Here is a 112,566-nt window from a genome sequence, read left to right as displayed (position 1 = left end):
AGGGAAAGGGAAAGGGAAAGGGAAAGGGAAAGGGAAAGGGAAAGGAAAGGGAAAGGAAAGGGAAAGGAAAGGGAAAGGAAAGGGAAAGGAAAGGAAAGGAAAGGAAAGGAAAGGAAAGGGAAAGGAAAGGGAAAGGAAAGGAAAGGGAAAGGAAAGGGAAAGGAAAGGGAAAGGAAAGGAAAGGGAAAGGAAAGGAAAGGGAAAGGAAAGGGAAAGGAAAGGGAAAGGAAAGGAAAGGAAAGGAAAGGAAAGGAAAGGAAAGAAAAGAAAAGAAAAGGAAAAGAAAAGAAAAGAAAAGAAAAGAAAAGAAAAGAAAAGAAAAGAAAAGAAAAGAAAGAAAAGAAAAGAAAAGAAAAGAAAAGAAAAGAAAAGAAAAGAAAAGAAAAGAAAAGAAAAGAAAAGAAAAGAAAAGGAAAAAACGGAAAAAAGGAAAGGAAAAAGGAAGGGAAGGGAAGGGAAGGGAAGGGAAGGGAAGGGAAGGGAAGGGAAGGGAAGGGGAGGGAGGGGAGGGGAGGGAGGGGAGGGGAGGGAGGGGAAGGGGAAGGGAAGGGAGGGGAAGGGGAAGGGGAAGGGGAGGGGAGGGGAAGGGGAAGGGGAAGGGAAGGGGAAGGGGAAGGGGAAGGGGAAGGGGAAGGGGAAGGGGAAGGGAAGGGGAAGGGAAGGGAAGGGAAGGGAAGGGAAGAAAAAGGAAAAGGAAAAAAGTAAAAGAAAAAAAAGGAAAAGAAAGAAAAAACCCCAAACATTATTTCTGCTGCCTCACTACTTTCTGGACTAGGAAACACCTACATGTCGCCTGAGGTCGGTACTCGCTGCTGTGGTGAGAGACAGCCTGTTGTTCTGCTTGTCCTGCTCCGAGCACAGCAGCACTTTGCCCCATAATTAGGATGCCTAAATGAAGAACAGAGCAGGTTTAATTAGAGGATGGTTTTTGCTGTGTGAGGAACGGTGCTCACACACTAGCGGCTCGGGTGGAGAGGGAAAGCTTGGAGAAGCCAAGGAATACTTTGACTGTGGTGTTATTTAGGTTGTGGGTTTTTTTTTTTTTTATTTTTTTTCTGAAGGAGTGGGTTTGGAGCATGGAGAACATCAACTTTAAACCAGCCTGACACTACTTGACAACTTCTAGTCATTGTCTGTACAATCTATGAAAATCAGAGGGAAAAATGCAAACATTGATAAAACAAACAGCCATTATTTCTGTAGGACAGGAGCTTGATCCTGGGAATATGGCTTGGGAAGCTGCAAGTTTAGGAAACACAGCAGGGAGTAACCCTGCCAGACTGATTTTCCTCTTCACCCAGCTACCATTTAGTGCTGCAGGGTCATGCCTGAAGAGCAGCACACCATTGCCTTCTTGCATTGCCTTCTTGCCTTCTTGCCCTTGTGTTCCCCTTTGTGCCCAGGACTGCTGCTGTGCAGCACTCGCACAGGCTGCGGGGGCATCTCACACTGTCTCTGCTCACTGCTGGCTGGGAAGTGGAGCAAGCACCACTGGCAGGTGCCTCTGCTCCTCCCCAGCACACCCATGTTTCCTTCCATGGTGCAATTTGCATGTCTAGGACATGCAGTCCTGGCCATGGAAGTCTGGCCAGCTTCTTCCTTCTGCCAGCCCCACCAACGCCTGACCACCATCCCGAGTGCACCAGCAACACTGGACTGCAGCTTAAAAGTACAGGACCATTACTTAAAAACATTTTGGTCCCACGCTTCGGCTACAAACAGCTCTACATTCCTACAAGGCACAGCTCCAGAACCGGACAGCATTTCTTGTGCTGTGCTATGGGTATTTTTTTTCTGCCTTTATACTCACGCTTTTAATTTTAAGAACATCAATTTTTTGAGAGCGTGCATTCCTTATTACTGACATCTGATGAGTTTGACTAATAGCTGATGAGACAGAAAACTAATATTCAAACGTTCATGTTGCTAATGGGGAATAAAAATACAATAACTCTGATGGTTTCACTCTTGGGACCGTCTTGTCCCCATGCAAAAAGACTCGCTAGCTTTCAAGGAAAAATATTACACTACCCTGGATCCTTGTAGGAAACTACAAGGATCCAGGGTAGTGTAATATTTTTCCTTGCTTGTTCAAAACAGGTTTTTGGCATATGTGAGGAATTTCTTTTGTCTCAAGAAATCTCTACTTGCTGTATCGTATAACGTTAATATGAATTGCTGCATATTTATTTCATACCATACAAGATATTTTTATCATATAGATCTCTGGTATAAACCTACTTAGGGATTAAAATCTTTTACTAGGTGGCTGATTGCTCAGTAGTCTTACCCTTAAAGAATAAATATTAAATACTTGAAAATAATATTATTTTTCCTTCTCTGCTAGTCTGATTTAGTTAATATTGACCAATGCATAAAATACAGACAAAGGCACTGCCTTGGGGTTTGGAAATACCAAACCACAAATTGCTGGAGAGCAGTCAGGACAAAAATCATTTCAAGTTTACCCTGTTCTCACACTCTTCTCTTCCGACCTTGTATTGATCATTGCTAAAGACAGATTGCTGGCCTGGATGGATCTCTGATTTGTCCTGAAATGGCCCTTCTAAAATTCATCATCGCGTCTTGGCAAAGGGGAAGACTTACCCTTGATAAAAGCAGGCTTCGTGTAAACGAGCTGGCAGTGTGAGCCAAAAAGCGCCGTAACATCAGTGCAGGCATAAGTCTTGCCACCTTTCCTGCAAGTGAAGGGAGCTGCGTGTGCCGTTGAAGTCCTGCTGAGGAAATCAGCGCAACCGCTCAAGGAAGGAATTTCTATTATTAAGAATGCCCCTGGATGACTTTGTTCATTAATTTCACACATTAAAAAAGTAATTAGCGGAATCATTTAAAAAACAACTTCATCCAGTCCCCTTTTGGGAAATCTCTACAGAAGACTGAATTTCCAGGTAGGTTGTTATCAGGGCAAGCATCTCAACAGAGCCAGTGCAAAGGCATTTCTGCCTTGTCCCTTGTCTGCAACGAACACCTTCTGTAGACAGACGAAGACTCTTGCTCTTAATTACTCGCCCACTAATAACCTTGAAGTTTGTTCTAGTAAGAAAGCGTTTTGGAAGTGGCAATTAATGAACTGCGTTTTGACGACTTCTGAAATGCCATGAACCTTTCTTTCCCCTGTTTTTCTTCCCATGCAACCAAGGCTTGTACTTCAATACTTCTTGTGCTTTCTGCTCCCCTCTTTTCAGATAAGTGCAACTGGAAAGACACGTAGACAGCTTGGTACTATCAAGCTTATGAAAAAAAATCTATTCATTGGGCATTGTGTGCATAAAAGACCTTGTTTCTCAATACCATGAATACCTTTAAATGAAGGCCCTTAAATCACCCATTAGTTTGTCAAGAGACTGACAGCTAACCAAGGCTAAGGGAGACATTAAAAGTTACCAGAGATAGAAACAATCATGTTGCTTTATTTTCAATTTGATTCAGAATATTACATCAGAAAAAAAAAAAAAAAGAAAAACAAAAAGGAAGAAAAAAACAGGTACCAGACACAAAGGCCGGGACGCACACTGTCTATTGCTTCCCACAACATTTGAGAAAACTCTGGGGTCTTCCCACAGCTGCCAGTCAGGTTCCTGGCTGAGTCTGATGTCTAAGAGGGACTTTTGGAAGATCTGATTGCAGTAGCACAATGACTACATGTGCTGCGCCCTGTCCAACCTCATAAAAGTCTGCTGTCTGAGAGGCCTCCGAATCTGAGCTGACTCAGCCCTGACCTCGCTCAAACGGCCGGCCAAAGAGCTTGAGCTGGCTGCACCCAGCCGTGTGGATAGCCTCCAGTGGGTGATACTGCAAATGCACAGAAAGCAACTAAAAAAAGCAGGAGATGAGTTAGCGCCAGACAGCAGGTTATTCAAGGCGACACAGTTCCTACTGCTGAGAGAGACCCAGGGGCTTTTCCTGACTTTGTCTGTGTCCTGTTTGGTGGCTGAGAGGGCAAAGATTTCTTTATCTCAATACTGCTCTTGTCTTTTCTGCAAAGCATTTTGAGATTTACTGGTGAGAGGTAATACCTTACAGAAGCACAATACAGAAAAGCACCAATGCAATTATGACATTATTCTTATTAAAGCAATCTCAGGCACTGTGGCATAGCATTTTGTCCAGATATACTGCTGAATAGGACTGGACTGTTCTCTACTTGGGGAAAATAAAGCAGCAAATCAAATGGCCAGTGTAATGAAAGAAGACAGAATAAATCATAATAAAGGTCCACTCTGTCTTTATCATCTATGAAAAAAGCTTTGAATTTTAAATAGTCTTCCTATGAGGTTGCTTAATGTTTGCCAGGACGTAGCAAGCACACAACAGCTGTGCTCACGGCCTTGACTCAATAATGGGAAGAAAAAAACCTTTATTGCTTACCTGAAAAATATTTATTTTTCAATTCTCTTCCCCTCCAGGAGATGCAGGCTAAAAACAACACACATCAAAACAGATAGGAAAACAAGCAAACAAAACCAACAGCTTATTCTCTTTTGTCCCCAAAACTCTCCCCTCTGGAATCTTGCTATTTTCAGAGGGTCAGCTTCATCAAGAAACCTGTAATGTCATTGGGAACTGAGGTAGTTTGTTTTTTTCTTAAATAAATGCACCAAGCATTCCAAAGTCCTTCCAAAGGACTTTCCAAAAACCTCCTGCCCACTTTGGCAGTTCCAGATAAAATAGTCTGCCTTCTCTGTATCAGTCTGGCAGTATACATTATCATCAGCCTTCTGGCAATTAAAAAATGGAGAGCTTTTAACAATACGGCCCCTGTGTTACAACCCTCACCAGCTAATTTTACACCACTTCTCTGTGATACATACTTTCTTCTCGTTTGCTAGCTTTGCATGTGGAAGAATACATTGGCTGATATACAGGTGCTGTTCCTCAGCAGAAGGAGTCTACAATCTGCCCTAGGTCTACAAATAACAAAACTTAATTAGAAATACAACTTTATCTTTAAATCCAATCATAATCTTAAATCTAATCATAATTCAACTGCCAGGCTTTGACTGGAGAAGCTGCAATAGGTGCCCAGGAGAGCAAATGTCACTTTGTTCCCAAAGCAACTTGTGAATCAAAAATTTCCAAAACCCCAAAGTTTCCTTAAATGCATTACCTTATTTAGCTGAAACTGCAGAGTTGTGGTTTTCCGACTTTTTGATTTGCAAATGCCTAAGGCGGGCCCCTTTATAAGTTCAGGTCTTCTTTTTTTCCTTTTGCTTACCATTTTATGGAGCACTAAAATTCATTCATGAATCATGAGGGTTTTGCAGACCAGTTTGAAAACTGCTGTTGATGGGGGAGCAGCTTGCCCACACTATGTGAGTCACCTTAACCCTGAACTATCATCATTTTAAAAAATGCAGGGATGATAAACAGACTGAAGCAACGGTTTCCTCGCCTAGTTAGCATAGGCCCACAGCAAGGAAAGCTGAAGAACCCCTGCAGCAGACTGTCGTGCCGTAAGACCAATTCTGAACATGGCTGTAGACCTGGAAGCTGAGGATTTTAGTCCCCATGAACAGGCTAGTCAACCAAGTTGCATGCTGCTTCTTGACATAACCATTTTCTTTAAAAAATTCTCCACGACAAAGCCATTTCCACTCCCTCCCTGAAAGACCAGAAGGTTTTCTGAATGGTCCTTTAGCAAAGCTGTAGTGACTCTTACTGGAGATGCACATCTACCTGATACATCAACTTCTCCTTTACCTTGCCTCTGGCTACAGATCCAGCACCTGTCTGCCAGTGGGATTTTAGGGATTTGGACATAAAACCTGCAACTGCATTGCAACTGAAAGAAACTGCTAAACCAGAGATAACTTGAAGAAAACTTCCAGATTTTAAAAAGTAGCAATTACTTTTCCTTTAGAAAAAGATCTGATTATTTCTATCTGGCATAGCCATTTCCTGCATCATCCCCATCCTTGCCACCTCCCAACTTTTCAAGGGTACACATGTGAAATGGCTGAAAGCTCTGTAGCTTTGGCAGTCCCCTATGCAAGCGCTGGACAAGCCCCAAAAGGCAGATACAGATCAGACTGGGGAGCTAAAAATGACCCGGTGAGGCACAGAGAAGAAATAAAGGTTCCAAACCAAAACACAAAATCCTTTACTGTGTTCTTAATCCATCAGAAAGGGTTACAGATCACAAACTAAAATCCCGGAGAGACAAGATTATATCCAGGAGTCTGTTAGAAGTTGTTTTTCTCTAGCTTAAAATTCACCTGTAATTGTAGTTCTGTGACTTGGATGGCCTAATACAAACTTAATATTTTGTAAGTATTAAAGTGAGAATGGTAGGTCTTCCTGGGACACCAGTAAATTAAATTTTCATCATAAAGGTCAACTTGTTTACATTAACTGCATATAACTTTGGAGACTTGTTTAACAAAATGATTTGCCAAGTAGATTTCTCAGTCCCATGCCCTATTACTGTGACTCTTTGTAGCATACAATAGCTAGGATTTAGATCAATGCCAAATTCTCATTGCTGTCTCTCAAAGGGCCCCCGACTGCAAAGCTTTGCACTTGTTCACTGTGCCAACTAGTCCCAGCTTTCATTTGGAAAATACATGTAATGCACAAGCCAAACTGTTACAAAGATTTCACAGAAGATTTGAAGAACTATTCGTCCCGATTGTTTATATCCCATAAAATTAGAATTAAAAGGGATTTGGAATTTAAAACAGGTGTTGAATAATTAGATTTAGATATTATTAGAGATTATCTGAAGAAAATCTCTCTGGAACATAATAAAAAATATTCATTCAGTAAAAATAAGTCTCTGTGAAAAAATGCCACTGAACAAATCTCATCTTTCAAATCTCATCGCATCTCATACTTTGCTATTTCAGACATAAAGAACTTAACAGAAGAGTGTCAACAGTTACTGTGGGAAACCACAGAAATACTACACACAAAACAAGTGAATAGGTACCAACAGTTCTGCTTGTCACTCTCCTAATCTTACAAACCAGCCTACCCCCGAGCACCAGCAGCTGCAATCAGTGTGAAGCAGCGTACATGGAAGGCAAGCTGAAGCATCACTGGCAGAAGGCACAGCCAAACTCTCCCTCCACACTCAAAAAACCCTGCAGAAAAATCACCATCAGTATACAACCTGAAGACAAGATCATTGGGGCAAATGAAATCATTGCAGTGACTGGAAAACTTCTCCCTCCTCTTACTATTTCTATTACTTTTTAGTAACAAGCTCAAAGAAAATGAGTAGGCACTGCCAGGAAGCAAGCTTTTGCTTAAACCAAAAATACTACAGAAAAACACCGAGCAAAGAGAGGATTAACGAATACCATGCAAAGTAGTAACGAATTAAGAGCAACTGAAATATTTAATTTTTATGCCCTCTTGCTATAGCCAGTATAAATTGTCATATTAACCCAAGTAACGTGCACTGAATTTCCTGCTGCAAATGCTCAGGGTTGACTCACTTTTAATGTGGAAAAAAGGAAGGTCATCTGAGTGATAAGCAGGGGTGTAGGAATTAACATTAAGGTCCGAGTTTTGCTCGCCCAGACCGCCTGATGCATATGTTGTGTTCCATGACGTACGATACAAATGTTAATCATGTTTAATAAGCTTTTCCTGAGATGTCCCGGGAAACGAGGTAGAAAAATTAAAACAGATGTATGCTGAAAAGCAAATATATTTATTATGCACTTTCATATACACAGGGATTTTCGCTTAATATAATACAAGGAATAAAATAAAAATTTTACAATGTGAAATTCATTCAATGTACATTAAAGGCTATTTACAACCCACTCCAGGAAAAAAACAGTCTATCTGCAAACGAAGTTAACTGAGAAGTTCAGATGGGGAATATTAAGCAATACAGATGTTTGCATAGCAGAGTAACCAAGGAGGGAAAAATACCTTTTTATTTTTAAATAAATGGTAATGTTTTCAATACTGATCACAGAGAGGACAAAAATGCATCATTGTGCCTCTACATCTCTTAATGCATTGCTCTTTTGAAGAGTTTTTCCACATGCATACAGTATTGATGCCAGTGTCCACAAAACAGTCTTTTCCCTAGCTTTCCCGTTAGGAGATTTAAGTGTCTTGTGGAGGCGACCTTGGGAGGACCAGTGAAATGTGATGAAAAGAAAGAGGATTCGTGTTTTATTCAGGCTTTTTGGGTCGGGAGAACCGGTACATTGCCAGAAGCAGCCGTGCTGAGTCACAGCTACGCAACTCCATTCGCCTCCACTTGATCGTGCGGATGTGATGGAGCAGAGCAGGACAGAGAGAACAACGGGGGAACAGCGACTTGCCTTTGCACGCAGAAACCTCACAAATGATGAGACTAAAAATCACACACGACAGCAATGTGGAATTACACAGACCTTCTGAGAAAGTAGATGCTTTAAAGCGATTCGTGCTCTGTTCCTAAGTGATGTTCAAAATCCGTAAGCATTGTTATTTTCCTTCTGAAAACATTTTCAGCAGGTCTACTTTCTGCTGATTTGGATATAGGGTTTCCCCACCAGCTGTTTCAAATGTAAATACTATTCACACAAAAACCATCAGGCTATCTATAAATGGTGGCCCCTTGTGAAACTGGCCATATTTTTACGTCCTCTGTCCACAAGGTGCAATTAATAACACAATAAAATTAAATAAATATAATCCCAATGACAGTCAAGGTCAGTAGAAAAATGTCAGCATTCAGGGATCCCTTTCTAGAGAACAAAACATACACCTAACAACTAAGAAAAGTTTTATTCTTGCACAGCATTGCAAATGGACTGTACTTGAGGTTTGGAACAAGATTGCTGAGAACATTTTGGTACTATTTCTTTACCGAGCCACTCTTAAGGCCGTTTTGCAAGACTTCTGTCACGTCTATTTTATAATTGTCCCACAGGGACAAGAATTCAATACATGAAACATTCAGAATAATCAATATTGCTGTGTGTCAACTTTTAACATTTAATCTTACTATGCACTGAATGCCTGACTATAAAAGATTCTTTTTACATTTAGTAACAAGTGAATAAGAATGGAGGTGCAAGATATAAAAAAAACAACAACAACAAAAACCCAACACTTCAAAAGATATTCTGATGACAAGAAAATGTTATGATAATAAGACACTGAGCCCTTTAGTGCCTTAGAATATGCACTACATATAGATCCAGGGGCCATTTATCAAAGTTTACGGATAGCCACACATCTAATTAATCCTCTATGAAAAATATCCTTAGCTTTCTATCTTCTTATTTGTGGAATGATCAGAATTAGAGTATGAAAAAGACGAATCTCAAGCCTTTAGAAGAAATACTCACGTATAAAAATAGGCTTATTTTCTAAAGAGCAAGGCTGTGTAATGGTGAATAGTAGAATATAGCTTGCGTTTTTAGGAGAAAATAATCACTTGTTTTATTCTATCACTCAGAGCTGTGCAAATAAGATATGCACATTCAAAGGAAAAATTCATACTGTTCACTTGCACAACAACGGGCTTGATTTTGCTCTCATTTATATAAGTAATCTTTTTCTGCTGTAAGAGTGGGAAATCATTTTTCTGTTACCTACAGATGGACTATCTAGGTTGCTGACCAACCACACTCCAGGTACAGATACACACACAGGCACTACCTAATCCACCAGAAGCAGCAACCACATTCATACAAGTTTGTGCTTTAAAGAGTTATTGTCTCAGGACAGGGCTAACTCAGTAATCCTTGTTCTCCACAGACAATGGTATTATTAACCTTTTCTTTCTCTATTATACTCTCACTGCATATTCTCTCAGCTTAACAAAGCTTCTGTATTTTCCATGGTTGGTTTAACCGACACATTCTCAATACAGTCCTCTACCTTGGAAAAATAAAGAGCTGTTTCTAATGTATAAAGATGTACATGAAAGCAGGATCAGACTTTTAACATTAGCACCTAAGAAATACCCATATTCAGTTACCTCATTACCATAACAATAACTGAGGCTATTCAAGATCAGGTGTCCAAGACCAAATTTACCCATCGCTTCCAGTGGTCACAGGCTGCCGTCCAGATTTGGTGCTGTGGTACCAGACACTGAATTTTGTTTCTTAAAAATCCCAAAGATACTGCAGATGGCTGCAGTCTGACCCCTTTGCTACCACAGAACAGCTATTACATAGACAGAACACACAAGTACAGTATTTATAAAATACTGCTAGAAGATTTGCATTTCTCAAGAGGACTTCTTGAAGTACACAGGAAACACTGACCATACGTTACACCAATGCAAATGTGACACACTGTCTGCTTTTTTTTTTTTTTCTTTAGCCACAGGAAAATAAATACAAAAAGCACTGCCTTTTCATACAAAGTTCACTGTGGCACATGCACTTCTGCCAAGCGTTCTGGAAATCAGAAATTCCTCAATCTTACAATTTTCAGCTGTTGTCAGGGAAATACCGTGTGTATCTTTCTGCAATTAAAAAAAAAAAAGTGCTCATTCTGTGTATTAAATACAAAGTACATAAAATAAATTTTTGAAGCACAGAGGGTAATACGGAGAAGGCAGCCTGAAAATGTAGGCACGTTACAGTAATTAAGGTAACTGTACTGTGGTATAATCACATTCTTGAATTTCCAGGCGGACTAAACAAGCATTCATCGGTGTTTTCATCAATGCTTTCATCCCAGCCAGCTGATAAATCACTCGGAGCAGAAGCACTTCTGTTCATGGCATCATGGAACTAACCTAAAAGCACAAAACAAAACCGTGAAGTTTTGAAATATTCCACCATAGATGCAGCGCTGTCAGCAAGACAGCTATGTAATTTCTAATTCAAGTTAAAAGCACACAACAACATACCAACGACAAAAAGCATTTCCTGTCTAACTCAAATCACGTGATGGATTTCCTGTGCTTGCTACTGTCCAAAACAGCTACAAGGTTCCTGCAGCAAGAAAGCCTTCTGATTATAGCTTAGAAGACGCAGCCGGGGAAGGAAAGCTGGTCCTCAGGTGCTCTGGCAGAGTATTTCTGGTGTGATTCTGCACGTGTGACTAATGCACTCACTGGTCAGGGAAATTACTGCTTTTGTGCTCAAGACTTGGCAAAAGAGGAGGTAAATTACAGTCTGCACTTGTGTGCAGTTAATAATGCACACAAGTTGTTTTAAACTTCTGTATTTAAAGTTAAGCTACGTGAAAGCATTAGAGAAAAGGAAAGGAAAAAATTTAGTTATCCATCACCTCATATGCTTAATACATAAAATAAGTACTTCAAAGCGGAAAACCCCTGACTTTTGAAAAAAGCGCTATATGTTCCTGATAAAGCAAAGCTCAAGATGAGTTTTAAAATTATACGTGAAGCGTTATTTTTTTTTCCATGCTTTCTACATGTTTTAAAATCTACACAGATGAAAAATTCATCAAAACTTGTCAGCTTCAAGGACACAGGTCAAGTTGAAACAATACATTTTAGGTCAGAATTATATACAAAATGTAACATGAAAGCTAGCACTAAACATCAGGCACCCATATGGAGGTAGGAAAAAAATACAAATATATTTAAACCCTGTTTTGGACAGGATGTAGAGCCGTAGGAATCTATAACCATTTTGACTTTTACTAAGATTTAGAGTCCATTTCCCTTCTTACACCTGCTTACCCCTCTCTCTGCTCCTGTAGTTCTACCCCTTCACTTTTGTCTGCTTCACAACTCATCTGACCCTTTGATAAATAATACTAATATTTGCACGTTACAAATGTGCAGGCTCTATTATGTAGCTTTGTGAAACACTGTATTGTTTCAAATATTTTGGTTTCACCAAAATAGGAATCCCACAGAAACATCTTAAGAGTCCAGCACAATATCCTAACACTCCGCAGTTCACAAGAGACCCCAGGTACACCTGGAGAGATGCATTCTATTAACATGAACTCTATTTCCCAGACATTTCAGAGAAAAAAGAAAATGTCAACATGCTTTTGGCAGCTCAAAATCTCCCATTTGTGGATTCTGTACCAACTGCAATTGCCCTAGAAACCTGCAGTCTTTGGTGGCCTTCAAGAGAACTGAGTCAGCTACCAAGAACATTCTGGTTCTAAGGAGCAGCAGTCTGGTCTGTAAAAATGCAGTGTTTACACAAACAAAACGTATGTTTTCAGAAAAATACAAATAAGCAGTGAGAGCTGCATACATTTCATGTATGAAGATGCTGCTTCTTTGAAATTCAAATGGAAAATACTAATTATGAATACATTCCAAATACCCTAAAAAGAAAAATTCCCCAGGATGAAGCAGAGAAATAGTTCTGTTTTAGCTGATTTTCTTACTGACAATTCATACTTTAAAAAGCTACATAATATTTATTTTGCAGCATAAAATTTAGTATGGGAGAGAAAGTGAGAAATCAAAGTGAACTCCACTGATTTTCAGCTCATACTTAAGAATTGCAGAATGGTGAGGAAATTGATAACAGATTTGTATCTTGCTATGAGGAATGTTCTCTCTTTGTAGAATATTATTTCACAATAACAGAAATATAAAATTAAAGCTTTAGGGTAGCTTCTAAACTTTCACATTTGTAGAAAAACTCGAGTTTTCACATTCAGAATCTAAATTCATAGAAGTAAATTTGTTGCCTGTAACTTGCAAGAATCTTCACAAGCTTCCTAAAAAGCATCTTTGTAAATACGATTAATTACTCAATATAGAGGGAACTGCATGAAATAATGAGTGTATCTGAAAATACCACATAATAAAATTCCCAGCTATTCTTATACTGGTGAAGAAAATTCCAGATCAAAGCTACATGAAACTTAGCATTTAATTCAGTAACGTACTAAAGACAGAGGAGCAAGATTTGAGCACTTCAAATTCAACAGAAAATATGTTGATGAACCAATTCTTCCAAGGCTGATGCTTTTAAATTGCAACCAATCAAATACTTGTCATGGTTTTCATTAAGACAATTACAATGGTAAACTACAACGAAATGTATTTTTAGCTTACTTAAAACACACATGATGAAATGCGTGCATTTTGCTCCTTTGTGACTGGATAGATTACCTTTTATAACGGTGTTTCTTTCTTGTAGTTGAAGCTTGGGTCACTACCTTCAATCTGGAGTTTTAAGGCTTGCTTAAGGCTGAGTTCTGTCTCTGCGGGAGGGTAGCCTTCCAGTACCTCCTGGTGCCCTCTATCCTGCAGTGTTCGTGGGACAGAAACCCTACCAAGAAAAACCTGATTGCTTTGAAGATGATAATTGGGATTTGTCATAATTCCGTTTCTCTTCTTCTGCTCCCCACTCTGTTGGTGAATTAGGAACTGCTGCTGAGATCGACCAATTTCTTGCTGAGCTGGTGGGACCAAAATTTTGCACTGTGACTCTGTCGGCATTGACTTGAGCGGCACACTCGTCCCAGATTTGGCAATAGGTACTCGTTTATCAAACTGAGTCATTTCATACTCTAACACTTTTGGTTGGGAGGAACCACTTTGTTTTATTTTTTTTCCAGCTGACCCAGACTTGCTGGAATTGTCCGTTCTCCCCCCTTTGTTAGCTTTAGTTGATTTCAAACTAGGTTTCACTTGGCTCCATTCAAATTCACTACTTGGTGAATTGTGATTTTGATTTAGGGAATGAGTTGTGGAAGAAGGAGAAACAATAGACTGCCTACTTCTGCTGCGTGGCAGGGAATGCTGCTGGATTTGTTCGGTAAAGGAGAGGCTGTGGAAACTATCGATGGGCACAGTCTGAGCAGTTGCAGTCGATGATGTGGTACGGAGAGAAGAATTTTTGGAACTTTTCAGGGAATTATTTGACAAAGACGACTTCTGACGGTCAACTGTAGAATCAGGTGACTCTGAAGGAGAGCTGAATGCATGAGCAGGCCCATTAGATAAGCCACGCATACTAGGTTGCATATCTCCACCGGTACTCCCTGAACTATTTGACTTCATTGTTAATGACTGCATTTTAGAAGAGACAGACTGTAAGGGTTTTTGCTCCATTGTGTGGACTGGAGACGGAGTACAGCCATTCAGAGTAGATGCACCATATTTTTCCAGTAATTTAATAATCTGAGAATGTCCATTTTTAGCTGCGACACGCATAGCAGTGCGGCCAAACTGGTCGGCATGATTTGGATCAGCACCATGCTCAAGTAATATTTGGACAACATCAATGTGCCCTTCTTGGGCTGCAATGCAGAGTCCAGTAGCACCTTGGTTACACGTATGATCGACCAGAGCTCCATGCTCAATTAGAAGCTGCACTACCTTCACATGACCTTGCCATGCAGCAGACTGCAAAGCAGACCTCTTCTCGTTATCTGCAGCATTCACATCGGCATGGTATGTTATCAGCACCTGTACCATCTCCAAATGGCCCTGCCAGCAGGAAACATGGAGTGCTGTTCTTCCTTCAGCATCACTCGCCTCTACGTTTGCACCATTTTCTAAAAAATACTCAGCCATCGTGAGTTGGTTTTCTAATGCTAAAATATAAAGTGTTGGCCGGCCATCAGCATCTTTGTAGTTTACATCTGCTCCGTGGCTGAGCAGTAGTTCAACTATATCTCTGTGACCTTCTAAAGCAGCAACCCGGAGCGCATTTCTCCCATCATAGCCTCTCTGATCAATGTTGGATTTGTTTTCTAGTAATATCTGCACACAATCATAGTGACCTTCTTGTGCAGCTAATATGAAAGGTATACGTCCATCATTATCAATTTCGTTTGTTCTAGCACCTTGTTCTATAAGAGCTTCACATATCAACCTGTGACCTTCAAAAGCTGCCATATGCAAAGGTGTCCAGCCTGCATCATCTCTATGATTTTCATCTAGCCCCCTGTCCAGCAGAGTCCGTACTACTTCAACATTGCCTTGTGCAGAGGCTATGCTCAGAACTGTTCTCCCTTCACTATCTATGCTATCAACAGCCGCACCCCAAAATAAAAGAGTATTTACAACTGAAGCGTGGCCCATGGAGGCTGCTGCCAGAAGCGGCGTACGACCATTGTTATCCGTGTGATCAACATCTGCTCCTCCTTCCAGAAGTAGATCAACAACGTCTACGTGTCCTTCATAAGCAGCTACCAGCAGCGGAGTCATGCCGTCTTTATCGCAGTGGTCGACTTCAGCACCCCGGTCAATCAGAAGACTAACCACCGAAGCATGCCCCTTGCTAGCCGGTACACAAAGCGCAGCGACCGACAGCGCAGTTCTTCCATCCACATCCTCGTGGTTCACCTCTGCACCATGGTCCAGCAGGTGCTCCACAATCTCTTTATGCCCCATGTACGCAGCCGCAATCAAAGCTGTTCTGCCCTCGTTATCGGCTTTATTAACTTCAGCACCATGTTGGAGCAGGTTCAGCACGATATCTTCGTGCCCTCCCCAGGCTGCTGCTCTCAGCGCTGTTCGGCTATCGGCATCCGCACAGTCCACTTTGACTCCAGCATAAAGGAGCGCAGAAACCACCTCGGTGTGCCCACCCCACGCCGCAGACCGCAGTGCTGTCCAGCCGTCGTGATCAGTGTGATTAACGTTAGCCCCGCATCCGATCAAGCAATTCACCACCTTGGTATGCCCCTGCCGCGCAGCGAGGGTAAGTGCTGTTTGCCCGTGAGTGTCTTCTATCTCTAAATCCGCTCCCCTCGAAACCAGCAAGTTAACGACATCGAGGTTGCCGCTGTACGCCGCGTTGGCTAGGAGCGTCCTCCCGTTCGAGTCGCACTGGTTGACCGATGCCCCATTGTCTAACAAGGTGCGAATGGAATCTTCTCTTTCCAGAGCCTGCCGCACGATGCAAGACGTGCGGTCGTCTTCGCTGTTGACGTGAGCACCAGCTTTCACCAGGAGCTGTAACACTTCTTGTTCTTTCGGAATGAGGGTCGACAGGGAGTCTTTGACAGGCGTGCCATTCCATATCATCCACAAAGCCAGCTCTGAAGTCTCTAACTGTAAATTTGAGTTAATTAGATGCAAGGCAAATTCTTGAGCTTCTAAGGGCGTTAAATCCTTTGCCCGGCAGGTGTAACTCATCGCCAGCATTCTGTGTCCTTCTGCTGCATTGCACAAGTATTTCTGTGTACAGTGCTTTACATCCAGCAACCATTCCGCAAAGCTGTAATGAAACAAGATTTTTGTATTTCCAAGTCCATCAATGAGGACTTTTGACAGGACATCCAATTTGCGCTGAAAATCTTCCATAGTCAACGTCATATTTTTGGTCCACACTGCATGATACAATTCTGTTGTGGTTAACGGCCTGCAGGCTGCAAGAATCACATTAAGAATAGGCTGGACTTTTGCAAACTGTTTTCTCACAAAAAGTCTCTGACAGAGCCAAAGGTATAGGCCATTTAACGTTCCCGGAATATCACGGATCTCTCGTAACATAATAAAATTCTCCACAACTCCATCTAGGACACGTTCCAGATACAAAAAGCAACCACTGCTTTTGATGTGGAGCTGATTCAGCATTTCTGCAGTTTCTTTTGTGAGATGTTGTCTCAGTGCTTCTTCCTGATCTAAACGATGTAAAATATACTGTTGCACATCTTTCACAATGTACGCCTTTCGTAGATCATCCAGACTTATTTTTCTAAAACCTATTGAAAGAGAAGAAAGTTATTATTTATTTTTGATCTAGTTTCACTTAAGTCTTTTTTAAAAAAAGCAAAAAGACATTTTGGGGTAGGGCACACCCACCACAATATGTTTTGTATGCAAACATACTGAATATAAATCATTATTAATAGCAGAAAACACTTATTTTTAATCATGATCTACTATAAGCAGAAATACGTGTTACTAAAGAGGAACATTTTAAAAGTGACTTTGAATCAGACATTGTGTGTCTGCCTTGGACAATACTAAACACCTAAGCAAAAAGAAAAATAAATGAAAAACAGAACTGCAACTGAAGTGAGATTATTAAGTATTATTATTTTATTAAAGGGATAATACTTTCTCCAATGTGGTTAACAGTGGAATTCCAAATAATTTTCAGCTATTTAGATTAAGACAACCATTATATTAATATAATTACATAAGATATTATTTACACCTGGTGCATATTCTTGAAATGAACATAAATCACTTTAACATGATCACCTTAGTTTCTTTTAAAAGCCTTTATGATGTAAAAGAGAGAGATATTCAAGAACAGCTTAAACACCTTTACATTTCTGTGCACTGATTACTGTGTATTTTTTCAAATAAGGACTGAGTTTTAGATAAACACCCCAGTTCTTTGGTAGCTGAATCACTGCATAAGGAAACAGGCTTTCTGATAGTCATAGGATCCCATTGTTTTTCCAAACTATTTACTCTTGAGAGGAAAAAGGGAAATTTCATATGTGCATAGTGTGTACATCTCCTCCCTACATGCATACACGTACAACCCCACACCCTCTGACAAAGTAAAGAACCCTGCTCATACAAACAGGTGACGAACAGTCTCCAGGGCAATTCCAGTAGCCGAAAGCCCTAAAGAACAAGGCGGAATGGAATATGTGAATGGCATTTTAGTTCCATGGAATACACGGCTATCTTGTTTAAAACACTGGTTTTAATAGCACCAAACAGTGTGTTTGACGAATACCTACCTTCTTTGTTTAACAAAACATTATGTTGTCTGAATGCTACTTTTCTGAAAGCTACAGGAAAACTGCAGAAGACACAGACACAGTGCCTTGAACTACCGAGGTTAAAATTGTATTTTAGGCCGAAATTATTCCTCACTTCTCCAGGGACAGGCTTTAATCTCATCCTCCTATGTAGCAGCTTGCACACATTTCCTTTACAGTCAGCTCATCTCGTCAAAAAAAGCTTTGCTTTGCAAACCAAAGCAGTTACTAACCCCCAAATTATATTGAAGGAAAAGCAGCCATCGAGCAACCCATCCAATGCAATCTCGGTCCTAACTCCACAGAACAAGTAATTGGAAGTGACACTCTGAAGAAGGTCATTTTCAACTCTATGTTTTTATTGGATTAAAATATTCTGTGGATCAAATTGCTCACTCTGTGAACTTGTTCCAATAATTGAGCTTTGTTTCTTGTCCCTGAATGTCTTCAGCAGAGGTTCTGAACATTATGTCGAGCTCCTTCTGTTAACTATTTAAGAGTTAAGTCTTCCCAAGCACTGTACAAACACAACAGCCTAGAACCAAGATGCCAATTACAGTGATGTTACTAAAATAGTAAAAGAAGCAAAAATATATTAATTATGGTAGCATGACAAATCTAAGAGGGCTAAATCGATAGAATACAAAAGTATGCTTCTTCTCAAAATAAAACCATTGGACAGGATAATTTTGCACATGCTAAGACCACACCAATGACATTATAGACTTGCAGATTTTTGAATGCAAAGGCAAGGAGGCAGAAAATAAGATCTGGGAGGATCTCTCTCTATTCTAGAGACATTTTTTAATGTCTCTCCAAAAAAAAAAAAAAGAACCATCTTTACCCATCACAATTTGTTACCTCAACTTCAAGTAATGTCCTAACTTGACCTGCAGAATGGCATAATTCACTGATTTACTGTTCATTTGGTTAAAATATTCTGTATGTATCTTTGTAAAGCCCATAATTCATGCACAGAAGCCAAGTAAGAAACATTGCTGAGTAAGGACAGCTGGTGCCCTCCCATTCTGCCGATTCCAAGCTTTCCTTTCAAGGAAAGGCTGCTTCTGCGAGCTTTCAGAAGACAGAAAAGCAAAAACAGTGGAGTTAAAAATGAAGGATTGCTTGGTGCATGCATTCACAGTCATATGTGCACAGAGCTGTCATCACACAAGTGTTGCTTTGGTTGTCTCGTCTCATGTGTGCAGGCAGCAGCTCTATTTTGCTCAGTTCAGTGCAAAAAGCAACCACCACAATTACCTTGTAGTTCTTTAAACTCCTCTGTTAAGAGTGAAGTAAACCCTTCTGCGAGTCAGATCTGTATCTGTCACTTGGCTGAATGAAAATAGGAACAAAGCTCTGCAAACTCCTTCTCAGTGTGTCTAGTAATAGGTGACTCTCGTCACGACACCCCCAGCTCTCACATCAATTCCATGCCCGCATCTTTCCTTCTCACCTACATCTCCATATCTAAGTTACTTTTATTTATAAATAACTCCAGTGCTTCTTCAAGTTTTACGGTGGTTGATTTCACCTCACCCCAGCAACAAAACCCGTGACAGACCCAAACAACAGCAATCTTCAACAGCAAGAACAACAGCAAGACTTCAGCTAATGCTCTGTGTTGACTTATGACCGCTCTTCACCTCCCTTGACTCTCAGCCTTCGCATGAAAAGTTGCAGAGTGGTAACTGCTCAAGCATCTCAGACCCCATACGTGTGCTTCAAAAGCACAAAACTATTCCTTACCTTGAAACGTCTTGGAATACCGATTTCCATTTTGCTACTCGAAAGGGGTAGGGAAGTCAACAAAACCATTTTGGACATGATCCAAAAAATAAACACACCCCAAAACCTCAATCCCACATATGCTCCAAGTTTTTCAAATGTTCTTTCTTAAGGAAATCTTATATATCGTATCTGAAGACAAGATACAACGAGCACACTACAGCCATACGTGTCTTCACACGTCCTAGGGACAAAACATTCTTTAAGGGCTGGGATTAATAAACTTCCATTGTAACAGACTTTTGAACAGAAATAGGCTCTTATATTTAACCATTGCACCATGCCATGCTACAATAAATACTCCAAGGAAAGTTTTACAGATAGAAAATATTAAAAATCAACAACAACAACAAAAAACGAAATTCTTGTTGTTAGCTTGAAGGAGTAAAACAAAGCCGTGTTTTTTTTGCCTAAGCATCTATCTAAATGAGCTCATTTTACATTTCCAAACAAAGATCCTGCAAACTTGCTTTTCCACCCTACCAGACACAATAAGTCACTTTCACGGACAAGAAGCATCAAAACACTAGGAGAAAGTTCATTTTGTTTCAGATGCATTCCCATGAACTACTTAAGTTCAGCAAAACAGGAGCGCAGCAGACAGAACTTGCAGTCCCACGACCCTGCTTTTTGCATTGCTAACATTTTTCTTACAACACATCACTTTCAACCCAATGGGAGCTCCAATATGGATTTTCCTGATTTATTAAATTCCTGGCAGTTCTGTAAACAAATCAGTTCCAAATGTATTTCTTGGCAAGGCCTGGGGTCATTCAAAGAAAAAAAAAAGTATCTTGGCTATATAAATACTTTTACAGTATATCAACATTTTCAAATTTAATAATAAAAATAAGCTATTAACTAGCAGGTTCCACTAAATACTTAAAAATAACCTTCAATTTTCATATCTTTAACAAAATATATTTTATTGCTTTAAAGTTTTAAATACACTCTAATATATTTCATTTAATTAAACTGTTAGCTTTGAAATAATCTAAATGATTAAAACCATGGCAACACTTAGGCATTAATAATTTACACTGCTGATCTAAGCATATATTAAGTTTGGTATTTCTCTGGCTATTTATGTACATCTGCTCTAAAAGAACAACGTATCCAGCAGAGAAAATGCACCTGAAAACTGCAGCAGCATACTTAGTACACTGCAAATGCATTAAAAACTATGTGTTATGAATTGCATCGCATCCACCACAGGTGCTAAGGGATATTGGAAGAGTCTTGAGGCTGAATTCTGCTGCTGTCACTGGTCCATGTCAATGCACAGAATTTTATTTTGTTAGATTTACAGGTCTTCCTAAAGATGTAATTTAGTCTTCCTTCTTTAATTACAAGGCTAAAAAGCTGAAAATGCACATACAACTTTTTATTAAGAAAGAAGAAATTCCCTAGCATCCAATTTTGAAGTGGTGATCAGAAGAGTGAGAAAAGAGGAAACAGCAAATAATAAAGTCATGTCTACCTCCTAATGGAAAAGAAAACCACCCTTATTTCCAAGTCTCCTGAATGATTTTTTTCAAAACAAAACTGCAAATAACTTTTTCACAGCTGTAGTAATAATATAGGAGTAAATTTTACAACTACATAAACATTTAAAAATCTATATAAATTATCTTTTATTGTCAAAATCCATCTCCTATAAAGACTTTAATGTAACACAAAACTGCCTAAATAAATTCTAGCCTGTAATGAAAAATTAAGGGACAATGTAGGTTTTCTCTATTTTTTTTTTTTTTAAAGCAATCTCTCCTGAAGTGGTCTCATGCCATTTATACTCTCGGCAGCTGAGAAGCAAAGGTTTGGTTCCAAACCAGGCAAGTGATTTGATTTGGGGATTCAGCACTACAGCTACCCAAGCGGCTTCAATAACCAAACAGTATGAATCTTCTGGGTGCAGAAAAGCTGGTTTGTGATTTTTATTACATTTTCCTTTAGTTTTCACATTTTTGCTCAGTTTTTAATCTTAGGAAATGCTACAAGAACAACCCTCCACATCTATCCAGACCAGAACTAGCAAATTGCAAAAATACCAAAGACCTGTGCTCCCAAGATTTCCAATCCAGAGCAAGTCTGGATAAATATCAGCTCTTAATATTTGTATGTCTGAAGCTGCATGATAGACAAATACAAGAGTGAGAAAAGCCAAAAGGTCCACTTTTGCCTATAGATAAGTTGAGAGTAAGCTGCCTCCGATGCTGGAGTGAACCCTTTCATGTCCATTTTTCAGCCTTTTTATTGCAGTTTCCAGTATGTAACGTTATCTTCATGGTAAATATGACTCTGTGAGATGTGCCATCTGCATGGGTTGTACCAGGCTGGTGCCTCGTGCACGAGGAATTCGTTTGATCAAGAATGTCAGTGTTTAATTGAAGGGTACAATCAAGCCGGATGCCACAGATAATATCTTCTTTAAAGATAAAACAAAGAAGTACATGCCCGTTAAAAAGCCTCTTTAGACCAATGAATAGAGCATTTGTACATATGCAGTTCTGCCTGTTTACCTTTATGCTGTTAAATGAGGAAATATCCGCTTTTTACTCAAACTTCTCTAAATAAAATTGTTGGAATTTAAAATGCCTAAATTCTTTTAAAAAGGAAATCAGTTTTGCAAGAATAGCTGCTTTACTTTTGATATTTATCCTCTTTTTAGGGGAAACGGTTTAATTATCTAGTTAGCTGAAACATATAAAAACACATTGTATGCTCTGTGCCGCTTTCAGGGCAGACGTTTTTTGAGTTATTTAGAAAATAAAGGAAAGAAATCAGGGAAGAAAAGGAAATAAAGTTTTCTAAAAAACTGTAATAAAAAGATTGAAAAGTCTGTGTTTACTGCAGCTGCTTGACAGTCCACACTTGTTGCCAAATGATAGCAAATGACTACGTGGGAGATTATGTGGATAACTATGGACACTAGAAGGAAAATAGCTAAATTTGGGGCAGAAGTCTGGCAGGCATGATGTGGCAGTTGGTGACAGCGTACATAGAAGAGAAGGCAGGATGACACGTGTTATCTGTTCCCCTTCTTTTTTACTCAGTTGGCTGGCTTTTGCTCACTGTGGAGGGTGACCGCAGACTCATGCAGGCATCAATTTACATTTGGTTCATATTTTTGAGGTTGTCTTTGCAGCCACAAGAGGCAAAAACTATTTTCTTTTTGTTTTAATTAATGAAAGCTGAGAATCTGGAGTAAGGGGAAAAATCTGTAGCACACTGTGCTACTACAGAAACTCCGAACACACAGGGGCCACGAACACGGGGCTGCAGCAGAGGCAGGCACAGCTATTCAACCTGCATAAATAAGTTACCAGCAAAAGGGAAGGAATGAGGACTAGAATAAACTCCCCTCCTTTGTAGCAGTGGCAAGATGACAGTGGATGAGGAAAGGCTGGACTCTTTCTTCCATGTCATGACTATTTTTGGCAGGAGAGATGCTTGCAGAGCTCTCGCCTGTGTTCAACACCCAAAAAAGAACATCGTCGGGACCAAGCAACTGCAGCAGCCCTGCTCCCAGTCATTTATACCACATGCTGACATACAGCCTTAGCTCTCATTTCAGCACTTTTGTGGAGGAAGATTTCACACTTCAAAATTATAACTGAAACCTGATACAAACTGACTTATCAAATTAATACTAGCTAGTATATATTCCATACCTTACTATAACATTTTTTAGCAGAAAAACCAACAGATGGGACTCGTTTTCCTAAAATAATGCTAAAAGGATTCCAATCTATCTTACTAAGTTAGAGCGAAACTGATTTTTTGTGCCAAATGGAAGAAACATCTGAAAAAAATGACCAGTGACTACATTATCGTTATACTTGCAACCATTTACTGAGAAACTGGAAGCACAAGAAATTCAGTGTAATGGTGTCCCAGAGTACAGTGCACATTACTGTGCACACCCTTTCTTCTGTCACAAGTACAAAAAATGCTCACTGTAAATCTTAAATTCTGCCTGCCTGTCAATTAACTAACTTTAAAAAAAAAGAAAGCTCAGCTAAAAGTAAACATTCAAATACCACAAAAGAAGAGAAGAGTTTGCCCCAGAAGAAGTGTTAACAACAACCTATCCTTTGCAGGCTAAAACCAGAAAATCAACATTATCTCAAATTTTGCAACACAAAGTTGCAATATATACGTGTATATATATGAAATTAACAGAAGCTTTAAGTATGCTCCTCATGTCCTTGCTACATCTTTCACAAACTTGAGTATTGGCTGTAAACAAGAAAATCACCCAGAAGTGTACTGCTAGATGTGATGTCACAGTTTGCTCTCATTTTGGAAAAAAAACCACCACCATTTCTTACAAATGGACCCTAAAATTTAATCTCAATTTGTGTCCAATTACTTTGGGATTCATTCTTTCTTTTCTGCACCTTTTTGCACAGTGAAGATAACATTATAATACCAAGAGCCAACTCCCTTTACACTATTCATCAAATCATTCGCTGTGGAAATGAGAAATTAACTCATTCAAGTTAAATTTATTTTAAAGGCATACCCATTAGTTCTGCTGATTTTTTCTGTCAAGAATTCCATCTGGAAACATACTTAGAAGACAACAGCAATTTTTTAGGACCAGCCTGAAACATTATATGATTCAATGGAAAGGAAATAAAGCTGCTCTGAAGAAAGTTTTGTCTGTTTTTTGGCAGTGACAACGTATCTAATCAGCCAAGCTCTGACGAAACTATTCCCATATGAACTTCCAAAGGAGCCCTATGAAGCTACCCCAAAATTTCCCTTAGTTCTCACATACTCCCAAATACCAGTGTTCGTGTCTGCTGCTGATTAATACAGGACTCCATTCCAGAATGCAATTATCACATTGACCTTTTGCCACGGTAGAAAGGAGCAAGCCTATGGGTCTGTGTTCTATAATCACATTTTTGTCCTAATTGTTGCCTTAACACACACAGGCTTTATACATAGGCCTGGAATCCAGTCTAGATATTGCCCTTTATTGAATTTCAGAGAACATCCAGTAACAATGTCATTATAGTGAAGAAATGTTTTCATGACACAGTAAAGCCTGGATGAAGAAGTTGTAAAGAATTCTTTACCACGCAGTCTTTGCCAAAAGTATACTCTAAGAATCCACATCGACAGCGTTACCCTCTCAAGTTCCACCTTCAAAGGTTATTCACTGCTTTCTGAAAATAAGGGGAAAGTTTTTAATGGGAGATGAAAAAATCTTTTGAGGTTGTGAGGAATGGGCGTATACAGCCGAAATACTTATGTACTTACACATCACCTACACTGTTTCAAAGCTTTTTAGAACTAGCAAAGCAAGAAGAAAACTCAAAGCCACCAACAGTTGTATTGTGGACATAATTTACCTCTGAACTACTCTGATGATTTAAGCTTTCTGTAGGTCTCAGTAAACTGGAATGTGAGGTTTTTAGGATTACCATTTTTGCCACTGCTGCTTTTTAGAATTAAGCACGCATTAGTGTTTTCAACCGACACCAAGGGTCTTGAGGATACTAGATCCTTGTTCCAGTGCTTGCTGGGGTCTGCACTCACCTGTAAACATTTTTGTAACAGCTTTGCTCTGCTTGCGGGCAGAACATAGAAGGAGCAACCAAGGAGGGAAGAACTCAAAGTGGCCAGCCAACAGCTCCGCTATCGTCCCAGATAAGCTTGTAGAAGTCTGTTCACCCTCGGAAACGTTGCAGCCCTCGTCAACTGAGTCTACAAGCAGGAAGAGGCTCTGCTGAGGGGGCTTCATTCCCAAAAGAGGAAGCAGAATGCACCTGGAAGGAACGTGAAACAAAAACAGTCTTAGATTTAATAATGTATTTATTAACTGTCACATAATCATTAAATTAAAGCTATGATCAACCTAAAAGGCAAAGCTATTTTTAAATAATCTAGGCAATTTTCTACATGGTTACCACAGAAAATATTGAGTTAGACTGAAGTAACTAAAGATAGCTTGAATAGTCTGTGATGTAATTCTTGCTTAGGCAATATTACATTTTAATTAACTTACATTTTATAACAATACTTTAAACAATGTAATATGGTTCAGAGCCCATTAGAATACTTCGAAAAATTTTGTTTTAGTAAGACAGAAACTACTTGGCCTAAAATTTAAGAAGTTCATTACTGTTGTCTGTGTCAAACCTGCTATTATTGCTTATCGGAAGCTAACAGTGAATGATAGCTGGCCATGAAATAAAACCCTAAATAAAAGACATCTGAAACATCAAAACTCAGAGTCCATGTCTGAATGAACAAGTTTTACAAAGAACAGAATTTCTGCACTTGTAGTACCATAACTTAACAAACGAAATGTAAATTAATTTAGTACCAAACTGAGGCTGGTGAGGTATTACTTTTTATTTCTATTGAAATTGCCATGTTTCCATTACCAAAAAAGGATTATCTGCATTCTCAGGACACCAGCATTTGTACTAATGCATCTCCACAGCTAATAACCAGAGTTCTGGTCTCATATTTACATGTATTGTTGCAATCTTTAATGGTACTCCTTAAAATATATATAACTGCACTTACACGTAACTGTCACGTGCCTATCTAGTATTTCCATGCTGCACTACTATTCTGGGGGATGCTCCATTTAGGCTCTTAATTCCCACTGACTAAATTATCTTTAAATACATTTAACAAATAAAGTTTGATTTGACAGTAAAAAGACTCAAAAATGAAATGAGGAATGAAAAAAAAAAATATATGTGACTGTTTCCACTCTTTTGCAGACTTATTATCTGCATGTGTCCAGATGGCATCCACATCGTAAGTACTTTTTGTTTTACTCAAGGCCATAATAATCTTCTTTCATTTGTTTTACTGAACACATTTATCTTCAGAATACTTTGGCCAACACATTAATTATTACCTACCAAGCATGCAAATTAGAACACAGGCAAATCTTGCCTGTTAATGGAAAAACACATCCAGAATCAGAAATGATTTGTAAGCACTGCTAATAGAATATTATTTTCTGGTTTTCTGACCGAGAAAAAGACAAAAGGCAAACACAGTGATGCATCCCCGATAGTAACAGCGGGATCGAGCAGAGCCAGCTATGTGGTTGATTCCAGCTGGATGAAATGTTCCCAAAGGTATAAAAAGGAAGTAAAAATACTGAAAGCATTCTGAAAGTTTTCAGCATTGAATGGATTTAAATCCCTAACATTGGCCTCCCATTTTTCCAGATTCACAAACCTACTTCAGGTTCTTTGGTACTTCAGGTACTTCAGGTTCTCTGGTACCCCCAAAGCCAGCCACTATCCAGAAGATGCCTGCAGTACAACTAAAATCACTGCTCACCAAGACGGGAACTTAAGCAGCTACCAACTTACAGGGCAGGAATTAAAGTAGCCGTAAGGTTAAAATTGCTTTCTAAAGCGACGCCAACCCCACAATGAAAGGAGGTAGTTGAAATGACCACATTTTCCAGCACTTCCCCCAGCAGAATGCCGCCTTGCCCCCTCAGCTATTAACGTCAAGGCATTTTCTCTGCTACGTTTCTCTTTCTATCAAAACCAATATTCCTCTCACATTGGTCTCTGCATGAAATTAGTTTTCAAGAACAAATGTTACTTTGAGATGTGATAAAATGGTAATGGTATCTTGAAATAAAATCTCACCTAAAATTTGAGTGACCCTCCCCAAATGCCTACAAAATACCTTGGGAGCATCTGATGATGTTCTTGTGTTAGTACTTACCTGGTGGGAATACCAAGAAAAACTAATTTATTCTGCTGGATTCCTACAGTATGCTGCAGTTGGCTGCAGCAGGTCAAATCAAAAAGTTCATCCTGCCTCCAAATAAGAGCAAATGTCTAAGGAGTAATGTAATAAAAATAGTGCAAGCACTACACCACATCCTCTCAGATCTCTCCCAGACTGCAGCAAACAGTGGCTGCAGGTTCTGAAACTTCACTTCCACTAGGAAAAATGTATGTATATATGCATACATAAAATGAGGCATGATGCCTTCAACTGGCTTACAGCTATTTTCGAAGTTTAAGAAGCTATTTATTAGAAGCATGGCATTGACAAGACGTTGATAAGGCGTTCTGTGAAAGTGCCCTTAGGAGCCATTTGATAAACTTCTGTTCTGTCTAGACTTCTTGTATCTCTGGGTTCAGGGTAGATGCCAAATAACATAACAGGGAAATTCTTCAGAGATGGTAAGTCTCTGAAGCCAGAAGTCCTGTCATGTTTACCATAATGTGACTTAGTAATCCCCTCTTCCCTGCAGTATCTTGCTTGCATATGAAAATTACATCAATCAACACAGAATTAATTAAAGGACTTCCGTGAATGGTGATTCATCTACAGATTGCTTGATTTGCACAGTGCCACTCAAAAGATGAGAAGCTGATTTCCTTTACCTTCTGAAAGGATAACAACAGCCTTATCTTTAGAACTTTTACATCCAACACAGGTATTAAAATGGTTCTCATTACATGGCAACTCCTTGCTACAGAGTATTTCTGAAATAAAAATCTGGATTTAAAACACTAAAATGCATCACTCTGTAAAAATACAAAAGTTTTAGAGAAAACAGCATAATTAGGTATCTTAAATGACGGGATTCATCTTAATGGCAACGTAAGATAATGACCTATTTATGCAGAGCTGAGACATTTTCTGTGCTCTCGAGCAAACCAAGTTCTCAGAACAATGAGCCGTCCCACAGAATTCTTCAGGACTGCTACCGAATTGACCGAACCCACGCAAATTTGATTTTCCACATATGGAAGGAATATATAACAGCAAGGCTGAAGTGCTGCATATGATTATCCTACAGATTTTTAGCCTGGATCCACAAAAATGCTGAGCCACAGCAGAACAAAGTAGCAGGATAGCGGCGGTGTCCACAAAGACTGAAAAGAGAGTCCCAGTGGAATGCACATACTTGTTAAAAAACAAAAAAGGAAATATGCCATGTAACAATGGCATGTTAATGTAACAATGATGAATGAGCAGTCCTAGAAGCAGAAGGAATGATAAAGCTTCATTTCTTATGAATGTGCCCTGCATCTGAATGACTCTGGTGTATCGGAAAGTCAGAGTTATCAAAGAATGTAAGTGGGGACGCATCTGTTACAGCACGAACAGAGCTTATCCCTCAAGACCCCAGAAGGGTCCCTTTTTCTCTAGCCAGCTGCCAGTATTCACTACTGGCAGACACACAGAGCAATTGTACAAAACTCATCTCCTGGGCAAACCAGAAGGAGCAAGCTAGGAAGAACAAAGATCAAGTATTTGTCTGAGTTTTTGCTACTTTTGTCTGAGTGTTTGCTACTTTTACCAAAAGACAAAATATCTCAAATTTCATAACGATACAAACGAATTTGGACATTCTGTTTAACTACTACTACTGTTCTTACATTTATTTTTCCACATCAATATGACATTTCTTTAAAAGTTGCCTTTTGAGACACTTCCTTGCCCACACTTTATAGCTGAGCACTTGTATTTTAGTTACAGCCACTGACACCATGACAAACCATCAGAGAAGTACATGTGATATACATAACGTATAATGGGTATAATATGTAACATCTACAAGCTTTTTTCTTTTTGAAGAAGGCTTTTAAAAAACAGGCAACATACTTATCTTGCACATATTCAAAGAAAAAAAAAGCTATAGTTAGGGAGCCAGCTTCATGCAGACTAATGACTGGGGATGCACATTGCCCTCTAGCAAGGTGGTTTGCACCATTTTGCACCGTGAAACTGATATTGTGTAGGCAGACCAAAACCCTAGCATCTTCACCTGTGTTACAGAGTGAAGCCTACTGCCCTCTTCCAAGCTTTGCCGTTACTTTTGTTAAGCCTGTGGTGAGCCTCTGAAGCGGTGCAAATGGCAACAGTGCAGCATGGTGCTGGCAAAAAAACAAAACAAAACAAACAAACAAAAAAATGCAGCTACAGGACACGAGCCCAAGACAAGGAAAGCAGTTCTTCCCATAGTGATATTTCCAAATGCTGCTAAACGCTCTGCAGTGATGCCTACTGATGTCTGTCTGGCAAGGCTGCTATTATATTCTCCTTCAGCAAATCTGTCTCCTCCATTCTGTTACGAGTTTTAATATTTCATTAAATTGACATTCTTCTACTTGAGAGCACCAGCACCCTTGCTGCAGAGATCTCTACATACTCTCTTCGCAAGACTGCTGGTATTTCAAAAAGGAAAGCAGCAGACATTGCCAGTGAGACAGTCTCCTTGTGGTATTTACAGTTAAGCTGATACTAATGCTACATCACTTGCATCTACTGTGAGTCACAAGAAACCATACTCCCAGTAGGTGATCCCACAGAGTACCGGGAAGTATCTGCCAACTTCAGAAAAACACTTCCTTGAGGATTGCAAATATCCACTGAAAAAAAAAAAAAGAAACACGCCATAATACATGGAAAAAATAGGTTTGGCAAAGGTGGAGCTGATTAACTGGTATCAGCAAAGTTGTACTAAATTTTGTCTGAATTTATTGTTCAGTGGGCAAAAACTTGCCAACAGAACCTCATAAAACATTCACCTCACTTGAAAGGCAGCACACAGTGCTGTCCTTGCTGTGATAAGAGTGCCTTGCAGAATTTGTTAAACCTTACTGACTTGTACGTTTGATCTAAAGAATTACCAAAGATTAAAACAATTGCAAAAGATGCCTATATATATACTGGATGGATACATTTATATAAATGTATATACATAAGAAGTTTAATAATACCCAAGTGTATAATAAAGCAGACATTTTTTCTCACTAGTCTCAATCTTTACAAAAAGCAAGTGATCTTTCTCCTTATGGGTGACTTACACCAACATGATATATCACAGCAGTTTGCTATGCAATTTTTAAGATGCTCATTTCCATTTATGTTGTATCAGAAAATAGAGGAAATGAAGTACATCATCAATGAAACTGTAAGTAAGCCAATTAAGTTTTCTTTGCAGTAATTTTTGTCAGCAACATAAGAAATTGTTTTGATAAAAATCATATGCAGCAGCCCAGCTGGAATCCCAAGCACAGTAAGCAGGAACCCGATGCTGTCTCTGCCGGCTCTGAATTAGGTGTAGCAGAAGCTCCATCTTCCCCAGGGCACACCTGAAAGGAATTACATTATACAGACACTGCAGGGGGAGCCCAAACCACCGCAAGGTACCTAAGGATATCTAAGGGCAAAAAGCTGCAGGCAATGGGGCTTTTATGAGTTCCACTGCTTATGGAATAAACATAAATGCTTTAAAATTTAAAATTCACTTTAAGAATAGAAGACATATTGCAGAATTCCAGATTTTATCATCTGTACTTACAAAATTTCCACAAGTGACTGCAACACCCCAGCTTGCTCCCAACTGTCTCACGAGCCCATTTGTATATTATAATCCAGTGGTCGGCTAGCAGACTGTAAACTGTTAAAACTGTGTCCCATGGCTGGTAATTTGCATTTAAAAGAATGAAGCCGGTGAGGATAAAGCTGTTAAACATTGTTAGAGACTTCAGCAAATGCATACATAAGCCAGGAGCTGAATTTTTCTCTCTTTTGTTTTCCAAACTGCATAGGAGGACACAGGTCACAATAAAAGAGGCAAAGGTAAATTTCACTTCTAATAAAATTGACAATTCCAGCTGCTCGGCTGATGAAATATTAACCTCTTCCTGAGACTTTCAGCAGCAGAATTCACGCAGGGGAAAAAATAGACACAAAAACCGTTATCTTCCCCAATTACTTGCAGTACTGTTTATAGATTAGTGAGCTCTACTTTGTCCTGTGACAAGGCTTTTGTGTGTTACGGACCACTGACAGCAGCAGCCCACTTACCTGGATCGTGAGGCATCCTGACAAATGATTACACCAGTTCTGAATTACAGGTTGCAGCAAAATTCTGATGGTAAAGTCCAACAGCTGCTCCCTGTCAGAGCGAAGTTACCTGCCTCGATTTTGTGTGCACACCTGCGTACATACTTACTCATTTGGTCAGATGACTGAGGTAGCTGTTCTGTCACTTTTCAGCCTGATAAAAGCATGCCTGCAAGTGATTACGACTTTCTGACTAAGTGCAATACAGGAATTATACACACTCGTGGACTACAGCGTAATCCAGATTATTGTTTTAAGTGAATTATTCATTCACAGGCTGCACAGAAAGGCAAACCAGCTCTAGCAGTTCTAACCAACTGAATGTAGTCTCACGAAAAAAGAAAAGCTTTATGAGGCAAGGAAGCAGAAAAAAGGCAGAAAGTAGAAAAGAAAAAGACACTGAGAATCGCTCATTAGGAAAGCTCCAGTGCATGCATGTAGATTTGGGGCCTGGGCTTTTCAGAGTGGAGAATTAGAAACAGCAGGCAAGGCTTGCTGTGCAATTCAGTACCTGATTCTGCAGTGTCTTCTGGTAACCTGAATTTTATCTGTAATTGTAAAGCAGATTTGTAGTCCCACAAGGAGAGCACAAAAGCTAGCTCCAGGGTATCTGGCCTGACAAAAGCAGAGTTTATCATACAACCAGCACCATCAGTCACACACAAACAGGGCGTGCTGGACCCCTATGTATTGATTAGAGACCTCCTACTGTCTCATACAAATAACATAGGTGAGTTTTTTTTTTTTTTTTCTATAAAGCACTGGCAGCCAGTGGATCTACTCGCAGATTTGCTAGATAATTCAGAAAATATAATCCATAAGAGCAAATATTTTAACTGTATTAGTTGGACTGCCTAGAACAGTTTGCACACAATTCAGATATTAAACAAGAAAGACAACTGTGGCTGAAAATCAGTCACATCTGCTACCACGAGCAGGTTGACTCTTTACATATTTTTAAACAATGTATTCGCCTCATCTGCTTACATACACAGTATGTTCTGATTACTCAGAATCTGACATACGAAAATCAGTGTCCCTACCAAAGGCATAGAGAAGGAGCGTACAGGAAACCCTGCAAAGAATTTCCTGAACACGCAGTATGGAAAAGGAATTTATTTTGTACAAACTCCCAGACCTATTTTTCAGTGATTGAGGCCACCTAGGCCACCTCCCCGCACACGGCTGGAGCAGTGACAGCCCTCGTGCCGACGTGCAGCAATCAATGCTCTGTCTCCCCTAGCAATCTGTTCTGGTGCTTCAATAGCCCTGCAGAAGAGAAGTCTTGCCCTTCCCCACTTGTCTAACCTTTAAGCTCTTGTGCTACTGCCAGTGCCCTGTGGATCCAAAAGCCTGTCGTGGCCAAAATTTGGAACATTTCCCTCCACTCAGTCAGCCAGACCACTGAGGAGCCAGCACACTGAAGAGACAGACGGATGCAGGAGAGACCTCAACGAAGCCCAGCACGATGTGCCGTGTCCGATGGAAAGTGGACTACTTACTGACAGCTGCTCCTTAGGTACTCAAATCTTCCTGCACATAGCCCAGTACAGATCTACCTGCAACACAGCCTGGTTGCACGAGCATCATAAAGATAGCAAAGCCTTTCTGAAGTTGAAATGATATTTACGGTTAGCCCTTCCCCACTAGTACTATTGTTGTCTTCTATAGGAAGAAATTAGATCAGGTTTGTCAAAAACAAACCACGTCATTCCACGTGAGCCGGTGCTTCAACTCTTATCTTCCAGCTGCTTGCAAATAGTTTGATTATTTGTTCTGGCATTTTGTAGGCAACTGACAATGCCTACACTTTCCCAATGCCTTTCTGTCCCTCTACAAAAAACGGCATCTTTTTCTTTCAAGTCCAAATTTTCCACCATCCCAAAAAAGATAACCTGTCCTTTGAAGACAACCAGTAACAACTCATAGACTGAACGGTTTGAAAACATCTCACCTACTGTCTTTTTTTGTTTGTTTTCTTCTGTCCATGCTATGCTTATCTGTAATCTTACTTCTTTGTTGCTAGTTTTAATTGTTGGCTGTCTGACTGCAAAATGACTGCTAAAAAAAGGGGTGGGAGGAGCAATATACACAACCACTGAACACTTCAGCTTTCTCTGTGCTATCACTATTTCCTCCCCTAGGAACCTTGGACCAACGCTTGGTGGATACTGTCATTTTTCAGCTAACACACGAAATCATTTCCTATCACCAAACAAAACGAACCTTCCAAGAAACATGAACAAAGCCTTGAAGTCTCAGTTTTGCCCTCATTTTCATGTTACTCTTTTACATTCATATTCAGCAGTTGATCTGCTTTCTGTAGACTTTGTTCCTGGGCTTAACACATGAATGACAAGGAGCTCAGTTTCACTGAACTGGACATTTAATGTACTGCTTTGAGACTGTGCTGTTCTTTCCAGCTAATTCCTGTCATTCTTTACACTTGTCTTCACAAGATCTTACCCACAAATTATCTGAGGCATAAGTCCACCGCTTTTAGTTTGTTCTTCCTTTTTCTCTTCTAAACATCACACATTTAAGATCATTTCATAGTCACCATCACCAAAAGCTGCCTTTCTATTTTCTCAGCTAGTTCTTTCCAATCTGCTTGGAGCATATTTTTGTCTCTCCACTAGTCTTCTCCTCTTTCACCTTAGAAATACGGTCACTAACAGATTCTTGTTTCCCAGCTGATGCTCATCTCCAATTTGTTATGGCAATTCAAATTTTTCAACTGCATCGACATTCTCATCCAAATCCTTGCTTCGGGTAATTCCATTTATTCTTTTAAAGAAGCTTTGTTTACTTGATCTTGCTGGTTTGATAGAGTAAAACATTCACATTTTAGGGAAGACATGGTTCAGAGGTGAGGGAATCTCTCCATTGCTGACAACTACTATACTTTGCCAATGCAGATAAATTTTAAGACATACAAGATGGTCTGGTATGGGAGTTTTATTTATAGTCAGTAAAAATAACTTTTTTCTACAAACCTTTAAGTAGATATCATATATGCAAAACCATCCCCAAATGTAGCATATTGCTTTATTCACAGACTTTATAGTAGCTTTAGTCTATTCTAGAACTCCAAGCAAGTGTATGATACAGAAAGTAACTCCAAAACAAGTTACATTTTTTTAACATACCAGTCACACAAGTTACCCTGAGAGATCTTTAATAGTATTTAAATCAACCTTGACTGTGTACTAAGATTTCCAGTTCTGCCTGTTTATACCCCATACCTTTTTTCCATCAGTATAAAGACACCTAAGACATTTGATTAACTGCCTCTCTCATCCTCCTCTTTGTCCGTCCCATGACCCTATATCAATACCCCTATTTCCTCTCCTCCTCCATCCCCAGTTTTTGAGCCATTATCTAAGATGCTGTTATTTATATTTACCCCTGGGATTTGTCATCCACCATGTGTTGTTTAAAAGATCTCATTTGTTAGGGTCAAAACCACTGTTTTTGCATTAAGCATCGATTACATTCTCATTGTTTCTTTCCACAACTCAATCTCTTTAAATTAATTTAAAAGAAGGACATCAAAGAAACTGCATTTTATATCAAATGTATGAGATGAAAGCATCAAATCAGACTCCCTATAATCTGTTATTAGTTGAAATGAGAGAATACCCATTCTGCACTTTATTTTTTATACCTGTAAAGTTAGGATAATGGCTTTGTAAATATTCAGAAGTCTATGACTGAAATGAAACAGGTAGGAATAGGGTACCATAATAAGAAAAACTAACACATTTATATATGCAACAGAATATATTAAAATTGCAAAGTTAGTTTTAAATCATTTATGAAATGAAAGGTGCAGCAAAGTGAAATATAGTCTTTTTAGTGTTCCTCATTAACTATTTGGTCCCTTAGTCATAAAAATTAACCTCTATTTGTTAATCAAATATAGCTTCTACTACAAGTAGTGTTATCTGAACACATTAATATACAACTGAATATAAATTCTTGTAGCTTAACAGGCATTTTAAGTTGCTGGTATTATTCTGTTTTGGAGACAGACAAAATCCATTTCTTTCTTGCATCTCAATGTATGCAGAACATAAACAACTGAAGAGACAGACCTGCTTTCCATGTACAGGACTGTATTTGTTGACATGAGAGAAACGCAAGCCACAAAATTTGAAACAAGAAATCCCAACAGATGGGACAGGTAGAAAACTGCACTGGATACGTCAAGTGTGTGGCTTTTGTCAGGCTATATCCTAGGTTACTGTCCAGCCAGTCATATTTTCTATTATTCCATGACTTTGTAACAAAAGACAACAGCATGATGCAGATGATACAAAACCAATCACAGTTATTACTCCAGTTAAGTTTGACAATCCTAGAGTTAATTAGATTTTTCCTATACATCTGATTTGAGAAGATAAGAATGCATTACTGATTGGGATGTGCAGAGAAGAGGAGCTGCAGGAGCAAGCTGTTTCTTCAGAAGAGAGGGGTCTTGAATTGCCTGCCTGCTGGAACCAGGATAAACGACAAAAAATGTTTTGAAATCTCGGTCCTTTCCTAGTCAGGTTGCTCCGGACCTGCCTTTCTGATTTCTTGCGCGGCATCGTAAAACACCCCATGCTTCAACTGCTGCACTGATCACAGGATTATACTGTCTAACCTCATTTCCAGAAAATCCTCTGCACAAATACCAGATGAAAAGCTGTAAAGATCCTACCTTACCAGCCATGCACTTAGGACAGCTTTCCTTCTATATTTGCATTACACCATGAATCTTCTTCCATCTTATTTTCTCAAGTCAAAAGGATTCTCCTAACCTTTAGATGCACTGTCTTAGTTGAAGAGGCAGCAGAGAGAGAGCAGCTTTCATGTGTCCCATTCAAAATTATTCTCCCCATATTCCCTGAAGCAGAATCCAAAGCGTATGTTCCTCTTGCATCATTCAGGTTCCATATATGAATTACCTGGTGTTTTTTTCCCCCTCTCCCAACTCCAGACTTGACTCTCTTAAACTCCCTCGACTGTAAATCTCCTATCGATCCTTTCTGTATCTTCTTTGTAATTTACTTTCAAAAACCACTGCCAGGTTAGCACCATGTGAACCTGATTCTATTATCTCGCAGCAGTGATGCATTTATCCTTGGAAGCAATTCTAGAGCTTTGTATTTAGTAAGATCTATTTTTAACCTTAACTAAAATAGACAATGTGAAATAAATTAATAAATAATAAATAAATAAATATCCTTTTTTTTTTCCCCATACCAATTTATACACCAACAAAAAAGTTCACTGTGGATAGCAACTTTATCATGAATTAAAAGAGAAAGTGGCAACTTATCCCAATAGTTTGTAACATCCTTACCTGAATTCTTTGCCTGGCTATTTAAGTTTCTATCTGGTAGAGAAGGCAGAGCTAATATTCCTTTCTTAACTTGGGGCAATTTATAATCATGTTAAGACAATTTCTCTTTCTACCTATCGGCTCTGCTTGACCTACAAATACAGCTTTTTTCCGCTGTCCTGTTGAAGTCTGCTTCATGGAAGTAGGGAGAAAGTATAGACACTAGTGATTTGTGCCACTGCAGGCGACCTAGTGCAGTTCAACCAAGATTTTTTAATTAGGTGCTATGAGACTGAGGTGATGTTGTAATCTGTTTCTCAACAGTTTTTGCTCATGAGGTTCATTCATTCCCACTTGTTACTGTCATCTCTATACTGCTCATATTTCCCTTACCTAATGAGATCTTCTGAAAAGTTTTCTGTTTCTTCCCGGACAAGTCTATGATTCTTCAAATAACCTTAAGTAACATGCTGCTGTAACACTCCCCTAACCTCTTCCATCTGCCAAGATAGCACCGACCTTTAACACAGGCTCACTTCTGTGCGAGATGGGTGCCCTTTTCTCCTCCTCTTCACATGCCCCACTATTGCCAACTACCATTAGTACATGGGAAAAGCAAAATAAAACTGAAAAGGAAAAGACATCACAATGACCCCTGGACTGAAGGTCCCTGAACTCAACATGATACAAATCATGTATGATCCTTTATTCCCACTCCTGCCCATTTAAAAACAGTATCCAAAACTGATCCAAAAAGTATCATCACCTTCTATCATGACAAAGACATTTTGGTCTTTCATATGAAGGCAGAAGCAAATACACACCATGGAGACAACTTTGATTGCAACTGATTTCCACTGTTCACTCCATCAGCTATGTAAATTTCCCTATTTTGCTTTCTTCTCTTGATCTCATTTGCAGTTCTTCTTTCATGCTATCCTACCACATTTTGATGTCATTCGAGCATATCAGGAACCCACACACCTACATTCTTTGCAACACTTCCTCTGCAACACCTTTGAAATAAGGATTGGGTTATATATATATATATATATATATAGGTGTTCGATACATATTTTTTTCTAAATCTCACTCACCCTAATTATTTTTAAGCAGTAATTCTTCAATCACTGACTGTTTCTCCATCAACTAAAACACAGCTGCTCTTAAAGCATGGGGAAGGTTTATGAGCATTCCCAGTGCATTGCACACATCATCACATGGCAGAAACTGAAACCTCTTCAATGCATGGCTTCACTAACACTTTCAGAAGGAGATACTTCAATACTATCTTTTCCCAGTATATTAGACACACTAAGTCCTTTCTACTTCACAATCCTCCAAATCCTTTTCATTTTTTTCATTAAAAAGGAAAAAAAGAAAAGAAACTTAAACCCTTGCACAAGCTATGACCATGTGCATAGAAAACAGGAGGGAAGGGAAATAATTAACAAGTGAGAATTGCTATGAAGGTCCATCTAACTAAACAGCTTATAGGAAAACCTGCAAGGTTTAAGACTGAGCCACATAGATTAAAGGCAAAATGTTAATGCCTATAGAAGTAGAAGACAAAAAGGCCTATGTGAGTTGTCATTATTAAAATGCCTTAGGGAAACTTTCTTATGGTAATTCAAACTGAAAAGGTTAAAACCTTAAGTGGTATTATGTTCAGTCTGTATGCAGAGCTTCCATACAATGAAAGAAGAACATACAACGTGCTCTTGCAGAAACGCGAACTGCTGCGATGTGACCTGCTAACTCCACAGATTTAAGGGAAAAGCCTAAAGAGAAACATGCCACGAAGTGCTTAAGCTTCAGGCAATGCTCAACTTTCTAATAGTGTACAGCGTGAGAACACAGCATTTTTTACGAAAACCTGTGTCGGTAAGAGTCTAAAGCACGTTACCCATTATGTGGACGTGCTAGGAAGTGGAAGCTCCACCAGAGTCAAGATACTCTCCAAACGCTGAGTTTCTGAAATACCAATCCACCTCCTAGAGCTTCAGTTTCACCAAGCAGGAAGTAGAAGCTGAACTGGCAGGTTCTTTTTAACACCTTCTGCACGTTCTTAGAAAAATCTCATTTCTCCCTTCACTCATGAATCACTATGATTTTCCATCAGTGTCCTGCCTCTAGTCTAATTTCTGAGTATAAAATAAATCATGTTAGTGAATAATTGAAAAGTAGGCAAACGGTCTATTTACTGGAAGTCTCTGTAATGTACATGACACAAATATGTAAATACCTATAAATTAACAGACCACACGAAAGTGAAAGTCAGCACAGAAACTGTATTCATAATTACTTGAACTGTTGCAACTAGTAAGCTACATTGAAGATGAGCAGCATTTTACCACACATTTAACATTCATCCACTGCAGTTGTTTACATCTTCAAAGCGCACCATCACACAGGAGACAATATTAAAGTTCAGCGTAATAGATTTTTTGGTACTGTTCCTTACTTCTTTCACACAAACTGTCTTGTTCACCATTTTTCTTCATTAGATCTCAAAAGACCTTTTGATCTTGCAGATATCGGCTTACATGTAGCTGCTTCCTATGAAGGACAGTAAGAGGCTTTGTGCTGTGACGGCTGTCTGCCGTTTTAATATTTTAAGTTTCTCCTAAATGATCACTAAGTTTAAGCCTCCACAGTATGAACATCAATCTACAAGGGAGCTAACGAGTAAAACCATTCAATCTTTCTGATTAAACCCATAGAAGTTGGGCTGAAAAAAAAGTTTATTAAACATTTTTTAAATAAACAGTCCCTCAGCCACTCAACGTTGAAGGTAAGAATTTTTGACACCAAGTTTCTTCACCAGAAATCAAATGTTAAGAGCAAATTATAATTGTTCCATTACAGCTGAGTACGTAGTGTCAGTGACAGAGGCACATGTTCCTTAAGTTTTGCCATGACTATGATCGACAGTCTTAAAATTTTGAAGAAGTGGAAAGACTTGAATCTTTTTATGAACCTAGCCCGTAATCACACAGAATTAAGAACCTGTCATGCCAACACTCAGCTTCGGTCCAACACCCCGCTTCAAAATAAGACTTGCACAGGCAGAAGACTACATGGGATGGACCACCAAGATTAAACCTAAAAACGAAAAAGGAGAGGGATAGGATTCAGAAGGCTACTCCAGCTATTTTCCTACATACACTCTGCAAATCAGAAATTTGTTACCTAGAACCCTTTTCTACCATTTAAGACCTAATCGCTTTAGTTTGAAGTACATGGAAGAGGAAGAGGTGGCAGCAGCAGTGATGCCTTCCAGAGAAAAACTGTAAGCAATGCTTCCACACAGCGAGAGAAGGCAACCAACTTTATTCAGAGAGAATAAATACTGCTGTGATCCATTTGTTCCCTGAACTTAAGAGAAGGATGATGAGAAAGGTATCACAAAGTACTTAAATTCTGAGGCAATATTAAGCTTTCTAAAATGCTGGAAAGGACTGCAAGGGAATACAGTACCTTCTACAAACGCTCACTGATTATCTGAAATCAGTAACAGTCAATACAATAACAACAGAAAGGTTTCAGATGTTTGGTTTTTTTTTTATACCATGTGTACAAATTTTATCATCTTGAATTGAAAAAAATCTCTATACTACTTGCAACAGCAATCAAATCTAATTCTCCTCCTAATTCCCTGAAAAGTAGAAAGAAATGGTACATTCTTCCGTCTCTTCTAGTTTAATCATACAAAATGGTACAATTTCAAAAGAAAGAATGGAAGTTTGTCCCACTCCACAACTCTTTCACTACTCCTAGAAAACAAAAATGAGATGAAGCCCTCCGTTGCTAGAGCCGTGCTTGCACTTCTCCTTTGGCAGGTTGTAGGTGCTGAGATCTTGAACAATTCATTGATGCATCAATCACAGGAAATCTACAGAAAGATACCTAACACAAAATGACTTGCCCTCTCAGCTTGCTTTGAACTGAAAATGTTTATGGCCACTGTTATAAGCAGAATTCAATCTCGTACTAGACCAAGCTACTCTGGGCTAGGATCCAACTCGCTTCACGGTTCTAGTCAAGCGTAAGTGAATGACGTCGGAACAGACAAAATTCTGGGAAAGTATGGAAGTAGAATGTTACATATTTACACATCTAAGATATTGCTAATGAAATTTCCCTCTGCATACGGAGAACTTTATTTAGCTAAGGGTTTTTTTAATATCACATTCCTAGGTGTGACCTCTGAGGAAAGACTAACAAGTTAGCATTATGTACCTTAAAGATTAGATGAAAGCAAGTAAGACCTTCACATAAGAAAAAGACTGTCTCAAAAAGAAAAGAAAGAATCTATGCTCAATGTCTTGGAGAATACCATAAGTTATAACAAACTTATAGCAATAGATTACAGCAAGAAAAACTCAGGTTAGACATACGGGAATTTTTTCTGGTAAGAGCAATGAAGCATAAAAGCAGACGAAGCAAGCATCTCTCAGACTTGGTGGCCTCTATCCGGGACAAAGAGAGGGACTTGACTTTCTGAGGTCCCCTCCAAGCCTCCGTCTCTAGGTGGAAGTCAGTTACTTGCACATTTGAACTTTACATGTGGTAAATGAATAAACACGCTGTGAAGTTTAAAACCTTTCTTCTTTAAAGGGTCTTGTAAATGATTTCATTATGTATTTAGATCTTCCTATGAAATGGGCTATAGTTAGTCCTCGGCTTTGTTTCTACCATTTATAGCTCCATGAAATTAGAGTCTGACAAGATCCGTGTGCATGCTACCTTGTAATTGTGGCAAGGCTACAGCTACCAAAATGGTACTGGCGCTGCAGAGGCAGCAGGAAGCCTGTGCAGCAGTGCCTTGCAGACAGCAGGAGGTCAGAGAAAAAGATGCAGACCACTTCCAGAGAGACTGAGACCTGGAAGAGAAAAGTCACGGCATCTCTTTTATACAAAAACATTTGTTCTGCATGATGTTAGCAATTCAGTATTAACTGGTAGAAAGTCCAGCAGCTTTCAAGTTTCCAGTAGCCTGAGATCAAATACCTCAGACTCCAATGTGCTGCCTCTCAGTTTATCTTTTATTTCAAATCCCTCTAAGTTCATGGTAGAAACAGACTTAACTAAACACATTTAAAAAAGAAAAAAGCAGCCTGAATACCACACACTACAACCTCACCACCTCCAAAGCAAAACAAATATTGCTTATTTTCACAGAAATTGCAGAAATGTGGGTGTCAATGAAACTGTCAAAAGTTACATGTCCTTTCCATGCTTCTGCCAGCTGCAAACAGCAGCACGTACTGCAGTTAATTCACTAGAAAGGACAATGCTAAGTTTGTAGGGAAGTATTGAAAACTATCCCCTCTTGCTATCATGGAGTCAGCGTACTCTAATCTCTTGCCTCAGTCGTTAAGGAGGACTTGAAACCTTCTACTAGCTAAAGATAACGTGAAAGTAAATGGTTAAAAGAAAAACGAGAGAAAGAAAAGGAAAGAAGAGGAGTTGGCCCTCGACCTTTCAGATATACTCCAAAAAATGTTTAAGCTTTTTCAATTAAGAGTAGGCTACTCCAAAACAGTGAAAAGCTGACTAATTAATTGCTCAATAAAGTCTACACGATCCATGATAATTATATTACTGGCTTCAAGGATAGTACAAGGAGTTCCAAAAAGAACAGCTTCTTCATGTTTCATCTATCACAGACAACTCATTTTCTGAATCTTCTCCTTCATCTATGCTAAATAAAAGGCAAGAAAAATGGCATTCCAGTACTGCAGATTTAAAGACCCTGGACAACTGTCACAGAACATTTGCTGAATAAACCTGTGTTTTCTATAATTTCAGAAAAACAACCTAGAACGCGAAATAAAACTTGTTTCCCCTTATCATTTAGATAAAGGTTAAAGATCTTCTGAACACCTAAATTTCGTAGCTTTCTGATCATATACCACTCTTGGGGGTAGAACAGAAGAAAAAAAATTAGTAGCATGGAAATCCAACACACATAAGGAGGCTGAAGTGGGATGGAAATTCTTGTTAGCATTGATTGACAATCTTACATCATTTTTTTCAGACCAAGTTCTGTTATAAGATTTCTATCACATTGCCAACTATAAAACACCAGAGGTTCAATCCTTCGGAGTTCTCCCACAAACTGGTCAAAGTCACTTCACATAGATAACAGCTATTGGCAGAAGATTTGTTGTACTTTAATGCTGTCCAGACCAATGACTCATGCAAGAAGGCTTTCAATTTTCATCAGTATAAACCACAGTTTCAAACTGACTGTCAGCATAAAACCTCATGTGACCTTTTACACATTTTACAATCAGGTCTGTGGATATTTGCATATGCCACAGAACTATAGAACTGCTTCATTCTGTAAATCATCCAATATTATTGGTCATATTCCACTACAGTGCAAATTTATTGTGTACTCAGACACATAGGAAGTACACCACAGGCATACACACAGGCAACAGAAACTGCAACAACCAACAGCAACTTTTTAAGTTTTGGTGTGGATGACTCTTTTCACCTATCTGTCTTAGTTAACTCTCTGGTAGTTTTCTTTTCAAATAAGTAGCACAGATCAGGAGTCAGAAGAAAATCAGTGCTTGCCTGACAAACAGGAACCATGACACTGAATTCAGCATCACCGTTCATGGAAGAAGTAAGTCTGTGGTGTCCTTTCTGCCATACTCACTTTTGGTAAAAAAGATAAAATATCAGCTTGAGAAAATTTCTATTAAGTTCTTATACAGTAACAGATGTTCAGCAGCTTTTATTTTATCCTTCTTTTCTTGGGTCCCTACAGACCTGGGACAGGTAATTGCATGGGAATGCAAACTCCGCAATGTAAATAAGCAGAAATCTGAATTCATAGCTTTGTTTTTCCACAGCATACACCTCTTAGATCAGATCATCTTACACTAAAATTATTGTATAAATATAATTTAATACTAAAGTTTAGGATTGCTGCACAATAACCTAACTGACTCAGTTAAGCACGTGAAAAACACCCATGTGCAAAACCTCACAAGATTTGAAGTTCCTTGAGATGGCACGCAGAGGAGAGCAAGTGACTTCGTCCGTGAGAGTGACAGCAAAGCATCTCCACCTGCACCAACCTGCTGGGACATGTAGCAGTTCAGTTTTTAGGGATTTATTAATATCATCTGTTCGCCCAAGGACTACAAAGAATTGAAACTTCTGCTGCACACCACAAGTGAGCTTAGTACAAGCTTGACCACGCGGCGTTATTTAACAGACAGCTGTTCTCGCTCTGAATTTCCTGAAACCAACTTGTGAGCTCTGGTCCTGGATGGCTTTCAAACTCAGAGCACTGGCTGGAAAAGAAATCACTCCGTGGTGTAAACTGGTTCAACACTTCCAGTTCGGTCCACTTTCTGGGCTGTGAATTGACCAAGCTCTGCTTTCCGCCACTAACCCTAGCTGCAGCCCCACGAGGCAGATGTGCCTTCCCCTGCTGCCTGAAACAGTTTAACGCCATTCTCTTTTTCCAAAAAATATAAACCAAGACCTTAAATGCTTTATTAAAAAAAAAAAAAAAGAAAAAAGAAAAAAAAAGACTAATTTAAATAGTTTCAGTACTAACCATGGTTTGTATCTGACTTCCTCTATTTCCTCGTGGCCCTGGATAACTGACAGCTGCCTGTATTCCTTCCAGTCGCTGGCAGTATGACCTTGTTCCAACAGAACTGAAAACAACCCCCATTCACAACCTAGTCTGGCAAAATTCAGGTTATTCTGGTTATGATTTTTCTATTTAAATGGGAAAGAATAGCCTAATAGACCTTTTTGTATTAAATGCATTCAGTTTAACACATTGTTTCATCTGCCTTTTGGAGTATGTAATATACTTGGCCATTTCCTTTATACTTTTCTGCTTAGTTTTCACCTAAAATTTGAATGTGAGGCTTCATCGCTCTCCCTTATGTTTAAGTCTGCTTTCTGCTCCAGAACTACATGGCTGGAGAAGAGAAGTGGCTCAGAAGCAGTGCCGCAACAGCACTTCTTTCTCTCAGCTGTCAGCAACCAGAAATGCTAAATACACTTGTATGTAGCACACCTTCCAGGTCTACAATTCTGTAAGATCTGACCCTGAAAGAATTTTTAGGGTAATTCAAGATTATAAATACGTGAGAAAATTTTAAGAGAAGACATTCAAACAGGAGGAGAAAAGTCTTAACTCTCTGGGTAATCACTTGCACATGTACCGCTATGACTGCAAGGGTTGCTGAAAACTTCTTTAAAATATTCTTCCCCAAAAGATTCACTCTTTTGACTAATGCATGTTATGTTATCTATAAAGTGACACTTTACAAGGCACCGGAAAGTTCTTCTTTCTCACTATTTCTAGGACAATTAGCACAAAGACCAGAATAGTGTAATCTTGTTTAGCTCTTCTAACGCCAAGACTTTCCATTTTAGGCCATGAACGTGTAGCAGGGCCTGGCGCAGCCGTGCAAAGCAGAGGAAAAAAACTGACAGTGCCTTTCAAGAAAGGTCTGTCCCATCTTCTGCTGAATAAAGAACATTAAAATAAGGTAAAAATCAATGGAGCACTGAGGTGGGGGTTTTATACTGTTTCAGGGCCTTTGCACAGTGTGAAAGGCAATCAGCTGACTTAACTCTTCCTAAGACTCATTTCCCATTGCAACAACTTAAATTTAACAGGAAGCCTATAAAACCATGCCAGGCTAGAATGCTCCCTGACAGGTCTTAGGAATCATGAAAAATACTTATTTATAGCTTTAGTAAGCATTTCTTCCCTGCTTTATATATTAACAAAAGCGCCATTAAAAAGCAATCAAGGCATTTGGGGGTGAGGGAGTGTCACCAAGTTCCCCGTGTCTGCGGACAGTGGCTGTACCATACGGGCAGCTGAACAAGCTGGCGGTGTTGCTGTCAACAGCCACCTCCTGGTCCCTTGCCACAGCGCTGAAAACTTCAATTGCCAGGAAAGCATCTCGTCCCTAACACCTCATCTCCCTTAAATCTGAAATAGGAAGATAAACACCAGCTACCACAGCTGCTTTGGAGAGCAGGGGATCAGGGCAGGTGGGCAACATAGGACTACAGGAAGGGCCATAAATAAATAAATAGAAATCCTTGATCTAAGCTGATGTACTGCATTGCAAGTACTTTTAGCCTAAACGGTAAGAGTTCACAATCACTGCTGCAAAATTTGAGAAAGGAGATAAGAGTACCAAACGTCGTCATCTCATTTCTCCAGTACAAACCCAAGAATCCCATATAAACACCTAAATACTCAAATAGCCTATCATTAAACCCTGCATTCATAAAGCAGTCATATCTAAAAAGCTAGGTCTGACTTGCAATTATCTTTTATATTTCTATATTGCATTTTTGTCTTAACATTTCTTAACTCCGTTTCTTCAGAGCAAAGCAGTCATGCTTAGAGCAGAGGCAAGATTCAGGCTCTTACACAGAATTTGCTCTAAATTAGTAAGATTTCTTTGTAATAGACTTTTAAATGTAAACAGGCTCTTATTCACCAGATTAATCCACTTCCATGATTTTAAAAGACTGCCTAAAGCTAGACAGAGAGTCTGCTATTCTGTTTATAGACACCTAATTTCACCCCATTTTTAGTCATTAGAGATTGAGAGGGCTTAACACTTCTGAAATGAGTGCCTTAATAGCTGCTAGGAGTTGCATCTTCACTTAGCAACAAACAAAAATATCCAGAAATAGTCTCACTTTGGTTTATTTGTTTTGCTTTTAAGACACTACACTGAAAACAATGTAGACCTGCATCCTGTTTATTTACCAGACAAGGATATCACAGCCACCTGAACTGGAAGGTTCTTTTCCAAACCATGACAGTATGATCAAGCGTTACAGTTCAACCTCAGTATTTGTTTACCCAGCCTTAGTGGACAGGAAAAAAATAAAAGGAGATGGGACTTCTTTTTTATACGATGAATATCATCCAGTAAACCTTAAACACCACAGAAAGTTAAGTCACTTTGCAACAGTAAAGAAGGTCAGTTTAACTAACAACCCAGGAAAGTTTCATACCACCAGCAAAATCAGTAGAAGCTCCATTGCTAGAGACAAGCCTTATCCTTTCTGAATTTTCCTTCATAGTGAGCCAAAGGAACAAGCTACTGATAAGACACGTGCTTGTGAATACCATGCTCAAGATGCTAGACTCTTTTAAGAAATCTACAGATCTATACGGTTATATACACCCTCCCTAGTACCCTTAGAGAAATCCAATTCTCAGTGACATACTGAAAAGACTGGTTTGTTAGGGAGCACTTCGTAGTAAGTATTCTCCTTCATTTTAGCTGACAAACCTTCTAAGGGGCAGGACAGACCCTCTTGATGAGTTTCTGATCCACCCAATACTTTTATTTTTGTGTAAGTAGTGATAAAGTCTTGGCAAATCCATCCACATTGTGAGAAGTAACACCAGGAGTTAATGGACATTTTCCTACCACATATTTTTAGACAAAGATAAAACTGGTGTGCTGGATCAGACCCAGAGATCCATTAGTCCAGTTTCCTCTTTGTCAGAGGACAGTATTGGAAGCTTTTCAGAGGGTCCTAAAAGGTCTGTTTCATGTCTATGAAGGACAACTGCCCTACCTTTATGGCACATGAAGGCCACTGACTTCATCCTACCTGTATCCTAGCTGTCATCCGCTCTTAAGTCAATTACTTCAAAGTCTTTCCAAAACCCCAGTTACAACTGAGGATATCATCATACAAATGTAAATAAATTCACTATTAATAGTAAATTTTGTTTAAAAAGCAAACATTTATTTATGTCAGCTATAAGGACAAACTTCATTTTTTCCACAGTGGGTGTGAAAGCTCTGAGAGTAATTCATAGAGATAACAAGCCAAGAGACAACCATGTTTTAAACCATCTATATCGTAGACTCTTTGGAAGCAAAACCTAAATAGAAAACAGTATTGCTTTTTATTTGGGTTTTACTTTGGGTAGGGTTTTCTTGTTTGTTTTTACCTTTTAAATGCTTCAGCAGGGTTCCTCTCACATTCCCCCGGTTGTAAGAGACTTTGAATGGCAGGATCTCTTAGTTTGTCCTCATATCCCTGGATCAGTCCACTGCGGCAGATTTGTGCAACTAAACCTCTAATGAACCCTCCAACACAGAGCGTGTCAGAGTCTTGGGCCCTGCAGAAATGGAAGGCTAGAGCTTGACGATGTAAGCCTCTTTGCAGGTTTGCAGGTGAGCTTGGCCACAGTAACTCAGTACAGAGGGCTGTCTTCCCGCTACCAGGCCCTCCTACCAACAATACACCCCAGGCAGCTCCTTTCCCAGAGACAACACCGGTATTATTCCCAGAATTTGCTACAAGAGATGGTTTGTTGGCAGCACTACCGCTGCAGTTAGCTTTCTCCTGGAGGCAGTGCTGAAGCTTGTGGAAAACCCACTCCCTACAGTAAAACTGCTTTCCCTGCAGCAAGCTGGTTTGAGCCATTTTATAAAGCTTCTTCTCTTGGATTTGTCATAAGCAGCAGTACACCTTCAACATCTTAGCACACGGAGAAACGCGTTCATTTTGCACAGAAAGATCTTCTGCACAGAACTTGACAGAAGTTAAGGTAATCAGTTAACCTTCCTCATGAAACTAAACAGCCTCTTCTCGGAAAGGGTGTCACTCCATTTGGGTGCTTTATTATGATTAGCATAACAATCACAGTTCAGCTGACATCATGAAGCAGTGTCTGATACCAGCGCTCAACAATACTTCTCCTATGGCTCAAAAGTCCATACAGCTCCATGACTACATCTGTAGTTTATGCAGTTGTGTATGTTCCCAGTATACAGGGGAGACAATACATCTGGAAAAACTGAGGGAAAGCCAGCTTTTCAGTATATACTAAATGCCTTTCAACTCTAGGCATTAATCTCTCTGGATGTAAATCCAGAAAAAGCTGTCCATAATAAAGCGTTCCTTCTGGGAATTTTATACAGAAAGCGATTTTTCTTCAGAGCACTATATACACATCCCAAACACGCGGATATGTACTGTTTACTGAGAAATGGTCAGTTTGGACAGAGAACTTTGCAGACAGACTTCTCACATCTGGGCAAGTGTCTGGGAAGTGCTTCGGATTATGGTTTCTTATGCGGTACAGATGACAGGAAAAGAAGAGCGTTTACAACTTCTTATTTCAGTACGTTCGTAAGCGTCTTCTTCTTCGGGAACCGGGATTCTTACTGAACCTGTTCTCAGGTATCTCAATCGCAAGATGTCAGAAGAGACAACATCTTCCCCTAGAGCCCTGAAATAAAGGAGACAGCACTTTTAACCCTACGTGCAAGTCATAATTCAGTCAATTGCAAAGCAGACAACAAAGAGTAAAGTCAATAGCTATTATTCCTTCTATTAAATTAATCCAAAAAGCTCTTTTAAAGAATACTGTTTAAAGGTACGACTAGCCACGTACAAAAACAACCTAAGAAACAATAGATATGACAGCAGCCGCCCCGATCCCAGGAGCGGGGAGCCCCGCGGTCCCTCCCGGGGTGCGCCGAGCGTACCCCTTTCTCTCGGGAAGGGTCCCCCCAGCCAGGTTTCGCCACCCAGCCCTCCCCGTGCCCAATTCTCCTCCAGCTGGCCCCGGCTCTGGCTGTGCGTGGGGGGTGTTACTTCACACGCGAGCGCTGCCCACGGCTCCTCGCACCCTTCTTTGTTCAGTGCTCGCCGGCAGCAGGACACGGGGCACACCCGGCGGCCGGGGCTCTCCCCCACCGCCACCCCGGGGCTCTGCCCGCACCCTCCGCAAAGCCCCGTCCCCCCTCGGCCAGTCCCCCCGGCCCCGGGGCACCACCCCGGGCACGCCCCAAGCCGAGCGAGCAGTCGGGAGCCCCCCGCGACCGTGCCCCGAGCCCAGCGCCCCAAAACCCCCCGAAGCCCGCACAAAGCCCCCCCCCCCGCCGCTGTCACCCCCCGCCCTACAACCGCCGGGCTGCCTGAGGGGGGCTCCCCGCCGCCTCCCGCTCACCTCCGCCGGCGCCCCCAGCGCGCCCCTCCTCTTCCTCCGGGCCGCCGGGCTCCCGCCCCCGGGCGCCGCCGTGCCAGGGCCGCGGCCAGCCCCGCTCCGCGGCCGCCTCAGCCCGCCCGTGCGCGCTCCGCGGCGCCTCCTTCACCCCCGCCGCCAGGCACCGCCCCGCGGCCCGCCCCGCGGCCCGCCCCCTGCCCGGCGGCCGGCGGAGAAGTAGTGCTGGGCGGAGGGACACGGCGGCGGGGACGCTGTACCGCCCACCCCCCCTCCGGGAGGGACGTGTCCGTCCCCCCCCGCCCCGGCGGCGAGACCCTGCCCGCGCGGCCCTGCAGGGGGCGGCAGCGCGGCTCCCGCCGCCGGGGCCTGGCGCCCTGAGGGGAGCGGCGGGGGGCGGAAAATAAATAAAGGCGATGAAACGTTTTAAGTGTAAAAACAGCGAGGTGCGAGAACAATGAGGGTCGGATCAAGCGCGGGACACTTCGCTTGGCGTCCCGTCAGCCTGGCGTGCACCGTCTCTTTGATGCAAGACCGGCTTTTCTCATTTTTTCTTAACCAAGTGTAGACCTAATAGCTTTTATTTTTATCGTTTTACTTCTGCCACTCCACTGCCTTTTCTCATTTCGCCCTGAATTGGCCCATTTCAGGCAGGGTTTCAGCACACAGCCTCCCAAAACGCCTGCAATGGCAAGCAGTTTCTTCCCTCTCACCCAAGCGAAGTCTCCCATTTTCTCCAAGCCAGGCTCGGTGTCACTCCGCACTTCAGCTTGAGGCACCAGGTTGCCAGCCCATTCCCATCTCATACACTTCAGTGTAAGAAATGCCCCCTCAGTTCACAGACCCCCGAGGCCCACATCTCCAGGGGTTTTGGCAGGGATGGAACCACCATAGAAGGTCCTTCCAGTGACCTTCTCCAGGCCCACACCCCGGCAGAAAGTTGGAGCTCCCCTCCATCTTGGCTGCCTGAGGGCGAGGGAGGAAAAGATGTTCATTAAAACATGACCTCTTGGAGCTGACTGCATTATTTATGATACGGCACTTTCCCCTTAACTTTTTGATCAAGGTCTTCGTGGTTACTGAAGAGAGCCTTCGTGTTAGCACAGCTCCGTATGGTTTCATACGCCGGGTAATTAAAGCATTGTGGGGCACGCACTGAATGTGTCCATGCGATGCCGTGCACTCACGAACTGCCCTTCAAGGAGCGTCCCGGGATTCTTTGTAGGAACAAAATGAAAAATTAAATTCATTTGGTATACTGAAGAGCTTAGAAAAACAAGTCTGCCTACTCCTGAAAACCAGTAGAACAAGTTTGAAGAACCTTTGGAAGCAGTGAATTACAAATTTGCAAAGCAATTGGGAGTGGGGGAGAAACAGAAACAGGAGCAGAAGTCAAAAAGTCTTCCCCCCCCATATATATATTTTTGTGTTTTTTTTTTTTTCTTTTTAAACAAAACTCTTTAGGAAAATAGCCTTCTCTAAGCATTTTTTTTTTTTCTAGCAGCGACTAATTTCCAGTGTGAAACAGTGTAGAGGCTAAGACTTAGAAAATTGATGCTAATACAAGTTCCAAGAGACTTTGAACTGCAGAATCCCCCCCCCCTTTGTTTTTCTTTTAACAATGAAAGAATAGCAATAGATAACATTCGAGTGATTAAATTGCAGTTCTGGTCAGCTGAGTTGGCTAGAGACAAAAGAGATTGACAGTAACAACAAAAAGTAAACAGAAAAAGTAACAACAAAAAAAGTAACAACAACAACAAAAAGCAAAACTGAAAACAAACAAAAGCAAGAAATAATTGCAGATTCAGCATCCTAAGAGCCAGATCTTAGACAACACAAATATTAGACTGCTAGGTGTTCCAGAAAAAAGAAAAAAAAAGAAAAAAAAAGAGAGAAATTGTACAATGGTGAAAACCAGGGGAAAATGGAGCTCCCACTTTTCTGACATGCAGGACACAAAGGAAGACCCAATTTACATGAAAAGTTGTCATCACATTCCACAACATCTGACATGAACATAGCACAGCAGGAAGAATAACAACATGGTTTGCTAAAATGAGATATTTAAATGTAATCAAGATTGCATTATAGATAATGACTGTAAAATACTAATCTTTCCATGGTAATGTATAAATTCTACAACTGAACAGATGACAGTAATTTGATTTTAGCATGGGACAGAACTCATAATAACTGTCCACACAAAAATAACATGTAGTGCATTTGAGCAAAACTTCCCTTCAGAATACCAATTATACAACTAGTATGAATATAAATTAGCTGCGGGAGTGGCAAAGGGAAAGAGGCAGAAAGGAGGGAATAAAAGTAGGAAAGAAATGCAGCAGGCCTAGAATGTAATTGCACCCTTATCAGTGGGAGGATTTTTAGTTTTTCTTTCAGAACAGGACAAAATATTGCAAGATACAATGATCTGCACACTTCTTTCCAAAAGGATGCATGTCTGAACTAAAGGTGAAGGTTCATTGTGGCCTTGCGTTGACCCCTGATTTACTGTTAGGAAGCAAAAGCATATAGACACTTGGGGTGATAACAAGAAAAAAGTACTAAAAAATGTTGGAAGGGTTAAAAAATGAGATTGCCGTGAAGTAAGAGGTACAGCTCCTTAGGCTGGGAGCTTTCATCTGTACACAAAAAAAGTAAGACCCTGAAGTCAACCTTCAAAAGCAAGGAAGGCATTTTGTTATCAAATCTATTTGCATAGTACCTCCTATTTATAACGTGACAGCCTACATGACATCATCCTGGTGAATTATTATAGCTAAGAGTCAGATATTACTGATACAATTGTGCAATGCTGTAGTTAATGAGACAGTCTCAGGATAAGAACCAAACCTTATTTTGTGGTTTTGTATAACTCAGCTTGACATAGATAGCAAACCAACCATGATATAATTGGGTGCAACCTTGCAGACTCCAAGACTGACAGATAAGACCTAAAACAGACATAAAGAAGATGAAACATATCAAAATTTCCCATCTGAAAAAATACTTTCTCTTCTTGTAGCTTCAGTGGTCTGAGGCTGTAATAACCTTGCTGCTTAAACTGAGCTGCATTTCAGAACCTAGTCAAAATACAACATGAGGTTTCTGTCTTGTAGTTTTAGGCGTGATTTTATACTTATCAAATACCAGTTAACACTAAGAACATGAAAAGAAACTGTTAGTAAAAAGATAAAGTTCTATCTTTATAGAGTCTATGCCAACACTGGAAGATCTCAGGGGTGGGTTAAACAAAGCTGTGACACTTTCTAAATGACTTGCAGCATCTTTCCTCAGAATGTTAGAGAAGACTGATGATGTGCTTTTCAGTTATTTTAACAGTTAACAGTACGATGCCATTTAGATATGAGAGTTTGTTTTAAGATAACATAGTCAACCCTGATAGGCAAAGGAACATGATCAGTTGTGATGACAAAGGTAGGACAAGGCTGATACTTGAAGTCATCAGAATCTGAGTAACTGTATGCACGTTAAAACTTTTGTTTTGTGCGTGGTTTGGAGCAGCACTGTTGGTTTGTCTGCTTTCTGTTTCATGAATGACTCACACCCATTACTGGTCCCGCGGTCCGGGTGCACGCACATCCCATTCAGCCTGGTGCCAGCTCTGCAGGGCTGCAAATCCTGGGGATCTTGTAAAGTCTCTGGTAAAGCTTTCAGTAGACAGCCATTCGCATCCAAAAATATTTTTTTTTTTAAATGGGTGGGCCTGAGGCACCATTGTTGGCTTAAACACGCAGCAGTCATTTAAACTACTTTTCTGACTTTAACTTACTGATTTTCATGCATAATTATGTATTAATTCAGATACTTTATTTCTCTGACAGGTAAAATTAGTGAAGTTGATGGTAAATAAAGATATTGCAGACTTAATGTAATGTGAGAAAATTAACATAAAAAACATGTTATTATTTCCCAAGCAAATAGTGGAAGGCTTATCACGTGAAATGCTTAGGCAAAGACAGCAGTGTCTAATTTCTATAATGCTGACGTTTAGGTCCCAGTTCAAAACCTACCTGGAGTGAGAGGTTCTTTCATCTTAGGCCTCACAGTATCATAAAATTCCTCCCCAAAACAGCCTGGAAGCCCTGTACGTGGGAGGCTTGTGTTCAGTCTGACACCCACTGTCATGTCTGTGGGTCCCCTTTGGCAGGGCTGCTGCTCCACTGGTGGCTTCTCAGCCTGCGGAGGTGCCTGGGGTTATTCTGTCTCTCCCACGCAGAGATCTGCATGTCTCCCTATTGAACTCTGACGTTGTTGCTGGTCTGGTTTTGAACTTCAGCAAGGTCCCTGTGGATTCTGCATCATTATCACCCAGGCTAGTGATGCATATGCTGAAAATTATCAGCTCTCAATATCAAGCTTGGAGCCCCTTGCTAGTCACTGGCTGCCAAATGGATGATGCCAGTCACCAGCCAAGTGGTATAGTCTTGTTTTCAACCCTCATAACAGCCTGTTCCTCCAGTCTATGCTTCCTCAGCTCCTTCATGAGAATGCTGCAGGGGATGTCAAAAGCCTTTGACATTGCAGTCACCATTCCCTGATCACCCACAGAGTCAGTCATATCAGTTGTGCTGGTAAAGCACAAATAGCCTACTGACTACTTGGAAATGAAGTCCAAGTCCTTCATGATGTCCCCAAACTGAGGCGAGATTGACCACATAGTTCCCTGGATCCTCCTTCTTGCCTTTTTAAAGAAGAACATAACTAGAGAAAATAGCATTATGGATAGCATTATCAGGGACTTTCCCTGATCGCTGCAGTTTCCAATAGTTAAAGGTAATAGTGTTATTTTACATAAGAATATAGCTAGGAAGTATATTAGTTCCTTTCAGATCCTTCCTCAAGCCTTCCTCATTACCAGTAATTTGAGTAGGAGTACTATCTATCCCATCTTTTGAAACAGGATCTCTGTGAACAAAGGATGCAAGAATGATTGAGCTGAAGTAAAATTAAACAAAAGATCCTGGATATGATAATGCAGAGGTTCAAACACTTGAATGGGAGAGGAAAGAGCTGTATTCTTATTCCTCCGGAAAAGGAAATCGTTCCCACTTCCAGGCTGGCAGCATTAGTTTCTAGTTTATTATGGAGCTCCAACCAACCACTATGTATTCCGGTTGCACATTGGAGGAAAAATGGCTACTGTACTTTGGAAGGCAAATTAGATTTGATGCAGACAGGTCAGGATCCATGCCCCCTTTAAAATACAGGATCTATTCTGTAGCCATCAGAAAGGAGAGAAGGAAGCTTGCGTACACGTAACCCTTACCCCTTGTGAATGTACATGCATGCACGGAACACCCCAGCGATGGTGGGGGTCACTTCATAGCTCAAGAACAGAACCAAGACAAGCTCCAACTGCTGTGCTGCCAATGCTGCCAAGACCATACAGCAAGGCACAGCAGCAGCATTGCAGATATAATTATATGGATACCTAGTACTCTGGGTATCTTTAATATCTCAGTTATAACTACGCGTGATACAATCACCCTACTAATGCAATCGCTCATCACTGCTACACTGTGGAAAAAAAAGCTCCTCCAGATGGCTGTTCACGATGGGAATCCAGTTTAAATGTTTTGAAGTGCTTCTGGAGTAGCCTTTCTCTTCCTTTCTTGACATCTTCCCAAATTAGGCATGGGGATTGCACACTAAACTTAGCTGATGTGCTGGGAGACACTTTCATGCCTCTTTGGCAAAACCCCAGCAGCTTTCTACATTGCTGCAGCATCTTTTTAATATCCTAATATGCACCTACACAGCCATAGGAAGAGATGAATCTTCTGTTTAATTATTGATATTCAACCTCTGATTGTTATTGGGCATGGGTTTGGCTGGTTGTCCAGACAATGCATTACGGTTTTTAGGCAGCTAACAAAAATACTTCAGAACTGTGACTCTGAGTCTAAGAAACGCATGTTAATGTAGTGCTTTGTGTCTGCCCTGCCTGTGCCATTCTGACCTCAAGCGTTGTGTGCACAGGGGTAGGAACATACTCCAGCTTCCTCCTACCATAGAGTAGCATGTAACCCAATATTTGTGCAATGTGAATTCTGGTATAACATTACCACCCCATTTAATAACAGTTGACAACACAAGGTCAGTCAAAATTAATAATTAAGTATAATATTCTGGAAAACAGGTGCTGCAGTAGATAACTAGTTCTGCTGGATGAAAATGCATGAGGAGCTGCAGTGAATTTAAATATCTTACATGATGGTATGAAAATGTCTATGGAACAGAAAGAAAAATCCATGAGCAGTAAGCCATAAAACTAAATCAAGAAAGTGACCTGATGTGAGTTGGACCAGAAATATATTCATCAAAAAAAATCTTAGACTGTGCATGAATAAAGATAACCAGATGTCTAAGAATAAGAAATACTTAAATGAAGAATCAGAATTATTACAGTAACAGAAGAATTTATGCTGAAGCAAGATTTTGTATGAACTTAATAAAATTTAAGTGTTTATGTGGAAAATGAGCTTTAAGCATTGGGAATTTGTCTGTAGTTTATGCTCTTACTATATGTTCCTCGTGTAATCTCACTGCTTTCATCAGTGTGTGAACGCTTGCCCTGACCCGTTCTGTGATCTTGAGCAACTCACATAACCTCATCCGCTTCTGATTCCCCGTCGGTGCAATAGGATAGTAAATCTTTCCTATCTCCCTTCTTACGCCTGCTGTGCCTGGCCAAATTGCAACCTAAAGAGAGATTTACCAAAATATTTTGTACTGCAAGGTAGCATTACTCTAACTGGCTAAGTTTGACTGATGTGACATTGAATCACCAAGAGCTATGCAGACTAAGCCATAAGCAATAAGTAACCAAAATACTTCTTGCTGTATCGGCTCTTGCAAACCTCTGCCCTAGCAGCTCCTATGCTCACTGTGTGAGAAGTCATGCTGATACACTCTATAGTCAATCTAACTCATTTCTCTCTATGTAGTTTACCCTGGTGCGAGACCATTTCTTGGTATTTGTGAATTCATGCATTTTATATGCTGTTCTGCAATCCCTGTGGAGGCAAACTGCCCGTTTGACAAAATCTCCCAGGTCACAAAGCACTTGCTGTATTAAGCCCTAAGCACTTCTGCTATTTCTCCAAATTTGTGGGTGCTCCACAGATTCTCTTTTTTTTTTTTCCTCCTGAGTTAGAAAATTGCAGGATTTTGCCTGTCCTTTTAAACTTTGCCTGAACAGGGGATCATCCAGCTCCATCTGAAGTGGGATGGGTAATTCTGCCATTCATTTCAATGGCTACAACTAGCTCTATCAAGTACAAGTTCATCTATAAGCTCAGCTTCTGGAGTTATCAGCATTTTGGAAAATATGGAATGTTAAGGAATAAAGTTGGGCATAATTGCGTAAGGCATGCACAAAAACCTTTCTTATGAGCAGACTCAAGTACCAAAGCACATATAACAGCTCAGTGCTCCCAGGATCAGGAGGGAAGGTGATAAAACACTACTGCAGCATCTTCCATAGCTGCACTAAAGTCTTTTTTGAAAAGTTATGCCCGCTGCTTGTAGAATTATGTTTATGCTTACGACATTAATACTGATTAATAATTGTAAAAATTGTATTTTTTTCATCCAGGCCACTATAACGTTATAGACACTCAGTGAATGAAGTTATTCATGACAAGTTGTAATCAACAGGGATAAAGACACGAGATTTTGGAGCTGCTTTGCTGCATCTATGAAATCACTTGATTAGTCCTTTTCTAAGAGACTTCTGAGCACAGAAAATGTATGGTAAGATGATGAATTATTAAAGCATGTTTTGGATAAGTTTGCTTAGATTAATTACAGATTTTTGGATCCAGAAGGGGAAGCTAAAATATATTCCTAGAAGTGTGCTGTTAGACTTTGAAAATAAAATGAAAAAGATAAATTAATGTTGATTGAAAGAAGCATTTACATTTAGTGTGGAAATGAATTTTAGTCTGATCATGAATCTCCTTTGATAAGCAGAATTTTATTCACTTTCCCTAAATAAGAAACTATTTTCCATCTTCCATTTTAATGTACTTTAAAAATCCCAAATAATTCATTTATAGAAGGAATAAAAAGGAAAAAATCAAATTTTCTTATGCAACCTTTCAGAACTTTATATGCATTTTGAAAGAGAAGGGTTTATGTCAAAGCAACCAACTTTTCCACTGTCTTTTTCCCCATCATGACAAAAAACAGTATTTTATGGGCTAAATTTTACCTGCCAAACACAGAAGTTGCATGCTTTACTTATAACTTTACAAAGCTGAAGGTAACTCTGGAGAAATTCATCAAGTACCTAAAGCTGAACAGAAAGTTGAAGCTAAAAATTGATTCTATGAACTATGGGTATTAAATATTTTTGCAAAAAAAATCACAAATAATTGTTCTACAAAGGAAAATGCCTGCAGACATGTAGATACTATCAGTCAAGATGCATATATAGCTACAGAAAACACTACATCATGAAGCAGAAAAGGCAGAAGCAGCGCTCAGAAGAACATTCTTCTCTGTACCTCTGAAGCGTGCAGTAAGCTACTGCAAATTCAGAGAAGCTAACAACCCCAACAGCTTCCACAAATACCCTCTTACAATAACTGGCAAAACGTTCTCCTAAATGGAGAGAGGTGGGCTTGTCCGGAGTGGTTAGAGTAGTAGTTAGGCCTGCAGTCTTTGCTTTGCCCAGCGTAGTACACTGGGAGCATGGCAAACAGACACGAACATGGCCCTGCAGTAGCTCTTTGCCAGTACTGAGTGTGAGGATACATTACTGAATATTTTACTATTCACTGTGATCTCCTGCTATTCAACACCTTACCAAATAACTGGCTTTTTCTTCATTGCATTAGCGCACCGTAGAAATGCAAACTGAAGTCAAAATCCAGGCCACATCTTCAGAGCGCAAATGGTTTGGTTCAGGTTGTTTCCATGAGTGCCTCATCTACATAAAACCCTGTTAACGCTCTTAGGGAGCAGGCAAGGAAATTGAAACCTGAGGAGAGATGAAGATCTGGTTTATGACCATGAAATACTCTGTTCAAAAAGATTTAAGGGTATTTGGATGTGGAGCAAGGCTTGTCTTTTATTTCAGGTTTCTCTCAAAAGCAGGTCTAGTCAGAAAAAGAGGCTAAAAAACAAGAATAAGTAACAGAAACAAATAGTTGAGTTTAAAAGAAAAAACGTTAATTTGAAGATGCAGTTCTGAAAAATAACACAGGCCTATGCTGAAGATGTCGTATTAAACTAAGCAGAATACCAGTCCGGCCTATTCACCTCTTGTAGCTGGGTTCCTGTGACCCCAAACCTGCAGGTAAACTGAAAAAAGGAAACAAAGCATAAAGCCTATTTTGTTATAGTTGTAAATAACAATGGGCAAAAGACAAATTGTCTTTATTCTGCAGCTCTACCGAGTCTTAGCAAGAAGAGTCCAGTACCTTTGTGCTGGTTATGACACATTAAGAGATGGCACATAGGACCTTGAAGCTGAGGATTTAACAGAAGAAAGAAATAATGGAAGGATTTAAATGGATTAAGTGTGTGATGGGACTCAGGCAGAAGGAGGTGGAGATAACTTTAGCTATCTAGTAAACGAGAAGAGGGAGAGATGATAAATGGAGTCCTGAAGCCTCCACAGATTAAATTATCTTGGTAGGAGGCAGGTGTGAATTACTGGGGAAGTGTGAGGACTAAGGGGATTTTTTTTTTTTTTTTACTTGCTGGCATAAGATAAGTTCCCATTTATGTGACATGGTCACAGTAGGGCAACTGCTTGGAGTTGTGTATACCCATACACGTGTTATCTAAAGACTGGGGAATAATTCTTAGCACAAGAAAAGGAACTTCCAGTGTCTCACTAGAGACTCAATGAAGTGAAACAGGAGAGCAGCAGGAAGATTAACTTTGACATACATAGAAAAAAGGTATTAGTCACCATGGTAAAGACAATCTTACTGTAACGGCAAGTAATGAAACTAGTCTGAAGAAAAGTATACAGCAAATAGACAATGCTGCAGTTGTTGCTAGAAATCAGTGACACGACCTATTTCTGTATTCGTAACATCAATGGTTTTGCCATCACATTGCTACAAGTCTTTCACAACTACTTTTAAATCTATTTGTATTTCTCAAGCGGTAAGAAACTGTTTGGATGTGAGCCCATTATAGTGTCTACCCTGTTTTGTTACATTTTTCAGAATATATTTTCTTCCCATTTAACCTCTAATGGAGTAATCACTATTACCCTTATAGTAACAAGTTAAAATCAGGTTTATCGGAAGTTGAGTAAGATTTTGTCAAAAAGGAAAACAAATTCAAGTCTTTCTAATTTAAAACCGCAATTTATGTCCCTCTATTGAGCCCGTAGTGTAATTGCTCTAATAGAAAACAAAATTGTTTTCCTACTTTGACAAGTGTTCCCAATTTCAGAAATTGCTGATTGAAAGTCAGTGAAATTTTAGTAAAACAGGAACTTGAAGACACTTTCTACTTTGCAACCATTTAAGAAAAGCAATCAAAGTAGCTGTTTTCTAGGAGTTTTAGTCTTATCCAGGTTCTCTTGCACTGCATTTAGAGCATTATACTCAGTGGAAGAGGATTAAATGTTTTGTTACTAATTCAGAGTCTTATTACTGGAGGTAATAGCATTCGGATGTATCAACTGCTAGACTGCACGGTTTATAATCCTATTGACATAAACCAAAGTCAGATGTGAGCAGTACACAAGAGCAGCCCTGACCATGACAGCTGTCCCAGCTTTATCACCCAGCAAAACTGTATGCTTTCATTTAGTAGAAATATTTATTTCTAATTTCATGCTTTTTTTTTTTCTTTCTAGGTTTAAGCTGTTCACCCTAGGTTATGTTCTTTAGCACTTTGACTGCATTCTTAGAGGGTTACGGCCACTAGCTCCACTACTGGCAAGCTTGATTTTCTAAACACTCCTTGAGATCCACCCACACTATGAGGAGTACAGCTCTCCAAATGAAATCAATTTATTATTGTGAAACTTAATGATGCTATGGCAATAGGTACTTTTTGAATGCCATAGATTAGATAGATTAATCAGATGCTTAGAAGGTAGGTGGTTGATACTGGAAAGGCTAAGTATGCTTGCAGCGTATGTACAGACAACTCCAAAACTGCTAGCCAAATCAAGAGGGATTTGCATTGGTACTTTTAAAGAGAAATAGATTAGTGAACAACGTGCAGTTAAAACAAAAATAAAGTTTTAAGCCAAACTGGTGAGTGCAAAATAGTGTAAGTTTTCAGTAAACACTGCATTGCCTGATGCTGAATTCTCCAATATTGATGCTTGACAGCTCCAATATTATCTCTGTAAATGTAGGATTAGTTGTGTAATTCAGCTTTGAGGAACATTATTAACTGTATTAACATTGTAATAAATTCAATATATCTGATTCCTAACTACCTTGAAGCCAATGCCTGGTTTTATACATAACATTTGGGTAGGAGACGGGATAACGGGTATGAGTGGAGTTACAATGCAAAGCAAGTATTTTAAGACTGTGGAGCCTGATTTTCCTTAACTTAGCTGAGGCCCGAGATGGAACTGTTTTTAGCTCTGGAAGAGAGCAAGACCCTGATGTAAAGGCAGCCCTTTCATGGGTTCCCCAGAGCAGGGAGCTGCAACTGGGAGAGCACAGCAGCAGCAGCCCTTGCAGGTATGGAGTCAGAGCGGTGCGTGTATATAATTATATTCATGTTCTGATTATAGAGCCAGATGACTCAAACACATGTTGCTGCTGTTCCTAAGAGCGTAGAAAATTTAGACCACACCAGTCGCCACAAAAAAGATACATGATGACTGTCATTGTACTGGTTTGTAAGCAAGGCACATTGTCACCTTTATGAAAATCTGCTTCATTAAGAACAACATCAAAGTGACATTTTCATTTCATACTAATGACTGCATAATTATTAATTAGAGTAGCTACACAAGTAAAATCCCAAGGAAGTCAGTCATTCTTCACCATTGCCAGGTAGTTTTGGATTACTTTATTCAGTGGGAAAAATAATCCACCATGATTTTGGGGAAATATTGCATGTAGAAATTTTGCTGCTGTCAGTGAATATCCTCCTATGCCAGTCTTTAAAAAAAAGAGCATTTATTAAAGTGTTGTTATCACAGGTCAGTTAATTCTAATCATACCTTGCATTATCAATGTTTTGAACATACAGAACAATCAGAAGATTGTTCGACGTTGGGCTGAATCCCACTGAGTAGTAACCATGATTCCCAGTGACAGTTGTATATTCTATTATTAATATATTCCATTACTAATAGCATCTCTACTAATTTAAATTAGCTCTCCTACTTAAGCTTTTTTGCTATTTTAGATATTTCATTTAAATTGGACAGTGAAATAAAACTAATGTTTTGTTTTCAATCAGTTTCAGATTATTTGAGCTGTGCTCATTACAATTAAAAAACCTTCTATTAGCAAGTCAAGGTAGAAAGACTGAAATTGCAAGCACAATATATTTTTTTACAGTAAATTTTTCAAAATGATAGGATACTTTGAAAGTAAGAACATCTGATGCTTTTCAAATTTGTCTGTTTACATATACTATTGCTATTTCTTTGCTCTTTTTGTAGCATTAAAAATTATATTCTTAGAGTAGAAGCTGAAGCAGAGGGGATGGTCTAATTCAATGTTTTCTTTCCATACTGAAGAGCCAAAGTAAAGGCAAAGATAAGAGTGGATGAAAAATGGATTAAGCTACACTAATTGTTTTCACTGTGGTGGTCTGAAAATAACATACCACCATAATGCCATTTTTAATGAATACTTTGGCGTTAAAATTGGCATTTTAAAACTGCTTTGTGAAGTTTTAATTTTGAAGAATGGCAGCTACAGCGCAAAGTAACCTGCTGATAACTTTCATGCTTCCTCGTATGTGTTTTAGATAAAGCATACAGACTATTAAAATATGGTTGTAATTCCCACTCACAGGTGTAATAACAAGTATCTATGAGTTCCACCTGTCCTACTGGCCTATCAGTGCTTTAAAAACTGAACATACACATAGCAGATCTGGATTTGTATCCTAAATAACAACTTGCATGTGCAGTAACATCTAGCATATGTATGCACGTTTGCACCAGAGGAAATGTGCAGACAGAAGTTTAATGCATGTTTACCCACCACACAAGAGTATTTGTCCAGCTATGAGAACCCAGGCTATTCTGTGAAGAGATACCTGTACTGAAGATACTCAGGATCACAGTTATAGACACCTATTAATTTGATCTCTAGTTGATTTTTTTCCATATTAAGTATGAGCACGTATTCATCAGTTTGTATATATTTAATATTTTCATACATAAAATTCTATGAATCTATATTGAAATTGAAAGCCCTTTAAAACTTAATTTGATATTAAATTTGTTCTGCCATGGTCTGTTGGTCAATACAAATAGGAAAACTTTATGAAGTGCTTGGTAAAGGAAGAGCATTCACCAGCAAATCTTTGCTTAAGAATGATTGCCCCTTAACACACATCAGCTTTGTAAAATTGAGAAATGTTTATGAATCAGCACTCAGAGAACATCATCACTCCCTAGATATGGTAAATAGATGCTGGTTAGCAAAATTATATCCCTGGAAAATGGTAAGGGTATGCACTCCAGTCAGGTGTCATACAGCAGTGCAGTTTCAAGAACAAGGACATCTTTAAAAAAAAAAGAAAAGGAGGTACTTAAAAGGCTGACTTAAGGAGATAAGTATGCATTTTGGTGGGCTATAGAGAAGCCAAACACAGGAAAATCTGGAAAGATGTTTTTATGATCATAAAAAGACCCGTAGGACTGCTACAGGGTGTCTGGGAAAGAGCTGTGTGTTGTTACACTGAAGGTCCTCATAATCAGAAAAATGATACAGTAGAAAAATCAGTAAGCTTTATCAGGGAAACATGAAGTCCAACTAAAGGATATGGATTTGGAAAACTTCGTTGTAAAGGTGAAAAACCATGGTTAATAGTAAGAAAAGATCTTGGAAATGGGGAATTTAATTACAAGACCAGTTATACACTCTGTAAAGAGTTCTGGGACATGAAAGACAGTATGGCGAAAAGGAGGACAGTGTAGGCTTTAATTAAACACAGAACATGGACCTGGCCCTCTAAATCAATCATTATTTCTAGGAGGCAAGGAGGAGCGCTGAGCTGTGTGAATGTGTGAACAGAATTTTGGGTAACAGCCCTGCAGACTTCTGAGGAAATACTTTGACAGATGCCGAGTGGGACTACTACTCCTTATGTTCATCCCAAAGGCAACAAAAAAATTAAAATTACTTCATGGTATCCAAGAAAAATCTAAAAAATATCTTAATGTAAGTCTTGGAGTTTATTTTTTTCCCCAGGATTGGAGTGAGGTATTGGAAAGAAAACACTAATGTTCTGGTTCAGATGGAACTCACACCCTACTTCTGGCAATTCAGGATAGCTTTCCTCTAATGCAAAAACTAATTCTCTTGCCCTTGTTACATACTTAACTGCAATTAAAGCATAGATCCAACTCTTAAAGCAGTTTAAACTTGTCTATCTCCATAAACATGAGCAGGAACATGCTTCTTTAACATCAGCTAAGAATTAACCCACCACCTACATAAGTGGTCTAAAACAGCAGTCTCCCAAAAGATTGGAAAGTATGGTTATCGTCTTTATGCAAAAATCATATCAAAATAGTTCTGAGTGATAAACCATTACTCAGTCTTTCCAGGTAAGTCAGCAAAAACTTCACATTCACACCAAGAAGGGGCTCTTGCTGATGACATTTGAGTATCTAACATCAGGTAATGGTATGACATTTGCCTGCAACTTGCTTAACTTGTGTCTGGTTGACTGCTAGGTATTGCTGATCCCAATTCCTGTTATATGCCAACTTTATCTTTTGTTATTTTTGTTTTCTTGCTGAAAAGGAGTTATTTGACTGGACATGAGCTTAGGATTAGAAGACTCCAGGTTTTACAAGAAAAAAGAAAACCAATAAAATACTTCTAGGGCATGTTAAAATCTTCCTTTAAGCATTGTCAGGTAACACTAGTTACTAGGGGAAAAGGCTTTGAATCAAACATCTGGAAGCAAATCAGTCACAACATTCCTGCAACCTTTGAAGCAAAACAGTCAGAGTAGATGGCAGAAGAGAAAAATGTAATCTCAGAAAAAGTTGCCATCTTTCAGTCATGGAAAACTTGTACATTTAACTGATATCAGCTAGGTACGTCTGCACAAACTGAGAACGAACAGCACTGAGGAATGACCCACAACTGACCACTACAGCCAGCCGTGGATATTACATCACACATCTCAGTTACGGTGATCGATCTTTCAGGTCTTTATTTCTATTAGTCTAGTGGCACAGATGCTCTTCTACCTGCTTCCACAAACATTTTCCATTCTCTCTGGAAAAAGTACTTCCTTTAAAACCTCTCTTCAACACAGGGGCCAGAGCTGAAATGTAAACCTATTGCCCCAGATCAGACCAATGACACTGGATCATGCTGACGTGGTAGAGAAGTACATGCTTTACCAAATGCAGAGATTAATACTTTAATCAAGTAGCTAACTGCAAGTATATTAAAGCAACAAAGTGATAAAATGTGGTTTACTTCAGCTTTGCTTTCTAATAAATGTAATAACCAAAGGTTTCCATATCAGCTAGATATTCGTGTTTCTCCTGTGTGAAACATCTTGGGTCCAGTTCACACTATAGTCCTTCCTTCACTCTGGACACTTTTTTAATATTCTGCCATCTATTTCCACAGAACCTTTGAGAATTTTGCATTACTAGGGCTGTTACTCTTCAATAAGATCCAATTTAAAGTGGTTAATGAATTCACAAGTACTGACTGAGCTGGGGACAGGCAAACATACATTCATGAAGAACGCCCGATTGCATGAGACATGCTTGTCTTAGGAAGACTCATTAGAAAAACTTTTAAAGAGTTTCTCTGTTCCAGTCAAGCAGTGAAGCATGCTCCCAGTTCCAAAATAAAGTATTTGAAGATAAGGCTAAAGAAATGCGTGGTTAAATATCAAGGGATCATTCAGAGATACCTAGGTCCTCAGCAGCAGATAAACATAGAAGTTTTTAAAAGAACAGCTTAAGAATGGCTAGATTTTTTTTCCATATGACAATTAAAATGTAAGATAATTCATTTGCTCCAAAACCAATTATTAATGTGACTTCCTGGCTTGTCAAGAAGTCCTAAGAAATATTCTTAGATCTTTACACTTCTGGGATTTGAAGATCATACTTCAATCTTTATATTACTTTTTCCCCTGAAGAACTGAATCCACCTGTTATTGTGCAGCATATGCATTAATCCTCTATTATAACTTAGGTTTCTAACACCATCCTTGGAAATTGCAGTTTTTTTAAAAATAGAAACCAAGCTATTTCTAACAAGCACATCACATAACAATTGTGAAAAGTAATAATGAAATGATCTTACTGGATCATTTTAAGCATTAGGTCTCATAAGTCAGGCTTTACAAGTATAGTTGTATTGAGTGGTTTTTAAGGAGCAAAGGATGGGTAAATGCTATGTTCTGCCAACAAAAAACTCTTTCCTCATAGGGAAAAGCCCTGTACAACTAAATGAGTAATAATATACGGAAATGATTATGCTTTTCTGCTCAGACCCTTTGCATAATAAGGGACAGAGTATTTCAGCCAGAGTATTTTACATCTTTTATTTTTAATTGAATCGTTTAAAAAGAAACCCTTCCTTTCCATTTGTTTTAATGTCTACAATCAACATTGCTAATTGCCTGGATTTTATGAGCTTACTTGCAGGGACAGGTGATTTAATGATATTATATTGGGTAAATACCTTTTCCAGGATGAAAAGAATCCCTGGGGAATATAGTAAAACTCCCTTCCTTCTTTCCCTTTGTTTTTTCTTGTTCCTGCAACAAGAGTTTCACTTTTCAAAAGTACATCTGAGAATACCCTCAATCACATACAGCATTAAGATTGCATGCTCATATATGCTTTAGGAATTGTGTTTCTAGTATTTTGGATCTTAGATATCTTCCTGATGCATACAGAAAAGACATGAAAAAATAATCTAGAAAAGAAAGTGTTTTGAGTATCTAGAAATACCAAGAACTGGTTGTTTTCCCTACCTACGGAAGCAACTCTAGAACATGACTAAGGCACTGAAGCTTATTTTAATAATCTTTCTGACAATGATTTATTCTATTCTACAGATGCTTCTACTGGAGTGAAGTATTATATACTCAGTCCTAAGAGGCTTTTGGGCCTTATCCCTACCTTGATTTAGAGTAACTTAAGGAGGATATTAAAATAAGTACACTTATGCAGAGAAAAGGATGAGTTGCAACAGAATGAAAGTTAATCAGTTTGGCTTTTTCACTAACGACAGAAGTTAGTATAACAGATTGTCAGATGCTGTACCCTTCTGAACAGTTTCCAACTTTAGAGATTATACTGTATGGCTCATGTAAAAGGACCAAATTAAACATCTATTACAACATTCTTCTTGTCTTTGGTGAGTCAATATGTCAAACAAAATATTGTTCAGGTTCCTAAAACTGGAATTTTTAAAAGTACTTAGATTACAAATTGGAATTTTGCCATGGGTAATAAATAAAGAGCTATTAACTGTTTCAAGCAGTATTGGAGTAATTTTGCAGGTGCACTTTGAAAGCAGTGAAGATGCTTGAATGTTTCTTTTTTAAATAACAGTAAGAAGGGATATTGCAAATTATTTCTAGAAACATCTAAATGGCTTTGCAATTCTGCATCTTATTGAGAAAGTGCATGAAAAATTGCATTCTCAATCCACTATCAAATAATCACTACAGCGGTTAACTCCTTTGCATATATCTTGTACACAATATAAAAAATGCATGTCTATTGCTGACTAATTTCAAAAGAACAATTGAGTTTTTCATGTTGTCTAAAGTTTCCTAAAAATTATGTAGAATTTAAAAGATAAAAGTGAATCCAAAGTGGGACTGATAGAATACTTTTGCCTGTTAGCTACTTGCTCTGGTGTTTCTGTGAATCTCATCAGAAACATTTGAAATTTTAGGTTCCCAAGTGCTCTTGTAGATGTGGCCTTTCATTTTCAGAAATGTCTGGCAGAAATATCAATTAGGCTGTTTTTAAGTGAACATTTTCCCTTTAACAAAATTACTGTATTCAGAAGACAGGAGGTAACCCTGGCAGTGAAATTACTACATTTTGACTCCAAACATTGCTGATGTATCTCAAAAAAAAGCATGTGGATTACTTTTTCAAGTGTCCTCTTTTACAGGTTGAATAGGCTAAATTATATATCATACATTATTGCTTCCAATTCTTTGGCTGCCTGAATCTATCCCGTGGAATAACAAGAATTACATTAATTACACCTCCAAGGACAGCAGGAGGCATGATGTGCTCCTTCTTGGACCCTGCAAGCAGGAGGCCCTTCTTGTGTGCTCTATCAGATCTCAGGAGGGATGATCCCTTGGGGATGGTGTAGCTGTGTATGCATAAAGGGGAGCCAACCCTTCCCTTGCAAACACCCGAAACATCAGGTCATCTCTTTCCTAATAGAAACGTTCTAGGCAGGGAGAGATGCCATTAGCTGAAAGGCTGGTTTGGTAGGTCCTCCAGGTTCAGATAGCCACGATAAGCATCTCAGGCCCCACTCACTCCCCACTCTCCTGCTGTAACCTCTCCCCAGCCTGTGGTTTCCCCCTGTGCTGGCTATCTTGCAACATTTTTTCAATAGCAGTGTGGCTGCTGCCTTTCCAGCCCTGCTGCAGAGGGGTGGCACTCAACAGAGGCTGATGGAAATCACAGCCAGCTCCATATCTTCACTTACATCACCAGCCACAGCTGTCAGCTTCCAGCTTTCTTCCTTTGATTTGGCTACTTCAAATTCAAGCAAGCAGCAGCTTTCCATAGGCTGACATGCTGCAAAGGGAGCAAGATCTTCCAGGGGAAAGACCGGTGGCGAAGACAAAGTGCAATTGTGCTATTCAAAACATGCAAGGAATGAAGTAATATGGGCTATTCCTCCCACTCCTCGCAGGCTTTCATCAGAACTGCAGCCAGCTGAAGGCATTGATCTCAGCCTGTAGCCTTCTTGGAAGGCAGTCTAAAGAACAGAAAATTTATTTCCAGAAGAATTAAAGCCTATTTCAAACCTCAGCACCCTCCACCATTGAAGCACCTTTTTCATTTTTTGGCTCCCTTCGCTTCATAGAGCCACACAACTGAAACAAGCTCATTCAAATGTTTTCCCTTGAGGAATGCAGAGAGACATTCATTACAGATGTTATCATGTAGGTTTACCTTATACTGAAATACAGTAACAACCACAGGTATTGGTGCACATGAAAGTGAATAAAACTGACATCCACTTGTTAGCCTACCTAGTGAAGAAGGAAAGGGCCAAGTCATGACTGAAGTGCTATGGCAGGAATGCACTATTTGCCCTTCCACTTACTAGAAAATTCTGTTCAGTTACAGCTGATCATTTACCACACCGCTTTACAATTTACAGTAGTGAATGTAGTAGCCTTCAAACTCCAGTTGTAGGCACTAAGCTTTCCCTATGTACATTTTAGTCCATCTAACACGATGGCTAACAACCTCTCATTTTTCTATTTCCTACATGACAAACATTGCAGAGATAGACAAATGTTTCTATTCACGTGACTTATTTTAAGTATAACACACCAAAAATGCAGAATACATACCAAGACTGCTGAAGCAGTAAATATGCAGCATACCTATCAAGGCTCCAAAGCTCTTTTGACCACACACACACCCTTCCTCTTGCTCATGTAAAACAATGAGTCAGCTCAACTGCATGAAGGAATTTGTACACTATTCACAGGAACAACATCCCAAAATGTTATGAGTTCAGGGTTTAATAGTCATGATTTTGAAAACCACAAAGTATTTCATTTAAATTCTAAATCTCCATGGCTCCTTTTGAGAAACTGTGCCTGATGATATCCCATTGATAAGATTTTTCATTAGGAACATCTTGGAAAAAAAACCCACACAATATCTGAAAAACGTTTTCTGTATGTCTTTGTACTAATCAACCATCCAGGTATTTTATCTCTCAAGTTTTTATTGTGTCATATGGCTTATTCAGCTGAGCAAATGATGACATTTGCCTCAGAAACTTAGCTCCTTTCTTAGATAGCTAAGAAAGAATTATACCACATAAGGTTTTAAATAGTACTTTGCGTGATTCATCAGTTCATGACATCCATACATCATTACTTCTTAAAGCAGTTTATGGCAGTAAGGATTTTATTCTACATTAGCAAATGCAAGTAAAAGGAAAACAAAACAAAACACAAAATGAAAAAAAGATCTTAAAGCTACATATCCTGCAAGTTTTCCAGACAGAATATTGGAAAACCTCCAGTGGAATCTTGATGTAATTCAAATGGTGGAGACTGCACAACTTCAATTGCTATTTCTCTTTTGTACAAAGTAAAGCCTTCATCCTGACCTTGAAAAAAAAAGACATCTAAAGAGGCTTTTTTCTTCCTTAAGAATACAAAGGAATTTTATAAGTTGTGATTACTTTGCTCATTAGGCAGTCTTATGTTTAAAAATAATCAAAGCCATAACTTTTCCTCCGATGCTTTTGAGGGAGAAAAAAAGATAATAATAATTTGATCTTGTACTTGTCAACATTTTTCTTTATGTGGTTTGAATCTGCCTTCAGCACACTCTGAGATGAGAGCCAAAGAGTCACTATTCAGAGCTGCAGAATTCAAACAATGTATGAACTCCAGAAAACTCTTCCTTGTGCCAGTAAATACATAACTCTTAAAAAAAAATGCAAATGGCACATTGTTATACTCTTGGAATATTTGTAAGGCTTTAAGTGGAAAAAATGGACAGTAGGACTTATCAGCCCGAGCATCAAGAAGGCTGTGCTGTGATGGGAACTAGATCATAAGGTTTTTCTTAAGTAGCCATCCTAATCTAGGAAGTCAGTTCCTTAAAAAAAGTTTCACAAAATAAATTTTAGTAACACTCTTCAGGATGATATCCTTTTACAATATAAAACAAATCCATACTGAAAACACTCCATAACATTAACTTATATACTTTCAGCAGTTATAATCTCTTCTCTATCAAAGTGGCATTTAGTTTTACTCTACCTTCAATACCCTTCAACCTTGAGATTTACCCAAGCAGCCCAGGGCAGAGGACTCCAGCACCCCAAAAAAGCTCTCCTCAGCCTTTAGCAGCCAGCACACTGCTCCAGGACGACTAAGCAATAATTCGGGAAGAGCCCCAGGAGCAGGCACCCTCACAGCACCACTCAAACCAGGATTAGAGCCAGGGCTGGGCTGAAATAGCCCCTGAGGCAAGGGATGGGGTGGGGGCATCAGGTGCTTCTACTTGGGCAATTAGGAACCATTGGTTCCCTCAGGGCACTTGTACCAAAGCTTCATAGAATGGGGAAGGTGGTCTTTTAGTTATGTGAACGGTCTAAACTCAACCAGGTGTTCAACAATAACTTCATGTCCCATCCCTTGTTCTTCAAGACAAGCAGTGGCTCCTGGGGGCTTTGAGGCAACTTGATATGGTCATTGAGAGAAGGGTTTGCCCCTTAGAAATTTTTTGGACTTTTTTGGACTGTTATCCCCAGGTGGTTTGATCCATCGATAGCAAGGCCACAACGATGTCTTGAGTGGTCTAAGGCAGTTCAAAATTGAAGATACTATTTTATTTCTTGTTGTCTACTTTTTTATTGCTGGTTCTCAGGAAAACCTTTTTTTGCTCCCATGGAATAAATAGAAACACTTTTTTATTTTGGTATAATACATAAGGAAATTCCCTTCCAAACTTTCCACAGGTTTAAGTATCTGCCTTAAAAATGTCAATAATCAAATTTTATTGCACAACAGAAATGTTCTCAATATTTGTTTATTGCATGTTGTGAAATTAAAAAAAAAAAGTGAATATGCACACTGTAAATTTAAGTGGAATAAATGATGGACATACAGTCACATAAACTTCTAAATTTCCTTAAACAAGATGCTCACCGTCTCTTATAATCCTGGAGGGAGGGAGGGAGAGGGGGCTGTTTCTTGTTTTGGTAGAGACTGTTTCTGTGGTAATGTTAACCGAGGCTGGATCATTGTTCTGATTTTAATTACTCTTGACATATTTTGTTTAAAATTCCACACTGCTGTTGTAAGACACTTTTACTGTAGACACTGCTTACTGATATTTTTCCCTGATGAAAACATCACAGTTAGAGGTCTATTAAGGTCAAATATTTCCTGCTGCAGTTCTGGAAGTTCAGGAACTTCCCATCACATTTATTTGTGTTTTGTTTTCAGAAAGACTTCCCTGAGAAAAAAAAATACAAACCTTAAAATTAACTCACGGTATGTAGTCAAACAAATCTTAAGGGATAATTTAATGAAGAAAATTGGCAGTTTCATTTTACTTTTCTTACTTATTAGCAGAATGCATACAATTGTAATCTTTTTAGGTTAATTTATTTCTATACTCCAGTCTCCTCTTCAGATTCAGAGGATCACAGAACAAAAATAGCATGCAGCTGGAAAAGATGATGTGAGTTATTGAATCAAGTATCACATTACAAATAATCCCATTATTTATCTACGATCCAATTTAACGTGGTGAGGTGTATTTATGTGCAGATGCAAGAGTGCACAGAGGGACAGCTATATGGAGGATCTATGATATTAAGTCTTCAAAGTTGCTCAGTATTTTCAACAATCTTAGGGGCACCTGGGAACATTCATTTCTTCCCAAGGTCTTATGGGGATACTCTACTGTATTTATAACATGGAAAGAACTTTCACTTTTTTTAAAGGAGCTCGATGCTTGTGCTTTCCTAGGCAAATGCATTTTCATTTCATTGGACATTTTGCATTATATGTATATCTCACAACAGCCATGAAAGACCATCGCATCTTGGCAGCGCCTTTAGCCATTTGGTTCAATTTAGTTTTCACATTCAAAATTTGAAAAGTAGGGTCAAAGGAAATACAATAGCTTTGAACTGCTGCATGTTTACAGTATTCTTCTTACAGAAGCATTCAAATGCATTTCTGTACTACCCATTGATGGTAAGGATCTCAAACAATAGAGAAGACTGAATGACTGAATGACTTTTTTTTTCATAAAAAATCTTTTTTGCATATTACATAATTTGTGCAAAAGTATTTGATGTGATCATCTTGAATGTGCTGCATTCATGTCCAATTTTACACAGTATTCTCTTTGTACTCACAATTTGGTAAAGTGACTCAGTATCATACCACTCCAATTCTATATGCATGAATAATTTTTTCCATGAACTTCACTTTCCTTTGGACAAAATGTTAGTTGTAATAATAATAATAATAACAAAAAGTTATAATTACCAGAAAATATTTTTATTAATAATAAATAATAAATAAAAATGGCACTAAATTATGTATATTTGACCAAGCTTGATTGACCATCTTGAAATGTTTTTGTGTGTTTTTTAAGCTTTTCTAAAGAAATTTTCATGGTTTTCATATGCAAGATATTTAACAAGCCTTAGTTTTGGCTGGATAAACACATCTATTCTTAATCTGGTCTAAAAGTAAGTTCATTATGCTTTTCCGTCTGTTTAGTTTTGGGAAACAGAAATAATGCCTTAGCAGAAAGAACTGAAAACTTTGGCTTTTACATTATCTGTCTTCTCCAAAGACAACCCACAAGTATGTTAGCTAGTCGCAATTCACTGAAAATACATGTACTAGTGAGCTCACTTCAGTGTTGGTTCCTGAGGAGTATACTGACTAAAAGGAAGAATGCTAGTTTTAATCCTTTTCTGTTTTCCTTCATTAGACGCATTGTAAAATAGTTTAGAGATGTAAATAGATTTTCTACTATCATGACCTAAAACCTAGTTAAATCAGTAGGAGTCTTTCCAGGGATTTCAATGGTTTTTGGATCGAGTTGTGGTAGAGAAACCTCTAATTGATAGAGGATTATTTCTTCCATGTTTATTTTGTATACCATATGGAATAAACCTCTGGGCTACACTACAAGATAAAGTAGGAAGAATAATATATGTTTACACCTACCATCTAAACTAGCTGTGTAACTTACAGTCTGTTTACTGTGAAACTGTAGAATGGAAACAGGTTTCTTTGTGCGGACTGTAATGACAGTGCCTATTTTATCTTACTGCTGCATCATGAATTTCATTTACATACGTTGATTTACTGAAACAGATGATGTTCAGAATCAAATGTATTTTACACTCTGTATTAATATTAGGCTCAGAACTGCTCACATAAAGCCAAACACAGGATTAAGACATCTGCATTTCAAGTTCACTTATTTTGGAAATGAAAAAAAATCTGACTTTCTTATCCTCATTCCTTAACAAATACTGCAGTATCTGAACTGAGGATTCAAGAATGTAAAGTCCCAGCTCTTCACTGTGAGTGTCAAGGATCACTAGAAAGTGTAAATGTTAATTATTTAAACACTAATCCATTCTACCATACGTTTTAGGATTAAACAACTGTTTACCTTTAAAAAATCATGTATGTACATTTGTCAAAGAATAAAGAAAAACAACTGAACACATTACTTTTAGAGTTCATTTTGTCTTTTACTTTGATTTTTCCTTTCATGTGCATGTAATTGAGTCTGGAATATTATATTACTTTGGCAGGTAGTTTTACAAGAAGCTAACTGGCTATGCTTTTCAATATTGTTTCATATTTATATACTGTCTGCTATCCCAGAGGATCTCGGACCTGTTTCGCAAACTAACTGCACACAGCAAAAGTGAGCTGCAGCTGCCCTGGTATGAAATTGGCAGACAAAAAACAGAAAGTGTAGTGCACAGCTGAGAAGGGAAACAGCAATTAATGCCATTTAGAAAAAAGCTGAATCTTATAAAATGTTCTGCTGGACTGGTAAGGTTCTCACAGTGACCAAAAGACAGCAAAACCAGTCACCAACTCCAGTCTTGGGTTATTCAATCTAATACTTATCTAATCTTAAAAGCAGATCTGAAGATGCACCGGGGGACTTGTGTATGGTGGTGGGGAGCGCTGCTGTGTGCGGGTGTTGGGTTACCAGCCCTTGGATTCAGAACACTGGGTGAGGTGCCAAATTCTTCCTATAACAACATATGGTGAGAGTTAAACTTCTGAGGAGGATGCAAAACAGCCTCTGTGCTGAGCAGGGAGAAACGTCAGTCGGTTTGATATAAAATGCTGGTGAGGACCTCCCCTCTCTCCTTGTCTTGGGTTTTTATCCAATGTTTTTCCTTATGTGCCTTTAGGATCTCTCTAAAGCTGTTTGAACTCCCTGCGTAAGGACAGAAATGTCTCAGAGAGATGCATTTCACTTAGCCGAGACAATTACCTTTAGGTGGAAATAATTCTTTGGAGGTTCTTCTTTCCCTACCCTTCTATTAATTCTAAGAAAGAGCCTGCAAAGTGAGAACCCTGTCAGGACTCCTCTGCCAGCTGATAGATCCCCTCTCTGGAGACTGGTGGTATCTCAGCTATTTCTCTCCACTTCCTTTTTACAAGTGTTTTGTTTTTGTTTATTTTTTTTTTCTGCTTTTCAAAACATATTTGAAAGCAATCTTCTAGCAGCATGACATCTGTGTGGAATGTACGGTGATCTTCTCTACATTCAGGAAAGGCTGACACATCTCAGCTAGATCTGCAACTAGGCTTAAATAATGATATTCTGTACAAGAATCTGTTTTCTTGTGGCTCATTTGTCTGTTCACATTTAGGTAAGCAAGTTTCATTTTCAGCTGAGGTTATGCAAAAATATTGTGATGACAAATGCAATTTAGAAACGAAGCCTTCACACTGCAGGCATTATCCATTAGAAGTCCACTTTGAATCTCATTTTCCTAAATATACTCAGCTGATTTGAATAATTAAAAAGCTTAGCATGACTTGAACTTCTACATACGAAAAGTCCTGAGAAACTTCAATCAGTCCAGTTGGTGAACAGAAGCAACTTTTAATAAGTGACTTTGCCTATCATACAGTGAAATTTTGAATATACTAACCCAGTATTTAGAAATTTAAAGCATACTTTGGATATTCATTGATCAATATTAGAATTGTACCTTTTTATGCAGAAGATTAAAAGATTAAAAAAGAATAACTTTGTCAGACACAATGGGTAATGTGAGCCATTAATGTGACCTTTGTAAAGCAACTTCTTAACGCTGTACTAGATAAGCTGCAACGTGTAAACTGCTGACTGACTGCAAAATTTGTCTGTACCTCTAAACAGAGCGCTATGTAGCCGATATGTTTCTGGTGCATTGGAATTTTTTTCTGAAACAAGATAATTGTTGAAACTTAACTAAAGGAAAAAGTCAATTCTGTGACCAAAAAGTCCATTATATCTTGAAGTGTTAAAAATGAAGAAGAGCCCTCAGTTACAAAAGAGAATTTCATATAATAATAATACAGACTGCAATAGTGAGAGATTTCTATTTAATTATGTGATTACAATACTTACATTTAATTACAGTACCTGTGATTAAGAATACAAAATTCTCAGAGATGAGGTCAGAGGACAATTTGCTGATGATTTGGATAGGTCCTAGAAAAAAACCCACACTATATGCATGGTTAACTATAGAAAACTGTGAAGGGCTAACTCTATACTTTGAAACTGAATTCCCAATAGTATCCTCAATTACAGCACTTTATGACTTCCAAAATGCTAATAACAATTCAGAAAACTGAAAATTTTTAGTTGACTCACTACGACAAGAAATAATGGGTTGAAACTGGAATGAGTCACAGCAGGCAGTAAGAAAAGTTTACCGTGAGTGAAGTTTTGGAAGCACTGAAATAGGTCACTTGGGCAGGGCTACAGTCCTCATCCCTGAATGTCTTGAGAAAGAACTTGCATAATTATCTAATGTAAAGGACGTGAATCTAATTGGCCTTCCTTGTACAGACAAAGTGACCTCTGAAATGCCTTTCACCTCCAGGATGGCATTGTACAGAAATAACACATAGCCACTTGCTACTCATGATGTCTAGATCCTGGTCTGAATCCAGACTTCTACAGGGATTTAAAGATGTTCAGATACCATGTTAGGCAGGGGATCATCCCAGACTGAGACAGAAGTCTCAGATTCTCCATATTACAGACTGAATTTAAGTAGCCCTGATTCAGTCTGCTCCTTGGAAGACTCGGTTTCAGTATTAAAAAAGTGTGTTAAGTTGGTTAAAATTGACTTGAATTAGTTTGCATTTACGATTCTCTGTTCTTCTTACTATAAAGAACTGATCAAAGGTACATACTGCTTTGAATTGTACTTGTGAAATATGAGTCCCCATCTGGAAAGCTTAGCTAAAATTAGCCAAAATATGTGTGGTTGCATGCACCTCTGACTTCAGTTCAAAGCAAAAAGGCAAAGAAAGGCCAAGTGATTTTTAACATGAATTGGTAAACTCACGCTACCAAATGTACTGTAAGGGAAGCAATGTCTTAAATCAAGCATTCAACCCTACCTGTAATCCCACTGAATTAAGCAAGAGTACTTGTATAGATAGTGCTTACAGAGAGTAAGAGTGGAAGAATCAAGCTCCCTAACTTGTCTTTGTTTATTCATTTCTTGGATAGAAATCCCCCCACACACACAGTACAAGCATAGGATTAATGAGTTAGAACTATTTAATAAGTGCCTGGATTTGCATCCAGGCATGGTTTCGATGTATCTCTTCCAAAGAGACCAATAATCCAACCAGCTAACCTTGATCTTGCTAAAACTCCCTCCTTGTTAGAAAGTAAGGCTTAGAGATTTTTGTTTTGTTTTGTTTTAATTAGTAAACTTTATTTTTTTATTTAATTAGTAACTAACAGTTGTTTAATTATCTTTGCTGCTGCCTATGCCCTTTCAAAGGAGAGTGGTAAGTAATTTGAAGTGAAAATAAGCAGAATGTTTGAATGCTTTGGAAACAGTGAACATCCATCAGTTGCATAGATTTCCCATAATAACAACGATTGGAGTTTATCAGCCCAATTGTTAACTGCAGGCAGTTAGCCAGCCAGCCACAGTTACTAAAGCAGCTCCATGACCTATTGGCACCTTGCCTAATTATATTTTTGATAACAGGCTGTAGATATAATTAGAAGTGTAAGTGCAATATAAAGAGATAGCAGGCTTGTTTCACACCCTCTTATAAACTGGAACATAATTAGATGCAGGATACTGTCACATACCATGCTGTGTAGCTGATTTCAAAAGCACTGCATTATAGGTAAGTGGGACTGTCTGACTGACTCTGGAAAATTGTGTTCAATCCCCAGGCTCTCAGAAACATAATTTCCTTTTTTATATAGGAAATTTTAGCAATAACTGAGGGGAATTTTTACCCATTTGGGAAATTATGCCATTTTTACTTGGCAGAGAAATGATTGCATTGCATCTTAGAGGGAAAAATAGCGAGCTATGAAGAACATAAATGTCTTTAACCATTCAGATGTTACAAAAAGGAAAGTCTAATCAATGAATATTTATTGATTGCTCAAACTCTTCCCTCAGTGTCACAGCAAACATCTGCTTGAAACTATCTTGGGTACGAGTCTTGGGTACTCATTCTTGTTTTGCCATTGGATGTGACCAGTTGTTCAAAATGGTGCCAAGCTTAATTACTAAGCCAGACAGCTTCGTGCTACAAACAAATGTGCAGCTTGGAAACTTGTTACTTAAATGTGTAAAGTGGGTATAAAACGCCATTTATTCCAAGGAAAGGAGTGTGGCAAGAAACTAACAGGTGCAGTGCTGCTTGTGATAACTTCTGAGATCATTTTTGTCTCTTTGATCAGAACTGGGCTGACTGTGAAAATACCTGGGAAATTACTCCTTGTGATTTGGAGGTAATGGTTGTTTGCAGAGTAGGGCCTGGGAGGGGTCCTTTAATAGGGAAAAAAAAATAAGGAAAATGAAGTGAATCTGTGAATCTGTGAATCTGTGAAGTGCTCTGATTTGAAGAGAGGAAGGAAGGATTTATTAAAAGGAAGGAAGGATTTATTAAAACAAACATCCATAGCTATTAACACCCTGCACTACAGTCAGAGTGACTTGTCCAGTGACTGTGACAATTCACAGAGTTAGAGTGTCCAGTCCCTGATCTGCTGAATTATACTGACACAAACTGCCTAGACACTGATATGTAATAATCCTTTTCAGCATGGAGATTTAACTAGAAATGACAGCTTTCAAATGCTTATAGCTTCATTATCTGAGCCCAGAAATAATCTACAGGAAAAAAAAAAATATCGAATCTCCACCAAAGGCAATTGGAAGCAAAGGAATTGGAAAGCAATTTCACATAGCTAAATTTTACAGAAGAATGCTTTACCATGTATTCTGCAACTATATATGACCTGTGCACATTGCATATGCAGTAGATACATCAGTCACAAGCAAATCCCCTTGCTATCGTGTTTCCTGCTGCACCAGTAAAAGAGATGCGAAGGACAGACAGGCTACTATAAACAACCATGCTCTCAGGGAGTGTAAGAATGAGTTATTTGATATAAAATTACCATAGGATCTATCATCTAATACAAATTACAACCCAAATACATTTGTTTGTCTTATTTGAGCGATATAGGCCCACTCCATTCCATCCCATGAGTGTCTCTAGCAGAATGTGGTTGTACAGAATGATGAAATTAAGCACAGCAAATATTCCGTGCCTCATAACATCTTATGTATGATATTAAGGAGTTCATCTTCCTTGGAAATTATTCATTTCTGAACATTAATTCTTTCTCCCTTTGTCATGATGTTCAAACAGATTCAAGAATCAGGCAAAGATGTCAGGATCCCTCTTGCTCTTGCCACTGAGCTCTAACACAGACAGAGCCCAGCCACCAGCAAGCCCTCACACGGCGTGAGTCCTCTTTGCTCCCTGCAGTAGTCAGCAAGCCATAGCACACGTTGACAGCTCTTTGTGTCATTTTTGTCTGATAAGTTAGTTTAGCAGGCCCCTTCATAGCTGTCTCCGTGCACCTTCAGAAACTGCGAGGGAGAATTCAAATCTTACTGACGGAGTCTGATATGACTCTGTGTGCTCAAGAAGAGATTTCTGATGTAGCCTGAAAGTGCCTAAGTGATGCAGAGGGGAGACTGCCAGAGAGAGAAGGAAAAAGAGTTCCTTGGGGAAAATGGTAAAACTATTGACCCAAGAACTTTGTAGCTTCTTCTTGAACAGTCTCACTGCAGTAGGAGTTAACTACACCATCCCATCAGCATGCTCAGACATTTCTGTAATTGGCCTCTTTGATATTCTGCAAGACTTCGTCTGGACCCTGCAAGAGGGCTTTGCATTCTGGTGTAGCACTGTAGGCACAGCCGTACCAGCATGAGCACGCGCATATTTTTGCACATGCGAAATAGCTCATACAGCCATTTGAGCTCCTTCTGTGACCATATAGGGACAGATCCTGCAGTGGTGGCACTTTGATGTCGATAGGACAATGGCAACTTGCAGCAACAGTGAATCTGCAAAAATAATCAATAGTCATGCATTAGCTCTTCTAGTTATATTTTCACCTTGCATGGTCTTGCTATTTCTTATTTCCCTGGGACATACTCATTATTACTCTGTCTCCAGAGAAAGGGTTAGCTAGCGAACTTACAAAACATTTTAGACCGTACACTCAGCAATTCTTTAAGATCATTTTTATGGTGAAATATGACCACAGGTTCCCTTTTATTTTTCTGTTACTGGCTTCAGTGGGAATGCATAGCATTTTATTAAGGAGATTAATGCCTCGGGACACTGTGTATGAGAACTCAAGCTGGCAGATATTTAAATAAGTTAACAGAAAAATAGGTTTAAAAATATTGCCAGGCAGAGACATTGTGCTATAATACCCCTGCATTACATATATTATTTTTATTATGTTGGACTTTTCTGGCCTGAATTCTAGAAGGACCCTGTTCCTCAAGTTACTTTAACCCTGCAAAGTTACAAGCTGCAGACCTCCATTTGTATCTTTCCATCTATAGGTCTTTTTTGATGGTGATCTACATAGCAATCAAAAAACCAGAGATTTGGTGAGACCCTCATTCTAAAAATCCTAACAGAGTTAAATACAGGAACAGCTTTCATACAAGAAACCAAACTAGCAATGTTTCCTGCTCTCCCTATCAATTATGCTATGAGTTTCTGGATGCCTCCCACAACTATGTTATGTTGGCTCCTAATTTCCAGCCTTACCTGCCAGACCCCCCAAAATAAATGCCCATAACTAAATATTATACATAGTTATAAATGGGTCTTTATCAGAATTAAAGAGCTGGCTGAGCATATTAAAAGGTACTTTGCCATACCCCTGAGTAGAGCTGATGTAATTTTATTCTAATAGTCAAATTTCTAACTGAAATTTACCTCATTCTAACTTTCAAACTAACTAACAAATTTCTAACTGAAATTTGACTATTAGTATTTTGGAAGAGAAGACTTGTTTGTTTGTTTTCATTCACCTATGGCCATAGGTAATTTAGAAACAGAGAGATTGCTATGAAGAATCCACAAAGCCAGATACAACAACACCAAGCCAGATGCATGAGAACACAAACCACAGCCAGACACATGAGAACATGGAGAAAACATTCTCAGAGGGATTATGTGTGTCTGGGAGGCTCTAATGTTGGTCATTCTGCTCTTTGGAGACTGACATAAACTTTGAAGTACTTTTATTTTTTCCATTTTTTAAAATCAAATTTCCTGATATTTCTTTAACCTACATTACTATAAATCCACCTTGCCAGGTTTGACTTTCCAAACTTCTCTTTCTTTCAATTTGAATTTACTGCTTTCCATTTTCATAAATTGTCATCATTTTGAATAATCACAGAAGAAGCAGAAGCTTCTCATACTTCTTTACCTGCTCCCCTTATTTGAAATATTTCTATTATTGTGTCCAGTGTTGTTAAACTCCTTTAATTGAAACAGTCTTAAGGGTTTTCAAGTCATTCTGAACAAGAGCTTTTTCCATGCCATTGACCATTCTTATTGCCCTTCTCTGAATGTCTTTCATGCTGAATCTGCAATATCTTTTTCTAAAATCATCTAATGAATATTCGACTCATCTTTTTTTTATCTGAAGCTTTACTCTGAATTCTGATGTAATTATTTTTCCCTGTGCATCCACTTGCTCTATTATTTCACTTTTGGATGGGTATGCCCGCGTATAGGAAGAAAAGGATACTTGCATGTCACTAACTACAGATGCACAGTTAATATCAGGTTCCTTTCCTAAAGTGAAGTTTTTGGACTTAGGCAAGTAAATATTTTCCTTCAGCACTGACCTTTGTTGTTTCTCGTTTCATTACTTACTACTTTTCAAGTAGTCTTACTTCTCTACCCACCTTCTGTTCAGATGATTAGTAAATACATTACACATTGAATCTAATACTGACCCTTGTAATATTTTTAAGAAGTGAACCTAAAAACACTGCTTCTTTAAATTTGTGCCAGGTTTGTGATTCATGAAAATGCTTTGCCTTTAATGTGATATATACTTCAGGATAAGGATTTCTTGGTAAACCTGAGCAGATTGTGTCAACCAGTTTTCTTTATGAATCGCTTGATTTTTCCAGTTTAAAGCTTCTGATGAAAAGTGAGATGCTTTTTTACTTAAAAAAAAAAACACAACAAAACATTGGTTAAACTCACTCCTGTTATGACACCAGACAATTTGCTATTCTGTTTATAAGTAACACTTCAACCACATATTCCAGGTATTGATGTAACCCTTACTACTCTAATGCTTTTAATTGTCTGAATTCTTTTTTTAAACATTACCTATCCACCAGTCTTCTGAAACAGTAGCTGTTTTTAATGAGAGATTGCATATCTTTGCAAGAAGCTCATCATTTTTATTTCTGAACTTCTTCAGAACTCATAAATGTATGACATCTGGGTAGCCAGAGTGATAGCAGAAGACAGCTTGAAAAAATAAAAATGAGCCATGTCTGTAAATCAGCCTGGCAAAATGCCACCATCTCAGTAGTTCTGGAAAACCAGGCTTTTAGAAACTTTGCAGTTCAAAGTTTTCTTAACCCAGCATGTGCCACATATTCATAGCCCAGCATGTGCCACATATTCATAGCTGCTAAACTAGTCCTTATTCTACCTGGTAATCCAATAATAGCTGTATTGTTATGTAGCTTTTATATGTATTCATTATTGGTTAGGTCAATGTATAGACATATATGAGAAGAAAAAAGAAAATAGAGGGAGAAACATTCTATCTCAATTTCTGTAATACTAGTCATCTTCTGAAGGGAAATGGAAGTATTTTTATCCCTGAAATGGAAACCTTGGCATGTTTCTGGGAGGAAGATTTTATTCTTCAATATAAAAATAAACAAGAATCCCCTGTCAAATAACACACGTATTTCCTGCTTTCAGTAATGCTAGATGCTCAGCTTGAGAAAGCCTCTCTGCATTGGGACATAGATCTTTTTAAATAAAAGATCAATACAAAGTCAAGATACAAACACCATTGTGCCTCATGCATTGATGTGCATACTGGGGAAAATGTAAGACTTTTCTCAGTAATTAAAAATACATGGTTTATTTTCTTTCACTAAGCTGCCTAATATTCACAGATACATTTGGACTCAATGATCTTTGTAGGTCCCTTCCAACTGAACTATTCTATTCTAGTTCAAGTTCTTTATCCCTATCCCTATCTACCATTTCTCCTTCTGTTTCATGTCAAGAGGCAAGGTGGTGGTGGACCTTCCACCAGGAGAGGGGCAGCAGTTCCCACCTCGCAGGAGGAGGTGCCTGAGAGCAGCATCGCTGCACTCACCAGCAAGGAGTAACAGTGCCATTTTTGCAGTGAGCTCCTGGTGATGTTTTTATCCTTCATTTCAAGTATCATAATTTCACTGCTCAGGGTTTCCTTGGTGTGTTTAGGAAGCTCCCAGGTGACTCTGAATGATACTAGGAGCCCAGAAGAAATGAGAGGATATTCAGAGGGAAAACTTAAGAAGGTCCTACCTCCTGGCAGCACTTCTTTAAAAATAAATAATAAAAAAAAGCAAATATGTCACAGGCATGGCAAAAATTCAAGAATGCAAAAGTATACCTCAAGATACACTCCACAGAAAGCAGTTCAAAAATAAAACCAACACCTAAATTTGTGGACCATAATTTTCTGTCAGAATAGAAATCCAATAGAAATCTCCATTATTTCCATTAAGCTACCATTTTCTTCTCAAAAATACTGCCAGGGAAAGTCTAGATACTCACTTTGAGGGAGGGTCACTGAAGAGTACAGGAGAGATCATTGTTTCAGCTTCCTCCTCATTTGAAATGAACAAAATGTTGAAATAATAAAATTTCCTGAGGCTCGCAAGTTCTAATTTCACTCTTTTTTTTACAGGAAGAACGTACATGTGGTCAAGCAGATGTCTGCAGGCATGCATGGTATGATCACGTGGTGATTAGAAGGTCAAATTTTTCTCATGTTTCCAAGACAGAACTTCCAAGCCTTCCATATGTCTCTATAGCTCCAAGAGCTCCCAGTTTAACCTGTGGATTATTTTGGGGCTGCTATTCAGTATGGAAGAAGAGATAATTCATTGTGCTACTTACTTGAGAATGAACGTTTGGCAGGGCATCAGGACTTGAACAGGAAACAGTCCTTTTCTGCAAATATGTGGGAGATGCATTCAGGGGATGCATCTGAAAAGACACAATACAGCACGCAACCAGCAGCAGACTGCAGCCTGAGGCTTTGGTGCCAAAAAAATTACAGTTTGTACAACAAGGTCAGTTTGAGGCTGAATTTAAGTGCTCTCTAAACTCACATAATTTAAACAAAGCTGCTGTAAAGCTCTCCATTTCAGACCAGAAATTAAGTTAGTAAATGAAGACCATTAGGTTTTTAACACTTTGCAATAAAGCTTGTGGACTGTTTAGATAGAGTATTTTACCAAGGATTAAGAGACAGGATTGTGCATAACAACTGGAGTTGGAATGGACTGGGAGATCTGCTGTCTTTGCCGCCTCTGAATCACAACTAATATTAATGATCGCGATAAATTACCCCTAAATAAATAGTTTTATTTCTGCTGGAGTTTGAACTGTGTAAGTAGTAAGAGCCTCCCCCTGCCCTGAAATGCTAGGCTCTTCCCCCGTGTGACCCCAGTGCTTGTTTATGGCTTTGCAGCAGGAATGGCAGGTCAAAGAGTGAAGCCATGTGTGAGCTATTTCTGATCTAGCCCTGAAGCCAGTGACGGAGACGTTGGAAATCTTCGGAGAAATACCATTTGTTCTAGCTGGCAGTTCACGAGGCCAAGGCCCAGCTAGATGCTGTTAACCGTAGCTGCCAGCAGCTACCCACACACCTAGCAATAGCATACCGGTGCTGCCAGTACTGTTGGAGGCCAGCCGTCAGAGACTGGAGCTGATTCCTGTCCTGGGCAGACCCCTCTGGCGCTCTCTGTGCTTTGACTGGTGCTGTCATGTCCACACCTGCCAGGCTGTGGGGCTGGGGCAACAGGACGGACATGGATTGCGTGGGTCCAGAGCAACAGGGCCTGCGGTGAGCACTGAGAGCAGCTCTGGGCTCCACAATACTGACAGCGTGTTAAGGCACTTGAAAGCCTCCAGAGGAGGGCAATGAATCTGGTGAAAGGGCTGGAAGGCCTGTCCCGTGAGGGGAGGCTGAGGACACGTGGGGTGCCCAGCCTGGAGAAGAGGAGGCCGAGAGGCGACCTCCCTGCCCTCGGCACCTCCTGAGGAGGGGAAGCACAGAGGGAGGTGCCGGCCTCTGCTCCCTGCTCACCGGTGGCAGGATGTGTGGGAACGGCACAGAGCTGGGCCAGGGGAGGTTCGCTCTGGCCACTAGGGAGAATTTCTTTACCATGAGGGTGGCCATACACTGGAACAGGCTTCCCAGAGTGGTGTTTGATGCCCCACACCTGTCAGCGCTCAAGAGGCCTTTGGACAATGCCCTCAGTAATGTGCTTTAACTTTTGGTTAGCCCTGAAGTGGTCAGGCACTTGGACTCAATGATCTTTGTAGGTCCCTTTCAACTGTTCTATTCTATTCTGTTCTATATTTTCTTCTGCATATGGCTCCCTAACTAGGGTTTCCTGTGGGGTGTGCATGAATGAGCTACATGGACTGTGCTTCACTGGCATCAGGGTTAGTGCCCCACAGTGCTGCTTTTCCCTTTTGCAAACACAAGCTAGTAAAGAACAGTTTGAGTCTTCTGTAGTCCTTTTGGTTCCGTTAAAGTGCGGCATATTTCAGCTGATTGGATTTCAGTTTTAATGAAGTGTGCTGAAGCAGATTAGTGCTTTTCAGAGCGCTTCTTGTGGTGTCCTTCTGATCACTCAGGAGAGTGTGGCAGAAATGTGAGGACTAAAGTAATCTGCTTATCTTCCCTGGGGGATGTTTGTTCCCTGGCAGCCCATTTGCTCTTGTGGGATGGAGTCGATGGTCTCCATGTGTCCGCTCAAACGCCGGCTGCTGCCTCTGTGTGCAGCCCAAGCCACGGCAGCAACACAAAGAGCAGGGAAGGGAATCTGACAGAAGCCACAGTGTCATGGCAAGAAAAGGCTTCTAAGGCACTCCAGCAGCTTTCTTTATGCCAACTATCCCACACCCAAATTGGATGCAGGTGTACAGTATTTTTCTATATAAAGCACTGAAAAAGATGCATATAAAAATGTATGAGTTTGATACTGAGACACTTGCACTTTAGTAACATTAAAAATCATCAGACAGGATCTGAGAACTCAATTCCAGGCACTACACACTGGCACATTAAATGGGATTTGGAGCTAAGCAGGCAAAAATAAAAGCAAACAAAAGATAAAGGATGGAGAAAATGATATGAATTTTCTCCTAATATAGATAGGCAATTGAGCCCCAGTGATGTTGGGCTAGATTTTCAGAAAGCATGTAGGAATGTTAGGAGGAAATCTGCACTACCCAACTGAAGACAAAGGGACCTTATTTTGAGGAATGCTGATGCTCAGTTTTTCTTGGAAAATCCAGGAAATTGTTCATTAAATCCATTATTATTATCCACTAAATTGTCTTCAATTGGGCAACCTCATCTGGAGGAAACTGAAATCATTCATTACTTTTGACAGCCCTGCCCTAAGAAATTTGCACATGGAAACACAAAAACCCTTGCAATATTCAGGAACCAAACTTTCATCCCCAAGTGTAAAGCCAGTTTCTTAACCATGAACCAGCCTTCATCCCTGTCATAAAGCAGTCCACTGTGGGAAAGCAAACAAAGTTTAGTTAACTTTTTCCCTTTAATTAAAGGGTGCCTAAAGTGTTGCTGTACAGCTGTATAAAACAAAAATGTGATCCTCAGCTGCCATTTTCCTGTAACCGCAGGGCCATGAGATTGAAGGCTTGCTCCTGAATGCAGCCACAACACAGCTAGCTCCCAAAGGAAACTAAAGAGTGAGCAAATATAACAATGCTTTAAATAGATTGTGCATGTATTTTTAGGTATTGTGCTTCATAACTTTTCTGGTAAGAAATAATACAATCTTGGAGCACCACTGCTTTCTATTTGTCTTGTCTATGACTCCTTCAAGCTACCTACAAAGTTTCAGTTTTAAATTAAATGGTGCTTAAGGTGAATTGAAAAGAGATGAGTCATAAAAGATGGGTGCTTTCGTAAGAAAAGGGTATTTAATCATTTCTGCCATGTAGCTCCCCAGCATCTAACAGGCTGTGCAATTCTACCATGGGGAGCTGACAAAGATCTGTTTACTCCTTTTGTAACAAAGCTGTTGTACTAAAATTGTAAAAACAAGGCACAGGAGAGGAGATCAGCATGAGGTCATTATGCTACTGCACATTTCAGATCTCCTCAGAGTTACTCCATTGCCTCTGCTCAGAGAAGGTCGTGGCTGTAGGACCCTTGAGTTTACTCTAGAAAATGACAACAGGGATTTTAATTGCTTATTTATTTATTTATTATTTTTATTTTTCCCCTCTATCTATCTATCTATCTATTTACTTATTTGACTTTTTTTTTTTTTCCCGAGCTGTAGACACAAGCCTGGACTATGGTGGGATGTTATTGTTGTGAGGGCTGTCTGCTTTTTGTTTCTAGGTTGCAGTCTGTAGCAGCTAACAAGTCAATGAGGGGTGCCTTCGAGAAAGCATTCACGAGACTTTTCTAGGGGTTATGAATGCACTCAGTGTCTGAGTATGCTCTTTGGCTTCTACATAATAAACCTGAAGAAAAACAAAAGCTCCATGTTACTGCAGGAACCTATATTCATGTGTCCTGGGTAGACAGCTTCCTTTATGAATGACAGATGCAGGACACCGGTAGCTTGACCTTCCTGCATATTATGTATATGCCATACTGTACATTTCTGTCAACTGTACTTCACATATTAAAAAAATCTGTGTTTTTGTGCAAAATGGCTGGTTTCTGTTTTTTTTTTCTTTTTTTTTGGCTTTTTTTTTCCTCTTTGTGAGTTCACATAACTTAAGGCACTGTTTATAAAAAAAGAAAACCAAATACAGTTTAGACTTACCCATGGCAACTAAAAACGATATAAATATATGTCTATTTTTAAGCCGTAATGCTAAGCAGCTCTGTGACACAGGCTCATCTGGTTATACTCAGTGATAACCATCCATGCATTGTGTCTGTCCGTAGCCAAATAATGTACGAGGTGTTGTAAAGTTTGCCCATGTGGTTGCATAAATTAGAGGGACCCCAGAAGTAGGAGCTGGACCACCTCCAAGGATGCTCGGTCCTCCAACATTTGCAAGAGAAGAAACCAGCGGCCTTTTGTGCTACCAAAGCTGGGGAGGAACGTCTGGGGCTGAGCAGCAGCTGCTCGGCTGCCCACTTTGGCTGCCCTTTGGCCCATGGGTCTGAACACTGGGTTGCGGTGTCTTGGCTTGGGAGGCTGCAGAGGAGCTGCCCCCTGCTGCTTTCAGCACCAGGCTCACTCCACATTGTGCTGCAGCTGGCAGGGCTGCGGCTCTTAACACTGGCTGGCTGTGTCTGTCTGTTCCAAGTGTTCATTCAATGAAACACATAGACTTAAGTACAGCTAATATTGAAATGTGAAGTGAAAATGCTGAAAATGGGGGTTTAAGAAGAGATGAACCACAAGAGAGGGAAGGGATGCTTTGAGTACAAGACCTTCAGTATATTATCTGCTTTGAGTAATTTCTCAAAGCCAGGGCTTAACTCTTTTGCTGTTTTTAGGCTGATGTGCTCTATCCGATGCCTAGAACACTACAAAGCTCCTAGAAAAATAACTGTTTAAAACCGCACAGGTATCTGGGGTTGGTTTTTTGAATGGTGAAAAGGGGCGAAAGAAAGAGAAGAGCTCAGTTAAACTAATTCCTAAACCAGAGGGTTTATCTTCCCTCAATTTGTTTGTTCACTGTTCATCAGAAACAAAGAGAGAGTTGTGTTTAACGCTAAAAATTGCCTCAACGCTAACCACCAGTTACTATCATAAGTAACAACAGTCAGCATATTGTGCAAAATACATTTAATCACAAGTGCACCCTGCTGTGGAAGGAATCGAGGAGGAGGTGGAGGAAGGTCTCTAGGAACATTGAAACGCATGTGGGAGTAAGCCCCCTAATTTATCTAGCATAATTTGTGCTGCAAATTATGTCAAAATAATCAAGTGGAATTAGTGGAGATTACAATGTTCAGCAACAGTACATTTGACTTGTTGCTCTCATTTTCCAGTTCACCTCCTGCTCACAGCATTGCTGTTTACTGTCACAACATCCCTCTTCCACGTGTCTGACGGGCTGTTAATAAGGATGCTGAACAGCAAGCAAATACCTTTACTGATATCAAGCAGACAGCATTGGCGCTTGGCTTTTTCAAATTAAGCTCATGGCTAAACTGTGCTTCGTCTGTGTTCTTGGTGGCCTTCTTTAAAGTTAAAACTTGAGAAGAAAAAAATGAAAAGGAGTACAGAGAGAAAACCACAACAGAAGGAAAAGGTAAATAAATAAGAGACCTGCTTAATTTAAGGCTCTTAACTTTGTAATATCATGACATAGCATACCCCAGTATCCCACATCAGAGAACTTGCTTACAGATCTTTTTGGGGTAGCTGTTCCAATGTATATAACATGGAGCCTAGGCAAAGTTTTAACTAGGAATTACATTCTTTTTTGTTTTATTTTAACATAGTTTTCTTTTTTTTTTTTTTTTTGGTTATTTTCCCAGCAACTTGTATCAGACACCTTCTTGTCACAATAAAGACATTGCCCGTATTTGCTTTTTTAAAAAGAAAAAAATGTAGAACTGAGTTATAATCAAACAACATCCTCTTTACCTACCATGTTAAAATAATATCTGTATTATGTCCTAAGTAATTAAAATTCCTGCCATTTACAATGTCAAATTCAATTAAACTCACAGGAACACATAAAGTACAAGTTTCTTATGCTATAGTACAGAGATTTGCATTAAAATTTTTACTTTAGAGTTAGACATACATGATGAAAATTATTACTGTTCTTTATGTATGCTATGAAAAACATTAATCCTCTTTCTCAAACACTTTTGAATTGTTTCTCCCCTTAAAGGAACACAATGAAGTCTTAGTACTCTGTATTTAAAAAAGCCCAGGCAAAATAAGACCTTATTCTTACAAACACACAAATGCTTAACTTCCTGCACGTGAGTATACCCATAGGCTCTTAAGAAACTATTCATGAATGTAAAACTAACCATGGATAGATGAGTTTATAGAAAAGGTCCTTGCCATTAAGATAAATGAAGTAATAAAAAAGATTGACCAAAGAAGTTCTTGTTAAAATCTCCTCAATCTGAACCAGAAAAGCAATAATGAAATTAAAAATGGATTACATTTTCAAAGAACAAAGAATCGACTGTTACACTTATGAAAATGTATGTGAGTGTACATATAACAGATTGTAATCTAAGTAAATGGCTCAATACTAAACAGCGTAATCCTGGTAAAAGTTCAGAAATGGTATTGACTGCATATCTGCTACCAAAACTATTAAGCTAAGTAGAATTTATTCTCTCTGCACAGTTAATAGTTAAGGAGGAAAAATATAGTTTGTCTTCCTAGGTGCTGAAGCAGCAGTCTGTTTTATACACCAATACAAAGAAACTTGATAGGAGGTGGGGAAGTGCTTTGCTTTTATATCACAATAATTTTCAATAATTGCTGTAATTTTCTGGCTGTCTTGCAAATGCCAACTGAAATCTGTACAGCACATGAAACATAATGGAAAATTGTTTAAAATGCAATGCATATCATAATCATTGTTCAAGTATGTAGTTAAAAAAATTACATGGACAAGTATATATTTCATTGCAGCATGTAATCTATCAAACGGAAGACAAGCTGTATAGTATAGGTGACAGCATTTCTTAGCAGGAGATTGTTAAATACTTGAATGTTTTCATACAACAGCAATACCCGGTGTCAGAAGGACTATATGCTTTACAGAAAATTTGCCGAGTGTTTTAAACTCTAGACAGCACCAGATAGCCCTGAATGTCACTGACGAGCAGGTTAAAATGTCTTATGCCCAGTCGTTGTATGGACATAAGCCCTTACATGAGCAAACAGCCCCTGATGTGAACTGTGGACAAGACATCGTTGTCCAACTCCCAGAACAGTCTGACTATTTTATCTGAACCAGGCAGTATACTATACTTACTTGTCACTTTAATGAGGCAACTGGCATTTCACCTTTGCCTAAATACCTTGTTGGCCTGAATACATGAAACTGTGCCATGCTTACTATTTCTCGTTAGAATGCATGTGTCAGACAATCCCTTATTGCTAAGTAACTGTGAAACGTGGTATGGAAAAGACAACCACCTGCTTGTGAGGTGGATCTTTGAGCTGGGGAAGCCAGCATATAGGTGTCCAACAGGAGACGGCTATTTTTGGCAGTGACTGTTATTTTGGATACTCAGATCAAAATTAAGCTGACAAATAAGATAAAATTCCCATAATCACATGTAAAAATATTCAGCAATGTCACACAAACACTTCAAGCTATTCCAAAACACCAAGCATGTCAAAAGTTCTTGTCAGGTAATTTAAAATACTGTGCAGTAGAAGTTCCTGAAAAGTGAGGGTTTTTAATAGTCAAAAGAGCAGAATTTGCCAAGTCATTTTCTCTAAAAGGGGTATTTTTTACCAACTGTCATTTTTGGCAGTCTGTTTTTTTATTTTATTTTTTCTACAGACATAGTAATTGTCTGAAATGGAGAGCAAGGAGGAAACTGACAGGAGAGTCACATGAATACTTCTGAACACAGAAATAATTAGTTTAGAATGAGACAAGTCTTATAAAGGAGTTCCTGCACCAATAAAAATTGCTGATTGTGTTTGAATTACTGAAAACTAAATGAAGCTTACTTTTTGTTACTGAATTAATTGCACTATCAACTGTTCAGTAATTACTCCAGTTTCTTTACACACAAAACAGTTTTAAAGCAATTTTCTTGTAGTACACTCTCTGGTACCACTGCACTTAAATTTTCACTTGGATATGAGGGGCATGCATTTGGTTGTGTATCTGGTGAAGTTTGAAGCCTGCAGAAATACATAAGTTCCTTGAAGTAATGACAGGCATATCCCTGGCACTCCAAAGGGCAGAATAAATTAGAAGAGAAAAAAATATTATTGTGAGTTTTTTTTTTTTTCATGTTTCTGAAGTCAAATCCCACTGATGCATGCTTAGAGCCAAATAGGTGTCCATAGTGCATAAGCCTATGGAGCAGAGGTCTGCAGTCACAAAAACTTTGTGACTAGTCAGTAGTTGTATGAAACTTCATTTCTGATGCTTGATATCAGAATTCCAAAACTACAAGGCAATTCCTCATATTTCCACATGCATTATGTGACATCTGTTGCTCAGGGTCAAGAGATAATCTGTTAGATGGTATGTTTGAATCTGATCTTTCAGCAGCAACAAAAATTAACTTCAGAAAATACTTTCAAGAAGAGTAAATTCCAGTCAAATCCGTGTTACCACAACAGAACAGAGAAGGTGAGTAATTTGCTAAAGAATTGTGCCTCTCCATTTCCACACAGACATTTGTTGAATGCAGGGAATTGTGTAAAATGTTGTCTCACAATAAAACAACTAATTCTGCTGTATTAATTCTCTCCCTGTCTGACTGCAGGCTGTAAAGCACTGTCTAAACATAAAAAATAAAATGTTCTATATTCCCAAAGTGTTTACACTTTAAAAATAGCAAAATTCATCTCTCACACAGTGCGAGAACTAGAGTTAGTAATGGGCACTGCACTCATAAAACATTTTAAAGCAACATTTTTTTCCTCTTCCCAGCTGTATCCACGTGAGAGTAATTATGGGTCTAAACGTCTGCACCAGACCAGCTTTACTGAAACCACAAGAACCAGGCGGACATACAGGTAGTCTAACTGTAAGGGAGAGTGAGTCCATTATATACTCTTTTGTTCTTCGATTGTTAATATCTAATGTCACTCCAGTGCTATTTTTAGGCACAGTTGTAAGAGAATGTCTAAATAATACAAGAGATGAAATCATAGATAGTTGAATGTGGATGTTCTTTATGGCTATACTGTAAGAGACTGCAAGGTACCATGTCTTACTAGTATTGAAAAGCTAGTAGTGAAATCAGTTACTGGTTTTGGTTGCTGATGTTCACTGCCAGTTTAATTCTGTGGTGGGCTTCAACCTCTTGTCCCAACTCCTGAAAAAATAAAACTTCATCTCTGCCTCTTCTTTCCTCTTGCCTTCAAATCTGTTAGCTCTTTTTCTGGACAGTCTGAGCCTTTTCCACCTACGTGGGATGCCCTACTCACTCACCCAGCTGCCTCTTCCCCTCATCCTTCATTTTTATGGATAGTTTCATAGGCTACAAGTGACCAGACATTACAGCCAGCAGGTAAAAAAAAGGTAGAAAAAAGAGGGAGTGAGTCACACTGACTGTCCATGTAGGCTGTAAATGTGGGAGAAATTGGTGGAAGTGTAAACAATTGGTTTAGGGGAAGAAATTGGTGTTATGAGTCTGAATGAAAAAGGTGAGAAAAGAGCTGATTTTTGTGAAATGCAGTCCAAGTGTATGCCCGGGGTTCTTTTCACAGTTCATTGCATCATTTCTGGATTATTTTAGGTCACTTACAATGCAATTCATGGGTTTAAATGCAGATCCTATGTATCCAAGACATATGCATGAGGCTGGCAAGTATAACTACAATGTCAGAATATAACCTTGGGAAACCCAGGAGTCCTGGAGGATCACTGTGAAGCTTCCAAGTTAGTACCAGCTGCCTACATTTAGACAATCAAACCACCCTTAATGCCTCTATCATCCCACAGGTAAAACAGGGATAACAGGCTGTTACAAAAGAATATTACAAGGTCACTTGGTTATTTTCTTTGGGTATTCAAACAAATTTACCCATAAATATTCTGGTCCCTCTTCAGTGAAGCTGTCAAAAAGTATATGCTCATTTCTCTGCAGTCCATGACAATAAGATCTGTCTGTGTCATAACACCATTTAGCTTCTCGTGGACATTTTGTCATTGATACTGTACAGGGGCCGTTTCTAGCTCATGGTAGCTGATGTCTCTCAGTTTCCTTATGAATCATCACATTAGCAAATCTCTAAGTTTTCAACCTGTAATTTCTGCAAACAGAAAGGGAAGGGTTTCAGTCTGACCTCAAGGAGTAATCCATGCTCAGGGCATAACTGAAGCCTGGTAGACCCTGTGCTGGGTTTCTGAGCTCCTGCTCATGGTGCTTCCACCAAAAAGCTGTGACATCTTTAGTAAGGCAATCTGCTTCTCTGTGCTACTGTTGCTTCTTGAGGAGTTGTATTTAGTTAAACTTGCTCAATCAGGTGGTGGATGCTTAATGGCAGGAGCTGTCTCTTGCTATGTTTTGATTTCTCTTAGAGCAATAACCCTGTAATCCTATTTGTTGGGATATCTCATTACTACTGTATAATGTAAATGTAATTTTCATCCTCAAAAATAGCTGTGTTTGGTTCAGTTAAGGGACGGTGATTGCCACATACTGTATTGAACTTTCATTCTATGAAAACAAATTCTGACACCCGACATGATTTATAGTCTTTACTGTGTGTTAAAATAATGATCATCCAAATTTACTACCGCATACTTCAGTAATTTTCAAATTGAGATCATGCAGTAGCTAAATGATATTTAAATGCTTGATATATAGCCCCAGAAGAAGAACTTTTTTTCATTTTCTGTGATGTTTTTGACTAGGCTACTGTGGATATATGAGAACACCTTTTCTAAATGTGCAACAACAGTCAACAAGCCAAATCTGGGATATCTGGGAAAAGAATGTCATTACACACAATAAAACAATGGCATATACCCATTTTGCAGAGAGTATTAAAATTTCAGTCATGTCCTGTGACAGAAAAAAAGAGAGAATTTTAAATAGCTCCAGAAATGAGCATGATTAAAGACACAGGGGTCTTCTGTGTTAGAAGTAATTTAAAATATTAATATTAATTACATTTGGAGAGGAGGAGAAATACAAACTAAAGGATGATATCAAGAAAGTGAGTCATGAACGTCTATTTTTCTTAATAGGAAACTATTAAAGTTAAGCAATTTATTTAGAAGAGATATGAGAAATATTTCTTTATATAGCATATCACACTACAATGTATCACTCTAATGTATGTATACTGGGCAAATATCTTAGCACAGCTAAATGAATTATTATTGATTTGATTAAGTCTGACTGTTGCTTTAACCTGAGCTAGGTTAAAACAATACTACCCAAGCCACCAATCTTCACATTGGACACACAGATTGTTTTCCAAAGAAAAAAAAAAACACAAAGCAAACAAAAAAGTGTCTACCCTCCTCCTCCTCATTTTTTTTTTAATATTTTCTTAGCTTGGGATAACACTGAGGAGTTGGTATTGCACATACCTTCGTACTGCAGACAGATGAGACAAGGAAGTGTATCCATATTACTATCTACACGTTGAAATGAAACCTGTACCTTAGGGAACTGATTCTGGCTGAACTGATATGAATGGGACTTTTACCTTTACGTTAGGGAGAGGGAGTAGGATCTAATTTGGGAAGTGGGTGGAGACCACAAAGTAATTACAATATATTCCCTCTTGTTAGCAGCTGCCTCCTGGAATAAAGCTCATGAGAAAGGTTAAGGATATAGGCAAATCAATTTCCAAAACATTACACCAGGTGGTTCTACAGTAGCATTCATTTCTATTTCTGTTCACTTGAAGGTTCATTGTAGAAGATGAACAAATCCTTCTGAGTCTTCTTGGACAAATGTTGAATTAATTTTATTTTTATTGTTCTTTTAAATGTATCTATTATTTTGTGGAAGTTACTACCCTAATACACAGTGACCTTTACAAAATTTTTGCCAATCTACAGAAACTAACATTTCTTACTACCTGTGTATGTCTATATGGGCTTCCACCTAGTGTCAAATGGTGAAGACCTTCAAGCCTGAACAGAAATTACAGGCATCATTTCTTTTCAACATCATCCCCTTTGTGTATTTAGCAGTATGGCTGTTTCTTCTTCTTGCAGCATGGACTGTGTGTCTGGCTTACTGTGAAAGTCCCCAAGCAGTTCATTAGACTCCCTTTGGCTTAACACCTGTGACTCCATTCTGTTTCTGAGTTCATTTGAGAAGGTGCTCATTGGTGAACTGCCAATCTTATTTTCGTTTTAAAACTAGGAACTATAAAGAAGTATGAAGACTAAAATTTACAAATGAAGTGCATCATCAAGTGAATTATCTGAGTATAAAAACAGTGAAAATAATCATCTTACTTATTCACTAAGAAGGTTAGACCTGCTTTCCTTCTCCAAACTGGGGAAGGCTAGCAAAGGTGAATGGGTGATGCTGACAGTTTCTTTGGTAGACAATTGAAATGTGTAGTCAGATGAGACAATAGCATATCTGTTGTAAGGAATCTAGTTAAATAATATGTGGCCCAGATTTTCTTTCACTTGGATTTGAAGTCAAAGGCAGAAACTGAACATAATTTGTCTGAATGTCTCTAAGGAATGTCTTCATAACTCTATATAGGCCACTTATATTAAAGTCAGAGTCTCAAATACTTCAGATAATATAGTGGAATATATTTATGGCTAACAAGATGAATTTTACCAAAACTGACTATGCAGAAAAGAGTGTTTCCTACTGAAGAGCTTTAACTGATCTTAGATGGACTTGCAAGGGAAGTGTTGGGGGTCATTGTGCCTAGGAGTTCACGTAACACACACAGTCCTCCACTGCTGGGACATGGAATGGATGACCTAATAATTCTGTTCTGCCCCTAATTGTTGTGATTTATTCTGTGCAATGGCTTTGTAACAGCAACAGTTGTGCTGAACTTCATTTTCATCACCTGTCTCCTCTGTCAGCAATGTGAGTATGTGAGTGCATACTACAATGACCTGATTTTGAGCAGACAGACTACTGTTTTTATTAGGGTAGATTTTTTTTTAGAGGGCTTTTAGTGTCTAGTTCAACTTCATGGCACTCTGAAATTACCAACTAGCTTATCAGTCTGACTCCTCTCCTTATCAGTTCCTTTCTTCAACTCTTGTTCATTTCAACATTTTTTATGACCTCATTGCTATTTATATTTCTAAGTGTATTAAATCTAGCTTCTACAGAAGAAAAAGAAATGGAAAAGACAAGCCATTCTCTAATCTATCTCTATAAAGAAATTCACAGGAACTAATACTACAGGGAGACAATTTGGTACTTAGATTAGTGTGCTATCCTTACTGATTTCTTTGATGTTATTTATAGCCTTATTATTGGATCAGGGTTTCAAATAAAAACATTGTTATGATTTATTTTCATTTTCACTTTAGTGTCTCCTGTCTACATGATCATCACTTCAAAACTTAACATAATTACATAGAAATAATTAATCTCCAACTGAGATTTGTTAAGCATGAGTGCAAAGGAAAAAGGTGTCTCAGTGCTAGCTTTTTGCTTTTCTGATTTTAGTGTCTGGAGCCTAGGCTGGCCTCTGGAATAATTATGCATTTGCCTTGGGGCTATTGTAAATTAGGCCCACCTGCCTATATCTGCAGGGACCATTCACACAGTGAGAAGTTGTGAAGGATAGGTAGAGGCTGGGCTACAACTCCTTCTGCCTGGCTGCCACCCTTTGTTAGTGCCAAGCTGAGATGATGTGGGTAGATCTCATCTACCTAGAGAATTCCCCTGTGTTGGGCAGATCTTTAGAAAACTGGCCATGCTAACATTACAGCTCATTTGCCTTACTAGATCATTGCAAAATAGGCCACAGGGAGCTAATGTTATCCAAAATTTCCTTTCTTCTGAGAACATATTGCTGTTTAAAAACAGGTGAATAACATCTTTTGTAGTATCTGTAGCATAGAAACCTGATATTTGAAGTTCACTGAGTCATCTGAACTCTGTGTACCTCATGGACCTATTAGCTGAAGGCTGTCGAGTGTGGAGAATAACCTAACGGGGAGCGTGAAGAAAAAAGGCAGCAACACACAACACCTGAAATGTTCCAGTAACAAGAAGGACTCGCTGACTTTCCCCCAAATTAGGCCTCTGGAAGCCTGGGTTATATTGCCGACACAGAGAGGGCTGAAAGTGTATTTACTGAAAATTATCGTGAGGATACTACTTCTGATCTTTCTGTACATATTAAAGCACAAATGTGGTAGCATGGCAGTTCTTTCCATCATGGGCAGAGAAAACTCCTACACAAACTATGCTGGAGTTTCAGGTCCACAGATCTATGGAGAAGCTATTCCTACTTGGTTGTAGATTGCTATTGGGGATGTACTGTAGGTCCCTTTTAGCCTTAGCATTTTTTATTTTTTTATTTTTTTTTCTTCTCGTTAAATCAAACACAGGGGAGAAGGACACCAGGTTGGTGTAGTTCAAGCCTGGGCCGTATTAAGCTGTGGAATACTGAAGGTGTACACTCAAACAAAGGGAGCAGGATGTGTTCCTGGGCCAAGCAATTCAAAGAGACATGGAGATGCCAATTCCTGGCCAAAGGTTAAGAGAATCAAGATAGTATGTTGTCTTTCACCTTATTTACTTCCCAGTGGCTTCATGAAATTGTTTTCAGCTATGTGGTTCAAACCACAGTTTGCCTCTTGCCTCAGATATGTTTAGCCATCTCTTTGAAGGGCTGCTCATCTCACATAAACACATGCACTTCAGTGGGATGTAGTTATTGAGAATCATTATAATTGTTCGTCATATATCACACATTCTTCTGTTTTCCCAGTACCATGAACTCCTTCATCATATGTATAGAAAGGAGCCTGTTTTCACATCTATCTTTCCAGCTAAGATAGGGGAGCCCATCCATTTCTTAGTAATAAGAAGGATCAGGTTAAAATCGTAAGGTCTTAGTAACAATAGAAGTGGTTTCATTAGATGTTGTAAATCATTTGTTCTTAGAAGGGACTGTAATGAGTAGGCTGTGATACATTGTACTGCTTAAAGACAGCCAAATGAAAAGAGGTGATGACAAAGTCAGAGGTAGAAGAGCTCAGTTAGCCCCTGTCTTGCTGTTGTTGTGTTGCTTGCCCCTCAGAAATTATCTGAAGAACTAGGTTCCTACTGGTTTTATACCACCCAGCAGGCTTCACATACAAGGGAAAATATGCAGCTTCACAGAGTCACAATGAACAAATGTGCACAGGGGTCTCTGTTTATCCTGAAAGCTGCAAAATTACATTCTGTGAAATTTTCTTCCTGCTGTACTGGAATAGGAGTAATGGAACTACCATGGGTTTCAGGTAAAGCTGCTGGAAAAATTGCCATCTGGAGTCTGGGGATAGAAAACAAGGTGTTCTGGTGATTTTTTTTTCAGAATACCTAATTTTCTTAATGACTTTTCCTGATTAAGAAAAAAAAAAAAAAACACAAAACAATCAGCTATTGAAATCTGGTTTTCAAATTTTAAAATTTGAAAAATAATAACATTCATACTGAAATTTCAGTCTGACTGATAACTACCAGTTCTTTTTCTCTCCTCTCTTTTGCAAGAATAAATTTAGGAAAGCTTTTTTGTTTGTTTGTTTGTTTTAAATAAGAATATAAGGATAAATTAAAGAATAAAAATTAAAGAGTAAAATTCCTCCAAAGTAGGTAAAAAGGTGATTTTCAGGACACTGAAGCAGGATGCCTTCACTCTAGAGAAATGAAGGCAATCCTTCAAATTAAGGTTGAAAGCGACTATTGTTTGTTTGTCTTGTCAAGTTAATTTTAATCCATATCAGTTTCATGGTCCAACTGAGTGACCACACAAATGCTTATGCTAATAAATGTTAATTAATCTCAGGAATAAGAACCTGGGAGAAAGAGTACTTCATTCAGAAGCAGTGATTTACTATTATGTTAAAAGTGCTGTATTTATTCCATAAGATGAGAGTCATCCAAGATAAACATCTTAAATTAGACCTGTTTGTTCACTGATAGCCTGTAAATTAATATTCACTGCTGAATATCATGATCTTTTAATCAGTGGATTGTTCAGGAGCAAATCTACTGTGAACATTATGTTCTTTACAGCCAAACTAATGCTTGAGCTATGTAATTGAGGTTATCAGACAGGATGATGCATTTTTCTAGTACTCTAGTAATATTAATTAAATTTATTATCACAAGGGATTGGAAAAAAAAAGTATTGGGAGTATAATCTTTCAGGAAAGTTATCAGGAAAGAAAGGAATATGAAATGTTTCTATTATCAAAAGCTATTTTATGATAGACAGAAAAATAGATATATAGATCAATTGACCAATAGATTTTGCAGAAATATACAGTTTCTAGTGGAAGTCCAGCTCTTGTAAGAAAATGTTTTCCCCACTCACATCGTCCGTGGTGTCTGTTTCATTTTAGTCATTTCAACAACAAGTTGTTAAATTTTATCGTAGAAAGTATGACAAAATAGGGAAGGGTACACAAGTTATTTTTTATCTTTTCTGAGGAAAATGTTTACCAGACTTCACTTCATATAATTTCCAGGAACCTCTTAGGATTTTAAAGTATCTCCAGATTGCATGATCATAGTTACACCTTTTCCTCTCTCCACATTCACAGAAAGTAAACAGATGCAGACAATTCCAGTGTTATATATTCAAATTAGCATCTGAATTTTTGAACAACTTCTTTTTCAGAGCTCAAGTAAGAAATCATGGGAATCTCATTCTATTCTTTGCAGTCAAGCATCTCATACAGTATCTTTGATAATACAAGTTATCACGCCGGTCATTGGTATAAAGTAAATGAGTGTGTTTTTGTGATCTAAGCTGATAAATATACGCTCAGCAGCTTATCTTGCTGTCTTAGTAAAATACCTCTTTTTCTTCTTGGAATTGTTTATACTCTTGTACAACTAAAAGGTATGTATGCAGTAAAGGCAATATCTGTTATTTGTATTAAGTTAAGATTTTGTTCAAAATCTCACAAGATTTTTTTTTTCTATAATTGGTGTCGTGTTTGTCTTACTATGATGTCTGTTCTTGCCTTCATTTTGTGTTATTCTTGATATGACATATCTCATTAGATAATATTTTTCTGGTATTAATGAGAACACTATCCTGAATTCTAAAGCTGCTGCCTTTGTCACAGCTTCTCTTGCAATATTAATGACAGTTAAAAATAACTAGTTCTGCTTTATCTGTTTCCTCTCCATCGCCTCCTGTGTGTGCTGGCTGCATTTTTATTTGTGTCTGTGGCAGACTCCATAGGTCTCCTATAGTGATGAAATCACTGATTGAATATTCTGCTGCTTCAAATAAAAACCTCACTTGCTCACTGCTGAGTGTGTGATGGAGGCTTTTCTTTCATTATTTATGAAAACAATCACACTGGTGTTTTTCTTTGGTAAAAGAGTCATTTTGTTCTTCCAGGCCAAGAATAAGCGTTAGTAAATTGAGGCTTAGTTTAAGTAGAAATGAATCTAATTTGCTTTGTTTGCAAATCTGTGCGGTTGAGCTTTTCCAGCACCAAGGTCACCAGAGAATGATTTTCCAGCTGATCTACATAAGAGCTTCTAGCCCTCAAGTTTGAAAATGGATGTGCCAGCTGTGCTGGCAGTCCCGTCCAGGCTGGTGGCAGGATCATCTGACCTCATCAGGTGGCATTGTCGGTCTTGTGCCGCAGGTCATGCACCATGGACAGTTTCACATCCCTGTGTCTCTCCTGAGCAGTCAGAGTCCAGCAGAGTGGTAATTCCTGGAGACAAGTGTTTCCCAGTATGACCTCCAGAAACTCCCATAAATACCACGGTGCCATTTAGTGACAGATAATTAAACTGAATGCCACGCTCTCTTAGCTTCCTGAATCTTGCAGTGCACAGAAAAACATCCAAGAGTCAACAGAAAGGACGTATGAAATACATGCAAATTAGTGATTTTTAAAAGTCAGTTTGATAGCATTGACTGTACTGCAAGCAAAATTGGAGTGATAAGATATATGCTGCAAGCCTCGCTAAAATCCTGCCTCTCTGAAACCATTTCGTAAGGGAATACACTACCCATGGACAGACGTGTGCTGTGGCAGAACTGTTGCAGGTTATCAGCTTTCTTCATGTTCGGGATGCTGTAACACCAGTGCAGCTCAAATAATAGACAGAGGATGTACTATTTTGCATTTCCCAGTGCCATTATAGTCTTTCTGCAGCTCCTGTTTCACAACTCATGTGTTTTGTGTGTTTGCATTACTGCTAGAAAATAATATACTTAGAACCAATGTCTTTACTTTGCTACTTCAGCCAGAAGCAGGCTACATGGCCTTAATGTACATCCCTGATCTACAGCTGCAGAAGTCTGCAGAATGACTTGAATATTTCATTTTGTCTTTTCGGACTAAAACCTAAAGTCACATATTCCCCTCTTCTATCTTTCCTTTCCTCCTTCAAAATACCATTCCTATATTTTTTTCTAATAAAGATTTTTTTTTAATTGATCTGCTAGAGATTTTCCTTCATGCTGCAGCAAAGGAACCCCTTAGCGTCATATGCAGTTCATTAAGACCTTTAATTCTGTCTGCTATCGTACTGCACACAGCTTCATATTGCCATTTGCGGAGTAATCAGCACTGAAGCAAGCTGAAAGAAGAGAGGAAAGGGCAAGCTGAGGTCTGACACCGGTGGCAGAAGACAAGATTGAATATAAATAGATGTGAGTCACCAGTGTGGCATCACTGTTGGCAAAGAATGTCATTTTTTGCTGCAGAAGCCGTTGCATTTGCACACAGGAAGTAAACTTACAGCAAACACAATTCCATTCTTGGAAACAAAACAACAACAAAAAAACAACAACAACAACAAAACCAATCAGATTGTTTCTCTATTGTCCAGGTGGTTCTCATATTATTTATAAATGTATTGAAAATTATATGCATGTGTAGATATATATATAAATAAATATAAATTTATATATAAAACCACATATTCTACGTACATATATATTATATATAAACTTCTTAATATATATATAAATTCTCTAATCCCATGCATTGCAGCAAATTTAGATCAGCTGGAGATGAAGAGATCAAAACCATCCTGGGGACACAGACACTGGAAAAAAGCATACTGCAATTCAAATGGGGGTAGTCTTAGGAAATAAAATTGTATTAATCTTCCACAGACACTGGATGTATAAACATTAGGCAGAGACAGGAAAAATACTCTGAATGCTGAAGAAGCTCAAGTTTATATAAGAGATTTTAATTAGAGAGTGCAAATTCAATGTTTCAGTAGGCTGCAATTGCAATTTTAGAATTTTCTTGCTTCAGCAATTCCAAAAATAGTCCTCAAGACATCCAGTTTCTCTATAATAAGCCCACATCGAAGGTTAACAGCGAATACACATAGTAAAACCACAGAACATCTAGGAATGGAGCCTAACAGCCAGCATCTCACCAAGGCAGTCCACATCCCTCTCCTATTCTGTTCAACTTTCTGTCTCTGTGGGACAGCTTGGGCAGTGGGGGCAGAGGGCAGAGCCTTGAAGCCGTCGTTTGGACAATTCCCAAATAAATGACATGTAAGCGGGAGGGTGGCTGAACCGTGCTGCCTGCACAGTGAGGCAAGGCCAGTGAGTGCGCATAGGGAAGGGATGGGCAGGCAGTTACCGTGGTGGTGATGTTAATGAGCTTCTGAAAGCTTCACTTGTATGATGTATTAGAGAGCGCAGAGACCTTTGTATTCTGTTCTGTAGCGTAGTTCTATTCCGAGTGTCCTCACATACATGTTTTAATGCGCTGTATTATAAATTCTTATGTGCTAGAATAAGGGGAGCTTCGGGAGAGTCCTTGCTACCTCCCTTTAAAATAAAAGCCAAGCATTCTCAGAGCTGTGAAATGATTTTTATACTAAAGGCAAATGCTCAGCCCTGAGCGAGCACGTATATAGCCTGTTCCTTGGCTGCATTAAACCTGCTCTGCACACTTGAGCAGCACAAAGCCCCCCTGAGAGCTCTCCAGGGCCAGCTCTCTGACATTCCCTCCCCGACACGGGAATCCACCGTGGGCTCTGAGCCAGCCCCCGCACCAAGCCTGCCCTCTGCGCGTAAAGGTGGAGGCAGTAAAAGAGAGGTGGCTGAAACTTCTGTGCAACCCAGTCAGCCTCAGTCATATTTTCGTCCCTGGGGGCTAGTGTTTTTGACAATATTAAATCAGCCCAGCTATGGTTTGAAGGACAACCAAGTGTAAAGCCAGCTTACAGCCTGATCCTTTCTCTACATCCTTTCTGGCACTGAGGTATCGGAGCTGGGGGGTCAGAGGATGGTGTGGGGCAACATTTTTTCATTCCTGGTTTTCCTGAAAGGTCTGTTATACAAAATGGCAATGTTGTTCACTTTACAGAGTGGAATTGCTATTAGGAAAATGTAACTAATGACTCATTTTTGTGAGAGACAATTTACAATAAAGTGAAGATGATATTTCAAAAATTCTCAAAGACTTCACTTCTGTGTGTTTCTGAAAAAGTGGACTTGTGTCTGATGAACTCCCTTCTCAAAAGCAGGTGACAACTGCACACTCAATTTTACATCAAGGATTATGTTTAAATACTTTTTGTCACAGCAAACATTTTGAGTTCAGTTTGGGTTTCCTGTGGGTGGGAACTCATAGTCTTAGTCCATAACTGTACAGGGAAAAGTCTGATCCCTGTTGATTCAGTGACAGACAAATCACTTTAACCCCAGTGCAGTGATTGACATGATAATCTGGACTAGATTTGGTAAAGGATGAGAGGGCAATAAGAAGAAAGAGGAGATTCCCTGTTATCTCAGGCCTGCTAGAAGCCAGTACGATCTGTCTGCAACAGTGGGGTAAGCTATGCCTGGGGTCTGATCCTGGCTTTCTTTAATGTGCGCACCTTCCTAATCAGATGTTGTGGAGAAACTGTATGGGAAGGGGATGTGTGTTAATTCAGCCTGGAGACAAAAAAATTACAAGGGTTTCTATTTACTGCCTTCAACTTCCTAATGGGGGATTTATAGGAATGATGAAGCCAGTCTTTTCTCAGGTGTGCACTATTAAGGAAGAGAAGCAATGGTCATGGTGAACAAAGGCAATTCCAACTGGATGACAGGAGAACAATTTTCCTAGTGGTGGTGCTCAAGCACTGGAAGGGGTCACCCAGAGAGGATGTGGGATGTCCATCCATGCAGACTTTAGAGACTCCTCTAGACAGGTCCTGAGTGACCTGACTGAACTTCCAAGCAAGCCCTGCTTTGAGCAGGGGGTTGGTCCAATAGACGTGCAGAAATCCCTACCAACATCAATTATTCAACAATTCTGTTACTTTAAGCCACCATGAAGCCAAATGTCCCTCTTCCTGCCAGGGTCAAGCCCAGTTTTTTGCATTAGAGTGAGTAACTGCTCAGCATCTGTCAGGCAGTGGAGAAGAACAGTGCACCAAAAAGACAATACCTTTCTTGCAGTTATCATGCTTGCGTGCTACGGCACCTTTCCGCTTCATTTCAGGAACAATAAATGTTGTTACAAAAGTAGTCTGCTATTTTTTCCTTACCCCGAACCAGCACGTCAACACCATATTTAATTTACATTGCCCTGAACGTAACATTTCATCTTGATGAGTTCTCCTCCCTCAGATGTTCTCTTTATGGGAGAAATGATTTTGAACCATTCCCATTTTCTCTCCATGACCGCTGGCTGTCAGTGTCTGTTGTAGCTTAAATGGTGTGGGACAAAGTAAATTTAAATTCAACCCAGCAAATGGCTGTCATCAACACATTACAACCTCAAAGTCATTTAGAGGTTTCAGAGCAGTATAAGAACAGCAAGCAATGTTCAGAATGGGAATCAAGAAGGATCTAAGCTAAAAACAGCATGAGTTTTGTGAAGCCATTAAATGTGTCCATACATAGGTCACCCCATCTTCATGTGCATCAGCTTCTCTAACAGAGGAAAGGTGTTTTAAATGTATTACGGACCAGAATGCCCAATTGCAACACACTGGCTGTTAGCTATCCACCCATATTGCATACTGATTGCATTCTGCAGGTAATGTGTTAAGCTCTGTGGGGTTACTTTCGATTTAAACCTGCAGAAGACCATGAATACTTCAGCGATCCCAGCAATTTATCAATTCATACATATTTTTTTTTTTGGAAGAGGGACACTACTTGTGGGATTCATCTGCACAACACAGACACAACATCAGATGCCATTGTTCTGTGCAACAGTGTAAATGTACTACAAGGAAATAATTTTAACACATCAGTTGCACAGACTGAGGAAGATGGGAGAGTTCATGTTAAACAAGATTGCTTTTTATTCTGGAATGATTTATGTAGTGTCCAACATGGCTTGAAACAATTTAACAGTGACTTTTTTCCCCTTTATGTAAGGCAAAAGATGCCCGAATTAAAAATTCTGAATGAACTTAAAAAGCTTATTTAATGCAGACAATTCCTGTCAAAGTCTTCCAGGGCCTTCAATGTCTCCTGTGTGTATGAGTTAGAGTAACCTTGCCTCTGGTTACTGTGCCTCCGATGTAACTTTTCAACATTGCTTTGACTTCACTGTGGTGAAATGAATGTGCTTACGTTAAATGCAGAAAGCAATTAATCCCCAGCCAGGTCAGTAGAGCACTGCTGTAAGCCATTCAGTTTTACTTAAGGGACCCTCCATGACAGCTTTTGGACTGAAATAATGAATCTGGGCATGGAACTGACAGTACATGTAATCAGGGAACGGTTCTGCATCTGGGTAATGCTGCAGGTTATAGGGGAGGCTCAGCTCTGCAGATTTAACAGCGGGCATGCTATTTGGGCATGCATTTCTTATCCCGGCCATGCAATCTGTCATGGTGCACATACGCTGAGTATACAGGTATGGACGTGCTCTGGGGCTCTCCTAAATTTAGTTTGGCAGACTTTAAAGTTCTCTTCTGAGCTATGTTTAGAAACTGCGCATCCAATAGCAACTCCTTTCTCATCTATTCCCTATTTTCAACCCTTTTGAGACATATTTGGTCCATACTATCTATAAACTAAATGCATGGAGATATGGTGCTTTCATTTTTTTGTTTGTTTGTTTGTTTGTTTTTTCCTATAGCAAACTTAATCTTCAGACAGGAAACTACAACTGCTGTCATAGCCACAAGCAAGAACTACTCCTGAAGTTTGGTCCATTCATCCCATGCAAGGACCAAGAGGTCTCTGAAACGAAAGCTTTTAACTTCAAATTTTCAGTTAATGTAGCTTCTTAGGTAGGACACTTCTCTATGTCCTTTTTAATTCTTTTATTTTTATTTTTATTTTTTGTCAATACTGCTGCTCATGTACTAACGGTACAAAAGGTTTCATAGCCAGCTGAAGTCCATCACTGATCCATGCTTTACTTGAGTGTCATGGCTCCACTTTCAGTGAGAAGCATTGAGAGCAGTGAGAAGAGACTGACAGGAACATCTTCAAGCCCTTTCCCAGTAGATATTCTGGTGCCCCTGGTGCGAGTCCACTCCTCTCACATCACACTTTCCCCTTCCCTGTGACTTGTGCTGTTTCCTGTGCTCAGATATGAATGACAGTACTAATGGCTTGACAGGTTTTGGTTGAAAATATTGCTGTTTACAAATATATTTTGCACAAACAAATAAACAGTGTTTTGTTTAGTTAATTCTTTTAACTTCATTTGAGGGCCACCTTTAGAGCTTTAATGTCATTTAGAGGCTGTCACACATAAAGCCTCTACATACGTTTAGAGGCTTGGCTCAAATATGCCTAGAGCAGCCTGGAGCTCCTTACTATGCCTTTTTTTTTTTTTTTTTTTTTTTTTTTAGCAAGACAGGTAACAACTGCTGGGAAAGTCTGTGCATGCCAGAGGAGAGTGCTGGGCATGTTCCCTGCCCCGCATGCTGGGACTGGCAGCGCGGTGTCAGTCATCGCCCCACGTCTCATCAGAACATAAACCTGCAAAATGAGCGTGCACAGGCTCTGATTCTCGCTTTGAGCTGGGGGAGACTGCTCACGTAAGCTGGAGCAGTTCTGCAGCAAAGTCTCTGCTCGATGTACCCAAGAAACTCTCCTCTTCCCCTCTCTTCTTCTCTCTGTGAGAATAATAAACAAGAATGTGCCAGCAGGCTGCTCTTACATGGTTTAGGCACGTTGCTTAGCCTGGTGCCTCAGGTACCTGAGAAGGGTGCCAAACCCTTACTAATGTTCATCTCAGATTAGGCGCTGTTAGCATAAAATAGCTGATTAAAGCTATACCTCATTCCTTTCTCATTCAACATTTCCTTCCCTGAGGAAAGGAGTCTGTACTGATATACAACTCAATAGGGGAAAAGTTGCTATTCTTTCACTTCATTGACTTAAAATATTTTGTTCATTTTTCTTCTCTCATTTCTTCTTTTCCTTCAAGCTTCCACCGCTGCATGGAGCCCCACGTTTACCTCTTATCTGCTTCCACAGGGATCCAGATAGCCTTCTAACAGCGTTTGGAGTATTAACAGCTCACAGCAGAGCAGAGGAGGGGGATTTAACACAGCAAACAGGTCAGGATGGAAGTCTGTGAAAAGTTAGCTTGTCTCATGTTCTTGAACTGTCACTAGTCTGTCTTTCTGCCTTCTTTTCTTTTGCCCATAAAAAGATGGCCGTATGCAAGGTGCCCGTTCAGTTTCTTTCTTTTTTTTTCAGTTACAAGGAAAATTGTATCTCAGACCACTGATGCCCAAGATTAAAATGCCAAGTGCAGAGCTGACGGAAAACAATACAAAAATTCGCAGGCCAAATTCAAAGTGTTCAACTCATTCCCTGAGTTGAACTGTGCTACTACATGAAGGACAAACATGGAAAGGTTCTGTTTGTCCTTTGTTGGAAGTGTGGCCTTGGTGCAAAAGACTTATCCACCCCGTGTTTGGTTTCATTTTCCTTCATTGCTGGGGAAGATGTTAGACCAGGCTAACACTCTGTGTCTCAGTGTACTAGCTCACCATGGTGACAGGCAGCAAGAACAGCAAGGGGTTTCTCAAACCCAAATGGCAGCAGAGTACACTGAAGACCTCAGGGCTTCCTGTGGCCCTTCCACTGTCTCGTGTACTGAAAGGAAGGTCATTTGGCCCTGGGGAAGGGGAGAACCAGGTAGGGATGTGGTCTTAAAGCAAGCTTGTTTGAACTTTGAGCTGAGCCTTAGCCCTTCATGCAGCAGAAACAGAAGCTGTAGGCTTTGTCAGAGCAACTTTTGGTAGAACTGGGGAAGGCCCTGCAACAGTGATTGCTGCTGCCTCCAGGCTGGCACCTCCTCCCCAGGGAGGGCCCAGGGCGTCCAGCTGGGCCTGGCCTGGCCTGTGGTGTACCACCTGTGAAACAAAAATAAACCAGTGGGTTTTCAGGCTGGGTCACAGTGAGAAGTCCCCTTGCTTATAGCTGACATGAGATATGGAGCTTCTGCTTTTCTCAAGCAGCATGTGTCCTTGAACAAGAAGGGGAGGCTTGCAAGCTGGGATGTTAGCAGAAAGAGTATCTGAACTTGCTTTGAGATGACAAAGGTGACAGCACCTCCTGCCCTGTGAAAAATCTGGAAATCACTTCAGCTCTTGCCCTCCTTCCTCTTGAAGAAATCACCTTGATAAGACAGAGGAATTGCAAGCTTCATGCTTGCTACTGAAGGGCTGCGGCTGAGGGTGGTCCAGAGGGCACGCTGCACATGTTTCGGGGAGCGAATGAAGGATTTATTTTCTTCTGTCTCTAGCCTGGAAGTTTCACAACCAATAAATTAAATGAATACTTCCAAAAATGAAAAATAAAAATCTCTGGCCCACAGAGCTCTGAAAAAGAATCACATAATCTTTCAAATGATTTTTTTTTTCAATAGTCATTTATTCAAATAGCAGCCAATAAAAATGCAAAGCTGGATTGTTTTGAGTGGTGGGAAAAGTTTTAGCTTAGAATAACATTAAACAATCAAAACACAGCAAAAGATAAATATCTGGAGTGCAATTATATTTTGCCAAATGCAGACATGGACTTATATATATATATATATATATTCTTATATATATATAAAAGTCCATGTCTGCATTTGGCAAAATATATAATATATATTATATAATATATATATATGACACCTATAGCAGTCTGGAATTCTATGATCCTGTAATATTAACCGCAGAGTCATGCTTATTCTGTGAAGAATGAGGAGGAAAGGCAGGAAGTAACACAGTTAAATTACAGTAGGAGAGATTAAACATAAGTCTAAAGTTTGTTGTGAGCCTTTTCATTGCTGTTTGTAGGGTCTTTGTTATGCAGTCTACCAAAATGTTTTTTATCTGACGCTTGTTTTACCAGCATTACTAAGGTTCAAAGCAAATTGCTTGACACAACGAATTGGGTGTTCAGATTTGATTATAAAATTGTTCCTCCACTCCTAAGTATCATCTTACTATGTTTATATTTTTGTGTTATATACTGAGAGATTTCACTTCTAAATACACTCAAATGTTACTTCCAAAATAAACATCCATTTTCCCAGAAAGTGTTTGTCATCTAAGATGCATTTCTTGACAATGATTTCCATAAAATAATACCTTTTTTCCATACAAAAGCTTTATGCAGGCTGCTAACTTGGTTGACACGGGCTGTCACATTACTACCGAGTGTTTACTTGCTACTGAGCTGAGCTGAATTAGAAGCTGTAAGCTAGAGGTAAAAGCTTTCTTTCCAGTCACCTCTCTGTCTTCCAGAAGACAGACAAAAAGAACAGAATTATTCAGAGTGGACCAGAAGACTTTTTTATTAAAAATACCTCTCAGGAAATGTGAAGATGACACCATCCTTCCTGTAAGAACACATCCTGACATTTCCATAAACTCCTATAAAGAAGTGGAAATGAATGGAAATGAGGAATAAGTGAGGAACATGTTGACAGGTGAAAGTATTAACTACAGCTACACAGGCTTTGCTATGTTGGCCCATGGAAAGAGAAGGGCTGTGCCTCTTTTTCTTCTTTTTAGCCTGTAGACATTTACCACCCTTTGGTCGGATTTCAGTTCTCTGCCTTACATGGGTGGAACTTCATTGGCTCCAGTTAAATTATTACTGGTTTAGATATTGTTATGCTTTTGGTGACCCTCCAAATTCAGTTCAAGCCATCAAGTTTTATATGGCTTCTACTCAAAACCATTAATTGGCATCTATTCAGTTGAAACTTGGTCAAAGCTTGACATCACCTTAGTACACATTTGTAAATTTGCAAAGCATGAGTGTTGGGTGATAGATAACCTCATCATTTCCATTACTTCCTATGGGTAGATGTATAACAAGCCAAATCTGTATATATGTCAAAATAAATGGTTTAAGTGAATTTATATTTACTGCTATATGCATTTCTTCAGATAGTTCTATAGGTCTGTATATATTTTAAGGCATTCTGCTTATCTCCTGGGAGTGCTTGTTGACCAAATACAGGTCAAAAGATACTTAGAAAGTAGTTTTTGTCTTTTGCAATTTTTCTCCAGAGAACAATGTTCAATTATCAGGCGTTTACCAGCAACAATGACTCTAAACTCTATATTATTCAGACTTCAGAGCTCAACAGGGGGAGAAAATCTGATAGGAAAAAAAAAAAAGTGAGAAGAGCTATTGTATCTGTTAACAAAATAGAGGTGAGACACCTGAAATGTACTTGAGGAGCCTGCCTTCTTGATTTCTCTTCGACTGTTTGTGCTACCATCAAAGATCATACATATTATTAAATGCATGGCATAAAAAAATGCAGTAAGAGAACAACAACACTGCATATTTGGAAGATTACACCTTATTGTTTATTCAGTATGTTGCAACATTTTGCCAGAATGACTTGGGAATTGGAAAGTTCATTAATTTAGTGGATTAATAACCCTTCTCAGAGATTCTATGATATTCCTTTCAGGACTAGAGAAAGAACAAAACTAGAATCTCAGAAGCATAAATGTTTATATTTGCAGTCATTATGGAATAAGAGAATTTCTACAATGTAATCTGAAATATATAGTATTAGACATTCAGAAAAAATAGCATGTATTAATTTCACTTCTGCTTTGATTGAATATGGTCAACATCATGTGTTGACTTGGATGAAAAAGCAAGAATTATACCTCCACGAATATTTTAGGCTCATTTCTGTACAAAATATCTTGGCTGCATGCTGGTGAGCTCCCTGTCCAATGTGTGTTATCTGTTGAATGCACAGACCATTTCTCTTCTTGTGACAGAATATCTGCCATAGATCTTAAGGCATAAATTGTTCTTGAAGGGTTTGGGGAAGAATAATGATTCCTGCTTCTCTGGTGGCTTCTTTCTCCCAGTGCTGCCACACAAGCAACCTTGGAGTTTTCTTACTGCAGTAGCCT

At 39.2% G+C, this 112,566-nt stretch overlaps 1 protein-coding gene and 3 long non-coding RNA genes across 5 annotated transcripts; 1 reads left to right on the top strand and 3 right to left on the bottom strand.

Annotated features, from left to right (window-relative positions):
* Positions 1–7,657: 7,657 nt before the first annotated feature.
* On the bottom strand, positions 7,658–49,744 carry ANKRD50 (ankyrin repeat domain containing 50). Its single transcript, XM_080589713.1, has 5 exons — positions 49,605–49,744; positions 47,595–48,881; positions 24,952–25,181; positions 13,046–16,593; positions 7,658–10,726 (listed from the first exon to the last, which is right to left on the bottom strand). Exons 2-4 carry the CDS (start codon positions 48,071–48,073, stop codon positions 13,049–13,051), a joined length of 4,254 nt encoding a protein of 1,417 aa, XP_080445839.1. The 5' UTR covers positions 48,074–48,881; positions 49,605–49,744; the 3' UTR covers positions 7,658–10,726; positions 13,046–13,048.
* Positions 49,745–49,864: 120 nt separating this feature from the next.
* LOC308195098 lies at positions 49,865–70,987 on the bottom strand. 2 transcript variants are annotated; one of them, XR_013951264.1, is made up of 4 exons: positions 70,797–70,987; positions 58,438–58,611; positions 50,653–50,815; positions 49,865–50,564 (listed from the first exon to the last, which is right to left on the bottom strand). It is a non-coding gene; the product is annotated as an uncharacterized lncRNA (long non-coding RNA). The 2 variants fall into 2 exon arrangements; XR_013951265.1 differs by lacking the exon at positions 58,438–58,611 and having other exon boundaries at positions 70,797–70,984.
* Positions 70,988–75,127: 4,140 nt separating this feature from the next.
* LOC308193814 lies at positions 75,128–88,103 on the top strand. The gene is made up of 2 exons (XR_013949954.1): positions 75,128–77,921; positions 84,076–88,103. It is a non-coding gene; the product is annotated as an uncharacterized lncRNA (long non-coding RNA).
* A 624-nt stretch (positions 88,104–88,727) lies between these two features.
* LOC308193813 lies at positions 88,728–96,222 on the bottom strand. The gene is made up of 3 exons (XR_013949953.1): positions 95,631–96,222; positions 93,335–94,342; positions 88,728–90,907 (listed from the first exon to the last, which is right to left on the bottom strand). It is a non-coding gene; the product is annotated as an uncharacterized lncRNA (long non-coding RNA).
* Between the last annotated feature and the right edge of the window lie 16,344 nt (positions 96,223–112,566).

The sequence above is a fragment of the Anser brachyrhynchus genome, assembly GCF_964034855.1.
Source record: "Anser brachyrhynchus genome assembly, chromosome: 4".
Taxonomy (NCBI): domain Eukaryota; kingdom Metazoa; phylum Chordata; class Aves; order Anseriformes; family Anatidae; genus Anser; species Anser brachyrhynchus.
This window is presented reverse-complemented; position numbering and strand designations above follow the sequence as displayed.

Bases quoted from the DNA above. Each gene is read 5' to 3' on its own strand.
- ANKRD50 (XM_080589713.1), bottom strand. From the start codon at position 48,073: ATGGCTCAAACCAGCTTGCTGCAGGGAAAGCAGTTTTACTGTAGGGAG. The intron at 25,182-47,594 runs GTAAAAACAAAC...CGTTCCTTCCAG, and splicing joins CCTGCTGAAGCATTTAAAAG to GTGCATTCTGCTTCCTCTTT. The intron at 16,594-24,951 runs GTGAGTGCAGAC...CTCTTTCAATAG, and splicing joins TGTTACAAAAATGTTTACAG to GTTTTAGAAAAATAAGTCTG.